Source organism: Siphateles boraxobius, unplaced genomic scaffold (assembly GCF_051911475.1).
Source record: "Siphateles boraxobius isolate OS27281-9 unplaced genomic scaffold, OSU_SipBor_1 5, whole genome shotgun sequence".
NCBI classification, from domain to species: domain Eukaryota; kingdom Metazoa; phylum Chordata; class Actinopteri; order Cypriniformes; family Leuciscidae; genus Siphateles; species Siphateles boraxobius.
The window spans coordinates 32595775-32739953 of record NW_027509141.1 but is presented as its reverse complement, the minus strand read 5'-3'; the positions used below and the strand labels follow the sequence as shown (position 1 = coordinate 32739953).

The following is a 144179-nucleotide window of genomic DNA, read 5'->3' as shown; positions in this document are numbered from 1 at the left end:
AAGGAGGTGAAAACACAGCAAGGTTGACAGAGAATATTCTAAGTTTTCTAAGGCCAGTAAAGCAGTGCTAGCTTAGCTTCTTTATAGGAAATATAAAACTCTCTCTGAGGAATTGATATTCAGGTAGTCATTTACTCCAAGGAGCAGATATCAGACGCTTCACTCTTCATGTTTTGCAGCCTGTGCTTATGGTCTTCCTGTCAGCGCTCCGACTCGTGGTCCTATCTGATGCCGCCACATCTAGCTAAACCCACATTGGAGTTCCTCTCTGCGGTCGACAGACCGATGCTGAGGGATTGTTGGACCACTGGTCCGTTCAGCCGGCTTGTCAGTGCCACACAGAGAGTGATTGAGAGTCTCTCCACAGGGCTCCTGGGGTGGGGAAGATGTAGGTCGGAAAGGAAGGAAGGATAAAGGGATGGCTGAAGTGTCTAGGCGGTTTCACTTGGTCACTGCTGTGTTTTATGGCTTTCTATTCCTATGTGATTTTCTTCTGCCATGTCACATAGGGTTCAAAGCCATTGGGTACAGAGTGGAAGCTCAACTGAAGGTTATGGTAACGGAGAAGATTTTCATCCAAGTTTTATAGAGTGTTTTAGTTTACCACTGTCATAACGTTGAAAGTTTCCAGCTTTTAAGTAATTGAAATTGAAATTCAATTATTTATTTATTTAATAGTATGCTTATAAAATGACTTTCCGCTAATTCACCTTTATTTTTAACAATCCGTTTAATTCCCAATCGATAAAATCAAATTCCACTAATTTTTTCCCCCGTTGAATTTCATGCGCAGATTACAGAAATGCATCAAATGCCATTTTATGTTGCTGCCAAAAATGGCATTTCAAAGTCGAAGTTGCTAGATGAAAAACTAAATCACAGCCAGTCAGGGTTGTGAACCTTTTGTTATTTTTAAATTCCATTTCAGTTCCTTAATTAGAATTGAGTTTGCAAAAAGTAATGAGAATTGAAATTCAAGGAAATTCATATAACCCCAATAAGTGTCACTCTTAACAAGAAAAGTCTATTTAATATTTTTTAGAAAACTTTGTTTGAAGCTTTTATTGGCCTTACAGACAGATTTATGAACCAGAAACTTTTTTGGGAACTTAATTTCCCAGAATTCCATTTACTTTTAAATTCCGTTTTTGGCCTCCAAAATTCTCATTTAAAACAAGGTAGTAGTGTTTAAAACCTCCTGTAGTGTTTGGATAATTCATTGTTTGATATACATTTCGATGGCTCTGGATTTTGGACCAATGAGATTTTTTTTTTTATGTGAGCATGGTTCCCCATAAAAAAATAAACCAAGCAACTGACAAATTGTCATATGTATAGCTTTTTGCGATCACAACTGGTGTCATGCTTACTTTTGTTAAAAAAAAAGAAAAGGAAACGTCATCAACCGGTCAGAGTAGAATGCCTCGATCTCTTATAGTATATAAAAAAAACATTTTTGTTAATAATCAGAAGATGTAAATGTGTGCGTTTTCTAAATTAGACTAGTTAATGTACATTGGTAATTTGATTGCGGCCATTAAAATGTTGCGCATCGTAGCACCATCACAGCACGTTTCCTTGTTCTAGAGTGTTTTTGTGGATAATTGTGCGTTATGTTTCACTTCTCTGCCCGCACAAACTAGCACCTCAACTATCGTGAATCCATTTTGGTAATGAACTTAGCATTGAGTCCCGGAGTGCAGTCACGCTTGTGATGGGCTAATTAGATATGTAGCTGGCGATGAATAGAAACATTTTTTCTACTCGTTGACAAGTATGACATTTCAGCATTCAGGATGTGGCAAGGCCTGCACAATACTGCCAATAATCCATGATTCTTTCCCTTTCTCTCTCGTTCTCGCTGTCACACACACACATTGTGCCCTTGGGCACTGTGTCTGTAGGCTTGCAAGCCCCCCGTCGCACTGTGGCTGGTTTTTGTCCCTGTGGCTGGCAGTTTTACCCGAGCGTCAAAAGCACAGCGCCAAACTGCCATGACCGTCTGCTGAGTCAGGCTGTTTTTAACGAAGCCTGCAGTATTTATCACCGGCTTCCCGCTCTTAATTAGACTCATTGGGAGCAGCGCTGGAGAGTGAAATGTTAATGTTTTATTTCCTCCCAGGCGCAATATCACCTCTGCTTGTTATTGTGATCAGGGCAGGGGTGGCGTGCTACCTGGGGGAATAAGTGAAAGAAGTGATTTGGACAAATAAAAACCCAGCAGTGTTAGAACTGGGAGGGTTTTTTGTGTGTGCAGACAGGCCGACAACCACAGCGCGCTGTACCATGAAGACCTGCCTAATTTGTCAATGTGTGAGTCCTCATCTCTGGTAACTGTCTCTGAGTTTTTCCATGCGTATTTGTGCTAAGTTCGTGCGTTCGTTGTTGTGACTTCATCCAGCTTTGTTGTAGCTACAGAACTGCACCTGACACAAAATAACGACAATGATAACACTCCTCGACTGCGAACTCAGCAACCAGGCGTTTTCCACTCAAACCGCAAACCGCTACGAGTACCACTCAAGGGCCGTGTGCATAGACGCTCTCCCAGAAGCCCTGCCGAACTGACCTCGATTTGAAAAGAATCACAGACGTGCCACATTTACTTGGACTTTAGCCTTGAACTGAACTCCAGTTTTGTCGTCTTCCGCTTTAAATGCTCGACAGTTCGATCTCTTTCAGTTCGAATCAGGATGGATTCTGATTGGATGTCAATGTTTTTATTGTTCATCAGCTAAAAAAAGTGATTCCATGGATATCGTTTCTCTTTGCCAATATCGTTATAGGTTTGGTTTGGACTTTGATACTCTTTTATACTTAGAAAGATTTTTAGAACTATATCTTTATCGTTATAGTTACTGTCCTTGGTGTGAATGGGCCTTAACTCATTCGTAAATCCAAATTGAGTGATAATGCGCAATGTAACTAAACAAAAGCATATTTTCGAATACTTTTCACAAAAATTCATTATTTTTGCATTGATGAATGTGGCTGTATCTTTTTTTTTCATTCACCAGCATGCTTGATGTGAAGTCTTTGACATTATAAATGCTGACAAATTAAATCATCATGCACAATTGTGACAAATATGTCAAACAAAATGTAAAACTCATCAAACACAAGCGGAATGAACTTGTAAATTGCATGATTCAACAATTCATGTTAATGTAATGTTTTCGTCTGTAATTTTTTTTTTTTTACTAAAGATATTATGACATATGACATTATGAGAAATTACATAAAATTGGTTTAAGATTGATTTAAAAAAAATAATAATAATAATTTATGGAGAAATTCATTCTGTTCGTCTTTGATGAATGAGGCCAAAAAAAATTGCTATACGTGATGCTATATCAAAGTTTGATGTAGCATCATTACAGAGTGTCTGACTAATTCACGAGTTGTTTGACTAAACCAGGGACCCTTAGGAGTGCAAATGGAGGCCTGTGCTTGTCTAGGACGCGGGTGCTTGTGGTTTAGTGGCTTTAAGGTGCTTACACGTGTAGTTCTCATCACTGGAGTGCCCTCAACCATTAGTGGCAACTAAGTACCCTAATGGGACCGTGGGGACCATCCACAGTTCTGCAATGTCAAATCCATTCAGCGCAGTCCACCCCAGCCATATTGCTTTTCTGTCCATGTCCCATTGCACATCTTGACGCATGGTGTCTAATTTCCCAGCACCTTCCAAATGCATACGCACAAGGCTGTTTAGCGTACGTGGTGGGATATAGACTCTTATTGACGGGGTCTATAAATGAACACACCTCCGGTGTCCACATATTCACATGCATGTGTGCCGTGCTTGACCTTCCCGCTTCCGCGAGGCTTAAGACTTGAGATTTCAGACGTCTCAATTCCCCGAGCGAAAGCTGCACTCGAGTTAATTGCAGTCTGCACAGGATATGATAGCTGCGATTTCGCCCTGTCCTCTCACAGGAAGCTCATCAGCGCGTGAGCCGCTCGGCTCAGCCAGCCGAGGCCGAAATGCATTCAGCATGTAATCTCCTCTCTGCAGAACACAAGCAAACCTACAGCCTGAAACAATGCAGTGCAGATAACGCGCCAGTCACACTGAGATGCTGCTTTAGCGCGTTTTGCCTGTATTATGGCCCTTCAGAATTACGTTATTGAACTTCATAATTGAGAGACTGCTGCATTTTCAGCGCATGATGCTCAACGTTTAACGAGCTTTGTTCCGAGAGAATAAAGTGGCAAATTCACTAAACTCTTTTGCTCATGGAATTTCAGCGCAACTCTTATTCACTAACCAATTCCCAATTCAGTTTAAACAAGCTCTTTCCAAGCTAGGCCATTCATGGAGTATTTAAATTAAGCGATTAGAATAATTTTTAGTGTAAACACTCCTTTTTATATACATTTACATTTATTATAGATCAGATCAATTTTCACAGATAAATCAGACGTTTTTGCCTGGCGCAAACAGCATCTAATTCTGTAGAGCAAAAGAAATTAGTTTCCTTTTATGCATTTGGCGGATGCTTTTATCCAAAGCGACTCATATTGCTTTAAAGATATACAATTTATCAGTTCATGCATTCCCTAGGAATCGAACCTATGACCTTGGCATTGTTAGCGTCATGCTCTACTGTTTGAGCTACAGGAATGTCTAATTCTGCTTCGTTTTCAACATATCTTAGTAAAGGCTGTCAAAAAATCTATATTTATTAATAAAAAAATATATGTCTAACCCGGCATTTTTCCAGATGTACGTTGTAGTGCATTACTTTCATGGTCAAGGTCTTCAAAAGCACCATCTTTTGGATGAGGCGTTAAACCAAGGTCTTGACTCTATGTAGTCATGAAAAAAATCCCAGGATGTCCTTCGGAAAGAGTAGAGGTGTAAACTCGGCATCCTGGCCAAACTTGCCCACTGGCCTCTGTCCATCATCATAGCCTCTTAATCATCTCCAAACAATGATTGGCTTCATCACTCAGTCTCCTCTTCAACATTAAGCTGGTTCTGGCACAATATGGCTGCCGTCACATCATCCAGGTGGATGCTGTACATTGGTGATGGTTGGGGAGATTTCTTGGTTCTAATTGGATGCAAATTATTCACGCCCAAATCCAAAATACTCCTATATCTAGATAAAAATCCTCATCCAAATATGAAAAAGCTTTCAGAAAGCTCTCGGGTTTCATCAAAAAGATTTGTGTTCCGAAGATGAACAAAAGTCTTACAGGTTTGGAAGACACAATTAATGACAGAATTTTCATTTTTGGGTGAACTAAACCTTTAAATCTTTTTCTGAAAAGGGATTCTGAATTTTTTCTTTGTCACTTTTACTTCAGAAGCATTGATCATGGATCTGCCAGCATCAATGATGCATAATGTTATCTGGTATCTACAGTACATGTCTTTTTCTCTCTTTCTATCTCTGCAGGTTTCATAAGTTTGTGGAGATCCAGAGATAGGTAGACTATGCCTCAGTTCACCTTTGCCTGCTTCTGTGGCCTTCACGGCCTGTGTGGAAGGAAAAAGAAGAAAAAGGAGCAAGAGAGACAACCACGGCAGGAAAACGAGACAGAGGTTTGAGACGATGTCTGGACTGGGAAGATTTTCAAGGTTTCAGTAGCTTACAAAGAGAACCAGATGCAAGACGTGACCTCAGTTTCGGCCAATATCTCAGGGCTGAGAAACAGAGGCGATATCAGGACCCTGTTCATGATTTTAATGTACTTACCTGTAGGACAATCTGCTTATTTTCACAGTTTAGACACAGATAGATCAGTCCGAGGTACAGATGTGCAGGGAAGTACTGTTGCACTTTAAAAACAAAAACAAAAACAAATTTTTAAACAATTTTAAAATGTATACATTTAGCTGTTCCAAAAATGATTTGGGCACTTTTGAAAATGTCTGAATGCATTAGATAACAAAATGTCAAAACTACTGGCATTTATTTTTTCCCACACAAAAATTTCACAAAAATAAGTTTAATTTTAATAATAGAAAAAGATTAATAGATGGTTTATGTGATTTCATACTTGTCAAGTCACCTTTATTTATATAGCGCTTTTTACAATACAGATTGTTTCAAAGCAGCTTTACAGAAATAACAGGAAAATAATGTTGTAATAATATTGTTAAATATAAAATGAAATGTCCCCAACTAAGCAAGCCAAAACCCAATGGTGACAAAGGCGAAGAAAGGCGACATCCACTAAAAATCAAAAATAGCTCAGATGAGTGTTCTGAGAAAATAATTTGGTTGCGTATGCAGTTGGCTTTGATATTTTTATTGATTAAAATAATATTAGATATTGTTATCTAATGCATGAAAAGTGGCTACAAATACATCTAAATATGTTTTGGGGCCGCTAAATGAATTGTTTTTATGACCCAAATGAATACATATTCTGTGCTAGAATATTTCTTTTCAAGCATACTCCTCAACACGTGCTGAACATCGAATCTTGATTACCATTTAACATGTTTAAATATTCAATTATTCAATGCAAATACGTCTGGTGGCAGTCGGACACTGTCAGTCTGTTGATGCCAAAAAAGAAAAAAACGTTAGACATATTATAACAAATATAATATTGGTGAATGTAAATTTTTTGTTCATTAGAGCGGCTTTGGAAGCTTTAGCTACAGTACGTTTCCATCCAATGTTGCAAATTTAACTTATGCACAAAATTGGAATATCGCATAAAACATTACGAATAAAGCACTGTTTCCATCCAGTGAGCTGAACTGAACAAAATCGCCACTTCCTGTTAAACTGGTTCTAAATATAACTAGAAAGAACGGAAGTTACTGCTGCAGGAGAAGCCACTGTATATAATAATTTCCTATATAATAAATTGCTTGCGCCATAGAGCGTCCAGACGAAACGCAATAAAGTGATCTTGCTTTCGGAGGCAGATGCTGCTGTTTGGGAACACACTGTTTGTGTTAGACAGTTTTGGGAGGTAATTATGCCAGACCACTTCGACGACAGACCTTGTTCAGGCATTTCAGAAAAACTAAAACAGCATTTCAGATGTTGTGCACCGAGATCGGTCCGCTGGTTAGTCCAGTTTTGCCATCTCATCGCAGTCCCGGCATTTTATGCACATTTTGGTGTTTCCATCCAGCGTTTTTCTTAATGCAATATCCCAAAATGCGCAAAAAAATAGGTGGCTGGAAACATACCTAGTGACTGACTATAATTATAGTTTATGGTGAGAAATTGATTGTTTCAACAAATAGCACCCAAGTATGGTGCCCTTACCCTTATCAGTTTGCCTATTAACTGCCTCCATGGTAATTAAGGACCTGCGGAGAGATCCAAGCAGTCCATTCGCAAATGCCGTCACTGTAAAGGATGTCTACCATCTGTCATTTCTCAATAACATTTCAAATCTGGCCCCGGGCAAGTTTCACCTGACTTCCCCTCAATTATTACCCGGAACCTGGAGGAGACGCACCATGAATTTGAATGAAACGTCTGGGTGTCGTTTGTGTGTCCTAGGGAGAAGTGAGCCTGAAAAAAGTGTTCACAACACTACATCAAAGCATGTAATCAGCCAGAGAGAGGCTTATTCACGCTGTGAATTGGACCTTACCAATCATACCGCACCAGAACCGGCTGGCACAGCCGCGATAGTTGTGGCCGTGAAACGTTTTCCAATAAGAAAAAACGATTTGGCCGTCTCAGTTGTTTCAGGTTGTTCACTTGGACCGTCTCCCCCTGAAGGCACAGGCTTCGCTGTAGAGTGATAAATAGGAAGTTTATTTCCAGATACATTTCCTGCTCTCTTTTTCCTCTCAAAGATGAATGCAGCCGAATCGAAATGCCGAGGAGTAATTTAGTATGATTTACTTTACCGTGCAACTCAAAAGTCAGCATGTAACATCTACGGGAGCCATTTTCTCTGGCCGTCATCCTCTGCCCTTCATAGGTCCATAATTGTCACTATTTTTAGCACATGTATGTGTGTTTTCCCCAGAGCCTGTGTGAATTACCATCAGATCCGCATTAATATATTCAATGAAAGTGGAATTAAAAAAAATCTCTCCATGGCAACTGGTTTGACCAAAACTTTGGCCTTTGGGTGTGAGGTTTGAATGGGTTTGAAAATAGAAGCAATTGTGTGGGTAAATGGCAGCCCTCATTAGCGGAGGTGATTATGCAGTTCATGCACGCACGGATGGGGCGACGCAATTAATCTTTCTCAACAGGAAGCAGTCCAGGATGACGGATGCCCTAAATCTGATGTCACCGAAACAAAAGGCGGAAAAAAGTCAGAGACTGAAACTTGGGCTAATCGCCTTAAAGCAAAGGCTTATGAAAACAATTTTAGCTTAGCTTTGTTTTTATTACGGTTAGGGATCTTTAATCCTGTATTCATAATTTAAGAACTCTGAGGGTGTATTTATGTCAGAAATGGCTTTAATTCTGATTGCGTTTTACTTTCTTTCGGATATTTGTTTTGACCCCCGGAGTCATGCTTAAAAAGCCAGCGAGTCGAATTTCTCATCCATTAAATGAACATCTCGAACAGGCACAGGCCGAATCGATTTCGCAGAGGTGCGCGTTCTGTTTATCGTAGCCGTGGATTGCTCTGTCCGTGGGCGGACCTGGTTCAAATGACCTCAAATTATTATCTGCAATCACATTAATTGGCTGCATGTCTTTCACCTCCTCTCTCAAAACGCACGTCGTGAGAAAACTTCACTCCTAAAGATTTTGTCTGGTTTTATTAGCTCCTGTCAGCAAGCATAAATGAATTATGACCTCTGTTTTATAGATAGAAGCTGAAAAGAAAAGGGATGTGCGCAGGGCTGATGTTTGGTGATTTTAAGAGAGATTTGTTTCTTTATTCTGTAAAACACAAATAGAGATCTTCTAAACTTCTGTTTTCCATGCAATAAAAGTGGGTGATGATTTTTAATTGCAAAGAGTAATTATTTATTTAAAGGTTTTGCCCTCAAATTTAATTTGCATGTTTTTATTATGTTTTTAAAGGTTGCATCCAAAGGCGCCATTTTTGAAGTGTAAGTGAAATTTGTCGTCAAAGAAAATCAACTTAAATTTTAGCCTGTTCCTCACACAAACTTCCATCATATGGCTTCAGAAATACAGGAAAAAAAGTTGTTTAAAAACATTTATGGATGACTTTTATTATGCTACATTTTCCTGAGTATTTCGGTTTAATTTTTCAGTTAAAATATCTAAAACTCCTGTAAACATTACAGATTTCATTGAGAAGGAACAATGCATGTATAATACAAGTGTATTTTTTCTTGCTGCACTTGTACATTTTTCACATGTTTTAAGTATAAACAAGGTTGAAACAAATTTTAAAAATCTAATCAGCCTGTGCAGTAAAACAAAATATACTTTTTTTCAAGATACATTCTCTGAAAACAAGTCTAAATATCTTATGCACTGAAAAACAAGTCAAAAAGATCAATTTGCTGTTTATCCTTTTTTTTTTTTAAGAGTAAAAATCCCTGTTCACCTTTGGGAAAACGGAAGCTCAAACATCTCTGTTTCTGTTTCACAGAATAAAAAAGAATAATATGAAGCTGGAATGACATGAGGGTGAGTAAATGATGGCAAAGTTTTCATTTCAGACCATCTATTTCTTTCTTTAAAGAAGATGAGCTATCGGGCCGAACGAAGCGTCTCATGCTTCATTTCTCAACAACACCATGAAAAGTTTTACGTTCCTCCATAACAGACAGACAAAGAGAGAGAGAGAGAGACAAAATGAGAGTCAAAGAGAGTGGTCATACACATCGCTTCTTCCCGATAATGGCAGCGGTGACAGTCGGGATGTCTCCTCAGCGTAATGAAAATTAAAGTGGGTTTCCTCCTCTTAAGTTCCCCTAATTAGCCAATCGTCCGAACGGACAGGGGAGGCGATGGCAGTCTCTGGTCGAGAAGGGTGAGTGGGGAAAGTGAGATTGTGTAATTGCAAAGGTAATGGATTTTGTCAGGAGCACCTGTCAGGGCCCTGGTGAAAACAGACGCTGGAGCCAGAAAAGGGAATTGGAGTCAGGATGCCAGCGAGTAGAGCCTCTATCCAAGCCAACCTCACCTGATTGCCAATTTGTGCGAGTCTTCATACATCAAGCGGCTGGACACGTACGTTAAGGGCCCCGGTGGGGGGCGATTCCACAGGCGAACCATTAAAGAACGTGTCAAAGTAAGAGGGCAGACCGGCGAAATTGAAATATAAAACCCACAGACGTTTAATTCCCAATTTAATGTGTGAAAGATGAAAACGGACCGTGCCACCATACTAGACTGGGGCTTGGCTGCATAAAGTTGACAAAACTAGACTTGGCAGACTCGTTGGCGAGAATAGGGCCAAATGAAGGAAAAAAACCAAAGCAAGAAGGTAGAAAAACATCAAATGAACAGCCTAGGCGACCACAGTCTCCCTCGTGTGAATATGGCCAGGTAATAGGAAATGGAAATGTTCCTTAGAGGAAGTGCTGTTGGCATGTGCTTTAAACATTCGTTTTTCAGATCGCAGTGGCCCTTTGAATGTTGTAAGACCTTCCCGAGTAGCTTCAAATAGAGGTCAAGTATACAATTCATTTGGTGCAGTAGATCACATATCCTCTCGAAAACGCTTCAAACTTTGAAATAAATGCACACCGAGTGGCTAAGATTGGTTGAGGGAATGAAGAATCGATGCGAACTCATGGTCACGGTCCACAATGCGGCTCATTTTTGCAAAATGTTGTTTGGAAACAGGCTGTTTTAAATAGTTTGGAATATATTTTGGGTAGTGATTTGATGCAAACACACTTATGCTGTATTCAGCCATCAGAAATGATGGATATGATTTGAGAGCAGCTTTAACAGAGACTGTATCACCGTTATAATGAGACAAGCGGTGCTTAATGAAAATTCACCATGGTAACCATAGTTTCCACCAAAATACCATATGTGCTATTGCATTCATTACTGCAATAAACTGTGCAAACTACTGTTATTAAAACCAACATGAAATCAAAATTGATACTGTTCACTTCAACACATACTCCTGGTATTATTTTGAATGCATCATCTACGTGCATTTTTATTCAAATTAAGAAAAATTTTTCTTAATATTTTATTGGAATGCACTGCCTTTATTTCTCAATTCTCAGTCTTGTTTTTATTATTCAGCCGCCTTCTCCAAATGCACAATGTAAATTTTTTTTCATGATCCAATCAAATCCTGTTGGATAAAATTAAGCCCCGCTCTACATTTTAATTTCTAATTGAATATCCTGTTTTACATATTATGCATCATATTAAGTAAAATGTGCTGCAAATAGAGAATCTTTATGTATTATGATTTTAAACTGTGGCAACTGTGGTATTTTGGGTGGAAACCATTGTTATAATCGTCGTGTTTCATATAAAGGTACGAAATTAGAATATACTGTAGTACACTACTGTTCAAAAGTTTTGCATGCATTAAACTGATCAAAAGTGACACTAAAGACAATATTACAAAAGTTTTCTGTTTCAAATAAATGCTGTTCTTTTGAACTTAATATTCATGGTAAAAGTTCAGTTCTGAAAAAGAAAGTATTTTCCACACAAAAAAAAATTGATAATAATAAGAAATGTTTCTTGAGCAGCAAATCAGCATATTAGACTGATTTCTGAAGGATCATGTGACACTGAAGACTGGAGTAATGATACTGAAAATTCAGCTTTGATCAGGAATAAATTACATTTTATTGTACTGTTGTACTGTATTTTTGATCAAATAAATGCAGCCTCGGTGATCATAAGAAACCAAGCACAATTTTTTTTAACAGTAGTGTAAAGATTGATATAATAATGTCACTGGGCAGGAGTAGCTATAGGCTATTTCCTTTTAGTTGCATTCAGCATCTAAAACCAAAAGTTCTACAAAAGTTTTCGCCAGCTAAAAAAAGCATTCCTGGTTTCACGCTGATAGTTAATCTTAATCAGCTTTCCATGAGTTAATCAATTACACCTCCCTCCGAAATTGTGTGCATCGTTCCCCCTCCTCGTCAGACGAGAGGATGGAGCTCAGATGAACACTGATTGCGGTGAGAGAGAATAGCCCTTTCACTTCATCGCCGGAATGTGAGACGGCTGCCGAGTTTCTCCAGACCCGTTTAATTTGAGGTTGCGGGAGACAAACAATCGTTCATTTGTCTTCATTAATGTGCCTTTCTCTCAACGGCTCGAAGCAGGGACAATGGAAAATATCTGTATTATAATCCGTCTTCTCATTCATTCCCACAATGCCTCTTGCTCTTTGCGCAATGAGGTATATGCCCTATTGATCTGTTTGTTGTCGTTTTCATTAGCGCATCGCATTTGCTCTTTACAGAGCGTGTGTGCAACCAACGCGCATAATGATTCCATTTATATCGTTTCGATGAAGAGCCATTTTCTCCTTCGGCTAGGAACGGAGGGACTTTTGTCTCCTCCGCTGGCTTGTGCATACAGACGGAGCCGCAAGCCTGATGTTTTTCTTTGTGTAGATTGACTCGCGCACCCTTTCAGCAGCTTTTGTGCGTTTCATCTCATTTGGGAGATTTGATGAAGCAGCTTAGCGTTCTTCCTTGCTCTTTCGTGTGTGCTCTCTCTCTCTTTCGCTGTCTTTTGCATTATCTTCCTCCACCCGAATCAGCAGCCATGGCAGGCGCTATGCCGCTGTAAGCTCCTACTTTGTTCCAGGCACAAAGTTACATTATTCATTTGAGTGAACCGCGCTGGCGTGCTGTCAGGAGGGGTGTGAAGGGAACGCAAGACTAGGTTGTACTCGCTGTTCCTAGCTTTTCAGCGCTCTAAATAATACAGACATAACAGAACGGGTATGACAGAACGTTTGGCGCTGTTCGTGTCAGGTGTGGTCCACGTTTACGATGCGAGAAACGTGTCCCTTTCTGCCCTCCGTGACCGTGTTCTCTTCATCAGGCAGCTTCCTTCTCTTCAGCAGGGCTAATGTCACTTTTGTTTATCTAGAGTGTGTGTGTGGACCTAGAGAGATGCCTCACTGTCTAGTGTCTACTGCTTAGATGGCTATACCAATTGAGAGACATTTACCCAGCTATTTAAAGGGTTAGTTCACCCAAAATATCCCATAATTTACTCACCCTCAAGCCATCCTAGGTGTATAATATAATATAATGGGAGTGAATGGTACCAATTTGTTGAAGCCCAAAAAAGCACATCCATCCATCACACAAGTAATTCATACGGCTCTTAAGGGTTAATAAAGGTCTTCTGAAGCAAAGCGATGCATTTTTATAAGAAAAATATCCATATTTATAACTTTATAAGCTATAATAACTGGCTTCCGGCAACAGCCGTACACGAGTCTAGTTCCTGCAGAAGAGTGACCTCTGACCCGACGCATGAAGTATTGACGAACATGGAAGCATAGAGGATAGAGCAAAACAAAATACCGGTCACAAATTAGACGTCTAAAAAGATCATTTTTACTGAGAAATGTCAGAAGATTTCGATATAAGAAAAGAGGAGCTTGAGATTGTTGCCCAGTCCTATTTGTTTGAACCACGAGAGGTGTCTACTCACCTAAGCTAACGCTATGGCTACATATGTCATGCGTCGGGTCAGAGGTCACTCTTCCACCCGAACTAGACTCGCGTATGGCTGTTACTTGAAGCCAGTGATTATAGTTTATAAAGTTATAAATATGGATATTTTCTTATAAAAAAGCATCGCTTTGCTTCAGAAGGCATTATATGGATGGATTACTTTTATGATGGATGGATGCACTTTTTTGAGCTTCAAAATGTAAGGTACCATTCACTCCCAATATAAAGCTAGGAAGAGCCAGGATATTTTTTAAATATAACTATGACTTTGTTTGACTGAAAAAAGAAACTCATAAATACCTAGGGTGGCTTGAGGGTGAGTATCATTTTTGGGTGAACTAACCCTTTAAGTAGAAACGGATATTTGATGACCACCAGGAAAAATAAGCTTAAGAAAGCATTCCAACAATCTGGGACATCGTAGGTGACTGATTTAGAACACCCTTACAACTTGGAACAGACTTAAAATTGATTCCAGGAAAGTTTGAATTTCTAATGGTGCTAATAGCCTACTATATGAGAATTAAACAAACTATATTGCGGGAATCTATTTATATAAATATATACACTTATTTTTTATTTTGCTGATTGTGTTGTATTGCATTCTGGTATTGGCCTTCTCTGAAATTGGCAGAGGATGCATGTGGTGCTGCTTTACAATTTGGCCAAAAAGGAGGCATCTTAGAAGGCAGCATAATTAATTTGCCTACCTTTTGGAACAGCCTTCACGCCTTTGATCCCCAATAATGCTTCCTGCTTAGGCAGCACACTAGGTTCTGGAACAGAGGGCGTCTTTGCACGAGGGGAACACAACCAGTTAGCCACAGATGTTTGGCGAGAAGCTTGTTTATTTGTTGTAATCAGGTTTACTCTCGCCACATCTCAGGGAAGGATGAATTTGGTATGCATAGTGTGCATCACGCCTCAAGGTTAATGACACTTCAGAGGAGTGAAAGAGAGAGCAAAATATCCCCCCAATAAAGGGAAGGAGAATACCATTGCAGAGCCGAAGCATTGGCCCACATCTACTCAGTGTGACGTATATGTTGGAGGCCACGGTTAAGACGGGACCCCTACCCCCGTGTGAGTGTGTGTATATGTGTGTGTTTTTGTGTGCGTGCTTAGGATGCTGGGCACGTCTTCGTCCGGCGGATCCTTCCGGCCCGGGGAGCCTCATTAGAACAACTTGTGCAGCAGCCTTAAAGCCGGGATAAGCTTATCAGGCAGGTGCTGCTGATAAAAGAGTTATGTATCACGTTCTTACACAAGCATGACAAAAAGCCCCCTTATCCAGGTGCCACGCAAGCCTAAACTCCTACGGCGCACTGCCGAGGACAACAGTGACGAATCTGTGCAAATTGTTCTTAGTCGATCCTCCTGCACTGAGAGGAAACAATAATACGTCTGTCAGAAAATGGAACGGATTTAGCCAGGGCTTTTTGTGATTGTAATACGCTTTTAACTAGATTTGTTTCAATGCAATATGTTTTAAATCGAAATGTAAAACAATGACAGCTGGGTTTTAAGGCATAAATTAGGTCTGTGAAAATAATTCGCTCAAACTGTGCTTAATTCTATTCCGAGCCTAGTGCACGCACATAATTAACGACGTAAAACGTTTTCTGAGGCATTAAATTGGTTTTTTTTTTTTCACCATAGACTGGAATCAGTCAAACAAACATTTTTATATTTGCTGTGTGATCTGGATTGTGTTTGCTCTTTAAATTGGGTTTTCTTAGAAGAATGTATGCGATGCTGTAACCTCTTTTTATTGATTTACCGTTAATACAATTCAGTGTACAGGGAAAAATACTAATCAATATCTGACACTGTGTCCAATCGCAACACTAATACTGTAATGTGAATGTATTTCTGCTTCAGGTGCCAGTATATTAGAGATGTGATTTTGTAATTTTCAAAGTGTACTGTCATTTTCCTTTCTATTGTGCACTTACTATCACTGCTGAACATGAAAGTGAAATGTACTGTGTGCCTTTATCAATATTAATGAGGAGGTAATAATGAATATGCATTTTCTTTCCGGGAGAGCCATATAGCTAATAAGCCATGATCCGGTGAAATGAGATGCAAATGTTTTTCATTAATAAAATATATTACTGTGAGTGCTTTTTGCGTATGCATCACTTCAACGCTTACAAAAGACGATTCACTTGTATTTCACGCCATCAATTCTCAAATGAATTCTTCCTTTTGGTGGCAGCTTCCAATGTGGCTGCATGCCGAAAATCTCAGTTCTGTAAGAAAAATGATGGCTAATAAAGTCTTACACCCTGATGATTTTGAATAAAACATCTTTTGCACTGTAAAGTGACTCCTTTGTGATTTCTTCAGTGAGCCTCAGTGGAATATAATGGCAAATGGAGACGCTTTGCTACTGATTTTTGGTGTGAATCTCCCCCTGAGGGTTACTAATGTCCTCACACTAACACCTCTGACTAAACTTTTACACCACACCTCGTTATCGTTCCTAATGCAACCTTTACATGCATACACGCTGTGTAGCTAGTTAGCACCCGTGTTTTGGTTTGATTCTGGGCTTCCGCCGTTTCAAATCGGATTGAGGGGGATTTCAGGATTTCTTCAGCATACTGTAGATAATCCTTGAGTGTCTCCATGGTCTGATCTCTTGGTTAGTGTCTCTCATGGCATGGTCGAGCTCCTCGGTCTCTCCTCCCCCCTCCCCCTCTGAAAACGATGGCAGTTCTCCATCAGCAAAGCAATAGAGGTCATGTTCTCATTCACAGGGGCCAGAAATCATTGGTGTGAATATCGGTCGGCTTGGTCCCATCAGGTTAGCGCAGTGAAGAAGGACCAAGACTTGTCGATTTCACTGAAGGATCTTGTAACCTAGCAACAAGCTCTGGCCTGGTCCTGGTGGACAAACTCTTAATTCAGTAGTTGCTGACTAAATGCGGATTTAAAGTTTTCCATTAGATGCGGCTCTACATGCACAAAATTGTATCTCTACACAGTCAGCTCTTGTGTCGTAGTTTGGTCATGAGATCTTAATATTCATCCGCTTTTTGGTGAAGCTTTTAATTAAAGCACTGCTTTCTTATAGTACTGCTCTTGCAAAAAGTAAATGGATTTTCATTTCCTGTGGCCGTTAAAGCACCAAGGTCACAGGTTCGATTCCAGGGAAATGCACATGATAAAATGTATATCTTGAATGTGCTGTAAGTCACTTTGCATATTTACAGACAGTTACATTTTTCCTTTTGAAGAAATGGTTCACCTTAAAATATAAATTTTGTTATCATTCTTTTGCATCATTCCAAATGTCTGTGCCTTGCTTTCTTCTGTGGAACACAAATGGAGATGTGGTCTTGATGAAACACAATGGAAACAATTCCAGGTTATCAAACTTGGCACATAATGATTGTTAAATGGATAGTTCACACAAAAAATGAAAATTCTGTCATCAATTACTCATCGTCATGTCATTCCAAACCTGTAAGACTTTTGTTCATCTTCGGAACACAAATTAAGATCTTTTTGAAGAAATCTGAGATCTTTCTGTCTCTCCACTGCCAGCTACGCAACTACCACTTTGATTTTCCAAAACGTTCCTATAGAGATAGTCTAATCCATACTAATCCATATGATTTGAGCTGTTTAGTCCAAATTTTCTGAAGAGTCACAATCGCTTTATATGATGAACAGATTTCATTTAGGCTTGTATTCACATAAACATAGATCAGGAAACATAAACATAAGCTCAGCCGAACCTGCTTGAAGCACAAGAATGAACCTCATTGGTTCTTGCTGAAGCTCAAACATGATGCGTAACACGAGAATAAACCTCATTGGTTCTTGCTGAAGCTCAAACATGATGCGTAACACGAGAATGAACCTCATTGGTTCTTGCTGAAGCTCCAACGTGATGCGTAACACGAGAGTGAACTTCATTGGTTCTTGCTGAAGCTTAAACGTGATGCGTAACACGAGAATGAACCTCATTGGTTCTTGCTGAAGCTCCAACGTGATGCGTAACACGAGAATGAACCTAATTGGTTCTTGCTGAAGCTCCAACGTGATGCGTAACACGAGAATGATCCTCATTGGTTCTTGCTGAAGCTCCAACGTGATGCGTAACACGAGAATGAACCTCATTGGTTCTTGCTGAAGCTCAAACGTGATGCGTAACACGAGAATGAAACTCATTGGTTCTCGCACTTCAAGCTTGAACTTCCACCACAGCTGATGTGCGAGTTGAATGTTTATATTTGAATAAAAGCCTAAATTTAGTCTGTTCATCATATAAAGTGGTTGAGTCTCTTCTAAAAATTTGGATTAAACTGCTTAATTCATATGGATTAGTTTTACAATCTCTTTATGAACTTTTCCTAGCATTAAAGTGGTAGTTTTGTGGACTGTCTTCATTTGTGTGCTGAAGTTCAATGAAAGTCTTACGGGTTTGGAATGACATGAGGGTAAGTAATTAATAACAGAATTTTTGGGTGAAATTTCACTTTATTTAGATCTTATGTTTTTCTTTGAATGCAAGTCACTTTAGATATAACACCTGTAGAAGGTGTACGCCACCATTCAAAAGAAATCAATACTTCATTCAATATTAAATTGATCGAAATTTACAGTAAAGTCAATTATATTTCTAATAAATGCAGTTCTTTTAAATTTTATATTCATTAAAGCATCCTGAACAAAAGAGTATCATGGTTTCTACAAAAAAATATTAAAAAGCAAAACAGTTTTGCAGCAAATCAGCATATTAGAATGATTTCTGAAGGATCATGTGACACTGAAGACTGGAGAAATTATGCTGAAAATTCAGCTTTGATCACAGAAATAAAATTTGATCTAATTGCAGCCGTTGCAGGCGCTTTCAAGAACATGAAATATATAATACTGACCTTTTAAATAATGAAATTGTGAACGGTAGTGTAATCATTACAGGATCCTGAACAAAACTAGTTTTCTCATAAGGGTTTAAAGATGTTTCCTTGTTCATATCTTTTCTGCAGATTGATTGTGTGAGCTGCCAATATGCATTACCATTTTTCCTGACAAAGCAAACTCTGGAAAATTCTACAAGAATGGATGTTTGCAATCAATACAGCCAGCAGATACGAGTACAACCCAGAATAAATTTCCTCTCGCTTGAACGAGAAGGGAAGACATTAATGTTTGAATATGAAATATTAAACCAAATCCAAGAGATGCGCTCAACCGCCGACAGAATTCTGACAGGTGTTGTGGCAGGAAAGGGATATGGATATGCTCATAAATACCACTTATTGACAATGAAATTGCTTTAGAGGACATTCTCACTTCAAGTCCCCTAGATTAATTCACTTATCTTAATTTACTGTAAACTTTTGGTTGACTTGCTTCTGACAGTCAAGAACTCTGTAATATCTATAATATCCACACAAGATTCACATAATAAACACAACATATTTAAAGGAATAGATCAACCAAAATGTATATTCGGTCATCATATATTCACCTTCACGTTGTTCCACGCCAGTATGACTTTAGCTTACAATGAACAAAAGTACTGGAGAAATTTGCAAGAATGTCCTGGCTGCTGTTTTTATGAAGCTTTGTGTTAGACCAAACAGAAGATATTTGGAACAACATGATGCTGAGACTATTCATTATTTTAATCTACTTTAATTAAAAGATCATACCACAGCAGGACAGAGTCTCAGTGATACCAGAGTAAAGGCCAGTTCACAGCAAGAACGTTAACAATAAAGATAATAACTAACGATATTAGCATCCTTTCCACACCATTGTTCTTGGTTGCGTTTGTCAAAAGCATTGTGAACTAAGTTGATCGTAGATCTACAGTCTACTTAGGCTTACGATGCTTTTGAGAAATGCAACCCAGTTTTAGGCCTATCCACCTTGTTTTTCAACATTGAAGTAAGCTTTCTGTGAGTGTGTGCGAGACTTCCGATTCATTAGCCGTTATATAAGTAAATAACTAGAAGAATAACAAAGTGCAGTAAATAGTAAAACTATTTGCCCTACAAACCAGTTTGATTATAATTATGACAATAAGTTAAAATAATATAGTAAAAAAATTCAGTTTACAATATCAAAGTTGCAAAGTTGTTTTGATTTAGAGATTATGAGGGCACATGAATAAAAAAATGAGCACGGATAAATCATTTATAATAAATACTGCAATATTCCATAAAAAAAAGAAAGAAGAATTGTCAATTTTGATTTCATGGTGACTTTAAACCCAGAACAGCAGGTGCTCCTCGTACTTACCCAAATCTTCAGTGCAGTCCGCCCTCACACCAGAACTGATGTATTACGACTGAGGAACAAAGCGGTTTCTATGGTCGTAGGGTTTTTTTTTTTGTAGAATGGAGAACATAGTATTTTACTGCTATTAACAATGACAAGTCTGAGGGAAAAGTCCTTTACTGTTTAGATTTAAGTCACGGGTGGGTTTTTAAAATTGGAATCTTTCTTTGGATCCAAAAGGAAGAGTGAGATATTAGTGAATAATCATTTCAGAGGGCTTTATTAAAATCTGGCTTCACAGCAGTTGTTCCTAGCTTCATCGATATGTTCCTCAGGCTCATTATAAAGTGTTAAATGTATTGACACTTTGTTAAAGTGTAATAAAGCTTTATAGGAACCATAAAGAGGTAAGATTGTGGTTTGAGGATTTAATCAGCTGAAGTCCACTGCATATTTTCAGCCACAAACCAATCCAACATTATATGAATTATATTAAATGAACGTTCTAGTACAAGTTTAGCTCTATGGGCAGCATATCTGATGCATGCAAAGATGAAAAAAAGACAGATTGATTAAGAGGACAAAGCTTAAAAACACATTTCTGTATGAAATAATGAATATGAGCACTTTACCAGTTTACACTTTGCAGTGTCTTGCCCATAGACTTCCATTGTGAGTGCAATACTGAAAAACTGTTATCTTTAGTAATCCACATCATGTCACAGATGAGGTACACAGAGCTGGTTTTGAAACAATTCATTTTTATCTACCGTTATGGGAAGCACTTACAAAAGTGGAAATTAACTTCTATGGTGAGCATGTAAGAAAATAAGCAGTGTTGATTCACTTCAGTGACACTGAAATGAGTGTTGCCAACTTTTCATCTTTTTAGAAAAATGTGTTTGAAGTAAGCCGTTGACCATGACAGTTAATCACATTGTGAAGATAAAACAAAATGCTGCTTACAAAAAAAAAGTCAATAGCTGCTGCTTTACTAAATTACATGCTAAAACACATTTGAGATGCTTTTGTCTCATTGACGTATGACTTCATTGTATTTGTTGTAAAAATAATAATAATAATTTGGATGTCAAACTAAAGTGTCACTCAGCTTTAACCTAGACACATTTAAACACTAGAGAATGACTACATAAATATTTCAAGTTCAACTTTCAACTGTTTTGTATTGTAGACATTTTCATTAACAGAGCAACAGATCCAGTGAAAAATATGTTTTCATTGAAATGCTGAAATTGGATTGTGTTTATATATCAGCATACAAAACATTCTGATGTGAAAAAAAAACTCAACTGGAAAGTTATCTGGCCTTTAGCTTCCTTGATGTTAGCATGAATACAGGCCAGTTGGCAACCTTAATGAGTAATGATTGTGATATACATGCATAATGCTGTTTGAATATAAATTTCATGAAAGCATTGTTGATTTGACGTTGCATATTGGCAGTAGCTCTAACCCATTTTTGGCCAATGATGGGTAGTTAGTAATTTGGCTCGCGTATGTCAGGTCAGCTCTGAGGCTGAGAGAGCTGTTCAGTTCAGGCCGGCTCTGCTGAGAACTACTGGCAGATCTGGGCCAGCTGTGTCCATGAATACCATAGACCTCATTTCTCTATTTTATCACACAGGCCATCAAAAACGCCCGAAGAGTGCGGTGTGTGTGTGTCAGAGAGAGAGAGAGAGAGAGAGAGATAGAGAGAGAGAGAGAGAGAGAGAGAGAGAGAGAGAGAGAGAGAGAGAGAGAGAGAGAGAGAGAGAGAGAGAGAGACGTCGAATAGAGTGTTAAGGTGAAAATACAGCAGTGTAATCTTTGCAAGAGTTTTCTTAAAGGAACGGTTCACTTAAAAATGAAAATGAAAATTCTGTTATTATTTACTCACCCTCATTTCATTCCAAAACCATATGCTATATTACTGTGTGTGTGTGTGTGTGTGTGTGTGTGTGTGTGTGTGTGTGTGTGTGTGTGTGTGTGTGTGTGTGTGTGTGTGTGTGTGTGTGTGTGTGTGTGTGTGTGTGTGTGAAATATACGTTAAATTCAAATTAGACTAAAACTGAATTAGTTTGTTTTTGTTAACAGTGCTGCAGAGATGATGTATTTTTGTTGGCAAAAACCCAGAAACCGTGGTTCAGTTCGTTTATAGCGTACATTTGGCTTTTGACTTCTGCCAATTAAGGCTTCAAAGTTCATAAAAGTTGTGTTCATTTGATTATCACAATAAACAGAACGTGTAAGAACCATACACTTTAGTTGGTGGCAGAGTTTACTTTCAAAAACAATCCAAAAGCGTACGTCATGGCTGCAGGACTCTATTAGCTTACCAAATCTGACCACGTCCTTCTGATTCCCACAATGCAACATGCATTAAGATACATGAACACGCCAAATATAAAAGCACCTCCACCAAAACCTCTCCAGCTAATTTCCTTATAATCACTTTTAAGCATTCTTCGATAACCATAGAGATAAACTAACACTTTACTCATTATTGGCCTTGTTGATGTTATCAGTTACTGGTGTGTTGTGCGCCAGCCATTAGCTGTGCTAGTCGAGTTTGTGTCTATGCAGCGGGTGGGCTGATTGTTAAAAACTCCCATTCTTTTTAACCATGAAATATTCAGTTATCTAATTATAGGGAAACATAGTGTCTGGATGGCGGCCTTATTTCTCACAGCACGGTGGCGTTTGTCTGATGAGGTGCTTCCTGTCGTTCTTTACTCGGCTCACGCTGATAGCGCCGCGCTTGACGGGAGGAAGACACACCTGACAGGAGTTTCACGGAGGGGACATGGTGTGCTGGAGGATGGATGTGTGTGGGTATGTTGGGTGGGGGATGAGCGGTCGTGCTCCAGTTGGCACACCTTGCATCGTATTACATTTCCGCCCACGTCGAAAAGCCACCCGAGGGGAAAACCGGAGGCGAGTGTGGAGGGGGAAAAAAGACCGCGAGAACAAACGACTGGGTTGTTTGGATCCGGTTGACGGCCTCGACGTATCACGTTTGCGGTGTCTGATCTAAATGTGAAGAAAAATGGGGAGGCCTCATGCAACCCCTTATTACTCTGTCACTTACCATTAAACATGAATAAACAGCTTGGGCTCCCCGCATCACCCAGGCTTTTTATTTCACTGGCTTTTTAATGAGAGTAAAATTGCATCCATTGCCGAATGTGCCTCTGTAATTTCAAGTGCATTAAAAAGGGGGGGACGGGGGGAAACACTCTTCGAATCTGTTCTGCAATGTTCCCTGTACTTAGGAATTATTTGATTATGAAAAGTTGCTCAAATGTTTACAGAATAAAATTAGATTTCGGATGGGCTGCTGACGCAGAAAGTTGTCTTTGATCAGCGAGGAGATGTTTGCTGTTGGTTCAGCTGGTGTGCATCAAAGTCAAGCTGCTCTGGGATCGTGCCTTGTAGCTATAATCAAATTATGGTCAACAAAACAGGGAATCAACATGCTATAATGTGTTTAGTGTGCATAAACACAAATTAAATTAGTTATAAAAAGTGTACCTCGGGTTTGTACAACCATTCGTATCTATAGTATAGGCCTATTTCAAATGGATTTGATCGTGTCAATTATAGTAAAAATGTATTGTACAAATTATTTAAACAAAAATCTGCTTAATTTTGCATTGCTTTTCTATATAAATTTGAGCATATACATTTTTACACAGAGGTTCCAATGGAATGCAGTATGTGAGAATGAAAATAGAATACACAAAATGTGCACTAAAAAGCAGAGCACTGTATGCAATACCAAGATGTATCCTACAACAGAATGCGCTCAAATTGAACAGTGAGATAAAGAAACAGAAAAAAAAATGTCAAATGTGATTTTTAGTATCTCTTTTACCACCCATTTGTTGATTGGACTGCCAGTAAGGCAATACATTTCTACACAAAATTTAATTTAAAAATGTCAAATAACTGTTAATTTCAAAATTGAGAACTAGACGGCACTTACATGCAACATTATGTGGTCATGTCAACGGTTTAGCAAATTACCGTGTGAACCATTTAGCATAAAATAATTTGTAAAGTGTTTGGCACAGTAATGGGTGTGACAATTTTGATATGTTTGGTCTTGGTGGAATAGATCTGCTACACTGCTGCTGCTGCAGGGCAGGTACGGGACTTGCTTCTGCCAATACATGCATGACACACTGCTGTGAGCAAGAGATGCATGACACACTGCTGTGAGCAAGACATGCTGCTGCTGTACAATATAGCGTACATGAATTACCCGTAGCAGATTTATGCAGGTGGAGCTGGGGAAGATGGAGGGTTTCTGAAAGTGCACTGTAACTGCTACAGCAAATGCTGACCAAGTATTTGAAGGTTGAGCAGCGATCTCATTGGCAACTGATATAGCAGGAACCAATCAGCTGTGTCCTATAAAGAATGATTTGATTACAAGCAGATTGAGTTAAGGACAAGCCTGCGCCATCTAGAGTTTCATGACGGAAATGTGTATGCCTAAAATGAGAAGAAATGTTGTCCAATCTAAAAACAATCTTAATCAAAGAATGTTTTCTTGGATGGAACTATCCTGCTTGTCAGCTTGTCACTGTATCTCTTTTTTTTACCTCATCGTTAGGCGTCCTTCATGCAGAAGCAAAGTTAGCTGTTCAAAACCTTGTTTGGGTGCTTTATTAAAAGCAAATCTCTCCCTATTGACAGACCCCAGCAATTAAGCTCTACACGGCTTAGCAGAGTAATGCTACAGCATGCAGAAGCGAAGCGAAAGAGCAAACAGTAAACAAAAGTGACTGTTTGCTTGTCTATATTACAGAAATGCACTTCAGATAAAGGGTTAGATCACCAATGGGATGGAACTATGTTATCATCGAAAAGTACAGTAACAACAATGGCTTTGAGATAAAATAAAACGAAAATTTTCAAAACAAATTCCTCGACAAGAACTGAAAGCTGTGCAAGAATGGGATGGAAATCAAAGCTTTTTTTTGTTGAATTAGTCAAGTTTATTTTGAAAAGATTTTAAGATGTTTCAACTACTGTACATAGTTTAAAGTCAACATGGCATAAAAATAGGGAGGGGGGGCAGTTCTCCTCTGGCCAACGAACCAAAAGTGTATGATTATGATTCAGGCAGCATTATAGGTCAGAAGTCAGATTGGATCAGAACATTCAGAATATTTATCCAGTTCATTCTGGCTAGAAAGTCGGAGTCATCACGCCGGTATGGAGTCGAGTTTGTTGAGGATCAGTGCCGATGGCTGTCGTGTCGATGAGGCCTTCACAGGGCTAATGAGGCTGGCACTTCAGGGATGCGTATTGGATGGGTCCAGGCGCAGGTCCACCATCTGATCTGGATATGGCCCGGATCCGGCTGATTTCAGTAAACCTCAGAATAAACAGAAAGACTAACATTAGCATAGATGCTGCTTCCCGGACAATGTTAGGAAGACTGTTCCAAAGTTTAGGTGCTAAATAGGAGAAGGATCTACCGCCTGCAGTTGATTTTTATATTCTAGGTATTATCAACTGGACAGAATTTTGAGATCGCAGTAGACGTGAAGGACTATAATGCGTTAGGGGGAGCTAAACTATTTAGTGCTTTGTAAGTAGTCAGCAATATTTTAAACGTGTTCTGGACATAAAAAATTAAACAAGACTGTTCTGATGACTCGATTTCTGTTTTCTCTGATGCATGTTTTGCCTAAAAAAGACTGTCAAGTATTTGTTGCAGTGCTCTATATATTGTGTAATATGCAAATTTTATACAGCAGTGCAAGTTCTAACCCACCCATAACATCCTTAAATCAGTGGCTCGTGTACTCATATGGCAGCCAAGCGCTCAGTTACATTTTAGTTTGTAATCAAGCTGGTTTCATCCAAATAGAAATACTTATCCGAGCATCAAGATTCAGCCGCCCCAGCCCATCAGCCCTCACCACAAATGAGTTTAATCAGTGTGCTAATTATGTCATTTGGTACATTTAACTCAGTGTGAAACTTTGGGCTTTATTGTGTAACAATCTATTGTTCCTCTCTGTGATTTAAAAGTGGCGAGCTAATGTCATGCTTAGTACAAGATTCCTTTGTTTGGCATGCCTTCAAACGAGAGATCTGTCTCATTTTGTGTTATCTCAAGACATTTTCCAAAGCATCTTTGTGAGCTGAAATATGGGTATGAAGTGAGCAGTGAAACAGTGCCACCTTTTGACTAATGGTAGCATCACGGCCTTTCTTGAGGGTTTGAATGTCCAATTCCAGATATTCCATCTCAAAGAAAGGGCTTGGCTTCAGGTCAGATGGGAACCACTGCCAGATATGAGATGAAAACAACCCCCCGTCCCAATGGAAGACCGACAATAGTTGCATGAAGATGTGTTTTATTACAATATTGACTGGCCTGGTTCTCATATGAATAAATAATAACCCAATATGTTCAAAACCTCACAGAGGTGTTTGATTAATTTTCTAAGCCAGATAATCCTTCTAGCCTTTCAGAACAGCCAATAATCAGGTCTTATGCAAAGGTTTATTTGCACATAAATTATATTTTCATGTTTTACCTTCCTCAAGATAGACCATATATAAATGGGAAATGATAGAAGAAGAAGTATGAAGAAGAAGAAATTGTTTTGTTTGAATAGTGTCTGTCCACAAGGCTAAGGTCGCTTAACAAAGGTAGTTGAAAAACATTTATAGTTAAAAAATAAAAAATAAAACATCAAATACAATTAATTTAAAAAAAAACAATAGAAAAAATATCATCCGCCTATAGTAGACAGCCCAGAATCTAGGAACTTACAATAGGCCAAGTTCAGATGATCTTTGTAAGATGATATAGAGGTGCAAGACTATTTAAAGCCTTAAAGGTAAACAGGAGTACCTTAAAATGAATGGGTGATGCAACAGGTATTAGTTATGTTATGTGAATGCTACATCTAGTCAAGGTGAGGACTCTCGCGGCTGCATTCTGTAATTACTGTAGCCTTTTAATAAGTTTTTTGGTAAGCCAATTATCGAGGCATTGCAGTAGTCCAAACGAAAAGTTAGTGCATGAACAATGGTTTCTGCATCAGCCCGACTGAGGGAGGAGTGGAGACATGCAAAATTATGCAGGTGATAAAAAGAGTTTTTAACAACAAAAGCAATATGAGAAACAAAGGAAAGAGAGGAAGCAAATAAAACACCAAGATTATGTGCTGGGGAGGAGGGTTTTACAAGAACCCCATCTATGGTCAAAGGACAGGTTCATTTTATTTATAGGTATGGTGGAGCTGATCTGATCGGTTTTGCTGTCATTTAGTTTAAGAAAGTTCAGATACATCCAGTGTTTGATTTCTCTTATAATAAATACATGCAGTGAGTAAGTCAGGCACAGATGAAATATCAGAGGAGGTGGTAAGATAGATTAGGACATCATCAGCAAAACAATTAAACCATATCCATTGCATATGATATCACCAAGTTGCTGCATTTAGATGATAAAAAGCAACGGACCAAGAACTGAGCCCTGTGGGACACCCTGTGTCAGTGTGGTGGACTTATACCCTTGCATGGTGATATAGTACTTTCTGTCAGTGAGATAAGAAATGAAACAAGGAAGAGCAGAACTACTGATCCTGATATCAGAAAGACGGGAAATGAGAATATCATGACAGATTGTATCAAATGCTGAACTTGGATCAAGGAGAATTAGGATGTTTGTAAACCCAGAATGAATGAAGGATATCAAGGTAGTTATTTATTTATAGTTACTTTTTTTCATTTCAAAACGATGCAGCCAAATCCTCAAGCACTTGCACTTTTCAGAGATTTTGACAGTCCATATATACATATAGTAATGATTTAGTAGTACCATTGTACATTTTAAATTACCATGGTACCGAAGTATTGTTATGTTCATGGACACGGACCATGGTATTCTTAAGGTACTTTTCCAATTTCTAAAAACCAACCTATTCCCTTGGTGTCATGTCCAAAAAACCATGGTAATACTATGGAAATTTTTGGTGAACTTCTAACTCTGAACATCAAAACTCATCTTTTCTAATTTCTTGTGTCTGTGTATAGTGCAAAAAAGCAGAGCAATTTGATGCTAAAAATGTTGATTTCACACTGATTGGCATACTAAATGATTTGTTGAGTATTGATCATGTTGTCATTTGTCTGTGCACACGGAAAGCAAAAATGCTTATGATGACCCAAATTGTGTTTTTGTCCATATCGCACAGCCCTAATTTCTAGCCACTACAGACATTGTTTTCGAACTATAATTGTCTCTACAAATTAACTTGGGATAAGAGTTATTTAGTGTTGAACTTAAACAAAGGAGCGCACATATGCGTTTGGTGGCGTCACGCGCTTGAGGTGTAAATAGCTTGGATAATTATAATGTGAGCAGTCTAGTTTTGTCAAGTCACGTCGTGCTGGGTCGACACGCAGTGTTTAGCTCGAGGGGACCCTGCTTCTCCTCAAACTGGCTGAATCCAACCTGTTCCTCTCGCTTCTTTCTGAAGCCTTTGGCATCACTCAGACGCTGCTGAATAACTAACTCGCTCTTCGCCTTTATTCATGAGGCGTTTCATCTCTTCTCTTCATGTGTCAGTTTCTTCACAGCTGTCTGGACAGGTTTTATGGAAGTCCAGGGTCCCACAGACAGCCCTGGCTGAAATATTTCTCACCGTGTGTTGTTGGGAGAGTTGTAATGAATGGTGCCATTCAAAATCAAAATGCCATAAAGGAAAGAGATGAGAGCTGGAGAGATTGAAACGACCCATGTGACCGACTCCAGACTGCTCTGCCCTTGCAAAACTTTACAATGGAAAGTATTGTTTTGCTAAGATACACTTTACAAAAGGTCCTGTGGTGTTATGGTAGATTAGATTTTGATACCATGATAGCCTACTTTGAAAAATGCCATATATCTGCTCATAAATGCAAATGCACATGAATACAACAAAAACAATCTTGGTGCTATTATGGTTTTCTAAAAGTACTTTGAAATACCATGTAACTGTACCACTGTACTGCCACAAATACCCTTTTATAATGGTATTTACTGTACATGGCACTCTAACAAACTTAAACAGCTTCTTAAATAATACCATGGTATTAGCATGGTAAGAATAATATAAATGGTATCGTGATAGTTTATATCACCGTGTGGTACTTTGATATATACCATGTTTAAAATACTCGTATACAAGAATAAAATAACTTTCATGGTGTACCAAGTACCATGTAAATACCATGGTATATACAAAGTGCTGTGATATAACCACAGTCACTGTATACACCTTTTATAAGGGTATATTTACAAGGTATTCCAGGATATTTTAAAGGTGGGGTATATGATTTGGAAAACGACCGTCAGATTTTGAAAATACACAATTCAAATGGTCCTACCTTCTATCCTCGTTGGCTCGGACTCCACCCATTCGAAGAACATGGACGGGCAATCATGGACGAGCGAAAACTCAGATGCGCGAGAGATTGTAATGACGATTTACTACTAATCATGGAACCGGCTTTACTGACGAGATGCGCATGCGTCACGAGCTTTACGTATGCGCACGAAGGGGGTCACGCGCGCTGGGGGAGGGGGGTGTGGTACGACCGTTTGATTGACAAACTTACTCTCCAATGATTCCAGGTGGTCTTGGAAATGATTGGCTGGAGTTTTTCGAGTCCCATTCCACAGATGATTAAATTGCTTAATTTTCATTTCAGTGCTTCTAACTCAGTGGGTTAGGAATAGGATTTCAAGTTATTTTGAAAAAATGGACAAAAAATGGAATCACATACCCCACCTTTAACCTCTTCTTCAAAAATATCATGGTTTTACCATGGTAAGCATAATTCTGTTACAATAGTTGATACCATGGTGCTTTGATATATGACCTATCCTACTGTACCATATGTCTGAATGATTAGCATATCCATGTACAATGGTAACTTACCAAAAGGTATCAGAAGTTACCATGGTAGTGTAAGTTGGAATACCATGTAAATGCCAGGGTACATGAATTTCAGTATTTCAGCATATATTAAAGTACCATGGTATTGCCACAGTACATTTATTACACGTCAAGTTTCATCAAAAATACACTGGTATTACATGTCCAAACAAGGACAGCATATCAATGCTATATGTCCAAAAATGCTAGTACCTTGTTAAACAAATAAACATGCTCATACCATGGTAGTTTTTATGAGGGAGGGCTGTTAATGGTCTCCTGGAATTTATAATAAAAACTGGTTTGTTGACATTTCGCATTATAAAGATGAATATATGTCATGTCATATTAACATTTCAATCAATACGAGACAAATATTGGTGCTGTTCATGTACTGGTAAAACCCACAACAACATGATTAAAGTCTTGAATTCATAGGATGAATTATTCCTAAACATAACAGCAAACAATCTATAAATAAAACACAATAATGCTGTTTTAATTACACACAGATTATGTCAAGTCTGACTCTAATTTATAGCCTTGCAACAGGTGAGAAAAAGGTGTTCTTTACTGCAACAGGAACAAAAAAAGCATCATATCTAGGTCTTGTTGTTATTCTGTAACTGTGCCCCAGTTATGGCAAAATGGCCTATTTGTGTACGACAATATCTCACTCGAACATCCCACTCCTAATAGCTGTTTTATTTTAAACAATGCGTCTCGGTCCCTAGGCGTACTATTATCAGTGAGTGGAGTCTTCAAGGGGAACGCTCGACGTGACGGCGCGTGGGAGGCCAACTCCAGCTCCACTCATCTGTCACCTCATAAGGGTTTCCATGGGAACCAAAGAGCGCATAGCAAAGTAATGAGGCAACCCATAATTGTTCACCGTGACCTTGCTGATCCCATCAAGGTTGTATCCCTTGCCTCGGCGCTGCGTGTTTGCGCAAATGTTAATGCAAAACCATCTGAGACGGATAAGATGCAGCCCCATGTTTAGGCCACTTGAGTGAGGCTGGACTTAATCGGTTTTACAATCTAGCAGATATATAGAGTATCATCCAGGGGATGAATCATCACGCTTATGTCCGCCATAACCCGATTAACACGGGGCCTCGAACGCTGCAATTTTGCAATTACGCCAACAGCCTCTTAGAAACGGCTCTTCCCTGTGTGTCTTATTTATCCATACTGGCTCTTCTGATTGGCTTGTTTTCTTCAGACGGTCATCTCCTTCCCTCAAATCTGTGTTCGGATGCAGGACTTGTCACTGTCACTGTCTGTGTTTACCTGCCTCTCTTGAGATTTGACAGGTGGCTGAAATGCACTGTGGGATCAGCCATTAGTTACTTGCTAAACTGTCATCAGCTTTTTCTGGATAGAATTTGGAAAGACGATTTGAGGTGAAACAGGACCTTGTGTTTTCTGTCAGAATTACACCAATTTCCTGCAGGTTGCGTGTAACACTTTAGCAACTAGTAGGATATTAGGAAGTCATCATTTTAGATAAGGTTCAAGTGTTCGCAAAATGCTTTTTGCACACTACAAAAGGTTCATCATCATCATTTTTTTCCTTCCTTTTCATATTTTGGCCAAGAGCGGCTGTTCGCCAATAGTGCGTGAAACTCCATTGCTAACCTAATTAGGGCGCATTTACGATGATTGCAGTGTATTTGCCAAGACTTCGTATTTGTTTATCCAGAATAATTAGTTCTAATGGTGATGTTTCCACAGTTGTTGAAGCAACTGGATGTTTTTGAAATGTAAATGAAATGTACATGAGTCTTATGTTTTCAGGAGGAGTATTTTTTCTGCATCTAACTAATATCTTCAAAGAGTCAAAATGTACCTGCTGTTTAGAACATCTTATATAATAAGACAATATAAAAAATGAGCTAAAATAGTTCTGCAGCTACTTAAAATTCTATTACTCTTGAGTGAATTGAACTTGTGAACTTGTAACCCAATTTAGATTTAGATTTAACGGTATAAATTTCCATATTCATATGCTTTAACTTAGGAATTCACAAGTCCAACAGATAAAAGAAAATTCACAAACCTCTTTAATATCCCACTTGTTTTTCTTGATGCTGAGAAAAACACCTTAGTAAACTCATGCATCTCTAGAGTTTTAGAACAGATCTCATTATGTCACATACTGTGCTCAGATTTGCAAGTTTGCAGTTAAAAGTCAGAGATTTCAGTGTGAACTGAAACGTTTCTCATCAAAGTCTCCCAAGAGTAAAAGTATGCTATCTTCATTCATTTTATAGCTCTATACACTTTCTATACACTACTGTTCAAAAGATTTGGTGCTTCAAGAAACATTTCTTATTATCAAACAGTTGTCCTGCTTACTATTTCAGTGGAAACTGTGATATTTTTTTTCCTTCAAGCCTTAGCTTGAATGTAACTCTAAACCCTTGCCTCATTTAGTATGCGGTTCTATGAATATGCAAATGAGCCCCGCCTCCACTCACTCACAGCAGCTCAGATATCCACTATTGATGATCACACACTGATCTGATTGTTTACATGGTAGTTTGTGACGTCAGAAACACCAGTAATTTCAAACCGCGTTTTTGAGACTGTTTGGTTCACTGCACTTTTAAAGAGAAAATACTCAGCAATGGTGTTGAGTTATGAATTTGCACATGGTTTGTCTTAAAGCACATTAAAAACACCACATAGACATAAACAATATTAAAAGCTGGGTTTTCACCACAGGGGGACTTTAGGAGAACATTCTGAATCAAGTGTGATACTGAGAACTCTGTCTGTTACACTGTGAAAGAGCAACCTTTGAGCAATAAAACTTCCCTCTGGGTAAAAATGTCTTCAGTGTCCTGCATTTTAAAAGGAAAGTCTGACAATGTCACTCTGCATCATTTCTGTTCAAACGCTAGATTACGAGTAAAAGTGTGATAAAGCCACGTAGGTTAAAACTACAACAGAGATCTTCACAGATTGCTTACAATGAATGTTAGAATTTGAAGGAATACTTTGTACTTAAAGGAAATTACAAAAAAAGAATTAATGGGAATTTAATTGGGAATTAACAATCCTCACAGACTCGTGTTGGTTTAAATTGAACCTGAGATTTTTACATTTTCTCATAATGTTAGTCTATAAACCTATTTTATCATAAGTTCGATTATGGAAAAATTAAAGAATTAACAAGAAACATATTGAGATCCAGATACCATGCAGCGAAGATTCTATTTACATTTCTGGAAGAATGTTTGTTCAGAATTTTGAGAGAACCTTGCCGGAGCGTTAGCTAAATTCTGAGAATGTTCCCTGTTAGCTGATGGTGTGGGAATACTAGTTTTTACATATTAGCAACAGTAATAGTGACGCTTGGTTTGGCAAAAACCACTGGCTATACAAATGGTTGAAGGTAAATACAGTAAGCATGTGAACCGTTGCATCCTTTTACTAATGGAGTCAGAAAATCATTGGTGAGTGATGAAGCAAAAGGCCAATATAAAAGAGAAAAATGCTAATATGATGTTCTCTTGCTAGAATATCCAGGTAGCTTGTACCAGTTACAAGATACCGGATTTTACAGCAGAGTTAGCATGATATGAATAGCAATGTTAGGCTTTTTGGAACCGGAACTGTATAGCATGCATGAACATTTCAAACCAATGTTCTACTCAGTTAATGTTTAGTGCTTTCTCTCCATCAATATCAGTCACAAAAAATGACAAAGAGGCCAATAAATCTGCTTGGTTGTCTTAGATTGTTGTGGTTAGCCACTTCACATGGCGCAAATCAGTACTTTGTGTGACTATGTGGGAGATATTGCCAATAGTATTGTGTATACCTGTATCATATCTATCAGTCTTGAAGCACTCTTGGGAGCCGTACACCCAGCGCTCATGAGGCCAGAGTCTATTTTCAGGTCTCATTTCATCTTGGTCCTGCAGTGGCTGAGATTTGTACCAATTAAGGTGATAAAGACAACAGGCTGCCATATTTCTCTCTACACCAAGGCTGGAAAATTGGGGCAGAAAGATCAGGCGAGTGAGAATCCTTGAGAGACCGATATGATGAATACTCTTCTACATCCACAGGGCAGTGCTGGGTAGCAAAATGGCATGCTGACCTTTCTCGCAAGATCGTTTTGCTGGTAAGATTCATTTACTAAAATCCCAGTTTACGCATTAATGCTGCATGGGGCCACATTTTCTCTTCTTATTGCCTGCTCTTTGAGTGGACTCAGCTGGTGAGCTTCTCCATCCACTCAGTTAGGGCTTAATTCGATGTGTTATCAGAGCTCCAGTAACCGGTTGTGGGCCAGAGATATGAAGCGGACCCATGCTGTGATGGATGCGTTTTTGTGAATTTAAAGAGCTCGCAGTGCTGTCATTGGCTTGAAATCCCTTTTTCACGCTGCTGTCCTTGACCTGGCTTATATTTTCATTAGAAGCCTCTTGACAAAAGGCACTGTAAATGAAATAAAGCCCAAGCCACTGATCTGATACTGATAAAAGGTGAATGAGTCATTGTCAGATCAGGCCTCGGTTGAAAGTCACCCAAGAACTGAGTGGCGTGATGCACCAAAATTCAATGAAGTAATGAATGATGAATATTTATTGAATGTTTAGAAATACTATTCTGGGAATATTGTGTGATTTGCATGAAATACATTCAGCTTCACAGTAGAACATACAAGATAATATCTGTATACAGGAAATTATATGTATAACCCTTTTTCCAATAGATTTTGAATGGCTTCAGTTAATCAAAACATCAGCAAAACCATCACAGCCAACTTACAGGTTATAAGAAAATGCAAGGAAACATTTGAATGCATTGACCTTTGACCTTTACTGCTAATAAATGTGTTCATTTTCTGCTTTTGGACACTTATTTATCATTATTATTAATATGTCTATACTGTCACTTTTGATCAATTAAATGCGTCCTTGATGAATAAAAGTATTAGTTTCTTTTAAATCTTACTTACTCCAGACTTTTGAATAGTTGTAAATCACGTTTCCACATACATATTAAGCTTCAAAATTTTCAACATTGATAATAAGCAGAAATGTGCCAAATCAGCATATTAGAATGATTTCTGAAGGATCATGTGACACTGAAGACTGGAGTAATGATGCTGAAAATTCAGGTTTGATCACAGGAATAAATTACATTTTACTATATATTGAAATAGAAAAAAAATGTATTAATATTTCATAATATTACTGTTTTTACTGTATTTTTGATCAAATGAATACAGCCTTGGTGAGCAGAAGATACTTTTTACAAAAACAAAAAATGAATTTTTCCAAAGTTTTTGCCCAATAGCGAAAGTGAAATTATGAAAATGAACAGAAATAAACGGCTTATAGTAAATGAATACAAATATTTATTATACAAGTATTATGATTATTATTATTTATTTATTTGAATCTTTTGGCAGTTTTGATCATCAGTACACAGTATCATAATGAATGAGTTGTAGAAATGTGATGGAAATTCATTATACATTATATATATATTTTATTATCTTGTATGTTCTACTGTGAAGCTGAATATATTCATATATATATATATATATATACAGTTCTGATTCTACTCTACGTGCTTTATATGTTTACTTAAAGTATCTCTTGATAAAACCTAATTATATTTCCTATTTTACCCTTTACTAATGAATACACAGATATAATGTAATATCTATTTCATTCATACTCGTAGTTGGGGGGCACCCTTGCGCAGAAAGTCCACAAGTGAGACTCATAGGCCAGCAAAAATCTGATTTTTTCTTTATTCAGATTTTATTCAGATAGGTTTTTGAAAGTCTGGACAGCAGAAAAAAATATAATAATAATAATGTATTAATAATAATACATGAAATCGTTTTTTTTTTATCTGATTCAAACCACATATGGAGGTGGTTCTGGTTTGAAATTCAATTCCAATCCGATTTTTACAGATGCCTCTCAGTCTGGACGCTCTGGCTGCTCAAATCAGATTTCAAACTGTCTTTTGTGTCACTCTAAACGCGATACAACGAGAACATCAAAACTAGTGACGGAAATGCCGGAAGTATTCATACAGTGTTCAAATGGTATGTCCAGAGATTTCGACATTTTCCTGTGCGACGGCGGATTTCTTGACAGGGCGCTTATTTTGAGAGCGAGATGATGCACCGCCATTATTCCTGCATTCATTTTGAAAGCCTCGTCACATACGTGGGTGCGCCACACCTACATCATTACCAAAGCAACCCATTTAGATATGTTGGTTATTTCTGGACACACAAGTCTTATTTGATTACTTCCAAATAATAGTGTGGACAATCTACCTGAAAAAAATAGATTTGCCTGCTGTCTGAACATAGAATTCATAAACTTATGACGTTCCAGGAAATCCCTAATATGAACAAGGCATTCAGCTATGACTGGAGTGTAGCTGAATAAAGATGTGTATATATTAGTGCTGTCAAAATTAATGCATTAATGCACAAACAAAAGAATTTCAGTTTAACGCATTAAAAATATTACCACAGTATCTGTTTGTTCAGTCATAATGTTACAATATAATCACGCTCTTATTGAAGAAAATCCTTTTAAACCATTCATGTGCGATAAGACACAAAAGTGAAGGCAGTGTGTTACTACTGGCGCGTGTGTCTGTGAGTGTGTAACACACAGAAAGCCGCTTCAGACTACGCTTGCACAGACAAAAGCACACAAAAATGATGCCAAAATGCAAAAAAAATGTTTTGCCGAGTATCCTCACAAGCACAGTTAAATGAGTGAAATAGGTCTTAATGGAAAGCAAATAGTTGTGAGAAAATAGGATGTGCGTCAGATCTGCGTCAGGTCTTAAAGTGACAGCAGCCTAATAAACCTGCTGCTGATGCTTGTCATTAATGTTAATCAAATAACAAAAGACAGAGAAAATCACTCTTTGCTCTTTACTGAATAACGTTTGTAGCTTTAAGAAGGATTCATCTATATTAATTAGTGCTGTCAAATCGATTAATCGTGATGAATTGCATCTAACGTAAAAGTTTGTAAATATATATATATATATACTGTGTATATATAGACACACCTTAATTGCTAATTTGCTTAGCATTAAAATATTAAATACTATTATTTCTGCCTCATATTCTATGATATGAAACCACATCAGATCACAAAAGGAAGGTATTTCAAACACTCGACTCTTACGTTGTGAAGTGAGTTAAATGGCAACGCTGAAATATATAAACAGCATGTCTGCATGTCGCCAGGCACTTCTCAGTTTCTAGTAGGCGTTTCTTGTTCTGGTTGCCCTAGTAACAGTTGTGAAACTCTCTGCTGCTAAGATGTCGTTCCACGTAATTCCATGTTGAGACTGAATCAGTTTTTATTTCAGTTTATTTGTACAGCTGATCACAAATGAGATGTGTTGCAAGTTTAAATAAGATGTCATTCTGTGTTGAACAGGAGTCAGTTTTCTTGCTGCCAAAATTTTTATTTGAGGAAGCATCGTAGCAACCGAAAAGCACCCTGGCAACCATCCACAGCACTTATGCACAGGCAGGCGAAAATGCTCAATTCTAGTCCCATTTCCTTGCTCAGATGTCAACAAACTCATCATGCCAGGTTGAATCGCTCATCCATGGTGATCTCAAACCGGTATTTTCCAGGAAATGTGGAGGATAAGTCATGGTCCCTCATCTTCCACTTTCACACCTGAGTTGCACTCTGCCCCAGGCATCTCCAGCCTCAACTATAAGATAAAAGTTAGAAAATCCCAAGCATCAGCAAGAGAGCTCACCGGGCCATGTCTACCACTCGATAAAGCCACACATCCACTGCATATGAGGTCAGAATGAAATTACTTGAATAAAGTTGTTTTTTGTTTAGAGCATTAGTACTTACATGACCATGTAAGTCCCCTGACATGGCTGGGATGTGAACACTAAACTTCAGAGGATTTTTTCTGAAACAGAAGTCATAAGATTGTTAAGTCAACACAAACTAGATGGTGCAATCCCTAGCCTCTATTCTTATTATACCAGTGATGCTGTTCTGTTATTTGGCTTCATAATTCACTGAGACGCTGCAGCATGAAACACTTTCATCATCCCAAGGAGTGCATAAATCAGCGCTAAATTAGCAGGGTGTTTTTATCAAGAGGCTACAGCAAGACTCTCTGGGTGAGGCAGACAGAAAATGATCACCAGGACGCTCCAAATTTCTCACCCCATGCCCTCTCATTTGCATTTCATCCCACGCATGCTAATTATGTGGTATGTTAATTTTTTGTGATTTTTTAATTGGCAATCAAGTTCCACAAAATGTGTTTTTTGTCTGTACTGAGTACCATCTTTATAATTAACTCACAATTGTCTTCTTCCACATGAAATCTTGCCCATGGACGAATGTGAACTTCTAGTGTATGATGTGAAGGGAGTAAGATTGGATTCTGAAAACTTTTATGCCCAGTTTTGGGTGATTTTTCATGGAAGATTTCATTTCTAAATTTAGTTAATCAGGCCCAGATAGAATCTGCAGGCATTTTTCTTCACAGCTTTTAGGTGACAAACTGTAGAAATCTCTGGAATGGATCTGAAATTTTGGGAATATGGGAAAGCCTATTAATAAGCAAGCCATTCATCCCGAAATATGTTCTTTATTAAAGTTAACTATGCAAATTTGGATGCAAAATATCAAAATGAACAATAAATATGCCTGCATATGTTGCAGGCTGTATAGAACATGACACTCTGGATCCCTATAACCACATATCACAAATGTATTAATAAACACACACACACACACACACAAACACACACACACACACACACACACACACACACACACACACACGAATAAATGTTAAATTATATAAAAATTCAATGTGTATATGTTTCAGCTGTTATAAAGTACAGTCTGCATTTGCAGTCTTTTATGTGTTATTATCAGGGGTGCAGAACTATGAAATAGTAAATAATAGAAGGCAGACTTTTTCAAAGCCAACATATTTCAAAACAATCATCAAAGAAACTACTGAAAATACAATGAGGTTAAACCTGCCGACCTGTTAGCTATAGTTCCCTTTCGAACGGTCACTTCGTATTGCGTAGCTATACGCAGTGGGGGAAACTCCTTTTCCTCGATTTACTGAAGCCTTTATGTAAAGCGCATTTGGCGCTGCACAGCTAGAACATGAGTGTCTGGCTCGCTCATAGGCTGCCCTGCGGCAACTGCACATCCAATGGGGCGGGCGCCTCTGACGTGCGACCAATGAGATCACCCTGCGTCATAGACGTCAGAGCCCGCCGAGGGGGCGTGACCTCAGTCTATAATAGTCCCCGAATTCGCCATTATAGCAGATTGTACTCCTTCAGCGACAAACTTCACGTCTCTGACCATTTATTGAGCCTTCGCCGTCGAACAAGCCTTCAGCCTGAGCGAGCTACAGTTCAACAGACGACACATTCAACCGTGTTTCTCCTGACGCCGTCTCTCCTGTGGCTATCCGGCGATATCCTTTTCATCATTCTTTGCATTTCTGTTTGTTTTATCTGTACGAGCGTTGTTTCAAATGCCTCGTGTCAAGACCTGCACCACGTGCGGATGCAAGCTGCACGAGGCGGACAAACACGCGGACTGCATTCCTTGCCTGGGACTTCACTACGCGGAGAATGCTCTGTCGGCTGGCGGATGTGCGGCCTGCGAGAGCATGCCCATCTCCGTGCTGCGAACTCGGCTAGCCGTCTTCCGTGATGGCGACACCTCAACCACGCTTCCCTCTCCGGCCCCCCTTCAGCCGAAGAAGAAAAAGCGCCGCAGCCAACGGCTACCGGATAGCATGGATGTTAGTGAACGCACGCCGGCCACGTCCCCGTGTGCCTCACTCTCTCCAGCTCCTTCATCTCCGGTCCTGTTCGAGGGAGATCAGCGCCCCCAATCCCCCCCCACGTGTCGGGCCTTGTCTCCTTCGGCGGGCCCAGCGAGCACGACCACAGCCTGTCTATCGCCGCGTCTGAGGAAGAATGGCCGGGCTCTTTCGACCCCGTCATGGCTTCCCAGCCGACGCCCAGCGCCTCTGCTACCAGGACTAATTCCGATGCGGAAATGCTTCGGATCCTGACGCAGGCCGTAGCGGACCTCGAGCTCGAGTAGGCTGCGCCCGCTGAACCCCCTCGAAGTCGGCTGGATGGCTGGTTTCTGCCGGGTCACCAACAGGCACCTCGTCACAAGCCAGCGCCATTTTTTCCAGAGGTACACGAGGAGCTCACCAAAGCCTGGCGCACTCCTTACTCTACACGAGGCCCCGCAGTGTCCGCGACGCTCTCCTTCGTGGCCGGAGCAGCGGAAAAAGGCTATGAGTTGTTGCCGCCCCTCGAAGAGGCGTTGGCCGCTCATCTCTTCCCGAACACAGCTGCTAGCTGGCGAACTAGAGCTGTTCATCCTAACAAGCCGTGCCGTAGCACTTCAGCCCTCGCTGGACGCGCGTATTCCGCCTCAGGTCAGGCTGCATCGGCCCTGCACACGATGTCCGTGCTGCAGGTTTACCAGGCCAAACTCCTCCGGTCTATGGACGAGGCTGGCCCGGACCCTGAGGCCTTTCAGGACCTTCGATGCGCCACGGACTTGGCCTTGAGAGCTACCAAGGCCACAGCGCAGGCTATCGGGAGGAATATGGCGAGTTTGGTCGTGCTCGAGCGCCACCTCTGGCTTACCCTCACTGACATTAAGGACGCAGAGAGAACGAGGTTCCTCGATGCCCCAGTATCCAGCACCGGCCTCTTCGGCCCGTCAGTGAAGGGGTTCTCGGAGAGATACACCGAGGCACAGAAAGCGTACCAGGCCATGCGTAACATCTTGCCTAAGCGCTCTAGCTCGGCGTCGAGTGCTCACAAGCGAGCCCAGTCAACGCCTCGGCCGACAAAGCCCGCGAAACAGGCCTCTCAGCCCCGCCCTGCAGCTGATGCCCAGCGCCAGCCCAGAGCAAACAAGCGCTTCCCGTTTCCCCAAAGCCAAGGCCCGAGACCAAGCGCCGCCGAAGACGTCCTAGCATGCAGGGGAAAGAGAGAGGGCACGGGTCCCGCACTCGCCGGACCACCCTCGAAGAAGCCAAGAAAACTTCCCACAGCCCCCTGTTCAGTTCAGGCGGCTGGGGATTTTATTACTGCAAACAGGCCCGCAACAGTAAGCGCGTTCTTGCAAACAAACGCCGTTTTCACGGCGACCCAAATAAAGCACAAAAAGAGCATGTTTCACAATCACAACACATGGGTTCACGGTCCCCCTTCATCAGGCGGCCCCTCCCCGGTTGTAATACTGACTTCTCAACACGCAAATGCTTGTACAGTCAGTCCAATACTCAATATGTGCACAAATCACAATATAAGGGTATCAGGTCCCCCTTCACTAGGCGGCCCCTCCCTTGTTGTAACACTGACTCCCCCACATGCAAATGCTGGTATAGTCAATCCAATACTCAATGTGTGCAAAAATCACAATATAAGGGTATCAGGTCCCCCTGCGTTAAGCGACCAGCCCCAATCTGTGTGTCAAGCCCTAGCCACACGGGTTCTAGCCTGGCAAGCTATCCCCGGTGTGTCGAGTTGGGTCATAAACACTATAAAACGAGGTTACTCGCTCCAATTCGCTCGCAGACCCCCAAAATTTCAGGCGGTTCTCGAGACCTCGGTGAGAAGCAACGTGGGTCACGTGCTTCGCACCGAAGTACAGAACCTTTTAGCAAAAGGGGCGATAGAGTTAGTCCCCCCCGAGCTAAAACATATGGGTTTTTACAGCCGCTATTTTCTGATTCCGAAAAAAGACGGCGGTCTCAGACCCATTCTAGATCTGAGACATTTGAACAAAGCTCTCATGAGGCGGCCGTTCAAAATGTTAACTATCAAACATATCCTCGCGCAAGTACACCCGGGGGATTGGTTTGTCACAATGGATCTGAAAGATGCTTACTTTCACATTCAAATAAATCCTCGTCCCAGGCCATTCTTGAGATTCGCCTTCGAGGGCCAGGCTTATCAATACACCGTTCTGCCGTTCGGTCTATCTTTGGCACACCGCACATTCACGAAGTGTGTGGATGCAGCGCTTTCTCCTCTGAGACATCAGGGAGTGCGCGTGTTAAATTATCTCGACGACTGGCTGGTGCTGGCACAGTCGAGAATCGAGCTATTAGCTCACAGGGATTTGATTTTTGGCCATCTAAAATGCCTAGGTTTCACAATCAATGTTTCAAAAAGAAAACTAACCCCCAGCCAGAGCGTGATCTTTCTGGGATGGGTTGGGGAGCGCTGCACAAGGGCATGCCTGCATCCGGCCTCTGGTCGAGCACGGAGCAGAGCTTACATATCAACTGTCTGGAGATGAAAGCAGTTGGGTTGGCCCTGAAGGCATTTCTGTCGAACCTCAGAGGTCACCATGTTTTAGTCCGCACAGACAATATGTCAGTGGTGGCCTACATAAATCGCCAGGGGGGCATCAGGTCAGGAAACCTGTATGCGTTGGCGAGAGACCTACTATTATGGGCACAATCCAACCTGAGCTCTCTGAGAGCAGCGCATATCCCAGGCGTCCAGAATGTGGGCGCGGATATGCTCTCTCGGGGCAACACTCCCCTCGGCGAGTGGTCCCTGAACCCACAGACGGTCAGTCTGATATGGAAGGTGTTTGGAGAGGCAGAAATAGACCTTTTCGCCTCGAGAATCAACAACCACTGCAAACTGTTTTTCTCGAAGGACAGGGACACGCTGGACCATGTCTGGCCCCACCGTCCCCTTTATGCCTTTCCCCCCGTTTCAATGATTCCACAAGTCATCAAACGGGTCAGAGAGAGCGGGTGCCCAGTCCTTCTGGTGGCCCCTCTCTGGAAAACCAGACCGTGGTTCCCAGTACTGGTTCAGTTATCGGACATAATCCCATGGCCTGTTCCTCTGAGGAAAGACCTCCTCACACAGGCGAACGGGACATTGTGGCATCCGAGACCCGATTTATGGGCCCTCCATGTTTGGCCCCTCAACGGGTACCCAAGGACCTTCCTGAGAAGGTCTTAAGCACCATATCTGAAGCCAGGGCCCCGTCGAGTCGGCGCCTTTATGCTTCGAAATGGCCGGGTTTTTCCAGCTGGTGCTCGAAAAATCAGCCTGACCCGGAGTCATGTGAGATATGTGTGGTTCTCTCATTCCTACAGGAGCTGCTTGATGCGGGTCACTCCCCGTCCACGGTCAAAATGTATGTGGCAGCCATAGCAGCACATCATGTTCTGGTGGCTGGCCAGTCACTGGGAAGAAACGACCTGGTCGTGAGATTCCTTAAAGGTGCTAGGAGAATGATCCCCTCCAGACCTCCGTCTGTGCCGTCTTGGGACCTCTCCATGGTCCTGAGGGCTCTGAAAGGTCAGCCTTTTGAACCGCTCCAATCGGTTGATCTAAAACCTCTCTCGCTGAAGACCGCTCTCCTTATGGCGTTGGCATCTATCAAGCGAGTGGGTGATCTGCAGGCGCTCTCTATGAGCCCTGCATGTTTGGAGTTGGGTCCAGATGACTCCAGAGTCATCCTCAAGCCCAGACATGGTTACGTTCCTAAAGTGCTCTCAACACCGTTCAGAGCACAGGTGGTGACGTTATCAGCCCTCCCTCCTTCTGCAGAGGATGGAGAGGTTAATCTTCTCTGCCCTGTCAGAGCGCTGAGAATCTATCTGGAGCGTTCTGCGTCTTTTAGACAATCAGAACAGCTTTTTGTATGCTTTGGTGGTAGATCCAAGGGGGATCCAGACACTAAGCAAAGACTGTCTAGATGGATAGTGGATGCTATTTCTATGGCTTATACCGCAGCGGGTCAAATTTGCCCTATCGGCATCAATGCCCATTCGACCAGAGGTATGGCCTCGTCATGGGCTTGGTCATCTGGCATTCACATTAGTGATATTTGTGAGGCGGCCGGCTGGTCCTCGCCGTCCACATTTATGAATTTCTATAATATGGAAGTGCCTTCCCTGCAGGCGAAGGTGTCTTCGGTATGATTAAGACCCGTCGGTGGCCGGTCTTGTCATGTATTACTGTGCACAATCACATTCACATATATATATAAAACCCGCTGCTGGCCGGTTGTATTCATGCATAAACCCGCTGTTGCCGGTTAAAGCACATATATATAAAACCCGCTTTAAGCCGGTTATATGAGATATATAAAACCCGCTTTTGCAGATTATATTCCATACATATATAGACCAGCTTTCGCTGGTTATAGTTCATCTATAAACCCATGTAATATTTTAGACCTGATGGTATCTGGTCTATTTATACATAATTATGCGGTTATGGCTTGTTCTGTATGCTCAGGGGTCCTGAGTTGCAGTGCAGCCAGTTACCCAGTGCAGCGTTTTGCATGGCGTCCGCACTGCGTATAGCTACGCAATACGAAGTGACCGTTCGAAAGGGAACTACTCGGTTACTCACGTAACCTCAGTTCCCTGAGTTAGGGAACGAGTATTGCGTAGCCAGCCGCACTATAGTAACATGGCAAGTTGTCGCTTCAGTCGTTAAACCTGCTATAATGGCGAATTCGGGGACTATTATAGACTGAGGTCACGCCCCCTTGGCGGGCTCTGACTTGTATGACATAGGGTGACCTCATTGGTCGCACGTCAGAGGCGCCCGCGCCATTGGATGTGCAGTTGCCACAGCGCAGCCTATGAGCGAGCCAGACGCTCATGTTCTAGCTGTGCAGCTGCAAATGCGCTTTACATAAAGGCTTCAGTAAATCGAGGAAAAGGAGTTTCCCCCACTGCGTATAGCTACGCAATACTCGTTCCCTAACTCAGGGAACTGAGGTTACGTGAGTAACCGAGTAGTTTGTCACTCTAGAAAACTAGTTGTTAATACTAACATTATGAAAACAGAATGACGCCAGAAAGATGGCAGTATCCAAAATCCTTGTCCTTGTGTGGACATTTTTTGTTCCCCATGAGAAAAAAGTATATAAATCATACAGAGTGTTTTTTTTAGGTATAGGTTTAGGTTTAGGGGATAGAATATACAGTTTGTACAGTATAAGTCTATATATTATGTCTGTGGAAAGTCCCCATAATACATGGAAACCCAATGTGTGTCTGTGTGGTGTCACAAATTCAGTCTCCATTGTGACCTTCATCATCTCAAGCATATAATTGCATCCCACATAAATCCCAATACCAAAGGTTATTTTAAAGATATTGACACCCTACTTAGTTCACAAATGAGTCGCACCATGGATAAATGGAAAACACTCTGAATTCCCAAGCATCCATTCAAACTCAGTCACGATTGCAGCTTCTGATTCCTGCTTTTTCGTCTCAGACTTCAATCGTACCCCAGGCACCTGCTGTTTTCTGTACTGTTATATGTCGTCCTCAATCCCAGCATGTGCAGGAAGAAACATCTATTGGAACAGAACAGTGCAACATAAAAGTGGCATTTCTTTTGACGTTATTCATTATTAACAGCACTTGGTGGACTGCGGAACACAAAACATGTCTTTTATTGTGTGCGTGGGTGTGCATCTTTCATGTTTTATCACAAAGACGCCCTTAACGTTGGACTTCTCGCTGTAATTACTTCTGGCAGGTTATCAGCACAAGCGGGTCAAGTCTCCAGTGGACTTGGAGGACTACGGGACACAAGTCTGGACGAGTGGCGGTGGAAATCTAGGGCAAGTTGGAGCTTGATGTTGTGATTGGCATCGCCTAGTTCAAAAGAAGGACTCCTGGAGCTATATATAGGCTAGATTAATTATTGTTGCACAAATATGTCCTTCTGGAGTGTTTGCAGATAAGATGTTTACAGACTAAAGAAGAAAGTAGGGTGACAGGACTGTGTGCCATTCAGAACTTAATTGAGAATGCCTTTTAAATTCTTGAATTGAATTGGAATTGATGTAGCAAACAGGATTCGAATTTGAATCCGCATGCCTACTGTATGTTTTCTGCTGTAAGTTTACATTCACAATTTTATAAATAATTTAAGCTTCATTCTTTCATTGCAATATCATTGCAAATTGCAATATTATTTAACATTTGACATAAATATTGACCAATTTTGGTGTCAATATTTATATAATAGCCTATAAATCATGATTAGAAAGTTACAATAATTATATTCTATATATTACTATAATTATACGTATTTAATTTAAAAATATATTATTATAACTTATATATAATAAATTATTTATACATTTCCGTGAAAATATGTAGTAGCAACGTGGTGAATATTTTGTAACAGAGGCATCAACATAGATTTTAAGATTTCATAGATTTTCTATGTAGACATAATTAGTCCAAATTAATCATGTAATTCAATGTTTTTGTCACGAAACGTCTTTGTTGCAAATTTGAAGTAAATAAAATGAAAATAAATTCCTCTTCCTGTACTTCCATCTCAACTTCCTGTGGGGCGTGGCCAATTCGGTACAAACTCACAACCCTCTTAAACAAAAGGATTAGGTTCCTAATTTCCCCATGTTAAACATGAAATCCCCAAGTGATAAAGATCAACAATGCCTCCTGCAACTTTTCATTTCTTCACAGGCAGCGTCATTTGCGTAGATGTTACAATGAGGTGGATTTATGTACATGTAGGTTATCAGACGCACTGGAGCCCCCTTGAGCATTTCTGAAATTAATGTCAAAATGACGAATGTGATGAAGGGATGCGATGAATATTTCATGTATGACCCATATGAGGGAAAGAGAGAGGGAGAGAGCAGGAGAGATGCTGTGCTGTGTTCGGCGGATGATGCGGGGAGGCTGACAGATAGACAGAAAGAGAAAAGGGAGGCAGGGAGGGTCTCTCTTCCACGCGTGGATTACAGTATTATTGCTCTGCATCGCTCTCTATCCAGAAGGGAAGCACCCGAGGAGAATCGGAAGAAACCGAAGCCCAGACCCGAACAGTAAGTGATTAATTTCCAAACCTCTGTGCTTTGATGTTATGATTAAAGAACATGTATAGAGAGAGAATCTCTGTCTTCACTGTGTACAGTAAATGACAGCCTTGAAACATTTGATTCACATTTTATGTTGCAGTGATAGGCTACTGCTATATTTACTGTAGCCTACTGTACATGTCTGATAAATCGAAATGCAAATGGAGCTGGTTGTAAATTGTTGTTCATTGTATTGTGCAATTAATGCAGCTTGAACTATTTGCAGACTCCATTCGAACTTTACTGTGTGGATAATTTCTCAGGTGTGTTGTTTTGTAAACTTTTTAAAGAAATGGACGATTCAAGTTTGAAAATCTCACTTTGACTTTGTTTAAATGCTCTCCCTTGTGATGGCATCATCATTATATTTGTATACTAAATTGCAATTGGTCTTCTGCCATGCATTAGTGTGAAATATAACTCCTGTGCCGGTAATGGCACTGTCCGAAATCACATAGCCTACTCTATGAGTAGGTAGTTCTTTTCTATAAGTAGGTTGCCTACTTTGCGACCATTTGAAAAGTAGGTTCTACATATTATGAGTGCTTCTCAATACTCAAATTGATGCTTCCTCATTTCCTCGCTCCTTCGTCCTCCAGTCCGTGACCCGGAAACCGATCGAACTCAGCCATCTTGAAGGACATCTCAATTCTCTAATGCTGCCTCGGAAATTTCCTACTTCCCACTTCTGAAGTCGTGATTACTTTCTCACTGCATTCAAATTTTGACTTGTTTCAAGAACACATTTCACTGTCCTCCTTCATCTGAATGCTTCCTTTGTGCCCCATGAAGCATGCTACCCATGTTTTGGACTGGTCTGGCCGAAAAAGGGACTCACTGTTTTAACTGCAGATAGCACATCCTGAGCGGGTGGCACAAATCGTCAGTACACCGGGCCACTTGGCCGACCAACTAAACAGATTTTTGACATATTAATGTATTTTACATCTGCAGAGGTTGATCAGAAGCTGCGTAAAGTTGATTTTGATGTATTGCTACTGTAACAGAGGGCTTATGATGTGACATTTACTATACTTTTTGCACAGCAGAGAATCAAAGCCTTAAAACTTGAACTATGATTTTTACTGGTATTTTATAAATGATAGTAACATGAAATCATCTATTTGCAAGTGCAACCGGATACTTAATGAGTTTGGTCCATTCTGAATATCTGTTTGGAAAATCATTACTTTTGCAATTCCTGGTGTCGTTATTGGCAGAGACATATATATCACATAGCCTACTCTATGAGTAGGTACTTCTTTTCTATAAGTAGGTTGCCTACTTTGCGACCATTTGAAAAGTAGGTTCTACATATTATGAGTGCTTCTCAATACTCAAATTGATGCTTCCTCATTTCCTCGCTCCTTCGTCCTCCAGTCCGTGACAACGGAAACCGATCGAACTCAGCCATCTTGAAGGACATCTCAATTCTCTAATGCTGCCTCGGAAATTTCCTACTTCCCACTTCTGAAGTCGTGATTACTTTCTCACCGCATTCAAATTTTGACTTGTTCATGTCTAATTTTTTTTAACTAGGGAACTAGTACGATAATTCCAATAGCACGTGAAGGCAGCAAAATTGCACCGTGAAGAATGAGGAGCGAGGAAGCTTCCTTTACAAACCGGTGTATTCTTCCCTCGCATCCTAAGGGGGTGGAGCTAAGATGCAAGGAAAGGAAACGAGGATGCACACATAAGAAATGAGAAGCACCATATGTGTGTATTATATGGATGAACTACATTTGTCATGTTGTCATTGTCTTGTGACCTACCAGCGACAGTTGGGTCACAACTCCCGTGGCCTCGTGGGATATTAAAGTGTTTATTGAATCCACTCTTCAGAATTTAACTAGAAGTAGTAGGTCAGGAAGTAGTACTGTTTTATGAATACTGTAAATTTAGACAACATACTACTCTTTTCCAATACTGTTTATAGTAGGGAAGTATGCATTTTAGATGCCAATTACTTTCCAAACAGACCAATGGTTGTGCTAACTTGAGTATCCGGTGTCCTGGCAATAAATGCTATATGCAATTTGCAGGATGTGCTACCAACACTATATTTGCATGGTTTTAAGGGGAGGTTTAGGCCTTGGGGTTGGTTCGGGGCTTAGTAAAGCCTCACACCACATGAACAAAATGCTTTTTTCCCCTGTCGAAATGTGCTAGCTACATTTTTAACACCTTTCACTGTGTCCTCCTTCATCTGATGCTTCCTTTGTGCCCCATGAAGCATGCTACCCATGTTTTGGACTGGTCTGGCCGAAAAAGGGACTCACTGTTTTAACTGCAGATAGCACATCCTGAGCGGGTGGCACAAATCGTCAGTACACCGGGCCACTTGGCCGACCAACTAAACAGATTTTTGACATATTAATGTATTTTACATCTGCAGAGGTTGATCAGAAGCTGCGTAAAGTTGATTTTGATGTATTGCTACTGTAACAGAGGGCTTATGATGTGACATTTACTATACTTTTTGCACAGCAGAGAATCAAAGCCTTAAAACTTCAACTATGATTTTTACTGGTATTTTATAAATGATAGTAACATGAAATCATCTATTTGCAAGTGCATCCGGATACTTAATGAGTTTGGTCCATTCTGAATATCTGTTTGGAAAGTCATTACTTTTGCAATTCCTGGTGTCGTTATTGGCAGAGAAATTGATTGGATTGTGAAAAGTGGTCGATTCATATCTGAATAGAGTCAGTTGGAGAAGGGCTGAAAAGTGAGAGGGATTTGTGACCGTTTTCAAAAATGAAAGTCGTTTTAGAGGTGGAGTGTGTTATTACATTTAGAAAAAGATTACAAGAACTTTTTTTTTTTATTAAAAATAACATACACATATGAATTGTGCACAATAAGACCAAGATCATTTTGATTTTATTTTGACTTTAAGGTAACTTTTTACAGCATACTTGTGAATGTCAGGTGGGCTAATTGAATTGGACTTAAGTTGGTCAAGTGGAAAAATGTGTGCAAATATAGCAGTACTAGTATTTTTGCACTTATCCTGAGATCTCTCGCCCTTTGGTAAAGATGTCACACCTTGCTTCATCCATGACAAGTCTTTAGTTATGGATTGCATCCGTCTACCTAAAAGGTCAGAGCAATTGCGAGCAGTCACTCAGCCTTCTCATTTGAATGCAGCTGATAATGTGTATTAAAGGTTAGCGGACTTTGACTTGCAGCTCTCATTCAGGGCATTTTCAAAAGGGGGAATATTTGCACTAAAAGTTTTTCCCCCTAGGCTCAAACCAGCCAGTTTCTGAAGACAGTTTCATCCTGCTTGAAACTGCGACTGCATAATGTCCACCCGCTCCAAATATTAACTGTCTGCAGCAGTGACAGCCTGCCAAGTTTTCCGAGTCGAGCTTCAGTGATTTCTCGCTGTACTGGTGTCTTTAAACACCACGGGGAATAGCCGGTCTGCTGATTAAGAATCCACGGCCTTGGACTCATTCATATTGTAGGAAGGTATTTCCATAGCAATTAGCTATGAGACCTTTTGGCTCTCGCTTTAGAGAAATACATCCCCAGCTCCCAATTGTAATCTTCCTGCCGAATCCTCATTCGGACCAGTCTCATCCACATTATTATCCCACTGCATTTATATTCAAATGGCACATCGAAGGCCTTCCTAAATTGAATATAATCCACTCCGTCTGATCAAAGGCCCTTTAAAGGAGTCATAGTTTAATTTGTTGAATCAATAGAGCAGCTATGGTTTTGTCCATGGCTGACCTAGATTTCACTGGGTTTTTATTACACCGCCTAAGTTAGCAGTCTTTTTTGGGAGAGCATGTTGCAGGGAGGTTTTGAATATAAAAGCGTCAAGGAAAGACAAACGCGTTTTATGTAATCCTCCAGGGAATGGCGACGGCAGAATTGCATTATATTCTGTTCTCTCGTGCACTGAATTCAGGGTTGCTATGGAAATAATCTGCTCTGCTACAGTTTACATTGGCCAGACAATGAGCACAAAGGATTAAGGAAGCACCAGATGAATAAAGAAGAGGTCAGGTATAGTATTCTTCGGTTTAAGCTCTGTTATATCATGATCGTTTGATACTAGGTGTGGGAGGAAGGACAAAATCTATATTGCTGGATGAGCCATTTTCTACCATGATGATACTGAATGTATCACTATATATGGCTGCATATTTTAGGAAAAAGGTTATATATTAAATAATCATGTGATGCCTTTTTGGATAGTTCAGTAAAATAAATAGTTTACAAATGAATAAATATTTTTCATATCTCTTTTATAAATCTTATAAATATTTTTTTCTTTTTATTTGGAACTTAGTGGTGGAAAGTAAAAAAAAAATTCCCATTATTTAATGCTTTAGTTTTAAAAAAATGCTCAAAAAAGTAAAGCTGAATGTAAGTTTTTTTTATTTCTTTATGTGGGTTTAATAATTGTGAATTTAATAAGTGTAATATAATATTTAAGTATTTCTGAAAAGCTCCAATAATTTTGCTTTGTGATGGTGACATAATTCCCTGATTAATTTTTTTTTTTACATGTACTGTAAGATTGGTAAGTGCAGATATACAATTTTTTGACTGTTTAACATCTTTGTTTCCAATTCATTTTGTCAATTAACATTTTTAAAAGAAGTTACTAGAATATTGGATGTTATTCGAGTTCAACTTGTGCTCAAATACAAAGTTCTGTCATGAAACTCTAGATGGCGGAGGCTTGTCCTTAACTCAATCCGCTTGCAATCACATCATTCTCTATAGGGAACAGCTGATTGGTTCCTGCTGTATCCGAAGCCAATGAGCTCGCTGCTCAACCTTCAAATACTTGGTCAGCATTTCCTGTAGCAGTTGCAGTGTGCTTTCAGAAACTCTCCACCTTCCCCAACTCCCCCTATATAGATCTGCTACGGGTAATTCATGTATTATATTGTACAGCAGCAGCATGTCTTGCTCACAGCAGTGTGTCATTGATATAATGGCAGCAAGTCCCATATTTGCTTTGTAGCAGCAATAACTAACAGCAAGAGCAGAAATAAACAACAGCAGCAGCAGAAATAGACAACAGTAGCAGCAGAAATAAACAACAGTAGCAGCAGGAAGCAGCAGCAATAACCAACAGCAGCAGCGATAACCAACAGCTGCAGCAATAACCAACAGCTGCAGCAATAACCAACAGCTGCAGCAATAACCAACAGCGGCAGCAATAAACAACTGCAGCAGCAATAAACAACAACAGCAGCAGCAGCAGCAATAAACAACAACAGCAGCAGCAATAAACAACAGCAGCAGCAGCAGCAATACACAGTAGAAGCAGCAATAAGCAACAGCAGCAATAACAGCAGCAGCAATAACCAACAGCAGCAGCGATAACCAACAGCAGCAGCGATAACCAACAGCTGCAGCAATAACCAACAGCTGCAGCAATAACCAACAGCGGCAGCAATAAACAACTGCAGCAGCAATAAACAACAACAGCAGCAGCAGCAATAAACAACAACAGCAGCAGCAGCAGCAATAAACAACAGCAGCAGCAGCAGCAATACACAGTAGAAGCAGCAATAAGCAACAGCAGCAATAACAGCAGCAGCAATAAACAACAACAGCAGCTGCAATAACCAGCAGCAGCAATAAACAACAACAGCAGTAGTAGCCGCAATAAACAACAGCAGCTGCCATAACAGCAATAACCAACAGCAGCAGCAGTAAACAAAAACAGCAGCAGCAATAAACAACAGCATAAAGTAGTAAACAACTGCAGCAGCAGTAAACAAAAACAGCAGCAGCAATAAACAACAGCAGTAGTAGCAGCAGCTGCAATAACAGCAGCAGCAATAACCAACAGCAGCAGCAATAAACAACAGCAGTAGTAGCAGTAGCTGCAATAACAGCAGCAGCAATAACCAACAGGAGCAGCAATAAACAACAACAGCAGCAGCAATAAACAACAGCAGCAGCAGTAAACAAAAACAGCAGCAGCAATAACCAACAGCATTAGCAATAAACAACAGCAGTAGTAGCAGCAGCTGCAATAACAGCAGCAGCAATAACCAACAGCAGCAGCAATAACCAACAGCAGCAGCAATAAACAACAACAGCAGCAGCAATAAACAACAGCAGCAGCAATAAACAAAAACAGCAGCAGCAATAAAAACAGCAGTAGTAGCAGCAATAAACAACATCAGCAGCAATAGGGACTTTAAGCAACAGCCTCTGGTGGAATGGCATTCTGTCATTCCATAGTGCACGCGCAACTTTAACTGCTACTTCGCGACATTCTACTGTAACCGTCTACTACGGGAGAACAGCTGATTTGCCGTAGTCATTACTACGTGACAGATTAAGAAAGTTAATGTTATGGTTTAGGTTATGTGGCATTGTGATTGTTTTTCAATATCATGAAATGCCAAAAGCAACCCTTCTCTTGATTTTTAAAAAATCACTTTCTTTTTTGCATTTTGTCAGATGATTAAGTTATCCCCTACGCCGTCCTCTTTACTGTTGCTTGGTGATTTTTGCGTTCTTTAGCTACGGCAGTTAACCGTTTCCATCTGCCGTTGCCGTTCCATCAGCAGCTGTTGCTTAAACTCACTAATAACTAACAACAGCAGCAGCAGCAATAACCAACAACAACAACAGCAGCAGCAGCAGCAGCAGCAATAACCAACAACAACAACAGCAGCAGCAGCAGCAATAACCCAACAGCAGCAGCAATAACCAACAACAACAGCAGCAGCAATAACCAACAACAACAGCAGCAGCAATAACCAACAACTACAACAACAACAGCAACAGCAGCAGCAATAACCAACAACAACAACAGCAGCAGCAGCAGCAGCAATAACCAACAGCAGCAGCAATAACCAACAACAACAGCAGCAGCAATAACCAACAACAACAGCAGCAGCAATAACCAACAACAACAGCAGCAGCAATAACCAACAACAACAGCAGCAGCAATAACCAACAACAACAACAGCAGCAGCAGCAATAACCAACAGCAGCAGCAATAACCAACAACAACAGCAGCATAGTAGATCTATTCCGCCAAGACCAAACATATAAACATTGTCATATCCATTGCCAGGCCAAACACTTTCTGTTGTCATGACAGAAATATGACAAATCAGACAGATAGCTAACACTAATATTATAAAAATGCATAGTTCCAACTCCAAGTTCCAAATTTAGTGTTCCAAAAAAATTCCTAAACCGTATATTTTATTTATAAGAACAGAACTTTTTTTAAAGCGAGTAAAATTATATTGAAAAGTTACTAAAGAAATCTAGAATAAAGGAAGTTTCTGTTTTTTTTCTTCGCATGCGGATAACATCATAAGGATGTTCTGCTTACTATATGTTATTTCAGAAGATTTACCAGTGTTTACGCAATGCTAGCCAATGTTAGCCAATGGGAATTCTGATGTTTGAATCCCTTATTTTTCCATTACTCCATGTTTCACTCCAAGTACCTTTTAATGTTTTATTATGCAGTTCTGTCCACTGAGAACATAGACAGTTCTGTCTATTTGCCATGCAAATACTGTGATATATAGCACATTTTCTTCCCGCTGAGACAGATCGCACAGTACAGTATATTGTCAAAACGCTCAACCCTATTTGATACTGAAAGCAAATGTAAATTTAAATGAATCCCCCGCAGAACTTTAACAACGCTCGGTAGATAAACCCTCCCAGGATCATTTTGTTCTGATTAAGAACCACACTTCTGTGGACTTTAGAGTTGGCGCTGTTTGAATTCAGGGAGGCTAATTAAATAGAAGTCGATAAACGCTTACCTGCTGGGACTTATGGATTCGCCGGAGGAGAGAATGACAAGAGGACCTTAAATTGATCATTTGCGTAAAGTCTATTGGATCATACTCGTAGCTAATACCTCAGGTTTAGGATACAATGAGGCCCAGAATTAAGCCCAAGTTATGTATTGGGGATGGGATACTAACTAATTAAAAGTTTGAAAAGGATGCACACTGATTGTAAATGACTTCAGTGGGCGCTCGTAGGCCTACTGTTGATCTCAAGCTGCAGTTAATTAACCAAAAGAAGAAGACGTGGCGGAGCAAATCATTACAGATTGCAATTAATGCGATTTGCAAGGCATGCCAAGAGAACGTTAACAAGAGAACGTCAGCTCGGGTCAAAGGGGTAAGATCGCTGTGATTTTTGTTTGTTTGTTAATGCATCATTAAAAGCGAAGAAACCTTCCTCTCAGAACCCCCGGTTCCCACATCTTGAGATGGTCTCATTGTTTCCATGGCAACCCAACTCTGCATACCAAGTCAAGGGGGGGGGGGGAGAAAAGTGGGACTTGAGAAATGTGTCTTTCCTTGAGCTTTCTTTTAAGTTCCTGTCTTCCCTTGGATGAAATGTACGACAGCTTGGCCTGTAAATGATGGTGGAGATAGTCGAAACCCCAGGTGAAAGACTGTGATTGGAATACAAAGGCTGAGAAAGAAAGGCAGAGGGGCGGACTCTGAGAAAAAAAGCCTTCTCATCTCAGCCCGTCTTTGACAGTCAATTTACATCTGAGAATATCTACCCAAGTTACCACTCGCCCGGCTCGGCTCCGTGGCTCTTTGTAATTGTTATTTGAAACATGTATTTAAATCTCAACTGATAATCTACACTACAAACGCTCTTCAAAGAACAATGTTTTGCAGGTGACGGAGCATCAGAACGTCTAATTGGAAACAGATCCATTTCTTCATGTTGGAATGGGATTTTATCGTAGATGAGCATGTCTTGTAATTTTTCAGATTCAAGGGTATCGACTTTTTAAAAGCATAAAAAGGCTGGCTGACCAAGGGAGGCTTGCTGATCAGACTTGTTAAAAACTTATTTCTTAATGTGTTGGTTTTCTTTTCTTGTGACGAGTTTCCATTGCCTGTCTTCTGTCTCTTAAACTTTCCTTTCAAAAGTTTTTATTTTCAGTTGGTAACGAAAACTTGAGCTGTGGTAAGGGTGCTTAGTAAATAACTTTTTCAAAATTTTAATAGCATTTTTTACATATATTTTATACATATTAAAAATTTTAAAAAGATAAAGAAAAAAAATATAACTGTATAAATAAATCATCATATTAGAATGATTTCTGAAGGATCATGTGACACTGAAGGCTGGAGTAATGATGCTGAAAATTCAGCTTTGCATCACTGGAATAAATTCCATTTTAAAACCTATTAAAACTGAAAACAGTTATTTTAAATTGTAAACATATTTCACAATATTACTGTTTTCACGTTTTTTTTAGTCACATATATGCAGCCTTGGTGCCAAAAAAAGACTATGCTGGTCTTTTCAATGGGTTTTTTTGGAGCTTCAAGGATTTTTTATATAGTATGACGTTTCTCAGTCTCAGTCTCTTACAATTGATTGTTCCTCGTCCATGTTTGATGTTTAATATACGTGAGAAACAGGATTTTGGTGCTGCGAGCACCCTTAAGATGGCAATATGTTGAGAGAAAATGAGAAAGTATGACAGAGATAGTGATAATTTGAACCTGTGTGAAAGCACAAGAGAAAGAGACACTGAAAGATCACCTCATTTTACACAGTGATTGGACTTGATGAAGTGTTCACCACTCTCAGGGGTCTCTGTGTAGTTAACACAGTCACTAGAGGCCCAGAGCTCTCAACCTGTAATAACCCAGTTTAATCGTCATTAAAGTACTATCTGATGGCTTTCAATGAGAGCAGAGCGGCCAAACACTTCTATAGTCTGTGATCAGCTTTTCAGAGAAGCCCATCAGGGACTCGCCATCCACTGATCAGCCGTAAATGGCATTGAGATGGGATCATTTATGAATGTAAATTACATGTCCTCCGGGACACGTATACTTTCTGATGACTAGCGTTGTGGACTAACTAACTCCTAGTAGCAAGTATCTAACTTCACTAAAAAAAAAAGTCTGGCAGCTGTTTTCATAAAAATGAAGCTTCACCAGTTCTGGTTTTTTTCCTACTTTTTTTTAATCCCACCTTGGTTTGTAAAACGCAAGCAATCAGAAGTTGTTTATTTTCAATGAGACTTGATCCAGAAACCAGCAGCACAAAGACACAGAGTTTGTTTCATCAGTTCATGTAAATAAGTCATTTACAAAAAAACTTTGCATTTTAGGTCTGCTTTTTAATATTTTGTTAAATGTTGCTGTTTTTACTACAAGTACCCTTGAAAGTGTGTATTGTAGTATTGTAGTATTGTTGTAGCCTATATAGTGTAAATGTATTATTTTAAATAATAATATAATAAATTATATCTTTGTGATCTGTTTTATCTGTTTAGACCCTTTATGTGTGTGTGTGTGTGTGTGTGTGTGTGTGTGTGTGTGTGTGTGTGTGTGTGTGTGTGTGTGTGTGTGTGTGTGTGTGTGTGTGTGTGTGTGTGTGTGTGTGTGTGTGTGTGTGTGTGTGTGTGTGTGTGTGTGTGTGAATATATAATGAATATACATTATTATTTTTCTTTAAAATATTTTATTTTACTATATTTTAAAATGTATTTTATGTATACATTATTACTATACTCTAAATATTTTTATTTTACTATAATTTTCAAAAGTTACTTTATTTTATTTATTTCAGCATTTATTTATTTTAATTTCAGCATCATTACTCCAGTCTTTGATGTCACATGATCCTTCAGAAATCATTCAAATATGCTGATTTGCTGCATTGTGTATTATTTTTAATGTTGAAAACAGTCCTGCTGCTTAATAGTTTTGTAGAAACAGGGATCGATTTTTCAGGCTTCTTAGTTGAATAGAAAGTTATTAGAACAGCATGTATTTGAAATGCTGCCACTTTTTATTATATTAAAATATGAAAAATTATTTAAAATATACAAATATGAATTTCTTTAAAAAAGGTCTTACTGACCACAAACTTTTGGAATGTACACATTTATTTACATACGTATGCTTACAGAACAAGTCCTAGTTTCAAATGAGGGTCAAATTGAGACGTGTTTGAGTAAAGAAGCATCTTTGTTGTGTAGCTTAAGAAACAACCCGGATGTTCGATAGTACTTGGATTTCATTTTGAAGCGGATATTGACATCTGCTTATATGACAGCAGCAATACTTTCTTCATGATATTCATTGGTTGTGAAAGCACTCTGGGAAAGCCTTCATGCAAGGGTATAGGGGAAGCATGGGAATGGTTTCTCGAGGAAAGTCAGGGACTGGGGTGAAGACCATGGTTGCCTGGATACTGCTGGATGCTAAGCCTCGGTACAACAGCCCACTTCAAGCTCATTGTGTACACAGCTGAAGAGAGAGGAACAGTTGTGTGAAATTGGCTGCATCAATTGAATCAAGTGATGATGCTATTCTGGGCCGTCTTCCATATATCACTGCCTCCACTTGGGTAGAAATAGAACATAAAAAAGTGTTTGCATAACTTAAGCCGTGGATTTTACAGCCAAAAATAAGACAAAATGTTCCTCTCTGTATGCCTATTGGAACAACAGTGAGCTTTTCTTTCTGAGTTCAAGTCTTTGATATCCATTTGCCTTCTTGTAATTAGTTCCCTTATTATTTCTCTTAATATGATTACAGAATAATTGTGGACTGGTGATCAATTATAGCACTATGTAGAGTGCTAAATGGAAAGACAACAAGCTTTCAATGCATATTTGTGTTTTAGCAGACACTACAGTATATCTATCTCACATTTAACTGACAATCAAATCATGAATCAGTATAAAATAACAATTATATTGCATGCAATATTGGTTGATGCAATGAATACAATTTTTAGCATTAGATATGTTTCAATCTAAAATATTTCATTAAAATTACTACATTCCATGCAAGTTTTTTTTTGCATAACATCTTTTTTTTGTAATAGAAAATGGGTGCTTAAATACCACTGTCACCGTTTTAATCAATTTTCATTTTAGTTTAGTTTTAGAGTGTGCTTTTGTAATTTTCATTGGTTCGTCATTTCTATTTAGCTTTCATTTGTTTTTTATTTCATTGTAGTTTCAGTGATTATAGTACTTCAATTTAAACTAAGCAACAATTCTTTCAAAGTTTTTCGTCTAATATTTAGATTTTATTTTCCTATATTGCTTTTTACATTGTTGTATAATCTGCACTTTATATTGTAAATATAAAAATAAATGTACAAAAATAATGTATAGCATATATAGAATTCAATTTGCACATTGTTAAAAGAAAAGCATTTGGCTATTATCTGACAAATCTAATAAATAATGGACCGTTTATTTGATTATCAAGACAGTTTGCCCTAATTGCAATTGCAAGCACGTCTGCTACTAAAATATAAGGCTAAATGCTTCTGGAAGAAAGATGGAACAGAATGGAAAAGTGAGATGCACTATGATGCCTGATATATATTCCTAAGCGTTATGAGATGAGTCAAGCATCATATCCCAGTAGTCAGTCGTGGGAATAGTAGGCGACAGTATGAGAATATATGGACATTGTCATTGTTATTGCAAGTGTTGTAATCACTGTACACATTGTCATAATTGCTGTATGAATTGCACACAGTGGATTACAGCAGTGACTACTAAACATCAGCACTATTATAGACGCGGGCTGAATGTAGAGATAGCCATGTAAACGAATTACTATTGATGTTTTCCAGGAGCTGACTCCAAAAACCAGAGTGATTGGAAAGGGTGATGACGGTGCCCTCGGCCCATGAGTTCCATTGGCAGAGCCTGGCATGTCTTTCCAGTGCCCGTGTGTATCACTCATTGGCTGATGTGGGGGGGCAGCTCTATATGGTGGGGGGTTGTGATGCCTCGGGTCGACCCACCAGCGCTCTTGAGCTCTACTCGCCCGAGGTGGACCGCTGGCTCAGTCTTCCTCCGATGCCCACGCCGAGAGCCGGGGTGGCAGTGGCCGTTTTAGGGAAGCAGCTGCTGGTGGTTGGTGGGATGGGGAAGGACCAGCGCCCCCTGAAGGCCGTGGAGGTGTACAACACTGAAGAAGGCAGATGGAGGAAGAGGTGCTCACTCAGAGAGGCGTCCATGGGGCTTTCTGTTACTGTTAAAGGTAGAAAACAGTTTTGTGGCTTTAAAGTCAACATGGAATGGTGACTGTGTTATATTATTAAACTATTTAAAAACTAAAGGGCGTTTAGATCTTTAATACATGTTCTTAATCAGTAGAATATATCTATATAGTTAAATAAGGTGAATTGTGAACAATACAATCAAGAAAGTGTATTGCAGAGTGAAATAAATCATTTGTAGATGTTGGGATAGTGAAAAGTGTCTCTGTACTACAAGTTGGAGGGAAAGAGTGGAAAATATTTGTAAAAAATTATTACGAAGATCAATATTATTTATTAGGAACATGTATTAAAGAACGAAAAAAAAGTGTTACTAAGTGTTAAAAATATTTAATTTCTAATAAAATATGTTTATAAATATAAATTTTTACAATAATACATTGTATAATATTGTAATCTCTCTCTCTTTCTCTCTCTCTCTCTCTCTCTCTCTCTATATATATATATATATACTGTATATATGGATAGTGAAAGGTCTCTATACTACAATTTGTTGGGAAAGAATGGAAATTTTCATTAAGATAATAATTATGTTATGCTAATAACATTATATATATATGTGTGTGTACTGATGAATTGGGGGCAAAAATATCAGAAAGATGTACTAAAGAACAAAAACAATTGTTTTTAGATAGTGAAAAATGTCTCTTAATTACAAACTGTTTAATGTAAAGAGTTGAAATAAATATTAGAATAAATATTATATATAAAAATAAAAATATATAAAAAAATTCTTTGGAATAATGTGATAAATTTTGCACAATACAAAACAAGAACATATATTAAAGAACAAGGTAAATAATTTTGTCAATGTCACTTCAGTCTCTTTTCAGCCGCAGTTCTGCCAGCACATGGCATTTAAAGCATTTATTCATTTAGTATTTGACATTGTAAGGTGAAAGACTGTTTTGTTCAAAATGAAGACCTTCATTTGATCTCTGTTCAGACGGCAGAGCGGTTGCGGTTGGGGGAATGGGAGCAGACCTCCTGCCTAGAAGTGTTCTTCAGCAGTACGACCTTCGCAAGGACGTGTGGGCGCTCCTTCCACCCATGCCCACCCCGCGCTACGATACCAGTGTCTGCCTACTGGGCTCCAAGCTCTACGTGGCAGGTTTGCTGAGCAGAGAGAGTCCTTGTGTATCTGTTATCTCCCCTTGTACATTAAATACTACGTGTGTGTGCGTATTTGTGTTCCTGACCTTGTTGTAGTTGCTGAAAAATGCCCACTTAAGTTAGCTAAATCTGATATACAAAAGGACAATTGGTTTATCAAATCGCGATTTACTTAAAATGTGGCAAATATTTGGTGCTTTCCCATGCAAAAATGACCAGTCATCACCTATGTCTCTGTCTCTTCAGGTGGACGTCAGTGTAAGCGTTTGGTGAAGACGTTTGAAGTCTACGACATGGAAAACCGCACTTGGTCCTCCCTACCCAGCCTGCTCTGCAAGAGATCTTATTCTGGGGTCATATGGGACAGTGCTGGGCGTCTCTGCTGGTTAGGAGGGCTCAGACAAGGAGGATTACACCAAACGTCAAAGTTTACCAAGAATGTTAACATCTTTGACACCAACCAAGGTAAATTAGCTAGACATGTCAATGCTAAAATAGTACATACTGTATATCTGGTCTGTTTCCCACTGTAAACATGAGTAAGTAGTGTAGTGAAAAGAGCATTGAAAACTTACAAATCATCATGATCGTCATGTAATCTAATTGACATGAGAGGGCATCTCATTTAAATCCAAATGACAACTGATCTACTGTAAACAGAGATACCCAAACTTCAAATTAAAGCTATAAAATGCTGAAATTATCGGGAGTCAGTCAGATTTGGATAGAAAGTGTAGTAATTCACTCCATTATTTTACTCTATCATTCAAAAGTTTGGGGTGATTTTTTTGAAATGTAATACTTTTATTCAGAAATGACACATTCAACTGATCAAAAGTGATAGTAAAGACATTTATAATGTTATAAAGGATTTCCATTTCAAATAAATGCTGTTCTTTTGAACTTTCTACTCATCAAAAAACGTAATATAAAATATAAAATCAAAAATATAAAGCAGCACAACTGTTTTCAACATCGATAATAATAAGAAATGTTTATTGAGCAGCAAATTAGAATGATTTCTGAAGGATCATGTGACACTGAGGACTGGAGTAATGATGCTGAAAATTCAGCTTTGATCACAGGAATAAATTACATTTTTAAATGTATTCAAATAGAAAACTGTTATTTTAAACCATTATAATATATTATGTTATAATATTTTTATTGTATTTTTGATCAAATAAATGCATCCATGGTAGGTGAGCAAAAGACTTCTTTCAAAAACATGAAAAAAATCTAAAGAACTTTACTTCATAAAAGGCAAGAATTGCAAAAGATGGTGTTGATAAATAGGTTTATAGGGCATTGAAGAAAAAAAATTGCCTAAGATAGCTTGTTGTTATTACCCAGCTAACAAAATATGTTCTAAGAATGGTATCCTAACGTTCCCATTGATTTATGAAAACGCTATTTCTGGATGTTTTCTAATAACGTTTCTTGGTTATGCGATCATTAAAGAAACATTCAATTTTATAATTTTGCAGACATTAAGTTATTATTACAGTACTTTCTCTAAACATTCAGTACTCACTCTAAACACATCAAGTAGAAACATTTAAAAAATGTTAGACAAATGTCCAACTAAACCGTTTAAAAAAAACATTCCTTGAACGACGTATAAATAATGTTTTGCGCAAATTTTGAGAACATTATTACAGACAACATAACTTTGAACAAATGTTCTGTTAACGTAACAGGGAAAATGTTTGTTTATAACTTTGAGAGAAGTTTGCCTTCTGAGAATGTTCTCTGTTCCACATGGTTTCCAGCACACAGTATATTGCACAAAATAGGCTTATTCTTAAAAATAGAATCTCTGTGAATATAGATAAGTGCTGCTTGTGCATGCGTTATGAGACGGGCCTTAGCTTTTAATCTGTGAAATCTCCAAGAAAAATAGTTTTATGTAAAATGCGTACATAAAACATGTCATCACGGATAACCGTTCCCTTTTTAATAATTTTTTTTCTCTTTTTCGGATTAACCCAAAAAAAGGGGTGGAAAGATACAAGGTGTGACAAAATGTAAGACCTGCTGAAATGAGTTATTGATTTCTCTCCGGCTTCTCACGCTTTTTCTTCCTCTACATCGTTTCCGCTCAAATCTGATCTTTTCTAATCAGATTCAGTAGATGGGAAAATTGCACAGACTTTTTTTTTGGCCCCAAGGGCGATAAAAAAAAAAAAAGTTCCTATCGTAAGTGGGCAGCGAGGAGGTCAACTAAACTTTGAACACGCTGCCGTATGAACCATTTCTCTCTTTTTTTTAATTATTCCATTACTGGTGCATGTGTCAGTCAACAGGTGCGTGAGCCGGTGTTCACAGAGTAGCACGGGGGATTAAACCTCGCTATCTAATTTCCTTCTGCCTGAATCCGCCACCGGCAATAAAAGCCCTCGCGTACAAGTCTCCCAATCTAATATAACTAGGCGATAAGATCGTGGGATAGGAAAGGGGGCGTTAAATTATGCTATTCAGAAACACATTGTCATCCCTTATCCATAGCTCATCCTGATAGATAGTTGAGCCCATCTGCTCTTTTGTCTTAACGCAGGCTAGATGGATGTGCTTTTTATTAAAGATCCAACTTGTCAATGTATACTTGCTAATTGAGTGGTGATAGACCTACCCAACAGCATGTTTTCTAACCTAATGTGAAATGAACAGGGACCAGGATGGACCCCGCCACCTGCTTTAAGGGAATGGGAGTTTGCATCTGAATAAAAAGTATGCTTTGCATCAGAAAAAGAGAAAGGGCAACACCGCTCAACAGAAAAAAAGTGTCAGATTTTGGGTCAACAACAGAGCGAGCGTTGCACACCAAAGGGCTGAAATCAATATCCTGTCCAAAGTTGACAGACCCTTCATTGCTCATTCAAGTCGGACACTTTGATCCTGATCCAAATTGGCAAATTTGCAGCAAAACATCAATAAATTATGTAACTAAAATCACCAGAGAAAAACAAACTCAGCGAGCAGCCTTGTTGTCTACTGGCTACATGGTCCGCTTCTTTGATTCCATAAGGTCTTTGAATACCATAAATTCCACACTGCGGTTTATTATATATATATATATATATATTTAATATATTTTGTATGCACATTTTAATAAAAAAATTGTAGGTTTATTTTGTAAAAAAAATTAACCAGGGGAAAATAAAAACATCTCTCTACTCATCCAACATCTTTTTTTTTTCATATCACTTGCATTCTAGGATTGCCTGATCTGTGAAAAATGCCTGTGATAACAAAAGTTAGGTGTTGCTTTATATATACACACAAGTGCTGTGAGCATCTGCATACATGTCTTTGCAATCAAGCATGCAAACATGAATGGTGAAAGGAGCTGGCAACTCTCAAACAACCATCATTATTCTAATGTCGTTTGTGTGTTATTGGCTATGATTGTGCTTTTTGGCAGATTAGGTTGATGTAAATAATGTGCCAAATTAACATTCTACATCTGTGAAACAGAAAGCCATTCAAAACTAACTTCCTTTTCAAAGCAATTAAAGTGTTCTAGCTCAGTAATTTTTAAAGAAATGGCCCTTGCATTTATTACGGCAAGCTATCGGCTTAGTTATTAGACATATATTAGATCCTGCAAATGGAAAACAGTCCGTCAACTCTAATCGACAAGCACCTAGACTCTAATCTGCAGGAAAGTCCTTTATTTCTATTTCCTCTTTTGGAAAAGCTGTCAAACAAAACAGTTTTTAAATCATATACTGTATAAGCCTGTTAATTTTCCTTCACTCATTGTATAAATCTTATTTAATATGTCAGATTTTAAATCACACAGTGTTAATGGTGAATAGTGTGTAATTTATTCAAAGCTGAAAAACCCAGATTAATGTACAAACTATACACGAGACATTTTAGAATGACATCTTGCAAATTGCTGCTAGTGGTGCAGATATTACACGCTTCACCTTTAATATTTTTCACTTTATTATTGTTATTTGTTTGTGTCCGCTTTGTTTCATAGGAACTTGGTTGAAATCAGAGGACACCGTGCCCTTGAAGACCAAGCGAGCAGACTTTGCTGCAGCCATAGTGCGAGGCAGAATGATAGTGGCGGGAGGTCTAGGTATGGAAGTTGCATCATAATATATTTATCTGCCGCACAGTTGCTGTCACGGTTGGTGTCATCAAAACATCTGCTCTCCTTTTACAGGCCATCAGCCATCAGTGCTAGACACCGTTGAAGCCTTCCATCCCGAGAAAAGAAAATGGGAAAGGCTGTCGTCCATGTCAACGCCTCGTTGCTCTGCCTCAAGCATTTTGATTCGTGATCGCCTACTGGTTGTAGGAGGCGTCAATCAAGTCCCAAGCTCCGCCCACGAGATTCTATATGTAAAAGAGGAGGAGATTCTTTAACCACAAACCTTTAAACTTCAGAAAAAGTTGCCTTCAATGATCAAGTAAAACAAATTTTCACACTAAAGGTGTGGTCACATTTACCATTGGTAGGTGAAATTTCACAGGCGAAGTCAGTCATTGCAATTTTCGCTCATGTACGAATTCCCCACGCTCACCAACAGTCCTTCATACATCTCTACGCTATTGACAATTGACCTTGAGAATGTGACCACACCTTAAGTCCTGAAATATACTCAACGCCAGTGTTTCCCAACCCTGTTCCTGGAGGCACACCAACAGTACACATTTTCATATTCTTCCTCATAACTCATCAGCTCGTTAGTAGAGACTCCAAGGTTTGAGGGGCTGTTTACACAACATCGTTTTCAACTAAAAACTAAAAACTTTATGCGTTTTGGACGTTCGTTTATATGACAACAGCATTTTGGGTACCTGAAAACGCAAACTCTTATGTTTTGAAAACGGTCTCCGTGTAAACAGCAAAAACGCAAATCTCTGAAGACGATGACGTCATACACATGCGTAGTACGTGTTCAGTCTATAGTGTTTCATGGCCTGGCAGCAGAAAACACCGTTTTTAGTCGTTTTCGCGGATCCGTCTGAATGGGGATCGGTTGGACAATGGTGTCGCCTTGTATTCAGAAAACAACGGAAAAACTTCTCAGTTTTAAGCATATCGTTGTCGTGTAAAAGTACTTTAAAGTTCCTAGCACACTGAGTCAGACTTTTTCTACGTTAAAAAATAAATACAACCTCACGTTGTGTCAATCATGTTGACACACTGCCTCCGAAACTTTCCTCCTTCATGAAAATAATTCGGATCCTGTTCGATTTTCTGCGTTTTTTGCATCCGTAGCAAGCATTTTGAGAGGTGTTTTGACAATTCAGAGCCACAGAATGGCGAATACGAAAAACACATACGAAAATTTCGGACTCAGTGTGCAAGGACCTTAAGTCCAATTTTCGATGCCCTTCCCTTGCTAACATCCCTCCGTCTCATTCACTCATTCATTGCTTACGTTGCACGAGGGTCCACTACTGGCGGAACCTTTGCAATGTGTTTAAATGGAACGCTCTTGGAATCCGCAACGGAGCTGATTTATTTACTTTTTTTTTTTCTAATGAATTTGTTTTTCACACAATTTTGAAGTTGAGCGCACTTCAAAATGGCGGCAACAATTCCCCTGAAGGGAAGTGCTTAGTTCACGAGTGTATGTCTAAAAGTGGAGTTAAACACAGCCCAAGGCCAGAAATAGATCGGTCAGTTAATGCAGACATGCAAAATGTGTACTGTTGGTGTGTTTCCAGGAACAGGGTTGGGAAACACAGCTCTACCCAAATTTTAAAATCTTGGCCAATGCATTGCAAAAGCTAGAGGAGGCCATAGAGCTGGGGTTCTAAACTCTGGCCCTCAAGGTCCACTTTTCTGCAGAGTTTAACTCCAAACTTGATCAAAATCATCTGCCTATAACTTTCCAGTATTCCTGAGGACCTTGATTAGGTGTGTTTGATTAGGGTTAGAGCTAAACACTGCAGGAAAGTGGACTTCAAGGGCAAGATTTGAGAACCCCTGCCGTAGAGTTTTCTTAACCCACATTCAGGTAGTAAGCTATAAAAATGTCAACGGTTTAAAGGTAAAATGTGAAATTTTAGCACCCCTAGCACAAGATTCTATTCAATGACTGTCGAAAAAACGACGTTTACAATGATGCCTACTACAGTGCCACTTGTGGCAATGCTGACATATTTCCTAATGCAATCATGAATGAAATCAAACTACAGTTTGTTTACAGTACGTACTTATGTAGAGTATGTTTCAGGCTTAATGTCAGCACAGCAAGGTTCTTGGATGCTAGACTGTTCAAATGAATAAGCTACACTATCTGACAAGGAATAACTAAGCACATTTTAGGGAACAAAATGTATTTTAGTTCCACGAAGCTCGCTGTTAATGCCATTTTTAAAAGATGCACAGCAACGACAATCTGCCTCCTAAAGCCAACAGCACCAAACACCCACCAAATGAGTTAAGCCAACAACAAATGCACAAACACAGCCACACACGCTTTAGAAACAGAATAAATAGTCGTTTGAAATAGAAACAGATTTAGCAGCAGTCTCCCTATAACAGTGTCTTGAGATATTTTTAGGGTATTTACAGGGTTGCTAATTAATCTACTGCTATTTTTAGCATGATCATCTAGTAATACAGCAGAGGTATTATTAATAAACTGATATTCATTGTGCATACCTCCCTGTATTAATTGTGTAGGTGATGTGTGAACAGATTTTGGTGATTTGTATGGTGAATATTGTTGGCATTTTTCACTCGTTCTGGTCAGTATCATCCTTGTCAAAGTTAAATTGCACTGCTGTAGCACATACACGAATACTTTTTCTAAATGTTTACAGGGTCTTCAGCAATTTATAGTAGCATCAAGTATTTAACTTTAAAAAAAAACTGAAATCGAAAATTGGGTGTTTCGTGGCTTTTTAAAAATGTAAAGACAAGCATTTTGAAATGTTCTACCCCGACTTACTTTCCAATGGGAAATGTATCAAAACAGGACAGGAATCTGCCCTCTAAAAAGGATTCCATGGGGTTTTTAATGCTACACTAATAAAAAAGATATTGAGTGTGTTCACATACACAACAATTCAGCTCTTTCAAAAATCCTGGCAAAGCAAGAAACATTAATGAGAGATTTGAAATGACTGGTTTACATATGCACACACACAGAATAAAATGGCAGGATTGTGGCTTAAACAGTTTATGACCTTTGGCTGATAAAATGAACCATTTATGTGTTTACGTGACCTTACATGCCGCTGGTTTATTAAGCATAATCAGTGTAAGATTGAGAATGTAAACACACTCATTGTCAGCACAGAGTTCAGAGATGCAGTATTTTGAATCGAAATGAAGTTGAAAAGCCTTTAGGGAAGTCATCATAGCTATGGCCAACATCATTAAAGGATGTTTACTTTTTTCTATTATGTTTTCACTTGGCTATTTGCTCTCATTTTGTTTGGATAATGTGTCTTAGATGCACATAGCAATAAAATAAAGCACTGTAATACATGGTTTTCTACAATTGATTGTGGTTTTGCCATTAAATGAACTTTGTCTCCAGTCTTTTTGCTTCCTTGTTTCTTGGTTTAAATTCACCATGGCACTCTTATCGGGGGGGACAGTGGATTTTCTTTTCTCTTTTTATTTAATGATGTCAAAGTGACTCACTTATTTCAGTCTTGAGCAGGATAGTGGTTGACACAAAATGAGGAGCGACTCTAACCGTGTGGACTCCTGGCCTGAGGTTTATTTGTCTCTATTGATTTCTCTCACCTCTGCAGAGGTGAAATGTGTCTCGCGGTCCTGTCGGCCACGCTCAGACCTGCTGAAACACACTGCAGAGATGCAGTTAAAAAGTGCTGCAGTGGTTCTACACAGTTTATCTGCAAAATGAGGCTAGTGCTGATGTGTTATTGTGTTACGGATTGCTTGGAAGTCTCTTGGCCTGCTTTTCAGGAAATAGTATAAAGCTGTTTGTTTAAATAGGTATCTTAAATATCATTAACAAATAGCAGTATTAGTTATTGGTCAAGTTTGAATGTGTATCTCTCCATACATTAACTTAAAGGGACAGTTCACACAAAAATGAAAATTTTGTCATCATGTTGCTCCAAACCTGTATAAGTTTCTTTCTTATGTAAAACACAAAAACTACTGACTGGTGACTACTAAATAAAAATTGACTATGGAAGTCAATGGGTGCTGTCAAATGTCTTGTTACAAATATCCTTCAAAATATCTTTTTTTAAGTTTAACAGCTAGAACAAAGAAACTCATACAGGTTTTAAAAAACATTATAGGGTGAGTAAATTATGACCAAATGTAAATTTTTGTGTGAAAAGTTAAGTAGAGATGGGTCGATGGAAATATCGGAAAATTTTAATGACTTGATCTTTAAATCTCCTTCGGCAAAATGAACAATTATAACCAATCCTACATGTCATTTCAGAGTTAAATAGCCTACGAACGAAACGTTACGTTCATGAGTAGTGCAAATTAATGAAGGCATTGTAAGTACAACCTTGAAGTATCTAAAAAAAGAGACTAGTGCTGAGGAGTTAGCCAATATGGAGATAATGTAATTTTCATCTTCCTCGAACTAAGTTCTCAAGTCTGATTCCGTGCACGAATCAATGGTGAATCCTGGAGGTAGGCCTATCACAAATAACGCCACATTTGTTGGGGTTTTTCTTTTCTTTTTTCCTTCTTTTTTTAAGAAGTACATGTATATGACACAAAAGAGCCTTGGAGCTACAGCTTCATACAGGAACAGATACATCTTACTCATACTATTTCAATGGAGCCTTACCAGTGTTTACCAGCTTTAACGTTAGCTGGGCAACCAGCTGGATTTTCCACTAGCCAGATGAAAGTGCCCAAAACCCCAACAGACTAGTCTTACCGTGCTGGAAAGCCAGGTAAGACCATCTTTCTTTTCTTTTTCGTTTTTTTAGCAGAGTGTGTGCAATTTGAACGATGGAAATAATCTTGAATTTATTGAATCAGTTCATTGGAACGAGCCGTCTGGAGCGACTCGCTCAAGTGAATCGCATTCTAAAAAGCTAGGTGACTGACTGGCTGGTAAGGCTGCAATTATACGGTTTACCACTTGGTGACACTATTTATCTGTTTATGTATGCTTACAATCACTGAACTTCCTTGCCATACATTATAATATAGTTTTCGGTTATATATCCTAATTAATCCAAGTTTGATACGTCTAGAAGAGTCTAAGAAGTCTCAAGAAGATCTAAAAATAGCCCACACCATCCAGAATTCTGCATTGCATTACATTTCATAAGCAAACTTGCATTATCCTTTAACAGGCCTATGGTGTTTGACTACAGATAATCACATCTCTACATTCTCATTTGTGAATCACTTCTTATTCTGGACATGAAGGCGCCCTTAGGTGCACATGAGGTGAAATGTTCTGGGGTTGAAGTACCTTTTTAAGATGTGATACATGCAGTCAGGCTACTCTGTAACCAACCGTTCCTGTGTGAGGTGCCTCCTGGCTCCATGTACCTGGTCAGTATTCTGATCACGTGACCTCGCTGAGCTCAGGGCCACTGGGTGACCCATCGGGAACGGCTTTTGCACCCTGTGCCCGGCTTCAGTGGAGAATTTTCCACATTAGTCGTGTTAAGCTATCTGCGGCACGGCTCTGAATGTATTAAAACGGAGCTTTAATGATGTTTAGGCATAAGAACAATGGGGTAAAATCTAGCAAAGTCTGTCTAAAGTGGAAAATCCTTACTCTCTCCAGTCTTTACTAAACTAGCACACTTGCAACTCAGAATGAGGAACACATTATATGATTTTCTGCTGTTTCAGAGAACCTAATTGCAACAAGCAGGGGTTAAAATAATGTTCTGTTATATTTAATAATAAATCGAGGAATGTAATATAACAATTTTCATTCCTCATATTGATACAAATAGAACTCATGCTGCTACACTGCTCAGTAAAATCATAATAGGATTGTAAGCTTGAATCAGATAGGCTATGTAATACTTGCTGCGTTTGTGGGTGGAAAGAGTAGCAGGAAGATAAATTCAAGAGAATGTCTTTCTCTACCAAGAAGGTGTTTGTCATAATCACGGTGTAGGGCTAAATTTGTGAGTGTTAACCTGGAATAATCTTTAAATCTGGCATTATGAGAGATGGTGTCTGAAAATGGCATATTATAATATTATCATTAGGTGCTCGCTATATTTAAGGCTGCAGATTCTTAGTTCGTATTAAACTTTAGCGCATAATTCATCCAGCACCTCATGAAGTGAGATGCCCTGAATTTCACAGATGGTTGAGGAGAGCTGTGCTATTACTTTTCTAAACCATTGGACTTTTCTTTTATGTCTGGCAGATGAGAAAATGGCATTAAATTACTTTGAAGGAGTGCATGCATTTATACATTCTTCTGCCCGCGGCCAAAAAAAAAAAAAGTAGCTGTTTGGATTTAAATAGGCAAATGATTAAGAGTCAATGACTGGATCATTATAGCAGTGATTATTTTGTTTCTAGCATGTGTTCGGCAACAGTTTTTCTAACCCTCACTGATGGAGTGTGTAGCTTTTCTTTTCTTAAACAACCTTTATGGCCATATTCCATGACAATTTCAAGATTCATCGGGCTGAAATTGTGAGGAAGGTTGGGAGGAAGCATAAAGAATCATTTTCCTCTAAGTCCAGACCTTAAATTCATTGAAAATCTTTGGGATGTGCTGGAGGAGACTTTACAGAGTGCTGGACTGACCAAAAATGTATCCTCTTAATGGAAATAAATGTTGTGATGTTATTTCCATCAAGAGGTGCATACTTTTTTGGTCAAGATCACACTGCATCAGTTAGGTTGAGAAGCACTGTTGCTAAACATATATAACATGCTAGAAACATAATAATCACTGCAATAATGATCCAATCATAGACTCTTAAGCATTTGCCTACTTAAATTCAAACAACGATTTTTTTTTCCGGCTGGGCAGTGTATATACAAAACGCACATTTTTCAGAACGCTTCCTTTTGCAAAACTCACCTCATAGTGTTCTAAGCGGTTGCCAGAGCATTGTTTAGTGATTGCAAAAGGTATTCGGTGTAATTTTTACAATGTTACTATACTATAATTTAAATATGTAAATCACAGTAGCCTAGTGAATACATTAATTCGTGCCTTTATCCTGTTGGAATATTTGCTCTTGCTAAATTTTATGGGTATTTATATTTGCTCAGCCTACACACTGAGCTAGATTTTTGTTCTTGTCGACTGGGTAATGACCGCAGGTTTTATTCAAGCTGACATTGTTCTTAGGCTGAACTTGATGACCATGTCCTGGTTTCACAGATAGGGCTTAGATTAAGTCAGGATTGGGCCTTAGTTCATTTAGGACATTTAAGGAGCTTTTATAAACATGCCTTAGAAAAGCACATTACTGCTGTGCATCTTGAGACAAAACATTATTTTAAGATATGTCAGTGCAAGTTGCTTCCAGTTAAAACAGCTCAAACTTGTTTTTTTCATGTGCTCTTTCAAGGTAAACAAGGTCAGGAAATGTGTTTCTGCACACCTGTATTGAGACACAGAGTTCCCCACGATCAGATAGTGCCAGCACAAATATGGGCAATGACTCCGTTTGTTGTCAGGTAAGCAAACCGAACTGTTCATGTTTTCAGTATGACATGTCACAAAGGCTGACAGCAGGGCATGTCAGGAAGGCCAACGGGTGTCTATTTTTAAGCTAAAGACTATTATTTATTTCCAATGATCCCCATGCAACTCATAGAGCTGCGATAATGGAAAACATGATGCATTAAATAAAACACCCAATACTGTAAGTGCTAGGCTTCCTTCAAAAAGGACATAATTCAGGCTATATTCAGTTTTACACATCAGTAGCTATATATTTTTATGTAATTTAAATGACATGTTAAGACTTTACTGTAACATCTCATATAATATTAGTTAAGGGTAAGTTCACCCAAAAAATTATAATTCTGTCATTTACTCACCCTCAAGTTGTTCCAAACCTGTATGAATTTATTTCCTCACTGATCACAAAAGAAGATATTTTGAAGAATGTCGGTAACCAAACAATTGATGGGTGCCATTGACTTTCTATAGTATTTTTTCCCCATACTATGGAAGTCAATGGGGCCCAATGGGAAGTCAATTGAGATCAACATTAGCTAAGATTTATAAATGCTGTAGAAGTGTTGTGAAGTTCATGTTAAGTAATGTAGTTAACAACTAAAATCTTGTTGTGAACTGTTACCAATGACACTATAATTTTCTCTCTTGTTTGACTGTAAGTTGGTGTGTGAACTACGACCCAAAATAAACAGACGTAATATGTAAAATCAATTATTTCTGTACTTCTGATTCAATTGAAATGTGTGCCGTTGTGCAATTTGTGGCATTGAACCTTGAGCCAAATGTCATGTCAAATGTCAGGTGTGTTCATCTTGTTCTAAAACAGAGAAATCCCTTATGTAATCATAGTATTTACACATTTGGCACCGACGTGCATCCAAGGTATACTTTTTTTGTAGCGGTGTTCCTGGTATTATATAATAAGTGCCATGATATAAAGTATATACACAGTTTAGCTGCTTTATTGCTAGGTAAGTACACAATTATAGACTTTAGTAACTGACTGTTCAAATCCAAGTGAATATTCCTAAGAGGAAGACAAAAAACAAGGCACAGCGGACCAATCTGGCAGAGATACCCGGAGAGTTGCCAGGAGAGAGTGGTTGTCATGATGCTGTTGCTATGGATAGATTTGTTTTGCTGGCTCATCTCTACCTCAGCAAGGAGTGAAAACACTTCAAGAAACACTCTGAGTTTTCCACAAGCTGGTTTTAGATTTAGCTGCATAAGGTTATCACTTGACCAATCGGTGAGCAAAAATTCCAGGAGTTTGGAACCCTTCAAATGGGTCTTTTTGGATTGTGACATCACTAAAATAAATAGTTTCAGCTGTTTAAGCTAATGTTACTTCAGTCTCAACTAACAGCAGTTTCACCCTAAACATACAGCTGATGTAACCATCTGTTTGTGTTAGATGGTGCTGTATGTGTGAAAATAACAAGGTATGGTGTGATAAACATCTAAACATGGTGTTTTAAAATATTTCGATCTGATTTGCTGAAGTATAGGTTTTGTGCCAAATAAGAGTATATTTCTGCCAAATGGTTTGTGGCCAAACACATAAAAAAAGTTTTATGCACTATATACTGAGAAATAATCAACAAAGATCTGCATGGATCATCCATGTTTGGGTTAGTAGGGGTATTTTGTATGTTTAAAAAAAAAAGATATTAAGACTTCTATTCAGCAGGGAATCGTTATATTGATTAGAAAGCGCCAGTAAATACATTGTTGATTTTTATTTTTTTTAAAAGCTGTTCTTTTGAACTTTATATTCATCAAAGAATCCTGAAAAAGACATCTCAGTTTCCACAAAAAAATTAAGCAGCACACCAGCATATTAGAATGATTTCTGAAGGATCATGTGACACTGAAGACTTGAGTAATGATGCTGAAAATCAGCTTTGCATCACTAAAATTTTTAAAATATATATATTCAAGAATATTTTTTAATTTTAATACCATTTCACAGTATTACTGTTTATACTTTTTGATCAAATAAATGCAGCCTTGGTAAGACTTCTTTCAAAAACATAAAAAAACGTAAAAATATTACGCACCTCAAACTTTTGAACAGCCATTATGCTCTGTTAGTGTCATGGGTGTCATCATCATGGACTTTTAGTTTGTTTTCATTCACATCATGTGTTCCTTTTTGTTCAGTTTTCCCGCTCCTCATTTGTGTTCATTGGTTTCAGCTGTGTTCAATGAATTATCCTTGTATGTGTTTGCTATATAAGTTGATCCCTCACATTCAATCTTGGTTTGGTCTTGCATTTAGTGTGTGTTGCCCTTCCAAGTCTGTTTCTTTGTATTATGGTCATTAAACTTTGAGTTGGAATTATACTCCTCATCTTCATCTACCTTCCTGCAACCACCCATGACAAATATATCGAGATCTACCAATTCACATTTTCAATCAGCATGTATTTGTTTTATTGATTTGATATCATGTACTATGTACTGTTTCAGATCACCCCATAATTAAAATCTATAATTATAGGTGTAATTATACTCTGTTTTTAACTGCCACACATACTGTACAGTAATTGCACTAATCCCCCAAGTAATTAAGATTTTATTTTATTCATTTATATTCTCATGTATTGGGAATGCATTGACAGTACAGTTTTCCACAGTCTCTGCGTCAGGTGGTCCAGTCAGCTGTCTTTTCTTAATCTATGGTCTTGTTCTAATTAGACAGTGACCTTTACATTCCATTAATATTCGTCTTACGCTAATATTAGTCTCTCTGTTTACCCCGAGGTTTACCGCAGTCTGCCGGATCCGGATCGTATCCAGATCTGATGAAGGACCTGCGCCTGGATACGACCACAACGCAGTCCTGAAGTGTCAACTAGTCTCTCCCCTGTGAAGGCCCCCTTCTCTTTCACTTTACCTCTGTACAGATAAAACTTTATCAAAATAGTTCCGGTTCACATGGCTACTCGGAAGAGATAAATAATTCTGGGAATGAGTGGGCTGGAGCGCGTTAAGGATTTTCTGTTAGAACGGTGTCGTGTAAACGGCCCCTAAGTTAACAACTAATGATCTTTGCAACGGAAGTGAATCGATCAAAACTAACTTTAGCTGGACAGTAGCTTTATTCTAGAGCTGCTGTAAAACCAAAACAATCTCTGTTACTTTAATTTCCTATTATCACTGTAAAGCTGCTTTGAAACAGTCCATATTGTTAAAAGCGCTATATAAATGAAGGTAAGCTGACTTGACATTAATTTAATGCAGTTCAACAAACTCTGACCTTTTATCAGCTAATGTGGAATTCATTACTGGAATTCATGTGACTGATCCTAATTCCTACCCTGCCTTGTTCTTCTGATGAATTTACTTGTTTGTCTGCATGCTTTGGTTGACTCATGTGTAGCTGTCATCTGCACTGATTTTAGATCATACAGCAAGATTCCTGTTTAACAAATGGTGATCACTTCTATCGTGTTCTAGTCATTCACTCTGTCTACAACCACCAACAATAAATGACATCACAAGTCCGATAACGCTGTCTGACAACACAAATAAATAGGTTATCTGTTAGTGCACGGCGGCCCTTTGAAAATGTCTTGTAAACAAATAAATGCTTCAAAATACAGGTCCATAAGGTCACTACAGACAACAGGGCAGTAAACACATTCACTTTTGTAACGTGTTTGTCGCTTATCAGAAGGAGACAAAGATGTCAAATTCAAAATACAAAAGGGCTTGGTTTTGATTTCTCATAAACAAATTCCACATTAGATCCCCAAGGCTAGAAGAGTTTCAGAATTAAGAAGCTACTTTGGAATTTATGTGAAGCAACTTTTTCTGTCCCCTGAGAAGCATTACTGAGCACAGAGCGCCAGGGGATCTTGTTAGGGGTCAGTTTGTGGATTGTGTTGATGCCTTGGGGTGTAAGCATGTTGTGGAGTCCCAGTTGGCTGCTTCATCATCCTGATGGCTCTCAGAATAAAGCTATGTGTGACTTCTCATTGCTTAGGCTGATATATACTAGAAGGAAACGTTTTGATAATTGCACTTTTAAATCGTATACTAAACTATAAAGATTCTTCCATGGTTCTTTGGAGCCCTATTATTTTGGCTATAAAGTTACTGAGTTGGTTACAGGGTTCATATGAGATCACAACGTTGTAATGTTCTATTGTAGGTTCTTTAAGTCAATATTTTTGTTTCTGTGTATTTAAAATGTTTAAAACGGCTATATTACCATGTATTATATACAAATATCTATAATAAAAATATACTGTAAAACAATTATATGATCAATAAGTTATGCCAAATTTGCTTAACTAAATTAACTATAAAAAACTTTTTATAGCAATTTATTTTTAAGTTGTAGCCTACAAGTCAGTTTAATGTAGGCTAATTTAAGTTGAAATTACTTAAACATCCAAGTTGATTGTACTTAAAATTTAAGGCAGCAACATTTTCTTCTAATCTGTTAGTATTCATTAAGTTTTTTTGTTTGTTGTTTTTTTGCGTTAAATGAATAAAAAAAGTCAGTGCTCTCTGTAGTTTAATAATGGATCTAATGCACCTTACCACAAAACATTTGTTTTGTTTTTTAATTCATTTTATTTGTCGCTGCACGTAACGTAATTTATTTCTGGCAATTTAAAAGAAATTATCTTAAGAATTTTCTCTCGTGTGAAGATTAATTTATAGGCTATTGATTAATTGAATATGGTATTGGGTGCAGTGAATGTATTACAGCCCTCGGAAACAGTATCAGGAAGATAAACATATTTCGTTTCAATGATTATCCAGGGTGGTGTTAAATTAAAATCAACTGCGCTTCCTGATGCTTGTAAATGAACACATATTAACACACGCGCGATCCCTTCTTGGCCTACTACAGCGAAGGCTTGTCTCATGAATGTTAATTAAGTACCGTGACGCTCCGCTTTCTGATTGGCTGAACTCTACTCTAGTCAGTTCGCGAAGGAACGAATCCTACTAGGACGAAGGCTTGGGTTCATGAATAATAAGTAGTTGCGTGACTGGACGCTCCGGAACAGTTACCAAGCAACGCCTGTGAGATCTATTTAGATATTCATGAACTAAGCCTTTTCCATAGTAGGATTCGAAATTTTCGTCAGCGTCGCCCTCCTAGCGACTTCCTCCTGTCATATAGATGCGCAGGAACGAGCGCGTGTCAAATGGAACAATGTAACGGATCGGAGTTGACAGCCTCAGTCGAGAGGTTACTGATTAATCACGGTCCGGCTCCATAACCATAGATAAGGGCAGAGATCCGCCTGAGTGACAGGAGAATGACAGCAGGTCCGCAGTGTCTTCAATCCAAGGTAGGACCAGAGGTATTTCATTTAGGCTACCTGCGTTTTTAATACCACATTGTTACCTGATATGACACATAATATCTGTTTAATTGTAGTTTGTTATTTATTATGCTCAATAGGCGTTAAATGTGAACACTGCAAAAGCTCTATTCTAATAATGTGTTTAAAAGCCATAAATCACACGTGATTAACTCATGGTCTAATATACATTGGTTGTGTAAAATATTTAAAACTATCCAATTGTATATTTTTAATTTTATTTTAAAATTAGAAAATTAAAGATTTTTTTCTTACCCTAGCAGAAGTTCCACAAAGAACTTTATTCCGTAGTTTATCTTCAGAAAGTCATCTGTAAACCTCAGATCACCCATCGTATGATGTAAAGTATTTTTTAGAGAACTTAAAGAACTTAATTTTCAAACAAAACCGCATAGTAGCGCAAGAACCTTATACACCCAAAATTGGGGGTTTATTGGGGTTCTTGCTAAACTTTTAAGTGCACGACAGAACCTCAGAAGAACCTATAAGTGCCAGATGCTTACACACAAGTCTGCACTGTTTTGTCCTGCAAAACAGCAACTGTTTTTGCCACTTTGTTCCAAACTGTTGTAAAGTGTAGAATAAGTCTTAAATGAACGGAATAAACTTTCTTTACTGAATGATATACGTGTGAAGTAGCACCGAGCCGTGTTAATTTACGTCGTCCCATGCTGCGCTGGATTTGATCGGACTACTAAGTAGGGATTTTGTTTCAGTGCGGAGGTAATGAGCAAATTGTTGTTGGCTCGTATACTCCCTCTTTCTGCCGTCCCGAAAAAAACGTTTCTGGGTGCTTGTTTCTCTCAAGAATCGCCCAGAATGTTTCGTCATGACTCATGTTTAAAAGTATATCACGTCATAGTCAGTTTATGAACTTTTTACGTCCGGCGGAAAGTGAGTCCCGTCATACTTGCCAAGCCGGTTTTTCAATGTTTTCTAATCACTGTTGCTTTTGATATCTAACTATCTATCTATCTATCTATCTATCTATCTGTCTATCTGTCTGTCTGTCTGTCTATCTATCTATCTATCTATCTATCTATCTATCTATCTATCTATCTATCTATCTATCTATCTATCTATCTATCTATCTGTCTATCTGTCTGTCTGTCTGTCTGTCTGTCTGTCTGTCTGTCTATTATCCGTCTATCTATCTGTCTGTCTGTTTGTCTGTCTATCTATCTGTCTGTCTGTTTGTCTGTCTGCCTCTATACTGTGAATATTTCATTATGTTATAATGTGCAAAATATTCCATTATTTGTATTTGTGTAATTTCTTTAGGGGATTTAAATTTTTTAGCTTGGTTTTATTAAGTCATTCAATTCAAAGTATAAAAAATGTCTTAGCTCACATTTAATTTAAAATTAAGGCAGCATTTAAACTTAAGTTTATAATTTAGTAGGTTGATATAGCTGCAGTATATCTATCTGAAATTCTGATCCAAACTGAAGAAAGTAGAATTTTTTTAGCTCAAATCATTAAAAAAGTTATAATAGGTGCCATTCCCTTTGGCAGGTGACAAGTCGACCTTATCAGACTCAGGCATTTCAGTGAGTTGTAACAGTACCCTGGCTCCAGAGACCTTTAAATACATTTCAAAAAACATTTTACCACGTGGTGTAAAGTGAGACGCCTCCAGTCCTCCAACTGCCCAGCACTGGTTGGAAAGTTATATAGATGCCTTCAGGTGCCTTCAAGAGACACAAGCATCGGACGTTCATTAGGACCCTCAGAAACCATTTTTCTCGTTCATTTTTGTGAAATTATGCACTTACGGGACACCATCTTTGTCCCTTTTTTGAAGAATAACTCACTTGGATTCTTTCTTTTTTTGCACACAGGCTAACATGCAGCTTTCTGTTGTTGTCTTAAAGGAACATTTGCTTTGAATGGGGAATATAATTTGCATGCTACCCAAGTTCAGGCAGGATCTTACACAAACCTGGAGACGGGGAACTTACCTGCCTCTCTTCCTCGACCTGTAGACTCATTCATCAGCACCAGCCATCTTTAATGGGATAAACTATCTCCAGAGATCAGGTGAACGGCTGATCTAAACTTAAGTAAGACCTTCAAGCTTCTTAATTTCTTCTTAATTGACACTTTTCATCCTAAGGCCTCCGCATGGTACTCTGGTCGAAAGATCAAGACAAACTGTCCGACATGTCCACCGGGACGGAAAGGATAGAGATGAAGAAGGAGGGGGCGCCGCCGGCATACCACCACTCCAATGGGTCTGTCCATCCGGTAATACTACCCGACAACCCCGAGGAGGTGCCGCAGACTCCCGGGGAGTACGAACTCACAGAGGTGACCTCCTTACCGGACCGCGGGGATCAGGAGAATGAACGGCCGGACATGGTGGTCCTCGACTGTCGGGCCAACGCGAAGGGCCAGAGGGAAGAGGACGCACTCCTGGAGAACGCCAGCCAAAGCAATGAGAGTGATGACACTAGTACGGACCAAAGCCCGGTGCCACCGGCTCCACTGAAGGAAACGTCCTTCTCCATTGGACTCCAGGTTTTGTTCCCTTTCCTGCTGGCAGGGTTTGGGACAGTTGCAGCTGGCATGGTTCTGGACATTGTTCAAGTGAGTAAAACCAAATTTCCTTGTGTTTAGTGTAAATGTTGGAGATAAAACAAAACATTTCAGATAATTAAAAAAGATTCTGGAGGAAAATATGTGGGAAAAAATTCCAGTATTGGAATATTATGAGAATATTTTGTTCTGGAATATATTTATTTTTTATTATTCAGTATTGTTTATCTTGTTTATTGAAATGAAGCACTACATCAAAGCCTGACATGTACAGTACAAATGTCAGAAGTAAAACTAATTGGGACACGTTCTGAGGTTTTGCATGCTTGTGATGCCATTGACAGAATGCCCATCAGTCAGAGGTTTTCAAGTGAGCACGTGTTACGCTCTTCAGATGCTGGTTGCTTGCATCAGGTTCTTTCCAAATAAGCAGTGAGCATGTGCTGCTCCATTCTGAGGACTTCTCTTGTCCTCAACAGCACGTGGAAGGGTGTAATGGTGTCGATTTTTATTTAGAGGATGTGTAAGGTCTATAAATAATTGAAATCTACATAGGGTCTATTTTCCAACAGTGATACATTGCCACGGGATAGATAGATAGATAGATTTCCAGTAGACTTAATGCAATCATGTATGTGCATGTTTTTACGGTTGGTCTGTTTAAAAATAAGCACATCTCGGCTGACAGGTTGAATATTTTTTTAAGGTCAGTCTAATAAACATAAAGTCAATAAGTTAAGTGTCTTCATATCACTTTCACATTTAGCTCAAACCTTTTTTACTCTTGGCTGCTCTAATTCCACAGTGCTGTACTGTATCTGTACTACCTACTGAAAATGCACTACTCTACAGATAGACGTCTGACTTCCTGTTGTACCCTGGGTACTAGATGCAAGAATGGATAACCATGTGTTTTTTTGTTTTTTCAAAAACAGTGTGCATACAGAGTCTCTGAAGAGGTGTCTTGTTCCATGTAATACTTACCTCACTTCCTCAGTTTCCTCAGTAAACGATAGAAATCACATATTTGAAATCCAAAGAGTTATTGTTTATTACTTGTTGTTTTCTGAGGAAAGGGTGTAGACCTGTGGATTGGCGTAAATACATTGTATAACCAATTGTGTGGAAGAGAGTTAACTAGTTGTTCACGTACACGTGCATTTATGAGGTTTTAGCTCACTACAGCTCCACACCCTTTGTAGTGTTAAACAGCATGGAAACTTGTTTTTCAGCCGACTTGGTGATTTCGCCTTTTAGCCTGCTGATGTGGAATGTATTGTGCTAGAAAACCTCTTGTCAGACCTGTTTGTGCTGAAGTTTGAATGTGTGAAAAACTATTTTTACCACAAGAACGACAGACTAAACATTAAGGCCTGATAGGAAGCCAGTTAGGGTTCACCACATTCATCGTCATCGCATTTTGACAGATTTCAATGCAGACAGACAAGCATAATGTCCTGTCCTAACCCTCCGTGTGCTGAGATCTTATTGTAAGTTTCTGTGTTGTTCAATTTAATGTTTGTTCACATGACTGACTTCTATTTTTCACGAGTGCAGTTGACTGATTTCACGTGCAAACAGCATGTTTTGTGTCAGACGTCCTGTGGAGTAACTGGGGTCAGGAACAGGCACAGACATTCCCCCTTTTTTTCTCCTAGTATCTCAAAGATCAAACTAGTGACTTGTGTTTGCAAACACACATAAATCATCTAATTTCCTTGAACAATTAACATGTAAGATTTGATGTGATTATTTAGTGGCGTTGCCAAGGCTAGTGTCAATATTACTTTGGATTTAGTGTAGGAGTGCCTAATCCTGTTCTTGGAGATCTACCGTCCTGCAGAGTTCAGTTCCAACCGGACAACCCTGGTTTACAGTGGTTTCAATCCCTTTAATATTTATCTTTATTTATCTATGATATGTAGTTCGTCCCATATTGTTGGCAGTGTTATTAAATGCTAGGTATTTAGGTATTTATTAATATTTAAACTAGCTTTTATTTTAATATTTTCATTTTAGTTTAGACTGTTTCTTACATTTCCGGAAGTCAGTCGCTAGTTCCACCGTCTCAATGACATCACGCACGTCGTTAAAGATGGCAAGCGATAATTGGTAGGGAAGAAACGTGTAGTCTGAGGTGTTTCTTGTCCACGACAAGAATTTAAGGGTCAAAATCACATAATCTGACACAGTGACTATAGTAACAGACAAAAATATTATGTAGTCTGAACCTGGCATTAAAATTTTTCCCTGATGGACAAAAAACCTTGGAAAAATGTCCCATAGACTTAAATGGAAAGACTTTAGCCATATCTAGATCTGTTCATTGTTTGTTTGTTTTCAGTAAGTAAGCAACCCACAATACCTTGTTGCAACCATTAAGATCTCAATAGAAGCTGCATAGACAAACTAACAAGCAAAATTGTTAATGTGCGATGGTTACGCACTAATCACATTTTCCAGACGATTTCCAGATTATTAAAGGGATAGTTTAGTCTTCTTTTGTGTTCCACAGAAGATAGACAGTCGATAGACACCTTTTAAAAATAGAGATTTTTATTGGCATCTGTGGTTACATAAAGATCCATTAACATCCATGGAACCTTTCCATTACACCAAAGGTTATTTATAGTGGAAAAGGGTTCTTTGGATTTTTAAAAATGGTTCTTTTAAGAACTGTCCACTGTAAGGTTCATTGGGAACCAAATTTGTTGTGAAAAACCCTATAAGCTGCTGTACTATTGACAAGTTTATCTTGCAAATCTTAGCATGCACATAGATCACTGCAGGTTCACCGGTGTTAAACACACCCCAGGTTGGTAGTGTGTCTTCAGAATTCCTCTGTGACCTTATACTCTGAGCCTTGGAGACCAAGGTCCTGGAACCGAGGAGCGTTGCCAGCCAACATTACACAATCCTGCAATCCAAGCCCCCCTCCGGTTGCATGCCTGCACTGCTGTGCGTCAAGTTCGCAGAACCCTGGGAGGCACATGGAGGCATTAGCCAGGACTGCTCTGTTCCCTGAAGACAACATCGTTCTGGGGGAGGGAGATAGACAGAGTAGAGGAGGTTCAGTCAAAGGGAACCGAAGACAAAGTGGCTGGGCGCCAGCTCCCAATTGATGTTCGTCCTTTTTTAAAAGTGGCCCCTGCACTGCCAAAGACTCAAGGAAAAAGAAACGGCAATTAAAACCCGCCTACTGGAAGCTGCACCGCTCAAACTCCTTAACTACTGCTTTTTGCTGCTATTTGTAGGAGATTTTGTGCTGTTGTGTGTCATGTTTACCGTTCACTTTTTCTCTAACGGTACGTTAGCAGTGCCCGCCAGGGCCGCCACACTTTCTCACTCTCTGAAGATGCTGCTAGAATTGATTTAGCTAGTCCGTGTCAGGCCTGTAATTGCTGTGCACCAGTGGGAATGGGTCTAAAGATAAGCACTCCTTCTATGTATTGATCTATACTGCCTGCTGCTGCATTGCATCGAATGCACCGCAGCCTAATGGGAAAAAACAGCCTGCCAGTTACCAGAGTCATCAACTTGGTCAGACATCTCAAGTCGGGTGCTTGGAAGAGCTTCAAATAGACTGAGGCATCAATAAACCTGAAATTGGCCTGAGTTTAACATTGGCAGATGATAAGTTCAGTGTTATCAGAGCTTTTCCCCTTGGAAACTTTGTTATAAATGGAACAGTGTGTTTGTTTTTTAGTGTTTAATCTCACATGCAAGGATTCCACAGAAGATGATTTCATGGTTGCTCTTTCGTAGCTCAGGAGATATATTTGAGTTTTCTGTATAAACTTTGTCTCAATTTTTCCCTAAAATTCCATTTTTACCCGCATTTGGCGGGTGCTAATTTCAAACCCTGTATGTATATATATATATATATATATATATATATATAACTTTAATGTTAGATGTGAATAAACTATTAATTAATTTGACAGCACTAATAGTTATATGATATTATTGCCTAATATGAACTAATTCACATGTTATAGCTCTGCATAAGTGTATGCCAGCAATTGACTTGTTTGTGTCCATTTTTATTTTTTTATGGAATTTTAGGAAAAAATTTAGACAAAGTTTATACAGAAAACTCAAATGCGGGTAAAAATCAATTGTGGCGGGTAACGCTGTCAAATCACTAGCCAATTTGGCGTGTTACTTATTATGTTTACTCACTTTGCTGGGGAAGTTCGTGTAAGCCAAATCTGTGCAGATTTAGTGCAATTACTCAACTCTTGAGTCATATATTAAATACAGCCTTATTGCGGAGAATCTGCCCGTATCTGGCTTACTTGAACACACACGTCACTATGCAGCAAATAACGGTACGCTTGTTAATTTGCATTGAAGCAATATACATATTTGGAAAAAATTATATATAATATATATATGTATATATATAGTATAAGAAAAAAGGGGGGAAATTACGTCACAGCTTAGATAGATAGAGATATATATTTACACAAACACATAGACACACACACACACACACACATATATATATATATATATATATATATATAATCCTGTATATTACAAACGTTTATGCTAAATGCGATTAATCACTATTCATCAATTTGACAGCACTAATAGCTATTTTTTTCTGGCAGGATCACGATCCACAATCTTATTACACATCTTTTTTATGTTTGATTATTGATTATGATGATTATTTTGCAATTTCTGATTTCCCTATTTAAAAATGACAGCCCCACAAGTTAAAACATAAAGGTAAATAGACCAACAGGATATTTATATTGAGATCTTTTGGTATATTGGCTGATAGGAGAACATTGTGAGATATTGTTGAGAAGATCACAAACATGGGATCACAGGATCTTTAGTTCCAACATGGCTTACAGAAGATCTCTAGTTGTTGTTAGGCTTTAATGTTTAGTGATGCTTATAGCTAAAAGTCTCTCTTTCTCAATAGCATTGGACGGTATTCACAGAGGTGACTGAAGTCTTTATCCTGGTGCCTGCTCTCCTGGGCCTGAAAGGGAACCTGGAGATGACCCTTGCGTCCAGACTGTCTACCGCGGTAAGTCTTTCAATATTGAACACATTAGATTTCCAATGGGCATGATTGAACCATTTTTTGTTTAAAAATAGAATAACAGATAAATGTTGATAAAACAGAATACAATTAAGACTGTTACAGTGTGTAACATTAAGAATGAACTCCAGCATATTTATTGACTCATATCACTGAGAAGTCAAAATATGGACTTTCATGACGCAATTTCACCTACGTGGTTAACTATTGTCTGGATGGTGACTAATGTTTACTTCAGCCTTTGTGCAGCTTTCATAGGTGTGTTTGAGTTCCATGTTACCTCAGATGGAATCATTCCTCAGGAATCAGGAGGAATCATTCCTGAAACTACACTTATATTTTCATTTGAAGGAAAAAATTGGCGTAACAGGGGTTAGATAGAGAGCCGTTGACTGAAATATAGTTTGAGGGCAATTGCATTTAGGAAGGATTGGTGAGTGGAGGTGTGCTATTGGTTTTCTAAGTGATCAGATGATAAAAATGTCTTAGACTTTTAATATGCCTTACAAAAAACTCATTTTTCAAACATTTGCTGTGGGGTTGCCAGGGTTTTTTGGATGCTTCTATGTTGTTGCTTACTTAGGAACTTCCAAAAACACCCCAGAAACTGCAGAACAATGGCCTGGCAATGAGTTTTGTATAGACAAACAGCCGATCAGCCCTATACGCACTCTACGCAAGTTGCGTAAGGCCCCATAAATTCCCTCCCACTCGTGTCAAAGGACGTCAATCAAAGTTTACAACATCGATGAGAAAATGCGTAACCTTCTGGTCATGAAAAGAGAGAAAAAAAAAACAGAATGAGAGAGTTGCTGGAACAGCAATCAGGCAGACTTGTGTTCTCTCCTCTCCAAGTTTGATGTCAGCAGAGAACAGTAAAGCTAAGTTGATGTGCATGTCTCTCTAGTTTGTGTAACCCGATCTGGGCAGTGCATCTTTTGGTCTGTCTGTGTCTTGCTTGCTAATGCCGACCACTTCCAGGGCTGTGTTCTGTGACTTTGTGCATCTATTTTTTACGTTTGATAAATGACGAAGGGCAACGGAAAATAAGCAGCTTGGAAAATATAACGGTGTCGCGCGTTAACATGCGTTCATATGCGCGTGCACGAAATGAGGTTAAAACCCCTTAACAGAATTTTGCTTAGAGCCCCAGGGAGGTCAGGATCGGCTCTGCAAACAACACTTACATTTTACACTTACACTACCTTTCAAAAGTTTGGGGTAAGATAAGTAGGATGCATTAAATTGATCAAAAGTAAAAGTAAAGACATGTATAATGTTACTAAATATTCCTATTTAAAATAAATGCTGTTCTTTTGAACTTTCCAAGAATCCTGAAACAATGTATCATGGTTTTCTCAATAATATATAGCAGGAGAACTGTTTTCAACATTGATAATAATAAACAAATGTTTCTTGAGCAGCAAATCAGCATATTAGAATGATTTCTGAAGGATCATGTGACACTGAAGACTGGAGTAATGATGCAGAAAATGCAGCTTTGTCGTCATGATAATATTTATAATAAGAATATTTTCAAATGTACTAAAATAGAAAATTTCACAATATTACTGTTCAAATAAATGCAGCTTCGGTGAGCACAAAGTCTTTTCCCAAAAACATTACAAAATCGTGCCAACCCCAAACTTTTGAATGAGTGTAAATTTTCTTCAGAAATCGAGTTTGTTTACTTGCGTTTGAATGTACATATGTCTGTAAAAAGCAACTAGGAGGTCAGTTATCCACTATTAAACGTGTTCAGAAAGCTTCATTGTCCTTCATTGAAGTATGTTAAATCTAGGGTAATAACTTGGGCTGTCTGCCCGTTCTCTCAGAGCTTAATGGGACATCATGTAGGACACTATGGTCAATTTAACATCATTTTAAATCCTGTTAAGCACATGACAGTACACTTCCCCTTGTTACTCCTACACTCGATGTGTCTCGGCTGGACTCGGATATGCCAGGTTTGTGGTTCATAGCCAGACATTCTTTTGTGCTGTGGTTCTGTGAGATCCTGCCACAAGATAACATGTTTAATCACAGCCCACGTTTGCTGGTTACTTCTTGGAGCAGTGTTTGCACGCTGTGGATCACATTGTTTTTAATTTAATTACTTATGAGAGCATGCAAGCAAGATAATAAGCCATCCCAAAATCACATTTTTCATAATTTACTCACTTTCAAGTCATTTTTTTATATTAAGAAAAAAAGGAATGACATGGGAGTAAGTAAATGATGTGAAATTGTTAATTTCTGGGTAAACTAATCCTGATTAAATACCTGTACTTATTAAACACTTTAAATTAGGTGCAAACCCACACTCAGAAAAAGTGATTCACGAGCAACCCCGCAGTCTTGAGGTCACCTGTGTGCTGTAAATCTACAGTAAGTGCTTCACTTCTGTATGCTGTTTCTCAGAGCCCACTGCTAATTATCAGCAGATTAACAGCACTGTTGCTTTTTAATGCTCTTACGGTACTTCAGAAAAGATTGAATTCCTTTCACAGCATGAATTAGAACCACATGACCACATTTTTCATTTCTTGCCTTTGAAAAAGACTCTTCTTGTTGAAAGTTGACCCATTTGAAGAGCCCATGTAATGGTTTATCAATTTTTTTGTCCTGTGTCAATGTATTTCCTATTCCAGCTGGAATTTGGGATGGGACATATCAATGGGCGTCTCTTTTTTTAAATAGCTATGATTTAATACTTGCTATTGCTATTTTGCATTCTTACATTATTATGCTACCGAGCATTTTATTGAACAACGCTCAAGAGACAATATAATGTCATGTCAATATTTTCGGCCCATTTTCTTACAAACGCTGTACTTTTTAAATGTGTATATCTGCTAAATTATTTTAAGTTTAAGTATATATTATAAAGGAATTTAATACTTTCATTCAGCAAGCATGCATTAAATTGATCCAAAGTGAAAGTAAAGACGTGTAATGTAACATGCATCATGGTTTTCATGAAAATATTTAGCAGCACAACTATTTTTAACATTGATTATTATAAGTGGTTTAATGGTGTTTCTTGTGCAGCAGATTCACATATTAGAATGATTTCTGAAGGATCATGTGACACTGAAGACTGGAGAAATGATGCTGAAAATTCAGCTTTGATCACAGGAATAAATTACATTTTAACATGTATTCAAATAGAAAAACTGATTTTTAATTTCAGAGAAATTCCAATTTTAAATAATGGCTCATCCATGTTCACTTGTCGCCTGTCAATGGCGTAATATCCGCGTTATCCCTGGTTTCCGCTCGTACTGCCATAGCAACCATGGCGACAGAATTGGACAACTGCGTTACGTGGCATTCTAACGCTGTTGTTGTTTCGTTCAAACATTATGGACCATGGCAAGCAGACTTTGGGACAAAAGGAGAACTAAAACGAGAATCAATATCAGCGTGGGGTTTTCGAGATGGCGAGACTAACTTTGACTTGACAGAGACGCCACTCTTGCATGTACTTTATTAGACAGGTGAGCAAATGTACATAAAACTAATCAATGTTATATAGGTCAACATGATGAAATGTTAGAATATGATCAGTATGTTATTCTAATTTAGATCTAACTTACTGCTAGTCTCATACAGACAAACTGCAGAGTTGCCAACTTTTGAGTTTTGCTTGGAGTGAGATTTGTTGATGGGGGGGGGGGGTTGTAGGCTACTGTATCACGTGCCGTTTGAACTGACGCGCTACAGCGATCTGTCAAACTTAAAAGCGCCAAAACGTTGGAAATATTGACAGAATCTGACAGCTGAGAATTTGTTCCATCTTAAAAGTAACCTTCTCTGTCTAGTCTGTCGGTGTCAGTGTCCTCTTTGTCCGCGATTTTTCGCTGCGTGACAAAATGCAGTGGTCCAAACAGTAGTAAAGAGCCTGAACTTGCTTAATATTTTGGAAATTAGTGCACATGAGTGAAAAAAAAATACAGCACAGAAGAATGTCTAACTTAGCGTGAGATTTCTTTGTTGAGCGTGAGACCGTGAGATTGAGGCTGAATGCGTGAGTGTCACGCCAGATGTGTGAGAGTTGGCAACCCTGCAAACTAACACATAGAATAACATAACTTTCAAAACCTCAATATATTCACTCATCCATAAATATTATTAGCTCCATCAGCATGACGAAGTTCCATAATTCCGCTTATACGTCATAAACCTACGCCTTTGTTATTGTAAGAGGTTAGCGATTCCTGAAAAATTACATATTGTAGCTTTAAAGTTTAACCTGGTTTGATATTTAATGAAAGCTATCGAAAAATTGTAATGCTCATTTTTTAATTTAATTTCAATATTTCCTTTACCAGAAAGAGACTGTTGCTTTATGTGAAATTGAATGTAAACAGGTGATTTTTTGTGTGTAAAAAAACGTGATTTTGTTTCTGATTCTAGCTATTTTTAAATGTCAGGTAGTTAATTATACAATGATGGTGTTGTCTGTGTTTGTGTCATTCCACAATGCCTGGAAGGTGACTAACCGCATGCTATACAGTGTTCCAGTTATATTAAGTCAGAGGGTGTTAGCTCTTTATCCTATTAAATATTAGATCCCGTAAACCCTGTGCTCGCTTGACAACCTGTTTGTCAAAATGTTAACTTTCCACAGTACAAAGCACCTAATCTGGTTGAATGATTTGAATGATTTGCCTAGAGCTTGTCGTCGTCTCTTGGACCCTCACTTATAAGTTAGTGGCAGGTTGTTGAAGGAAGAATAGTTTACTGAAAAATTAAAATGTTGTCATTTACTTATACCACGAATCATTCCAGTCTTGTATTATTTATTTTTTTTCTGTAAAGCACAAAAGGATATTGGGCAGATTATTTGTTTTAATTTTGCAGTTGCAAACAGAAGAAAAAGCACCATCTAAGTATTATAAAAGTATGATTTGTGTGAATTATTTCAAGCCTCCTGAAGTTATACAATAGTTTTGTGTGAGGAAAGAGGTCTTTCCCTATGGCGAAGCCCGTTATTCATATTCAGATTATTATTATTTATGAATCTTTTATTATGGTTCACAAAACCAGTCTGAAAGATTCACTCATGAATCATACAGATCCGTTTCTTATTTTTTATGTAGCCGACCCAGATCTGTTTTTCCTCTTGTGTGTGTGTGTGTGTGTGTGTGTGTGTGTGTGTGTGTGTGTGTGTGTGTGTGTGTGTGTGTGTGTGTGTGTGTGTGTGTGTGTGTGTGTGTGTGTGTGTGTGTGTGTGTGTGTGTGTGTGTGTGTGTGTGTGTGTGTGTGTGTGAGGACGCACTGCGGAACAATCAGCATGAACACCGGAGTAGGGTCACCTCAGAGAGCAGCAGGTGGTTGGCATCGAATCAAGAGCTCCTTGCTTTTGCCTCATGGAGCCCCTGTACACACACACACACATGCATGCATTCACTTCACTTAAACTTAGGCTACAACCGCCACACTAACGGCCTCTCCTGCCTGCTTTTTCCTTCATCCTGTTGCACAGGACATTTGTAATATAGTAGTGTTGCTAATTTACTGTTATTGTAGTTTGAGCCAGAACAGAAATCAGACTGAAGGAAAACAGAAAGAATTTATGTTTTTCTGCCTGGTGAACACTGAACGAACAACAATGATTTATAGACACGCAGAATCAAGTAGTGATGCTTTTAGTGGCCATTTTATTACTATAGGTCACACAAACCCTGAACCCTAATAATTAAACTTTGGCATGTTAGTCACCCTGCCTCAAATTGTGTTGCTTATTTAGGAGAGATGTGCTGTTATTTTCTATTATTATTAAGGCATCACATTAGGAATTTCTGTCTGTTGGGCAATCAAACATCCTAAAAATAGTAGTTATATTGCACAAAAATAAAAATCATAGTGTGGTCAAAAGAAAGATCAGAGCCTCTGCTTTTAAACAACAACAACAAAAACATATTTTAGTCTAGCTTCATTTTTTTTATCAACAATTTAATGTAGGTAGGTTTAATTGAAAAAAGCTAGATTTTGAACAAAAAGCTGAGAAAATCACGTTTTTGTGAAAGACTACGTCCGGAGCCGATTCCGAACGATGATCAAACATATGAGTAGATCAGGTCCATCAACACCTCAAAGCTTTACAGCCCAATGCCTTTTCATGGGTTCGACATTTCGTTTGGTAACGTTAGGCAGTTTTATATGCTGTTTGATGATTGCGTTAGCTTACATGTGCATAAGCAATGCTTCTATCTCTTGTTTCTGCTACTTCTTCGCTTGTTTTTGAATCTAGAGATTCTGTACTATACCAGAATTAGACAGAATGTCTACTATATAACAATGAAAACATGGAAAGCCGGAAAATTCCATCAATGTCTAATAGAAAACAGGCAAAAAATACTGATTATAAAAAAGGTTGCAATGTTGCCTTAAATTGAAGGATTGACTCGAGTGGTGCACCGTTTTTGGCATGGAAGAAAACATCGAGAACAGCCTAAAGCATTCTCATACTAACGTGTGAAAAAACATTTAAAACACCTTAACAATGGCAAAAGAAATGTACAGGTCCTGGCAACCACCGACAACATCCTTGCATTGTTTCAGCGTCTTTTGTACTGGCAAGGAGCACTCGTGTTTTGGTGGGGGGTTTTTTTTTGGGGGGGGTTTTTTTTTACATGTTAAAAATCTGGTTTATTTTGTCATGCCGTGTGTAATTGAGTTTTTTAAAGCAGCGAAGTGGTGGAGTTCACAGGAAGCTCAGAAGTGCTACAGCTCTTTTGAAACATAATGAAAGGGTACAGTGAGGTGCACTGAATGTCTAAGAGAGACTGCTGGGCTGTCGGCCTCTGTGAATGCATTCTGGACGTACTTAGGCCATTCTACTTCCTGTCTCATTTAGGAAAGAGAACTGGTTCCTTCACATTTGTGTGTTGGGCTGCTGTACTAGATTTGCATTTTAGAAATTGCCTGCCAAGCTGTACATTTTCAGACATCATGCAGTGTTGATGTATTTCCAATTGAAATAGGCAGAACATATCAAAGGGGTTGTCTTTTTTCAATTGAAATACCATATTATATCATATCTGTATTAATTCTGTGCGCAGTATGCAAATTTCAGTATGCATGGAATAGCCAGATAAGCATACTACTTTTTGCTCAAATGTACTGTATCTACTATATTCCACAATGCAATGTGCTTGAATTCTCCTCCGATTCCCAGGTTAACAAATGAACCTGTTTTTTAAAGAGTTAAGAGTTAAGTGTGTATACTGTGTATATATATATATATATATATATATATATATATATATATATATATATATATATATATATATTTTATACACACAAATCATCATTTTGCATGTATCATCTTGTATATATATTCAAAATGATAAACTGATTTGTAATAAGGTCATGTGATTACTTAGTAGGGAGTAAGTAGTAAGCTAGTATTTATTGCAATAGCCCATAACTTGTATTCTGTACATGCTGGTTTTCAGATGGTTTTACTAGGATTTATGTCAAATGATATGAGTATTTTAGCCTGTAGATGCACTCAGAGCTAATAGACATGAACTACAAGCCACAAAACATTTTGTTTTCAGAGGTTTTTACTTTTTATGTTTCTTAAGACACAAAGATTCTCTTGAGGCAGGTATTGGCCCGGCTGAGTGGGTCCAGGTTGGGAAAGAGCCTCTTTAGGGCCGGGGCCACTTGACATTAGTGTCTGCACTGAAAGAGATGAGATAAGTAGGGAGAGGAGGATGAGATGCATCTGTCCGGCTCATAAAACCCTCTTTTGTCTTGTAAACTGACCACTGTTTGTTCTTGTGGAAACTGGGCCCAAGGCGCCTGAGCACCAGCAAAATGTACATTTCCTGCCATGTATGTTTCATTGTTTCGTTTTCATGGAAATATCACAGTTTAATGAGGATGGTATCAGCACTATTCGTTTTTTTGGGGGTCCTTAAAGACAGTGTTTCATGTATTTAAGAGTGAAATAAAATATCCCGTGGGAAATTATCTAGGACCGGGCTTTGTTTTATCCGTTGGGATTTGATTGGATCATGAAATGTTTAACAATGATATTATTAGTTGTGCTTGCGAAAGCTTTTGTTCTGAACCCGTAACCCAAAGTATTCAGCTGTAGCACGCAACACTTCCTGCACTGCTTGCGTTGCAATTCCTCAAATCATGCAGCTTTTCTATGCAATGAGATATTCTATTTTTTTTTTTTTTTTTGCCTAGCGGATGAAAAAATGGGCAAAAAATCTCTTAGATTCACATTGAAGAAATATCCAGATTCTGAAAAAATTGAGGCCAGCTTCTTTACAAAAAGGAAATTAAAAATCTAGTTGGTTAATAGTTATTCAGTTGTTTCAGAGGCAGAGAAAGTTATAACATTTTGATTAAAAATTATGTAAATCAATTTTTTTTAGAAAGTTTAGCCCAGGTTTTTGGCATGTTGAATCTGATTGCAAAAATAAAACCGCATCTAAACTCTTAAGCGAGATTAGTGCTGCAGACTCGCTCAGAGGAAATTGAAGTGGTTAAACTATAATGGGAACATTTGTAAATGGACTTCCTGTGTTCTCTCTTCCCCCGTCTCACCAGGCTAATATTGGACAAATGGATACCGCCAAGGATATGTGGAAAATGATCATGGGAAACCTCGCACTAATTCAGGTTGGAGACCCTCTAAAAATATCAATCCTGTTTGTCTAACGTACATGCCAACTCTTCACTTCACAAAGGCTTTGTTCAGACAAACAGTGAAAATCTGATTATTTGGCATATCTGACTATGAAATTAGCAAATAAGTATATGAAATCCAATGTTTATCTACTAGATCCACATCCAAATGTGGTTTAAAATCTAAATTAATTTTTTTAATTTTTCTTTTACGTGTCTTAGTCGTAATAATTTTTTTCATATACAGCGTCAGTGTTATTTTAGTATTATTTAAATCCTATTATAGTATTTTTTGATATTTTCAATTTGCTTTTCTTTTTATATTTTCAGTTTTTATTTTACTTTTAGTTTAAGTTTTAGTATTTTTAGTACTTCACTTTATTTCAGTTTCCAAAGTTCCAATATTTCCATTTTTATTTTATTTCAGCTTTATTTAAATGACCAAAAATGATAATTAGTTAACAATAACAATACTGAACGTCATACGAAGTGCATAGTATTGACTGAAGCTGTCCAAAAACATATTTTCTTAATTTTTCCTTGCACTGTACATGTTGTGCATATTGAATGAATGAACAAGTCAGTGATTTCAGAAGAAACAGATCAGATTTGTCAGTCCTAATTTTTTTTTAGATTTTTGCACAGAATGAACAAAGCCAGAGTCACATATCATGTGGGGTTGACGTTTCCAGATTGCACGCTCGAATGAACAATTATGTAATGATTGGATGATCTTTTTCTTGGAAATTAGCCTAAAATCCAATAATGGCATGTGTACACTAATGATGAAAGAGATCAAAGTAAACTTGACATGAACGGGACAGAAGACTTTGAACTTCGGGAATGATGTTTAAAAGAGGTGTCTGAGTTCATGGTGTCCTTCCTGCTTTCAGGTTCAGGCTACTGTGGTCGGCTTCCTGGCTTCCATCGCTGCAGTCATTTTTGGCTGGATTCCAGAGGGTAATTTTAACATGGGTCATGCCGTCCTGCTCTGTGCCAGCAGTGTGGCCACCGCATTCATCGCTTCTTTGCTGCTAGGTGAGAGGTTGAGTCATCTACTGTACCTCTGTGTTGAGGAACCTGACACTGTGTAGTTTAATTTGTGTCTGGGGTAACATCCCAGGAAGCATCAAATGTTTTTACAACGTTGCAGTTCGATGGCTTCTAAGTGCAGCAAGTTAAATACATTTTAAGAGAAAATAAATAAAATGAGCAAGATATAATGTGCTGTGTATGTATTAAGATGACCAAGAAACATTTATTTTAGTTGCAAATGTGTCTGTTTCAATTATTTATGATAAAAACACAATGTTTAGAAATGTAGAAATACAGACCTGGTATATTTTCTTTAAGTAGCTTTAACACTTTTATATATATATATATATATATATATATATATATATATATATATTTACTACAACAAAAAAATGCGATCGTAATGCCACATTTGTGAGATATTTTGATTACTTTTTTTGCATAAACTTTTTTTGCATGTTCATAATAATAAAGGGGATATACAGTAAGTAATAAAGCAAAACTTATAATTAAGTCATGTTAATGGGATTGTTTACCCTAAAATGAAAATTAAGTCATTATTTACTCACCCTGGTGTTGTTCTAATGCCGTATGCCTATTTCTAAAAATATCCCTCTCACACTCGTCCATATAATGGCAATGAATAGCGGCCAGCATCAAGCTTTTAAAAAAAGATGCAAAAGCATCACAGAATGATCCCATGTGACGCATGTCATATTTTCCAAGTGTTCTAGTGTTCCATTTCGCCCAGAAAAAGTTTTGAGGAAACAAGATTAATAAACAAGCCTAGAAATCCCCAAAAAGTATTTATGTACTTTCTTAACTGTGTTAAATATCTCCAGACCGGTAACGTTTGTCTGATGACGGTCAGAATGAGAGTTGACAGATGTGAACTCGATAACTTCTTGTTGCGACGAACACAACAGATATAGAAAGTACCAGGATAGTATTTCATACCATGTTTTTCTTAGTCTTGGTTTCTCACAACTTGTGTGTTTTTCTGGGGTACACAGTGAACTGCAGTGCTTATGGAGTCTCACGAACACACAGTCGAGTACAGAAGATCAACGGCCAAGCTCAGGATTTTCATTTAATAATACATTCAATTTCGGTTTGTTTTTCATCAAATCCTATCTTACGTGGAACACTTGGACTTGGACACATGTCGAATGGGATCACTCTGTGATACTTTTGTGTCTTTTTTAAAAAGTTGGATGTTGGTCGCTTTTCCCTGCCATTATATGGATGGGCGTAAGTGGGAATTTTTTTTTAAATTCTCCTTTTGTGTTCCGAAAAAGAAAGAAGGGCATTAGAACAACACCAGGGTGGGTAAATGATGACTTATCGTATAGTTTAAAACATTATGACAATGTTTTCACAACTAAAACAAATATGTACTAGCTGAGGTGAATAACAGCTAATGCTTGTTTTTGAACCTGGAAAGACAATGCAGCTCTGAGGTCTCATTTCAACAGTAGAGTGGAAATATATCCTCCAAACAGGAGGTATCAAAAACTAAGAATGCATAGTCTCCATTGTTTGGAATCGACACAATCTCCTGTGTTAATTCCACCATTTCAACACTAACTTGACAAATCTTTCCTCTCCTCTTCTGGCCAGGTCTTATCATGATCGGGGTTATCATTGCATCCCGGAAGGTTGGCATCAACCCAGACAACGTGGCCACCCCCATTGCTGCCAGCCTTGGTGACCTGATCACCCTGGCCCTGTTGGCTGGCATCAGCACGGGCCTGTATAAGGAACTCGGTGAGCGAATGCCGCAGTTCTTTGGCTGAGCTCTTCGGGAACACTGCCGTAATCGGATATCTACAGTCAGTGCATTTTTTGATCCAAGTGCAGGCAGATATACTGTATGAGCAAGCACACTAAATTTGCAGATTCACATACATTATAGCGTATAACTTATTAACCCTCTGCCCTAGAAACATAATTCTCGTTCATCTGTTTTCTTGGACCAAGTCGAATTCAATGGAGGTATATGGATCTATCTAAAACTGAAAATAATCTAAAACATCAAAACTCATTATCTTCTTTAATTAGCCACATTATGCCACCTTATTTGGTTTGCAGAGGAACTTCCATAGTCAGGGAGGAAATGGTATCCCAACCCTTGCTTAGTGGTTTAAAAATAACACAATTTTCTTTACTTTTTAATAAGAATGTTCAATAAAACCAGCATCTTTAATGAAATAATCATTATTAAATTTAAAAGTACATGTACAGTATACTGTGTGTGAATCTGTATTGAAACCACAATAATATGGCTACCCTGACATTTTGCAGGTTAACAGCCATAAAACGACTTTAATTAACACTATCATTGTAGACAAACTTCCCATTACTATATAGAAAGCCTTATCACTCCTATCTGTCAGCCAGCATTACAGTGGTAGTTTTTCTTTGCTTCATAGAAAACCACAAGCTCTTTCTTTCACCAGAAAATGTGATTTCAGGTTTATTTGTCACTTACGCATCTATGCTGAGGAAGTGAAATGTGCTTTCTGCAAGCTTTCAGTCTGTGCACCAACCCATTCACAATAATAGAAGACACACATGCTTTTAATGAATGTTAAAATAGAGCACAGATATATTACAGTAATGTAAATCTAAAAATCCTGATGAAAAAGTGCAGTTGTGATATAGGAGTAAGCATAAGTTTGTGTATACGCTTATATACAGTTTGCACATAAGCATTATATTTATATTTACACTACCGTTTAAAAGTTTGAGGTCAAGATTTTTTTTAAATTAAATGAATACTCTTATTCATCAATGCATGAAATTGATTTAAATTGATCAAAAGTCACAGTAAAGACTTTTGAATTATTACAAAACTATTTTATTTCAAATAAATGCTGTTTTTTTAATCTTTCTATTCAAGAATGCTCAAAGTGTATCATGGTTTCCACAATAACATTAAATATTAACACTAATAATCATTACAAATGATTGCAAATCAGCTAGTCACATGATCCTTCAGAAATCACAGGAATGAATTACTGTACATTTGTAAAATCTACTCAAATAGAAAACCGTACAGTTTATCAAGACTTCTGATGAGGGTTATAATGTGATTTTTGTGTACTTTTAATTCTCATGAGTAATATGTATAAACAGTCATCATGCTGAGTCAGGTTAGAGCGTAGCGGAGCTAATTGGGGCATGTTTGAGCTTGTGCTTCACGAGTTTCTTAGGTGCACTGAGGGTGTCTTTAATCTCAGGGTGCTTGTTTCATATACACATTAGACTGCAGTCTCTCCCTTTAGACCCATAAAGCGACAACACTCTCTAAGTGGGAGGACATTTTCTCATTTCGATTAAAAAGATACAACACAAGAACACTATTGTAAGTTCAGCTTTTTCGTGGCAACACCTTGGTGTTTTGATGATGTGGGGTGAACAGTACTGAAGTGAGAATGTGCACATGGAAACATTATGGTAAAGAATGATTGCATTTTTATATCTTATCAAACCTCTCAAGACCAAACCGTCTGGATGTAAACATTTAAAACTGCCAAACTGAAAATAGTAGGTCAACCAAGCGTTCATCTTACTTAACTTCTTCATAATCTTGCTGCAAAATTATAACCAAAAGAATGTTGTGTTATTGTGATTTCATGACCATTATAAATATATTATATATATATATATATATATATATATATATATATATATATATAGTGCTGTCAAATAGATGTACACACACCCATATATGTATGCATATATATATATATATACAGTATATACACACACATATAATATATAAACAAAAACCTTTATGTTAGATGCGATTAATAGCGCTTGATCAATTTGAAACCACTATATATATTAGGGATGCACGATATCGGGTGATATATGTTAATTTTTTACGTTATCGTTATCGGCCCTTTAAATGGTGAAACTTTTATTTTTGTGATCAGGCTCTTAAAAATTATATACAACTTTGGATTTAGATTTATCGGCCAATGTATCAGTTATCGGCTTTCAAATATGAAGAATTATATATATATATATATATATATATATATATACATATATATATATATATATTTTTTTTTTTTTTTATATATATATAATATTTATACATATTTATACATCTGTCATTTATAAACATGGAATGTGAAAATGTATTCAATTTAGCTAACTTTAAATTATTTAAATTTCTCCTTACAGAATTCAATGATTATGCCAACCCGATGGTTTGTGCCTTCTTTGTCGCCCTGACGCCCATCTGGGTACTAATCGCCCGGCGGATACCTTCCACACGAGAAGTGCTCTACTCCGGGTGGGAGCCTGTCATTATCGCCATGGCTATCAGCAGGTAGGAAAACACTGATTAAGATAAAGATGCTCATTTCCTCATTCCTCTTTATGATGGATGGATTACTCACTTGCGTCTGACAGCGGTGTGTCAATCATTTATCCGACACCATAGATGCAGTACCTTTGTGTCGTTAAAATTAGATTTATTCTCTTTGTGCTTTTGAAACAGTGTTGGAGGCCTCATTCTGGATAAGACGGTATCTAACCCCAACTTTGCAGGAATGGCGGTTTTCACGCCCGTCATCAACGGTAAGACTCCTTATCAACTCCTTATCATCCTCCTTATCACTAGCCCTCACTAGTCACACCGGAGATCATTGCTTGTGTTGTGTGTTTTTCCCTGCTGCAGGTGTGGGCGGCAATCTGGTGGCGGTACAAGCCAGTCGAATTTCCACCTACCTGCACATGAACGCCCTGCCCTTAGCAGATCCAAACCCAACCCCCATAAAATGCCCTACTCCCTGGGGCTCGTTCCTTGGGTCAGGTGAGTGTAAAGAAATGGCACACTCATCAGACCTATTATTAGCAAAGACGTAATCAGTAAATATTGATAGAAGCGTATTTTCCTGTATTCTGTCTTAATTCGTTTGGTCATGCGAAGACTAGCTCAACTTTTACTCTCTCATCAGGTGTCAACTCCCGTTCTGCCAGAGTGCTTTTCTTCCTGGTCGCTCCTGGTCATCTGGTCTTCCTGTACACCATTAACTCAATGCAGGGTGGACACACCTCTCTCACCTACGTCTTCATTGCATTTTACCTGGCCGCTGCTCTGCTCCAGGTATACCTGAGCCAACTACTGTATTCCTCTTTACAAGGAAATTTGAGGTTTAAAAGGAATGTATGTTGTGTTTCTTTTTTTCCCCTCTTCCGTTTGGCATGAAACACGGTGTTCGTGGTCATCCAGGTTGAAATGTTGACTAAAAAAAAGGAGTTTTTTTAGGTTTTCCGCCACGCATTCTCTCTATATTTACGATTCTTTAGCCTTTAGCCGCTGCATACAACTCGCTGGATCCTTCACTGGAAACCAAATATAACACTCTCGCTAAACATTTACTCTTTGAATTCTTGCACCTGGGAACAATAAAAGTCGATACCATTATGACTAAAAGTTTGATAAGAGTATTTCCTACTAAAGCAAGGCGGTATTTGACTGGTCAATCCATAGCAGACTGATGGGAGTGGCCTTGGACAGCAACATGCCCAGTGCATTATGGGTGGTAAAGTTTTTGTAAAGTGCCTGACAACAGCCTTTTTTCTTTGTTTTCTCTAGTCAGGTAGCACTGATTTCAAAAACGTTTTCGCCTTTCCTCTGCATATACAGGCAAGTTTCATTTAAAGCCAGCGGTGAAGTGGATGCTTTAAGAAATTATGCTTTGCATGAATAACATTAACCTTATTTTAAGACTTTTACGATGTTTGTGCATTGTGACATTAAATTCTATTCTATTACTTTAATGCGAAACAAATACACTACTAATCAAAAGGATGGGGTCACTGTGTTAAGAAATTAATAATTTTATTCAGCAAGGACACATTAAAGTGATCAAAAGTGACAGTAAAGACATTTACAGTTTTACATAAAAATTCTATTTTGAATAAAAGTTGTTCTTTTGAAATTTCGATTCATCAAAGAATCCTGAATAAAATAAGCAGAAAATTTGAATGATTTCTGAAGAATCATGTGACACTGTGATTCAAAGCTGAATTTTCAGCATCAGTTAAGAGATGCATTAAAAAATGTAAAAAATGTTTTTTCAAATGTTCTGCATTTCCCTGGTGATTTTCATCATGCAACACTGACACATTCTGTCTTTCCGTCTAGGTTGTGATCCTGCTGTACCTTGCAGACTGGATGGTTAACTGGATGTGGAGTCGAGGGATGGATCCCGACAACTTCTCCATTCCCTACTTGACCGCCCTGGGAGACCTGCTGGGGACGGGCTTCCTGGCTCTGTGTTTCCACATCCTGTGGCTAATTGGAGATCGGGACACAGATGTGGGTGATTGATCCACGCTGCTTCCTTTGACTCTGTCCAAGCAACACAAATGTCTTTATTTATAATGCCACATAGAGAAATAATATCTATATTGTTATGGCTACTATGTCTACCATGATTATATTGATGGCATTATTGCTTTAGTATTGATTTGTAATTTCGTTGTTGTTTAGCCACTGGGAGAACAGCAGTCCTCATTATTTTTCAATGGGGATGTTCGGCCCAATTTTACGGCCAGTCGCGTTGGCTGCATGTAAAGATGACATCGACCTAAACTTGAAATATTTCACGAGAGGCAAATGAACATAGAATGCTTAATCACCAAGTGCTACAAAATGGTTTAGTTATATAAAATGATGTGTTTTGAGGGCAGCACTCACAACCTTTGCTAACTAAAGACAAAAATATATATTTTGGACCATCACAGAATGACCTGAACATCTATTCCGGACTAGAGATTGAAAGGGTTACCTGGTCTTAATAGAGGAGACTGAATCTCAAAGGGGACCTTATTTATGCTAAAACACATTTTAAGAATTTTTGCACATCTCGGCATTTCCATCCAGCTTTTTTAAAATCTTTATGCAGTATCCCAAAATTCACGTAAAAATAGGTGAGTGGAAACATAGACAAGCTTTACATAACATCTACAGAAATAAACTGGAGTTTCCATGATTTTTAGTTAAATGTGCTCACAGTGTCCAAAATTAATTGGAAATTATTCTTATGTAGCTGAAAGGAAATATGCATTTGCAAAGCATTTTATCTCCCATTTTCCTTTAAAAAAAATGAAATTACCCAGTAATGTGATTTTAAAAATGCAAAGCCTTAAACTGGAGGCGAGAAACACTCATCACAGTCAACTACAAAATACAAAATGTTTTAACACAAAGCTAAGGGTCAATTGGTGAATTATTAGTCTAAAGAAAAAAGCACCTGCTCATTGGCAAGAAACATGAAACGCTTTGCCTTAAAAGCCTTTTTACAATACTATCGAACAATTTCTGTATAATTATGCAAAAACACTTAAAAGGGCTATTTTGACATCTACACTGCTGTACCACTGCATGCCAGCTGAAGAAGTGCTTTTGTAACCGGTTCCCGAATGTGATTTTGAAGTAATGCTTTATTAAAATCCCTGGAAGAGGAGATTATTTCATTTCGAATGTTTTTTGTGAGGTTAATGCCACTCAGAAACACTTGAAAGGCGAATAGGATGGCTAGCAGCTAAACTGTACCTCGTTTCTCGGCCATAAAAAGTCTCTCAGTAGTTGCAGGTAGGCTAAATAATGTATACTTTAATAACTAGCCAGGCCTTATAAAGCAACTGACCTCCATTTATCGAAAATGTGTTTAACTGTATGTTAGCCTCCCATTGCTAAAGGGCTGTGTAGAAACATCGCTCCATTTAAATCTCACAGTTCGCGCACATCATCAGCTAAATGGATTGGGACGGGCACATAACAATTAAAAAATGCGTTGTTAATAATATTGAACATATCCATTTTTGTTTTAACTGTAACTTGTCAGTTTGTGTCAAACACTTTGGTTTCTGCCCTAAAATGTCTGTTTTTAACTTTGCAAGTGCGAATTATAGTGTTTAATGTTACAATAGATCACTGTGCACAAGATGTACTGTAATGTCAGACGTTGCCACAAGAGGTCGCGCTTGTGCAGGTAGAGCATGCAGCTGCAAAATGTGTCATATGCACATGTATATAGTACCACTATTATGCATTCAAACATCACAAACATTTCTGTGCAACTGATCCGGTGCTGCCATTGTACCATGACAGCTCTCTATAGTTGTGAATGTTTCTTCAGGGGACGGGAGGCTTTGTTTATTTATTTCTATAGATGTGACAAAGCTATTTGTAAATAATATATTTATTCTATAAATGTTTATTTTTCATTTTGTTGCATTTTTTCTTTGCATTGGACCAGTAGAGATGTTTACTGTACATTTATCAGTAATTTTTCTTTTTGGTAAACGTTAACAAATATATCAAAGTTTGGTGCCTAATATCCAGCAAAACCTCACACTCGATCTGGTTCGGTGATTGAGCATAATATGTCTTAACAAATCACAAGCAAGGCTCAACACGTAGGTTTTATAGGTCTTCTGATTTGTTTTTTGTATATGAGCTTTTTTTAATTCATGTTACATTTTCATAATGTATTCATTTGATTTGTGTACACAAATCATCCCATCCGTTGTGTTCTTCCAGGGCAGAGGTATTGGTGGTCACTCATCCAAAGCAAAGCCACTGAGATCCCCATGAGATTTAGAGTGAATTAATATTAGCTTGAGGGTTGTCTAATCCGTCACATATACTATTCCCTCTCTTATTGCCCTAATATAGCTTTCTACAAGAAAACATAACCTTCCCTGAGTTAAACTGAGCTTGAGAGTCAGATCCCAGCCCCTTTGAGCAAACTTCCCAGGTTATCCAATGAACAGCTAGTAGTGGTAACTGGTTTCTTCTCCATCAGTTCTGCCCCCGCTGCTTCAATCTGACACTGTCAAGTGGACTTAACAGAGGTACTTGTAAATTGCTGGAAATAAAAGATTATATTATTTCGTACGACTGCCCTGTGCTTTTCTGTGTTCACACCATTTGACTCGGGGCCCTGTCCCCTGCTCGCGGGGCCCTCACGGCGATCGCACCAGGACGGCCCTGATTGACACTGATGCTGCTGGGTATGATGGGTTAATGATGAAAAATCATACATTTTTTTAATCGTACTGTAGCAAGACTTGCTCCCTTATAGAGCATTTGTTGAAACTGAGCTGCAAAAACACCTCTATCTGAACTTATTAATAATACATGACCACACACAGTGAATAATGCCGGTTGGGTAATGATTTATGAGTAATGATATGAAGTAATGTAAAATATTATTATTACTAGTTTGGGGTCGGAAGGATTTTTTTTATGTTTTTGAAAGAAGTCTCTTATGCTCACCGATACTACATTTATTTGATCAAAAATAGTAATATTGTGAAATATTATTATAGTTTCAAATAACAGTTTTGTATTTGAATATGTTTTAAAATGTTATTTTATTCCTGTGATCAAAGCTGAATTTTCAGCATCATTACTCCAGTCTTCAGTGTCACATGATCCTTCAGAAATCATTCTTATGCTGATTTGCTGCTCAAGAAATATTTCTTAATATCAACAATGTTGAAAAGGGTTTTGATGCTTAATATTTTTGTGGAAACCTTGATTTAAAAAAAAAGTCAGGATTATTTGATGAATAGAAAGTTCAAAAGCTCATTTTTAATGATCAAATTCACTTTTGATCAATTTCTTGATGAATCCCAAGTATTTCCAAAAAATCTACTGACTCCGTAGTTTTGAACAGTAGTGCCAATATTATTTGGTGCTCAAAAAAAAAAAAAATCAGGATGATAAATGTCTGATAAGTAAACGTTTGAGATGTCCCAGTTGACGTCAAATCCAGTGACCTTGCATTTGTCATTTTCTGCCATGAATCACAATGTTGCTGCTCCTCTTCTATCAGACTTTCTGGAGACAATGTTCCATCCTTATCAAACATAATACAGAGGAAGACAAATCATCCAGACGCATAACTCAGCAGATCTGCTTCCAGCATGAGCGCGGCTCAGTCGGATTGGTATAGGAATAATAGGGAGTGACACGGATAAGAGCGGACAGGCTATAGAATGAGGCCAAGGCTTGTCTGGATGGAGGAGGACGCTTCAAGAGCTTTCTAGAAAATTACCCCAGGAGAACTGACTCAGTCTAAATGCTTTTTCTATATCATCCTTGTGTAGTTTAAGATTGAATGTTGTTTGAGAGATTCGTTCAGAACACAACGTGCCTGAGACACTCGGAGACAAACTCACACACTGAGGCTCTTTGTAATCTGACAGATGTTTGGGTTGGACCTTCACAACACTAAACAAAAGCACTATACAGTAGCAAGAAAATACATATGATTATTTCTATTAAATAATATGACTTGTAATGTACCAAGAAGTATTTAGGCATTCAAGTTCCTCTTAAACCTATAAAGCCTAATGTATCGTGTTCGATAAGCAGATTTATAAGGTCTTTAAATCAACATATCAACGCTTTGCTAAAAAAAACTTTGTCCACAATCTATGCCTTTTGTCGTCTGATTGATCATTTAGTTTTGAGTGAGTAAAAGGCCTTTTAGTATCATTGTAAAAACGTTGGCCTTTAGGTTTTGGTTCTTTTTGCTGTGAAATCTTTAATGAGTTTTTTCTAAGTAACCATAAGAACTTTTACATTGTTAGTTATATAAAACTTTACTTGATTATCCATACGTCACTTATTAGAAAAATCTGTTTAAAATGTGAGTATTAAATAGGCTTTTGAGGAACGTTTACCCGTACATCATTGCATTTATATATATTTTTCTCCACAGAAAAACTACAGAGCTTTGATCAGAAAACTAAGCATTTAAATATCATCTTACTAAGACATATTATTGGAAGATATAGAGCGAAGACTGATATTTATATGCATTCTAAGTAGTCTGATATTTTTTTTTTAAAGATATCACTGCTTTACATTTACATCAGATCTTGCTTTTGGGCAATATAAATATCAGCAACTGCACCAAATTGAATATTGGCCCTCCATATTCTCCTATATTATATGAGCCATAAAAGCCTGATGTATCAAATATGATAGTCAAAAAAACAAAACAAAAACACGTACAGTATGCAAACTTTTTTTACTGTTCCACTTTATACAAATAGTTTTTCTCCTGACTATTATTTCATATGTCAGGTCTTAAAGGGTTAAAATTCATTGCATTAGATAATAAAATATTAAACCAGGTGGCATTGATTTTTTACTTTCTAATTAAAAACTGGTCAAAGGTATGAAGCTCTCAGGAGTATTTTTCATAATTATGAAACCACCGCACGAGAGCTTCATACATTTGACCAGTCCTTAAGGATTCCTCCAATGAGCCGACACCGTCTGTAACTCCGGGGAATGGACATGTGACCCGTGTCACATGGAATGACATCATGTGACAGTCAGATATCAGTGACAGATGAACATGCACAAGCACAAAAGTTGTATTTTTTATTTTATCAAATATAACTGATATTATTTCATAGCATAAATATTATTGTTAAAAATAATTTTGTAGGTGGGTCATATGAGAGCATAACTTTTCTCACACAGATTAAGTGCTTTGCAGAGAAATTACAGTAACACACCACAGTGAGACTGAACTCTAAAGCGTCTTATAATGTGGCCTATGTCTTGCACGTAACAAGGGTAAACGCTTGGAAAGATTTCAGGAGACTATGTAATATGCGTTTGAGGAAGAATAGGTTAAAGTCGGCATGAATCACAAGTTGCAACAGTCTTTTCTTCCATATTGTGACGCATATCCGAGTTAACCGGCCAGAAAAAAAATGTAGGGCGGGACTTCATTTGGTCCATTGGGAATTGATTGGATGGTTGTGGTTTGCTATTGGAGGATCCCATATGAGTGACAGGTTGCCCCGCCCTCGCTCCAGTGAACACGTCATCAGAGAAGAGAAGAGACGGCACTGAAAGAGGAAGGGGAAGTTACAAGAACACATGAATTAAATCATTACAAATCATTTACAATAAATACTGCAATATTCCATAAAAAAAATAGGAAATGTCAGTTATAATTTCATGGTGACACTTTCCACAAACTTTTAAATTCAATTAAATTTTTTTTTTAAATAAGTGGAAGAAGGTGAGAAAATTATGTTTTATATCAGCTGTTTTTTTTATTACTAATACATTTTATTTTATTTTATGACATTTGATATGACGATACGACGTAAAAACCCTGTTACAACAATTTGAAAACATGCGAATACAGTTTAAACCTCTAATTGTAACGCATTTAATTATAAATTATGTATTAACTGATGTAAAAAAAAAAATGATGTAACACCAATTTGTACCCTAATAGAAAGTGTCCTAAGCGGGACATCTGTGAGCTGTCAGCAGGACATCAGAAGGGGGTTGGACGTGTTTGGGTGACCTGAGGTCACAGAAGGTCGTGACCCGTTGCAGACCTCCTCCTCTCCTCCATCCAGGAGCTCACAGGAGAGGAGCTGCTGGCAGAGTGTGTCCACGACCTGGAACACTGGAGTGCAGTCTGGAGGACGACATGGGAGTTTATCCAGCAGTTTCGGATAAAAGAAAGTAAATGAAACACATCTAGGCAGAGCTTACCGTGACTTTTTCTGCTACACAGATCTAGTGTGTTGATCAGTATTTTCCCCAAGATCCGGCGAGAGACTCTCTATCAGGGGTCAGAATACACAATTACGCAACTTAATCACTAGGTGGCAGTGTGGACTTATCAATGCTACTCCACTGTGCAATTTAGCACTGGCTATTCAGGAAGGGATTCTACTACATGTACACATTTTGCAGTATATAGTATGCATACAGTCAATATTATCTGCATTTTCTTTATGCATAGAATAAAGAGCACTACATTTGCCAAATTGTAAACAAAGTGCACTGAAGGAACAATATATCCCACAATGCAATGTGCATGACTTGACTGTATGACTATCTGTAAAGCTGCTTTGAAACAATCTGTATTGTATAAAGCGCTATATAAATAAAGGTGATTTGACTTAACCTTCAATTTACGGTGCGATGAATGAACAGGAAATAATATTAACCAGGTATCAACCTAATTTTTAACTCTCTAAGGCTGCGTCCGAAATAAAAATAAAAAATAAACCTAAGTAGGAGAGTATGGCCAACAAAAAAAAACCCATCTATTAACTTACGATAAAGGGATCGAGGGACCCGAGGCGTATCATATCTTGACTTGGGTCAGAAAGCATTCACCCAGAACCCCTTTCAGAAAATGTACAAATCTACCCCTGGTTCCACAGACAAGGCTTAAGCCGAGTCCCAGACTAAAATGCATGTTTGAGCTGTTTTAACTGAAAGCAACGTGCACTGACATCATAAAATATGTCAGTGCCATTGTTTTGTCTCAAGATGAACACCTGTAATGTTTTTTTTCTAAAACATGTTTATAAAAGCTACCTTAATGTCCTAAATGAACTAAGGCCTAATCCTAGCTTAATCTAAACCCTGTCTGTGAAACCAGGCCTTATCATTGAATCTAATTCTCACTTTATGTGGAATCTGCAGCAGTAAAGTGAGCGCATCAGTCAGTCTCTCCTCCAGCAGTGAAGTATGAGCTCTCAAGCTGTCCGCCTCTTTCTGCTTCATCTGCAGTCCGTGACAGAGAAGGCAAGGGTTCGTCAGAGAAGATGTGGAGGATGGCAATTCTGTAAACACATTATCATAGTTTCTGCTTCAACTCTCACCTTTACTGCTTCCACTTGAGGAATCCACACACATCCTTTAGTTTCTTTGCTGTGAGTGGAGCTCTGAGAGACAAGCCAGTTACAGATAGCAGCTTTCTGACACCTGTAGAAGGAGAACATGTCCGATTCATGCAAACATGCATGTGTTCTGGCCAAAAAGCACAGAAAGGAAATGATAGACTAGTTTTGTTGATATTTAGGCTATATTTACCCTTTAGCACAGCTGTGTAGTCTGTTAATCAGCCGTTTGACCTCCAGGTGGCAGCACTGTCCTTCATCCATGCCTCTCTCCTCCTCTTCCTCATCTGATGCTGCCCGACCCTCTACTGACCTCTGCAGGCCTTCTTCTGCACAGACACATCACATGACCACTACTGCCTTTAAACAGATAGTTCACCCAAAAATGTCAAATTAATTACTCATCCTCATGTCGTTCAAAACCCATAAGAATTTCGTTCATCTTCTGAACACAAATGAAGATCTTTTTGATCAAATCTGAGAGTTTTCTGTCTCTCCACTGACAGCTACACAACTACTACTTTGATGCTTCAAAAAGTCCATAAAGATATCGTAAAACTAATCCATATGAACTGAGTGGTTGAGTCCAAATTTTCTGAAGAGACTCGATCGCTTTACATGATGAACAGATTGAATTTAGACTTTTATTCACATATAAACATTGATCAGTGAACAAAAACAGAAGCTCAACCAAACGTGTGGGAACAATCCTCATTGGTTCTGAAGCTGAAGCTCAAACGTGCTACGTAACACGAGAATAAACCTCATTGGTTCTCACAAGTCAAGTAAACATGCTTGAGCTTCCGTTTACCACAACTGAATGTTCATATGTGATTAAAAGCCTAATTGAAATCTGTTTATCATATAAAGTGATGGAGTCCCTTCAGAAAATTTGGACTAAAACCCCTCAATTCATATGGATTAGTTTTACGATCTCTTTATGAACTTTTTGAAGCATCAAAGTGGTAGTTGCGTAGCTGTCAGTTAAGGGACAGAAAGCTCTCAGATTTCATCAAAAAGATCTTCATTTGTGCTCCGAAGATGATCGAAAGTCTTACAGGTTTGGAACGACATGAGGATACGTAAAGAATAACAGAATTTTAATTTTTGTTTGAACTATCCCTTACATGATCTACTACAATTATGTTTTGCATTTATTTCCAAGATGATGCTGCACATCACTTGCTGAAGAAAACATGCAAGTGATGATGTCACATGACAACAATGAAGCATATCTTTTAATGTATGATGTATTTCTTCAAGTAGCTATAGTACACAGTACATACTACACAGTATGCTAGTATTCCATTCTGAACATAGCCACAAGTATTGAGATGCATGCCAAAGTTAACCAATAAAATGTAATTTCTTAAGAGCTGAATGAGAAGTCGACTTGTTTCTGACTGGTTTTTGACCTCCTTACCTCTTCTGATGAGGGCATCATCATGGAGGGAGGGAAATCCGGACCTACATGCTTCAACTAGTGTTTCGGTTCTGTTCATATTCAGCTCTGTGCAGCTGCACTGGGCCCTAAGAATAAGTCATAAAGCACTGTAAACATGATCACATAACCATCTGAGCAGGTGAGTCAAGGTCTTTGGAATCAAAATGTTTAAGATCACATGACTGAAAGAGGATGTTCTGCGTTTCTTGTGCTGCAGATGCATGTTTGATTATTGTCCCTGCAGAACGTGTGGATTTTCTGAGCGAGGAACCTGGCAGGTTTCGACCTGCTTTTCCAGGTGTGGAATGAGCATTACATCACCCCTCTGCGATGCAAATAATGAAATATTAACCCAGATATTAATCTGCTAAGCGTCTACTGAAAGCCAGCCATCTACGTGATTGATTGCAAGGTTAATATATGATAAAGTTTTAACACTGGCATTTGGCCATGCATGCTGGAAATGGTTCTAAGAATACAGAAGTTTATTAGTTGATTATACTGAAGCTTGCTACAGTTGTTGGCACTAGTTTTTGGTTTGTGTAATCTCTAATTCATACTAAATTGCAGACGGAGACAGAGGAGAATTCAGGAAACCTGTGTAAAAACTAAGTTTTTTATTTTTTTCAATTCTGTTTGGTGACACCATTGGCTCAGAAATTACACATTTCCTGTTTAAGTCTTAAAAAATTAGACCTTTAGTAATGACAAATTTATTATTTTTGCTTTCATTTTTTATACTTTACTTTTTATACTTTTTTATTTAGCATATTATACATATTATATTTTTGTAATAATAAGTGTTTAAATAACTTATCTTTTTAGAAATGCAAAATCATATAAATTAGATTAAATTAATTATGTTTTTTTCATTGTTATATTTCTTACGGTTATTATCGATTCAAAAATATGCCACAATTAACAAAATTCATTTTTGCAATTGTGTTTGGTGACGCTATATTACACATTCCCTGTTTAAGTTTGTGCATTCAGTTAATTTAATATGAAAACCCAACACAAAAAAACGTCTTTGTCTTTTAAAAAGTCGTTTTTTCCCGGGGTTTCTATCAACATACTTAACCTTTTTAGCTTGTAAAGTACACTAACATATGCTAATAGATGCGGACTAAAAGCCACAAAATACTTCACATATAATTTCTCTGTACTTTGTACAGCTTTCCTCAGATCTTTGCATTATATGACTGCATTATGTTCATATATGCAAGAGACAAATGAGACAGCACTGTAAAAATCTCTGACAATAAACGTCTTTGAACGCTGTCGGTCCAACATTCCTGCTTAAACACGTGTCTGGACGCAGGCCTACCTTATATCCTTCCTCACAGGATATAATAAGATATGTAGAGTTAGATGCTGTAATTGCGGCTTTGAATGATTTGCTGTAATACTCACACTTGAAAGCAAATGACTAATAAATGTTTTCAGGAAACTGTGCCATCCTGTGTTATTAAGGCAGGTCATTAACATCTGCCAAGGGAAAATCAAGCATGCCTGCGACATGCCCTTCAATCCTACTCCTTAATAATCAATCTGTGTCATAACCAACCCCTGTTCCTTGACTCATCAACACCAACTCAAGCCAGAATTCACTCTGGAGCATCAGTGCAGGTACAAATCTTACAGTTATGCAAGATTTTGTGTTGATTATGGTTTCTTGTCTGGGAACGCCTTTGTGGTCTGCTCTGGGTCTTAGAAATATATTTCTGTCATGACAACTCTCTGAGTGTTTGGCACAGTAATGGGTGTGACAATTTTGATATGTTTGGTCTTGGTGGAATAGATCTGCTACTGCTGCTGCAGGGCAAGTACGGGACTTGCTTCTGCCAATACATGCATGACACACTGCTGTGAGCAAGACATGCTGCTGCTGTACAATACAGCGTACATGAATTACCCGTAGCAGATTTATACAGGTGGAGCTGGGGAAGATGGAGGGTTTCTGAAAGCGCACTGCAACTGCTACAGCAAATGCTGACCAAGTATTTGAAGGTTGAGCAGCGATCTCATTGGCTACTGATACAGCAGGAACCAATCAGCTGTGCCCTATAGAGAATGATTTGCAAGCAGATTGAGTTAAGGACCAGCCTGCGCCATCTAGAGTTTCATGACAGAACTTTATATGCTTGCGACTAGGTCTTGAAGTGAACTGGTTCAGAATAATCGTATAATTTGATCAATTTAATTAATTTTACTTTATTGATAACTCCAATATGAAATGGTGACAGAAACATTAAGTAAAATCATGTTATGAAAAAATTTAATGTCTTTCCAAACCTGTATGCATTTCTTTCTTCTGTGGAACACAAAAGAAGATATTTTGAAAAACGTCTTTGTTTATTTGTCAATACAATGAACGTCAATGGATTCCAGTGTTATTTTGGACCCCACTGACTTTTATTTTATGGGCAAAAACTGTATTTTCATTCTTGGGTGAACTACGGTATACCTTTAATAATACTCAGACAGTACAGTTCGAAGTATTTGAAAATATTTTGAATATATTCATATTTGCGACGGCTGCAATATTTGATTAGGTATACTGTAAAAAAAAAAACGGTAATATTATGAAATATTACAATTAAAAAAAATAAAATTGTATTTATATTTTGAAATGTAATTTATTTCTGTGGTGCAAAGCTGAATTTTTTAATTCTAATATGCTGATTTGCTGCTCAAGAATATTATCATTGTTGAAACTAGTTGTGCTGCGTAATGCTTTTGTGGAAACCGTGATACGTTTGTTTTCAGGAGTTTTTTGATGAATAGAAAGTCCAAAAGAACAGCATTTCTTCTGTTGTAAATGTCTTTACTGTCACTTTTGTTCAATTTAATGGATCCTTGCTGAATAAAAGTATTAAATTCGTTCAAAACAATTACTGACCCCAAACTTTTGACCTGTCGATGATTTGATGAATAAAAGTGAAAAGTACCTGAACTTCTCCAGCTGGTTCTCCAGACTCTTGACTCGTTCTCGGAGCTGGTCAGCTTGTTTGGCCTGGTCTTGTAAAGCTCTCACACCCTCCAGCCCTGCGGCCAGTGACCCTCTGACCTCTTCTGTCCTCTTCTTAATCCGTGCGTTCTCAGTCCTGACACTGTCCATGGTCTCCTGCATCCTGCTGAGCTCTCCATAAGCTGCCATTAGCTCTTCCTCTAACCTCTGGTTAAACCTCATGGCTTCCTCCAGCTGTCCATCACGTGAGGCACGGATCAGCTCCAGCTCTCGCAGGAGGTCTTTAGTGCTTCTTCTGGTGTCCCATTCCATGTGTTTGGATTGTTGTGATTTTGTTTTGGCCCTAGCGCTGCAGTCTTGTCTCTCCGGGGTTCCACCAGCAGTGTGTTGTGGCGGCACGTCTTTTCGGCGTAACGCCACCTCCAGTGCCATGCACCGTGCGTCGCTGCTCTGCAGGGCTGAACGCAAGTCCTCCACAAGCTCCCTCAAACTGGCGTTCTCCAACTCTAGCTGGTCCTGCCATCTCCTCTGAGGGTTAACATCCACTGCAATAAATATTGTACAATTACACCTTCAGTACTGACCAAATGTATCATTTGAAAACACATGTAAGGTAGCTATAAGGTTTAAAATGATTTATTAATCAATATATTTGATTTGATATTCTTAATAAATGTGATACAATAAAAATCTAATATTGCTATTAGATGTGTAAAATCATATATATTAAATTTAATTTCAAATATGTTCTTATTTTATGTTACTATTATTAAAACTATCATTAAAATTGTTTACTAGTTATTTTGAAATAAAAAATAGTCAGGTTCTCTGAGAGTTACAGTAATATCAGACTGCAATAAACATTACAAAATTAGGCCTTCAGTAAAATGACTAAATTTAGCATTTTAAAATAGCTTTTTGCTTTGAAATTAATTAAGAGAAATTATACATTATGTGTTAGTCAGTGTAAATATAAATGAATTAATAAATGTTAAATAAAATATGTATTGGTATATTCTTATAAATTAATTTTCAGCTTGTTTGTAAAGCATTTTCAGATTTAATCTTGTATGAAAAGTGATGAACAAATTATGTTTGTTTGGACTATTATCATTTACAGTAATACACAAAGAAGTGTCTTATGTTCTCCAAGGCTGCATCTATTTGATCAAAATACAGTAAAAACTGTAATATTGTAAAAAGTGTAAAATACTATCACAATTTAAAATAACTTTCTATTTTAATACAGCCTATTCCTGTTATCCAAAGCTGATTTTTCAGCATCATTACTCCAGTCCTTCAGAAATCATTCTAATATGCTGATTTGCTGCTCAATAAACATTTCTTAGTTTATCAATGCTGAAAACAGTTATGCTGATTAATATTTTTTTGGAAGCAGTAATACGTTTGTTTATATAACATTACATTTAATATATAATTAATAAGCAATTTCTGGAAGGCACAGACATTACACTCCTTAATCTGCCGTAAATAAATCTTCATTAATTATCAGTAAAAAATGTCCCCTGAGGCTTGAGTTTTTGGATGGAAAAATGCAGCTATTAAACTGGTCCACCTGTCCTGATAGCTCAGGTGTGTCTGTGTGTGTGTGTGTGTGTGTGTGAGAGAGAGAGAGAGAGAGAGAGAGAGAGAGAGAGAGAGAGAGAGAGAGAGAGAGAGAGTCTTACACGTGTTTTTCGTGGATTCCACAGCAGAAGTCTGCGAATGATTCAGATTCTGAGAGTGTTCGGGTCTTCTTGCTGACATCTTTCGGTTCTGATGATCGTTAGACAGATCAAAACTGACGCACTTTCTCCTGCGGACACGGGGACACCGGAGTCTGATCTCGCGCTCGATGTGTTCGGTCTCCTCACTGACCGGGAGTCGAGCTCCTGACTGTCTTTCCTGAGCTTTAAGCGAGAAAAATACACATAGTCTTGCGTGGAATTCTTTAAAGTTAAGCACACCAGGAAGCTGTTCTGAGATGCCATTCTCAGTCCCTGCGCTCGCGGGAATCCCCAAAATCAAACACAGACTTCTGAAGTCCTCATCCGAGACGAGATTGTCACCGTTGTAAAAGGCCAGGTGATGAAACACCTCCTGGAGATACTGGTCCACGCCGGTAGCCAAAACCACGATCTCGTTTTCCACGCAGGGATCTGGACTGAAGTGGTGCGTGAGTGCGCATCTGAGCCACTCGCTTTTACGCGCCGCGCGGACCCGCGAAACCTGCATGACTGAAGACATCCACAAAACACCCTGGTTTCTACATATCCACCTTCTTCAGACAACAGATGTGTATATGCAGCACTTGCTCTAAACTTACAAGATATGAGTATAAAAGGCAACGCTTTACATTACAGTGTCAATGTTTCGCCTAATAATGATTAACTGAATCTAAAATGTATTGTTGACTTCAAATTCTTTCATCAACCTCTTCCTTCAGGGTTTGTGGTTGTATGCGTCTTCAAAAGACCCACTCCACCCTTTGGGTTGACAGAGGAGTGTGTGTGTGTGTGTGTGTGTGTGTGGTGTTTCCATGGCACGTGAAAGCTTTCAGATCCGTCCAATCACAGCTCACTTCAGACTGAGGATTCTTTTTTGGACCACGACCAAGAAAGTGATCTTCTCTGGAGCTTGAAGACACTTAATACAGGTAGTGTGGACTCTTTTAAATGGAAGCTTTTATCTAAGTTTAGAGATCACTTTGAGGGACTTTTTTTAAGCATGACTCACTTACTTACAAGAGACTGAAATGAAACAGGTAACACCCATAGGTGTAGCCTATAGAAGCTCTTCCTTACGAAGACTAAAAAACATAAATATAAAAGTCCATAGAAGGCATACAATTACGCTTTTTATATAAAATAAAAATTAAATAAGGACAATAAAAATATTTGTGTGTGTGTTATTTCCACCTTCTCAAATTATGTATTTTGTTAAATAATGCTCTGTGACTTCATGAAATAAATAATTAAATGAATAAAGCAGTATTTTTACAGTATTTATTTGCATACTTTGCAAACGACTTGAACATGAGTGATTTAAATAGCTAAGTAAACAAAGTAGGCTACCTGAACTTGTGTGTATCTGTATTTGTGTAATGTGTGTGTGTGTGTGTGTGTGTGTGTGTGTGTGTGTGTGTGTGTGTGTGTGTGTGTGTGTGTGTGTGTGTGTGTGTGTGTGTCTGTGTGTGTGTGTGTGTGTGCGCGCGTGTGTATCTATCTATCTATAGATAGATAGATAGATAGATAGATAGATATGACACATGTATAATATAATATGTCTACTACTACCTATTTATCACAATACTTATCTATGCAAAGAGTTAGTCAGAAGATCGCCTGTAGCTTTAGTCACAAGCTTTTGTTTCTTGACTGGAACTTACAGTAGGTTGACTTCCCGTAACTAAAGACCCTTGAAGACACCTGATACAAAAGTCCTCTGTTAGTGTCTCTCAAAAATATACCACTCCGGAAATAACTGTCCTCACCTTAATAGCCTAGTTCATGACAAATAATGTCATCCCACAGGAAATACTCCCTCAATTACACTGATAGCTCATTCCGTCCTGTGTCATGTTGTATTTTGTCTGTATAGTGACTCAGAGAAAAGTGCTTTTGTTGAAAGGTGAGCGCAAACACTAAAGTAGCCCGTCATTGTTTTAGGTGTTTTTTTGTTTGTTTTGTTTTTGCATTTTCTGGAAGGTTAATCACCAGTGGATCTCTGTCTTACTTTTGTTGTTATGTCTTAAATCTACTTGAATCGTGTTATATCTTTTTGTACAGCGCCAGATTGTTTATCTAGATGTGAGATATCATGGTTTCTGTCAGGTCTTGATGAGACAAGTCAAGACTCCAGAGAGCTATTTTACAGAAAAGCAGACATCATTTTGTCAGCCATAGATCAGGCATGTTCGTGTTTTCATCCTAAAATGGTCCATCAATCCCATTACATTTTTAAGTGAGCATTGTCTGGTGCTAATGTAACAGTAAAGTGTTTTGACATGTGCGTTCACTGCACAAGTTTCTGCCTCAATCATGAGCGGTTGCTAGGGTGTTTTGAAGGGATTTTTTAATGTCTGACTTATCAAACACCATCAAAAAATATTATATTATACATTATTCATCCACTATCCATCATTTAAAAATGCAATGTTATTTATGATTTTATTAATTGGCATGGTGTTTTGAAGTTTTTTATATTTGCATCATCAAAAATGAGTAGCAATGATAATGTTGAAACAATATTAATATGAACTATCCCCTATCTATAATTTGTAGTATACGTATAAGAGCAGTGATTGGGCAAAATGATAATAATTAAACATAATTAAATTTCCATAATTAAACGATTAATGATTAAAACCATTAAATTATCCATTATCCATAATATTTATTATTTAATTATCCACAATAAAAATATATTTTTGCAATGGGTGTTGCTATACAGTTTTAAAAATGTTTGAAAGTTTTTTTTAAATGTGTTTTAAGTTAAGTTTTTTTTTAAATAATATTTAATTAATGTTCCATTATCCATGATAGAACCAATTATGATATTGGTGTTCAAGATGATAGTAATTGACCTCTTACCTATTCATCTTAATATAGACCTAATTGCTTTGAAAAATAAATTTGCTCTTTGGAATTTTCCTCTCAAGTGTAACCAAAGAATAAATACCCAGTTTCTTCAGCCCACAACCTGAAGAACAGCAAACATCCCACATCCAAGTTAAAGATTATCCAGAAACCTGTTCACCAGCTGAATGTATAGTCAACAGGTAAAACATCAATATCACAAATGTGTTCATTGTTTTCCTCTAGTGTTTGGAAATAGATTTGAGGAAACATTTAGTTGCCACACTTCATATTGAAAGAAATAGTCAGGATAAGCAAAGCACAATCTAGACAAAACAGTCCCAAAAAGCCAGCCTGAATGAGTGATGAGAGTGCTTTAATAACCAAGGCTCAAGAGACACTCTCAGATTTATACTCTCAATAGGCTTCCTAATGATGCATGAAATCGGTGTCATTTCATTTGACAGATTATTCCCTGTAATCTTTTTCAGATTACTCAGAATTACAATCCCATTTGGCTCTGAAAATCAGTGCCTGGAAAATGAAACTCCCCCGGATCAATAGAGAATCACATTGAGCCATTCACATCCAAACCGGCATCTGCTCTTCTAAAGCTTGTTTACATTGGTTGAAAGGAGCTTATTTGAAACCGAAAAGGTTTTGGAGCCCACGGCATTGTCATAATAAGGGGAGAGGTGTCAGGGGTCAAAAGGCCACAGGGAGAAGATACAGACCACGTTTCAGGAAGGTAATTGCTCTATTGATGGGTTTGGGATCTTGGCTTTTGTTCAGTCCATATGTGCTTCTGTGGCTCAAACTCAATGCAAGTGTATGAGCAGGTAAAGGCAAACACCAACGCTCACATGCAACACCTTATCAAACCCTTCCTTGACCTAGATTCGGTCTCTGATAACATATCCCACCTCGTCTTCAGGATCTTCAGTCTTTTTCCCAGCAGAAGCTATTTAATCTCATCGCTGTCTAAACAACTGAGAAGAGATCTCAGTTCATCATGACGTGCTCATTTAGCTGATAACATTTGTCTCAGATTTAGATATCAAATCTTTTTGATTTCAGAAGCACTTAAGCATGTGTGCAGGCATTCCACTGCGATGTGGAAGTCACTGATTTGTCTGGAAGGACTGAAATGAAATTCATGCAGTCCTCCACACAATTCCTTATCACACAAACGTTTACAACAGCCTATAAAACACTAAATTGATGTTTGTGTTCTACCATAGTACAGACTTTCCTGGGGTACACAGTTTTACTACTTCTGCAATAAATATAGACTTCAGTTTCTGAACCTGAATGGCATTTTTTGAGATTATGGTGTGTTATTGGTGCGAGACGTCAAAGCTGTAATATGGATGAGTAATGCCTGTCAAGAACACATCAGGGTCATATTTCACCCCCAAATCAAATGAAAAAGCTATTTTTAAAGACGTGTGGCATTGCTTTCATTTCAATTTGATAATTTTCCATCTAAATGTTTTTGTGATGTACAGCCATTTATCAGGTGCTTTTAAAGGCAGGATAGGCGATTTGTTTCAGAAACAATTTTTGTTATGCTGATTGACCGTCTCTTCATATCCTGATAGCAATCACTATAAGTGGTCTAAATTTATTTACATATTGTCTGTGGAAGGTGTAGGACCATAAAATGTTCGTCACTGAGCACCACAGCAGAAACAGCAGACACATTTTACAGTTCCTCCTGAACCAAAACAACGAACTTAAGGCATAATAATTGGTAAGAGATGGAAACCTGTAACGTTGTACTTGGAGCGGTTCATGAAATCTCACTGAGCCAAAATTTTGAACGGTAGTTTGCATGCAAAATACACTAAATATATATACACGCTCAATACATGCATTTCAATGTACAACTTGTCATTTACTTTTTGTGCACATGACGAATAATACTTTAAGTTATGAAACTTATACTCCCATAAGCACATCTAGTCCAACACCCTGCAGGCTCTTTCTCTGTTTGTTGTTGTGCTATTTTAAAACTCATTCCACTCATTTTCATTGTGACTTTTCACTTTGAATGGAGGCAAAAAAAAAACATTTAAAGCAAACAATCTATTGAAGCGCAAATCTTTCTTTCATTATTCATGGTGTATGTGTTTCCGCCACCTGTTTAGTGAGCCTCTCCTCTCTTCCTTGCAAATGAAGCTTCTCTTTAACACACTTCAATGCAATTGTCTACCTTTAGCTTTGCGCACAACAGATGCCGCACACAAAATAGCTGAAGCAGGAACAGTAAATTCCCCAGCCTTTAAATCAAGTATTGTTCCTGCTGTAAAGACCTGCAGCAGACTGAAGCCGCAGCAGCTCTGGCGGGTTTACAAGAGACCCGGAGGGCCGTTTAAATCGGGACGTGTTGTGTGTGGCCCTACACTCACTAGAGGAGGTTAAAATCATCAGGGCTCGTCTGTGTAGAGAAGGAGGATGAGACACATAAAGGAAGACATAAAAACTCTGACAGCAGTGCAGATGGCCGACGTAACTTTGCTGAACCGGAATGGGGCTTTAATGATGTCACTTCTGTCATTTTTTATGGAACTGAGCTTTAGTGAAATAAACATGGGAAAACTTCAAGTGTGAATTAAGGACCTTTAGATTACATTTATTCATTTGGCAGAAACTTTTATCCAAAGTAATTTACAGTACATTTCCCCTGGGAATTAAACTCATGACCTTGGTGTTGCTAGTGCCATTTTCTACTGTTTCAGCAATGCCTACAGGAATGGAGCACGGACACATGATATTAACAATGTTAAAATGAAACTTTTTTTGTGGGTGAAAATGTCCTAAAGGACCTTGAATTGTTTACTTTGTATTCAATTAAATGCAACAAACAATACATAGAAGAAAAACAATAAATCCCATATATTTAAAAAAAACAACTATATTTTATGATTGGTGCTTGCTTTAATTTTTGGCGATATTGTTAGTTTTTGAGTTTTAAGTATGTCATTTTGTTATGTGCTTTTGTCTTTTTTTTAGCTTTGCTTTAGATTTCAATTTTAGTTTTAGTAATTTTAGTATTTCAGCTTCAGTTAGATGCCAAGGCAATATATTTTTTATTTGTTTTTACATTTTTAATGTAGGCTTATGAGTTTTAATATAGTTTATTTTTAGCTTTAGTTAACAATAACAACAATGTGTGGATGGTTGCTAGGTCGTTGCGATTTAAGTCAGTTCTCAGAGCTAAGTTAACTATCGTCCAAGTAAGACAAAGACAATGTTCCTGGATCAACATTATTTTGTTGATCCTGGAACAACATTCCTGTCCGAAAAACAGTGCTAACTCCTAAACATAACCCTATAAGTTATCTCTAAAATCATAGAGATAGAGAGGGAAATAATAAGAAAATAACACTGATGTAGAAGCAACACTTGTTGTAAACATAAACTTGACATAAACTGTAAACTCTGTAAAAGGTCTCTCAAATCTGATTGATTGGTTGATTGGAATGTTGTTCCAGGATCAACAAAGATGTCGATCCAGGTAAATGTGATAGGGTGAAATCACGTTCACTGTGCTTGTTGCATTTCAAACAAAAAGTGCACTTCAATTCAAGTAAAATATAATAATAGAATTATCCATATACAGTTATTATATAAATTGTTCATATGTAAAACATTAAATGCATGTTTCCCACTTTTTGTTAGACAAACGTGCATGACATTCGAAGTGTCAGTTTTACGGCTGTCTTGTGGGGTGAAACAGACGATCATGAATATGTTTGGGAACCCATCTGTCTCCTTTTTGTTAAATGATCTAGCAAGCAGGCATCTGTATTTAGTATTGTGCATGTGCAGGTAATTATTTACAGAGAGGATTTTCGCCCGGGCGTGCGTGTGTGTGTGTGTGTTAACATGAAAGAATACAGCCTAAATGTAAAGTGCATATGTGTGCATGCATATTTGCACATGTGAAAACAGGAATCCAGTACAATCTTTACTGCCTCTAGAAGTGTCAACATGAACTTTGAAAGGGGAATTTGTCTTGGGTGTGGAGATCTTTGGGTCTCCCAGAACGAATAACCCTTTATAAAACAGCGAACAGCAAATATTTCTAAAGTCTATATTATCGCATGAGCCGCTCTAGCGGTGCTTCTGCAGACACAAGTTCAGAGTTTTCAGGATACATTGTCAAGCAAACAACCCCCTCAAAAAAATAAATAAAAAAAATCACACAACATTCCAGTCGAGAATCCCTGACTAAAGACGGAAACGGTTGACAGAGACGTGTATCTGCAAGTGTGAAAGCATGACATCAGTGTGTGCAGTGGCCCATTCATTTATGCTCCCTGAAAAAGAAAACCTATGCCTGAGAGGGATTGTTTCCTGTTAGACAAGACAAGTTAATAGTGATACAGAATATTTTACAGAACAACAAGCGAGAACATATTTTAAATCTTTTGTTTTTTAAAAGCATTTTTTTTTTCTTGTGATTTAAAAACATTGAATTTATAAAGTATCCTGCTATTTTTCCAGCCAACCAATAATGTTATTGGACTTCTACAAAGCATTTAAATTGAAAAATGGAATCAGTCAATCAGTGTTATAAGGATTTCCTTTTCAAATAAGATGTTTCCAGTTGAAATGAATACAAAAGTTTAATGTGCAGCGCTTATTTTTGCCTTATTCAGACCTTATTTACAGCAGTGACATTTTGAACAGGAATGAAAGCAAGGCTGTGACGGGATAGACATATTGTTCTTCAGATGAAACACTGCAAAATATCTTTAATAATATAATATAATAATAATAATAATAAACTTTATTTTATATAGCGCCTTTAAAAAGTATCTCAAAGCGCTTCACAAGAATAGAAACATAATAAAACATACAATTAAACAAACTGACAGAAAAACGTAATAAAATACAAAATAAAAACATTATGAAACATAGGATTAATAATAATAATACAACAATTTTCAACAATTATGTAAAAGCTACCCTAAACAAATAAGTTTTAAGTGTTGATTTAAAAACACTAAGAGATTCTGCTTGCCTAATCTCAATAGGCAGGGAATTCCAAAGTTTTGGAGCATTCGACGAAAAGGCCCTATCACCCATGGATTTTAGTCGGGTATGCGGAACAATTAAAAGGCCAGCTTCCAAAGAACGGAGATCACTTGCTGGTGTGTAGGGTGTTAAAAGTTCAGTTAGATAATGATGTGTCAGTCCAGGCAAGGCCTTATAAGTAAGCATTAAGATTTTAAAATCAACACGGAATCTGACAGGGAGCCAGTGTAAAGATTCCAGTACCGGAGTAATATGATCCCTTGTCCTGTTTCCAGATAGAATTCGAGCGGCAGAATTTTGTACCAACTGTAGTTTGTTAAGGGTAGCTTTTGAAACCCCAGCCAACAAAGCATTACAGTAATCAATACGAGAATATACAAAACTGTTAATTAGCTTTTCAGCCACTGGGAGTGACAACATGGGACGCAATCTGGCTATATTTTTTAGATGAAAAAATTATGTCCTGACAGTGCTCTGAACATTATTATCAAATATCACCCCCAGATTTTTTATTTAGTCTGAAATTGAAGTGTAGAACCTTCTACACTAAAAGTGGGGGAAGCAGCCTTCCGTAGCTGGTGAGGTGAACCAATGAGCATTACTTCCGTCTTGTCACTGTTTAGACGTAATAAAAAAATTCTAGACATCCATTCTTTTATCTCAGAAATACAAAAGGAAAGATGAGACACAGCCACATTTACATCAGGTTTTGAATGTATATAAACCTGGGTGTCATCTGCATAAAAATGAAAACTGAGTCCAAGTGATTTTAAAAGTTGACCAAGAGGATAAACGTATATGTTAAAAAAGTATAGGGCCCAGGATAGAACCTTGAGGGACACCAGAATGCACTACACCAATAGCAGATCTGAAACTACCCATAGCAACAAACTGCTTTCTATCAGAAAGATAGGACTTAAACCAGCTTAGTGCAGTATCAGAAACACCAAAAACAGATTCTAACTTAGCAAGTAAAATATTATGATCAACAGTGTCGAAAGTGGCACTAAGATCAAGAAGAATAAAAATAGAGAGACTGCCAGAATCAGAAGCGATTAACAAGTCATTAGTAACCTTAACTAATGCTGTCTCAGTGCTGTGTAGTTTACGGAATCCTGATTGAAGGGGCTCATAGAGATTATTTGCAGCTAGATGGGAGTGCAAAATAATAGCAACAATTCGCTTTAAAATTTTGCCAAGAAAGGGAAGATTGGAAATGGGACGGAAATTATTTAGATTGTCAACGTTTGTGTGTTTTTTTTGGTACAGGAGTCAAAGCAGCAGTTTTAAATGTTGAGGATCATTTATAATATTCAGTACAATAGGACATAAAATAGCAAAACATGATTGGAACAGACAAGTTGGTACAGGATCAACTATGGAAGTGGCAGCTTTCATTTTTTTCAAGAGAATGAAGGTCCAATATGGAAAAATTTGATAGAGGGGTACCAGAAAATTCAGGAGTGATTATGTGAGAAAAAGATGAAGGAAGAGTAGAAATGATACATTTACGGAGGTTATCAATCTTTGAGCTAAAAAAATCAAGAGTCGAAGCTGGAGCAGTTGAATAACTGATACATTTAAGAAGTTTGTTAATAGAATTAAACAATTGTCTTGGGTGGTTCTGATTGTTATCAATTATCTGTGCAAAATAAGCAGACCTGGCCGATGCAATTTGGGTCTTATATTCAAGTAAGTGATCTTTCCAAGCCTGGTGAAAGACAGTCAAGCCCGACATACGCCACCTACGCTCCATTGTACGACAGGATGTCTTCATAGCACGCAGGTTTTCACTGTACCAAGGAGAGGGTCGACCAAAGGAAACCAGACGTGATTTCAAAGGCGCAAATAAGTCCAGGCCAGACGAGAGAACAGAATTTAACATGAGAACTTTGTCCTCCAGAGCATTAGATGAAGAAAATGCGCTCAAGGAAGAACCAATAAAATCTGATAAATCAGAGGGTTCAATCAATCTCCATTTGCGATAGTTAATAATGCGAGAAGAGGTAGTGTTTATATCAGGCAGTTCCATATTAAAAAAGATAGCCAGATGATCAGACAGCCCAAAGTCAGAGGTGTACAACTGTGACACAAATGAGCCGTTTAAAATCACCAAATCAAGAGTATGGCCTTTATTATGTGTAGGAAAGTCCACGAGCTGGTTCAAATCGAAGCACTCCAATAAAGATAAAAACTCTTTTGTTGTTATGGAATCTTTTTTTGTCCATATGGATCTTAAAGTCCCCCAAAATTAAAGTTCTCTCAAAATTGAGGCATAGCAAGGACAACATAATTCAAATTTAGATAGAAAGTCTTTATTTTTCTTAGGAGGCCTGTAGACTGTAGCTATGGCAGTGGAAATGTGGGCAGGTACACTCAAAACAAGACATTCGAATGAGTTAAACTGTGGAACAACCACAGGACTCAAGCTGAGTTGGTTATTATATGGCACAATAATGCCCCCACCTCTTCCAGAGGAATAAGCCAGATCCAGCAGGAGTAAGTTCATTAAAGAGAACACCATCTGACTCTTTGTGCCAGGTTTCCGTTAAACACACAAGATCGAGTTTACGCTCTGTAACAATGTCAGATAGTATCCCTGATTAAATGTCAGTAGTATGAGACAAAAACTCCACCAACATGAGCTGTGGAAAGTTCCAGCGGATGATATTCAAAACACGTCAAGTCTATCCATCATATCCTCACTTTCATAACTGTCATGGCCCTACTCCGAATAATGAATTAGATTTCATGTGACGTCACACAGTGATGCAGCCGCCATTTGTAGGACCATATTGCAACATGCCGGTCTATCTGCTGTGGTGTAAGCTGTGATAAAAGCAAATCACAAAGAAATGTTGAGGAATTAACGTTGACCTAGAAATTTGAATAAAAGTAAAAGTAGCAAATTACAGGTTCTGACCACCAAGGAGAGGTTACGCAATTTAATGCAAAGGTCCAAAAGATGGCGGCCACAACGATAAAGTCACGTGGCTGAAATAGGCTGTGATAATAAGTGGCTGCATCTGAAAGCTTTAAAATGCTGCCTTCGGAGGATGTTACCTTCAATTCCACCCTGTCTCATATTATCTTCATCTGATCGATTTTTTAAAGGCAGCATAGATGTAGTTTGCATCTCATTCACATCGCCCTAGTTCAGTATTCAGGGCACTGATCAGGGAGTCGACCGTTTACAAGGTATACCGTCATGTGAGCAAACGCTGCCTGCTAACCATTGTTGCAACATCAAGATTCTGCGTTGTGTAGTTGGACACACACGTGACAGCAGGTGGCAGTTTATCTGGATCTTTTATTCTTTTCCCCCTGATACACAGAACAAGCAGCCTCTGAGTCAATTGCCCTTAATGTCCTCTATAAAATAAATGTACCATGTGCTCTCATTTCCACCATTTAGCAGACAAAAATATAACTCAAAAAGGGTAAAATGACACATAAAAAAAGAATCACACATAAGTAAAATAACATTATACACAAGATTTGGAATAAAAATATGGATAGAAAAGCAATTATAACTGGGTTTCAGTCACGTGATTATGATGACGATTATGATGACGCGGGAAGGGGGGGGGGCGATTTCAGATGGAGGGTAGGAAGTAAACATGGAGAATACGTCTATGGAGGAAACCGTTGCGGAGAGTCCGTATTGAGTCTATTTTACCTTGATCATTTAATGTCCCCTCAACGACAACCTAATGCTATATAAACACAGACACAAAAAAAACACATTGGCTAGCTAACATACCGTCGCTGCAGACATGGCATTAACAGGCATTAACAAACCGCAGACGTAACGTTACGTTAAAAATCCACTTTTTATGGCGTTGTTCTGTGAGCTTTTTACATTTCTCACCTTTATGAATGACAATCTTTGATACTCTATAAAAACCCTTTCCCTTTTCTCAATTAGAACGATTGGTGCAGCCGTAAACTACACAAAACATTGATGGTAGATCCTCAGCTATTTCACTTCCTGCCCTCCATCTGAATTTTCATGCTCTCGCGATGCAGCAGCGTGACGTCACGTGAAACCAACCTATTACAATAAACGTTAAATGTGCTATATGTAGCTTTTCTTCTAAAATGAATCATTTTTTTATTGCCTGTGAAAGGGTTGTAATCACACATTACAATGATCCACTTGTCGGGTTTTGCTATTACCTCTGAAGGCCAGTATTCCTATTTCTAGGAGAAGGCTCTGGGTTGGATTTACCGCGAAATCCCTCGGTTGTGTCGTGCATGCGCGCTCCCGAGCCTCTCGCCTTTTTATAGTCTATGCGACGGCACTGCAGCTAACTACATGGAGTCTGATAACACCAAAAAATGACCTGCCTCCAGCACAACACAGACTCCAACACAAACTCCACATAAATATAAAAAACAAAAAAAAGTTATATCTGCTGAAGCTCGTCAGGCCAAACGTGAATCGGATCAACTTCGGACGAAAACACGGATCAACATCCGCAGAGCATTTGAATTATGGAGAGACCTCCGCTTTGTTTTAGGTATAGGTATAGGTATATATTTAGGTATAAAAACAGACCTGGAGTTGGCTTTCATCCCTATTGGGATGCTTCTCCGGTGTGTTGAAAGTCTCAGTGTGGCCGGTACCATGCGTGCTCGCTCTTGAGTTCGAGCACGCGCACGAGCGCTCTTGTAAAAATTGGTTGCAATCTGAAACATCACCGCTAGAGGCTGCTAAAAACTACACATAGCCCCTTTAAATAAGATTATCACAGACAGTCAAAAGAAACCTACCGCTCCCATGCAGTTACAATATAAAAGGGATAAGGAGGAGACAGAACAGAAATGTTGATTCATGCATCACAACAATTAAAGGGCATAGCACTCCTTTCGATCAGGCAGCTACATTAGGTATATAAACTAACACTTTTGTGTGAATTCTACTACACAATACATATATTTAACAGCGTATTTAAAAAAATATCTTCCACACAAAGTCCTGCCTGATAAGGCAACAAGCTGCCTTAGCTTTCGGACGCAGCCAGTATGCCAGTCCAATCGTTGTTCAAAGAAGTTGCGGGGACATCTAATGGCTGAACGTTGCTGTCAACCAGGATTTTCATTTAACTTAAAAAAAACACACACACACACACACACACACACACACACACACACACACACACACACACACACACACACACACACACACACACACACACACACACACACACACACACACACACACACACACACACACTAAAATATAATTTAAAAAAAATATTATTATGTTTCATTTATTTCAACATTTCTTATTTAGTTTAAGTTTATGTAAAATAAAAAAATTAAAAAAACAATATCGAGATATTTTAAATAGGCTATATAATAATAATAAAATGACCAAAAATACTCGAATTAGAAAATAGAATACTAAAACTTTAACTAAAATTAAAATGAAAGCTGGAAATATAAAACTAATTAAAATATTAATATATCTATATACTGTATAAGGTCTATTTTTCTAATAAATTTTAAGGTTTATTTTTCAGCTTTTATTTTAGATTCAGTGAAATTATTTTTATTCACAAATGATTTACCTATTTTAAAATACAATTCTAATATTTGCTTATATTTCACATCAACATTATCATCAACCTTGTTCTTTGCATTATAAGCTAGGATTTTGTGGTTTGTAGTAGGAGAACCTTATCCACCAGAGGTCACTTTAGCTCATGTTATAAAAAATTCATGATTCGGGCCCTTTGTGTGTCTGTGAGAGACTCCTAGTGGCCTAGGATGGATGGATTCATAGATAGCATTGCATGCAATAATGACATATGATTACAGTAAACCTGAGATTAGTTTCGACAACGCAGTCCTTTATGCAAGTCATTTAATTTGGCTAAATATTCAGATTGTTTACAATTACCCAGGTTAAACTTTGACTTCATTTTTTTCACATTATATGGTATTATATTTCAAAAGAAAGAAAAAAAGACGAAATGATGAGTATATGCTTATTGAGAGACACATAAAGTCAGGGTATTTACGAATCTTAATATGCAGAAGGTTTGCTTGTAATATTCATGAGCCAAGCCTTTGCCATGGACTACCACCATAGATATAAACACTAGATGTCGCCTTGGCTACGGCAGTTCATTGGAACTACCGTTAGAAAGGTCTAACGGAAATAAAATCACCATTAATCGTCATGAATGCGATTTTCTAGTTGTTTTGGTTGGTTCCAACGGTCAGACATGTATTTATTATAGAGTCCAGAGAAATTTAAAACATTTTACAAAATTTCACAAACTTGTGTTATGTAATCCCTTGCTGTCTGGTTTTTAGATTTCGTCCGTGTAAACATCCATACGCAGCACAAAAGTCCGGCATCATCCATGAATTCAGGTGTTACCTAGCTACTTCCCATGACAAGACCCCTGTTCCAAGATGGCGGCGGTTTTGACGCATGTTTAGAACCCGAATGCGACATCTAGTGTTTAATCTATGGACTACTACAAAGCAACGTAATTTTACCTAATAAATATTAATAAGTCAGTCCTTCGCCATTGGAAGGTTCTGAAGTCTCGTCATCCTAACCTCATTAATATTCATGACCTAAGCTCCGTCATCGGATGACTTCTTGTGGGCGGTGCCTGCATAAGGAAGAAGCGGCGTTTTTTCCTGCCGTGATGACAGAAACCAACGGTACCGGCATATGAGTCGCTCCTCTTGTCTCCTGCATATTCTAAACCGGGCTGGACCTTCAGTGCATGTTCAAATAAAAACCTTTAGACCCCCTAAACACTGAAAATACCTATTTAATACTTATAGATTCAGAAACTTTAATGTCGGGCATTAATAGACAGATAAATCATATGATGGAGACGGAGATCCACGTGCCGGTTGGGTCACCGACGATCAGAAAATTCCCGATATTCGTTGACGAACATAATGTTACGGAAGGGGCGATGAAGCTGATTAAAGAGCTCAGACCAGGCTGGGACCCGAACCTGATTCGTACTAAGGTAGGTGTGACTGTGTAGCTTGAGCTAATCCACTCCCGGCGTGTTTAGGGCCTTTTTGTCCTTTTTTTTTATTATTATTTTTTTTTTAGGTGTGCCGTTTTTCATTTTCATTGAAGAATATATATTTTAATATAGCGTAAATGACGTTGAAGGTTTTATGCGTTATCACGTCATATTATTTTCTATGACCGTATGAGTGACGTTGGAAACTAGCCTAGCTAACTTAGCCAGCTGCTGGACATTACACCCAGTGTAACCACATCTAATCACACATATTATGTAATAAAACGCGTATAAAGAACTAATTTAACAATTTGCGCCAGGTAAGATAGGTTATCTTTTACGTGTATGATGTGCGTATACGTCCTGTATACGTCATTGGCCAGCTGGCAGTGACTTCGTTGCTATATAACTAAACCTTAAAATCAAAATAATAAAACCTTCAGTTTAGTATTTTATGATTGTATATATGGGTCAATGACATGACGTGCATATTTTTTGTGTCCAAGTGCATTATTTCCTTTAAAATAATTTGATAGATTCATGACATATTGCTTTGTTCTATACAAACCTATTTAGCTTGAATAAATTTTTAGTAGGCTACATTTAAATAATTCCTATATTTTGTTTTGTTATCTTAAACCCCCAAAATGTCAGGTGGTGCAACTGTCCAAAAAGGTGTCTTAATAAAATAGAAATAATTAAATACTATGGCATCATTTCAGGTTTGAAACCTTTCATATAAACACATTTTTATACATATTGATGGGCACCATTGACTTCTATATTAGGGAAAAATATGGTGTCCATCAACTGTCTGGTTATCAACATTCTTCAAAATATCTTCCTTTGTGTTCAGCAGAAGAAAGAAAATCATATAGGTATGACACAACTTGAGGGTGCGTAAATGATGACAGAATTTTTCTTTTTAAGTTAATCATTGCTTTAACAACTGAAACCTGATTAAACACATTGTTCATGACGCAAAACTATGCATTATATCATTTTTGAAAATATTTTTAAAAAACACTTTTTTAAGCTTTATTTGTCAATGACATATATATATATATATATATATATATATATATATATATATATATATATATATATATATATATATATATATATTTGTGTGTGTATACACAGAGTTGTGTTTGCATATCCCAGTTCAATCACATGTTGACACCTCAATACATCTTTAAACTCAGTGAAATTAGTTTGCTTAGTTAGGTGCATGTTTTGCCATCATGTAAATGCACTTGCTGGTGCATAAATATATAATATATAAATCTTATATATACCTCAACAAGGTCCTTTGGGTTACCGGTGGTGTCAAGGCATTTTGTTGCAAGTCATGTCGTCGTCGTCGTTGTTGTTGTTGTTCTGTGTGTATATATATATATGTATGTAATGTGTGTGTGTGTGTATATATATATATACACACGTTTTTCTTCTTTTGTCCTTGACACAGGTCAGCTGTTACTTATCATCTCTGAATAACAGGTTATCTCACAGATAGAGCAGCTCCCACCTGGCGTTCTAGTTTGAAACTAGTTGATCTGATTAGATTGACACGACCCAAAACCACATTTGATCCAATAGTGATTAGCCTATTGTATTTGCATAATCAGATCAATTTCTCATGACTTCAATGGAAAATATCATTTTTTAAATTCATTTAGGAGGCTCACAATATTCAAAGAGTTAATAACAGTTATTAATAGTAATAAAGCAAGCCTCCCGTAATGCTGCCTTGAGTTCATCCTAATGCAGCTGTTTAAATAACCTGATTAAACTCTGTGACTCACACTTACTGCCTGGCCTGACGTCTCAGCCCAACGCCACATATGCTACACATTTAGCACAGTTATAAACTTAGCATTTTGCACTGATTATCAGCCTCACGTGCTTCATCTATCATATCTGTTTGAGTGTGATGGGAAATGAAGGTTACTAATGAACAGTGTTATTATTGTTTGTTTGTCTTTAAGCAGAGACGGTGTGTCCCAGTCCACGTCACTTATGAATCTCATGAAAACGCTCAAGAACGTGTTCGAGTCATATTTCAACCTAAAAGCAAGGGAAAGGCATAAATATAATATTGTGTACTTAAAGAAAATGAAGCATTGATTAATTTTTTTATTGTGATTATTAAGCACATTTTCCTCCCAAATTCTCATTACTGTAATGCATTTTTTAATTTCATTTTTAGCAGTTGTATTTTTATATTTATAGAGATTTTTTTCAATAAATTTTTCCTTGAATGTTAGGTTTTTTTTTTGTTAAAAACAATTATAGCTTTTTTATATGCAGTAGTATATTTACTGTTATTACTATTACTATTATCTTGTATAATATTAGCACTGTAAAGCAATATATGTATTTAGCTTGCATATGTGTTTTTTGTTGAGTATCATATAGTATGGCTCATATAGTATGATATAGTGAGAATATGGAGTTCATATTAGAGGAGGGAAAAAACACCTCAAATTTATTCACAGGCCCAAACTGAGCAAGAACATGCAATTTGGTGGATTTTTTGATATTTATATGGCCAATAATAAAATTCTGATGTAAATGTAAATCATTGAGGTCGTTATAAACAATAAAGCAGACTACTTGCATAAAATGCATATAAATATAATTTGTAGCTCTATATCTCCCAATAATATGCCTTTGTAAGATGATGTTAGTTTGAAATGCTTAGTTTTATGATAAAAAGCTCTGTAGTTTTGATTGTTGGGACAAAACATATAATGCAATGAAATGCAATGATGATTGAGAGATGTACAAATAAACATTCCTCAAAAGCCTGATGGATCATATTTGATATTTACATTTTAACATGATTTCCCTTAAAATTAGCCTATGTATGAAGTGAAAATCAGTTATAGAAATAGGAATGTATAGTGCTCTCAAAACATTTTTAAATAATACTGCATTTCAGCTGTTTTTTAGCTATATTCATACACATTTTTGTGATTATAATTGCAATTAAAGCACAATGTGTAAGATTTTTGGATACAAATATCCAAAAACCACTAGAACAATGTTATATGTTTTGTTGACTTGTTTACTTACAGTATCCCAAATGTTTCCAACAATGTTTAAATCTAGAGAAATCAGCTATTTTAACCAGTGTAACATCCCAGGTCATTGCGTCACCTGTCAATGACGTCATATCCGTGTTACCCTCGATTTCTTGTTTTACTTACTGACTGTGTTTACCTGAATACACGCCACGACTGTTTTGTGTGTATTTGACTGTTTAAGCGCAATAATCAGTGAAAAAGAATTAAATTTAGTACTGAGAGGCGGTTTTAGGTGCGCAATCTGAGGGAATGAGTAAAATTATGCACAATATGCACAATCCCACGCCAAAATTCAAGCTGTAACACCAAATATATTCATCCATAGCAAATGAAACGAGTGAGTGAGGAGAGGCGGGTTTGTGTGTCACTCGCTGTCAGAGAGATGCCAAAGTGGCTAGTAGGTTGGTGGGTGTTCATGTCAAGCCCTGGTTATAATAACATAACTTCCAACACGCTCAAATGTATTTTAGTATGATTGTTTTGACCAAGTAAGACAGCGCTGCGTTACCCCACAATTTTAATTCATCAAAAAAAAAGTGACCAGTATGAGTAGTAATTTAGCATTGTGGCTGTTTCATTAGAATGAAATAAAATAATGTGAATTTAAGTGATCAAATGCAACTCACTGATCAAATCCATCGCCTGGCTGTGGAGGTGAAGACGACAACTCCCATGATTCCATGCTCATTCACGCCTACGACTTTGTTAGTTCTTTTGAATAAGCGACCTATAGCGGCGAAACTTTCATACTGTGCCTTTAAATACACATTATAGATCCACACCACACTTTTCCAGGAAAATGGCTGGATTTGATGAAAACCTTACTGATTCATTTATAATTTTCAACCCATTCCTTTCTCAAGTCCTTGTTGCTATTTTAACAAAACCTCAACTATGTCAGCCTGCTAGATAATGTTACCTAGGTGACATTTAAATCAGCAGAATACACGACAGCGATATTCAATGCATCTAAATTTGCATGAGACAAAAACACACGCAGCTGTTCAAGGATTGGCCCAAAACTCTTCCACTGGCCTATCCTTGGGCCTGGTCTTAAAAAATGCATTCTTTTCATTCGTATGATTTAAGGGTGACCTATGACCCACAGATTGGCACTAGGGGTGTAACGATACCCACATGTGACCATTCGATAATTATCATGATACTGAACTCACAATACAATAGTATTGCAGTACTCCCAAGACATATGGTAAAAGGTTAACAAAAAATTTACTGTTGGTTAAAATGCTAAATTTGGGATTACATTGTGGGTGTAAATGAATAGGATTGGACTTGGTGCTGGAAACCCAATGCACAGGACATTGTTGACACCAGAATAAAAATATTCACGATTCTGAAGCTGAAAATACAGAATTATTTTAGATGAGCATGCTTGCACTCTGTCACTGACTAGATATATTTACCGGTAAAATAACGTAGGCCACTTTTTACTGGTAACATTAGACATTTGTCATTATCAGGACCCACAAATATTCCCCCATTGCATTACATTATATTCAACATTACATATAGTAGTACTGACACTAAAACTCTGAAAACTTGAATTTTTTTTTTCTCACAGTGATTTTTTATTTTGGATGTACTATATACAATGCATATTGTGACTATCCACGATACATACTGTTGCATTTTTGTATTGCGATATATTGTTAAACCTCTAATAGACACTGTTTACAGATAGCCAGCATAGTTTTCATCAATGAAAAACATGCATTGTGCCCAAACGTATTGTTCATAGCTGCTTTGGTACAGTCCTTTGAATGAAGCCAAAATGCTCAAAATAAAGCTCCTCTGTTGGTGCGTGGCATTTTGATGCCATTCATCAGATGAGCTCCGGTATTCCAGCCGTTTAGAAGAGTCACATGGTCATGTGACACTGGCAAAGGGGGCTAGTTATTGTGTTGTGTTTGTTGATGATAACCACCTGGCCTACGCTCAACTATAAACACTGACCATTCAAACAATTTTTAGAGGTTTCAACCATCCTACATAGTTCTTTCTGTTTCTGTTCAGAAAGTTGTGGTAGATTTGCTTTCAGCTGTGTATCTTAAACCCATTTACTATTGAGACGCATTTTTAATTGTTGTAACCTTTCAACAAAACTGTTGAACGGTCTAAACGGCACCTGCTCAGAGATGAATTCATCCTCTGCATGTCGACCACTGCCGCTGTTTGTACATTAGTAATTTCAGGAATCTCAGAAATGCATTGGTGGGTGGCGGGGCCAGTGCAATGAATTGTGGGATACATTGTCACAAGGACAAAGCATTTAAAGTCTTGCCGATTTATCATATGCTCTATCATGATTTACATTTGAATGATTGAAAATGGCTCATTTTATTCTTTCACACCCCTTATTAAGCATAAACATGAAAATTTGAACTGAATAGTGTAATTAATTAATACTTTGGAATACAGGCCAGAATAAGACAAAGAAAAAAAAAATTTTAAAAATGAAAGTGTAAATAGTTTGTATGTTTAATGTTATCAAATTTACTGTACCAAACATTTTATATTTTATACAAAAAATATATTTTACGAAATAATTTCTAAAATTGCTAGAAAATCAAAGCCATATGTCTAATCAAGTTGTGTTCCAAATTTGAAATTGGTATCACTAAAATGGAGGTTCCTGAGAGCTTTTATTTAGGGGCTAAACCAAAAATATGCAATGAGTTAAGGGGCGGTCACGTCACACTATACATTTCGTTCCATTGAATTCTATTCATACACATGCGAATGCATCAGACAGGAAACGCTCCAAAGTCTGGTGAACTCTGACCTGTGAATTCGCATCACGTGATCGATGCGTCACTGTGTGACCTCTTGGCTGAATTAAAGAAACGCATATTTTGCAGTAAAGTCGAGTAGATTATATATTTTTACCAATTAAATGTATCACTATTTGTTATGTTCAATTCATGTCTATAAAAAAGATGCCACAGTGTGTGACCTCACATCACAACCGTCAATATGTAATGGGGAAAAAGGCTTAATAAAAAAGCATGCCAAGTGTCCCACAGACAGTTAACTGGTTGTCAACATAAACTAGTTTGAGTCAACATGCATTACATTACAGAAGTAAAACTGGATTTGAATGCCATTTCAATTTGACTGTAATGTCTATGCATCTTGCAAAAAAAAAAAAAGTAGCTGTGATTGCAGTTGATATATTTGATCATGAGAGCCTTATGTGCCTTTTTTCTTTTCCCATCAGCTTTTCACAGATGGCACAACTAACAAACTGGTGGGGTGTTATGTGGAGGACTGCGACGAGGATGTGGTGCTGGTGAGGGTGTACGGCAACAAGACGGAGCTGATCGTGGACCGAGACAATGAACTGAAGAGCTTCCAGGTTCTACACGCCAACGGTTGCGCACCCCGACTTTACTGCACCTTCCAGAATGGCATCTGCTACGAGTTCATGCAAGGACGCGCTCTGGATACTCAAGACGTCAGGGATCCTGTGTTACTCAGGTGGGTCCGTTCTGCACATGGCACTAAATAGAAGTGTGGGTGTTCGTTCTAAAAATAACACATTGAATTGAACACACTGATCTTAGTTTTTGGCCTATTTTTGGAAATATTTTTTTGTCTTTTGTAACTATAATAGTGAAGTCATTAAAACTGACCTTAGCTCAGTCCAAAACCTTGTACTATTTATATATTATTCTATATACATAATTGTACCTCTTTTGACCAGATGCTAAGACAGTATCACATGTATTCTTCGCAAATAAGAGAATCCCAGAATGCAATGTGATGAGTTAAAATGATTAAATTATTATTGAAATATTTTTCATACATAGTGTAATCAATTTATAATACCATTCAAAAGTTTGGGGTTGGTATGTTTTTTTTTTATTGTTTTTGATAGGCTGCATTTATTTGATGAAAAATAAAGTAAAAACAGTCATGTTAAATATTATTATTACAATGTAAAATAACTGTTTTCTATTTGAATACATTTTAAAATGTAATGTATTCCAGTGATGCAAAGCTGAATTTTCAGCATCATTACTCCTGTCTTCAGTGTCACATGATCCTTCAGAAATCATTCTAATATGCTGATGTGAACCTTCCTAATTATTATCAGAATAGAACTACTTTGAAATACTGCCACGTTTGATAAATTGAATGTATCCTTGCTGAATTGAGGTATAATGTATATAATGATCAAATGTACAGCATATAATAGTCACCCTTTGAAACATGTCTTTAAATATTGAAGAATGGCTTGTGGAAACGTTCTTCATATAGTCTAAGCTAAATGCAAACTCGGAGTGAAGTTCTTGTGCACTCGATACTGAAGTGTTCATTCCCTTCATGAGGGTCACGTAATCTCCTTCCAGGCACACAGTGAACCGTATTGCAAATTACACAGGTGACCTTGGACTAATATCCATTTTTCCACATAAACAGCTTTTTCCAGGCATTGTGTTTAGGCTGAAACTGAGCATTGCAGTTTTGACCAATGTCTTCCTTTGTTTTTAATCGCAGACTGATCGCCCGTGAAATGGCCCGAATTCACGCCATCCACGCACACAATGGCTGCATCCCCAAACCCAACCTGTGGATCAAAATGCGCAAGTACTTCTCACTAGTGGCCACGGAGTTCACTGACCAAGCCTCTAACGTCAGGTAAACCTCAGCGAGTAAACAAAGCAGCATATCATTCTCCATCGGTTTTGTCTTGGCTCTTGTTCTAAAGTTTGCATGCAATGGCAGATCTTTTCGAGCAAATGTCCTGTAAATGACACGACTCCGTGCTGTACAACTCTGTGACTGACGTCTTGTAGAGAACTAGTATAGAAATCCAATTGTCCGTCCGTGCTCATCCTTGGTTGAGTATGCTTTGAAAGCGGCGCAAGACGGAGCGAAAATGAAGTATACATGGTCCCTTTGTAGTGACTTTGTAACTTTTCAGACCTTTTTCATGCTCAAACAGCAAAATTACACACTATAGAAAGTTAAAAATGTAATGAATCATAATAGGTCCTCTTTAAAACTTGAGTTATAGTCTACAATTTTATGAGATCATTTATCACAGCTCAGAAAGCCACATTTGAATTTAGATTTTGCTCAGACAGGTGTTTCATGGGATCCTGATTGTATTCGTCCATCTAATCTCATGCTCAGAGCAGTTATGTCACATAATCATCTCAAATGTCTTCCTTACTAAGATGCTGGCTCTGAAAAACTGACGTTTATCGGAAGCAAGAGATCATGCACAATCAAAGTCATTTACATCATCAGTCATTAAAGCATTAGTTTCATCAGAGTTTCTCTGGTAGAGATTTTATTATTACTCCCCAATGTCTACCAGGACTATTTTACTCGGTAGTTTCTATAAAACAAGTAACAAAAAAAGCATGCAACAAACCACAGATCAGTCAGAGAGGCAGCTGGGTTTTGTGTGAGCCGCTGCATGGCAGAAGCAGATTCTAGAAATAGGTCCTTAAGCCCATTATAAGGGGAGAATGGTCACTCAGACGGGCTTTCTCATTGGTGGGACAGGATCACATTATCACTGTCTTAATTTCTCTTTTGTTAATCCATCCTTAAGATAAATTACTGATGAAGCATTTTTAAATTGTTGGTAATACTTTTTTTCCAAGGAACAAGGTTCCAGTTGTTAACATTACTTAACATACTATGCTATATTTATTTCAACATATATTAATACAATATTCAAATTAAAAGTAAAAATTGTTTAATGGATCTGAGCTAACATTAACTTGTTAAAATTGTTACCAATTATTTTACCAAACGAACATCAGTTATAAGCAAACTTTAATTCTCAAAAATCTAATTTGTGGCATTATTGTATTGCCAAACACTCTTGTCTTTCTGCCATTTGCTTGACTCACTGATCTCTTTCCGTGTTTTTTATTATTATTTAGAATTCAGCAGGAAGTGCCCAGTCAGGAAGTGCTTGAACAGGAAATGATGTGGATGAAGGAACACCTGTCGCAGCTGGGCTCTCCTGTAGTGCTCTGTCACAATGACCTGCTCTGCAAGAACATCATTCACAACGTAAAGGAAGGTGGGTAATATGTCAAAATCATGACAATATAGAATCAAATTGACCGTATTTACTATAATATATTATAATAAATGCTTTAATCATAAACATTTGATCAAACTGCACCAAATTTCTCTGCCTCTGCTTTTCTGTTCTGATAATGTAACCAAAGTCATATGGGTGAGAAAAATAATATTAGTAGTTTCATAGCCCACTCACTGTTCATGATCCATTCAAATCCCAAGAGTCTGTACAATTTTTAGTGTTTTTATTAGTCTTTTATGCTCACCAAGGCTGCGCTTATTTGATAGTAAATGCAGTAAAACCAGTAACACTGTGAAATTTGATTACAATTAAAAATGTCGGGTTTTTTGTTTTAATGTAAAGCTGAATTTTCAGCATCATTACTCTAGTCTTCTGTGTCACATGATCCTTCAGAAATCATTCTAATATGTTGATTTACTGCTGAAAAACATTTATTATTATCAATGTTGAAAACAATACTTTTCAGGATTCTTTGATGATTAGAAAGTATTTGAAATTGAAATCTTTTGTAACATTATAAATGTCTCCAATGTCACTTTTGATCAATTTAATGTGTTCTGGTTGAATAAAAGTGTTAATTTCCTTACAAATAAAAAACACCTGTCTTATGGCTTAGCACTCAAGTTAAAAAAGCTGCAGTGTGCATTCTGTGCAACAAAATGTCAAAAATTTTAACTGGTTCCAGGTTTCTCTTCCATGCTACCTCCTGGGTTTTATTGTTTAGGCAAACATGACGCCCTGCATTTGACATGTTGGACCGCTCAAACAAACAAAGCAATATTGACAACACCATAGAGCCAGTGTTACACTTTTCACTTATGGCATTAAATTCTGGGGTTTTGTTTGAAAAGGCATTTAAGACTAATAGTTTGTCTTGTTTACTATGAATCAAACCCTCTTGCTTTTTTTTTTCAGGTCATGTTCGGTTCATCGATTATGAATATTCAAGTTACAACTATCAAGCATTTGACATTGGAAATCATTTCAATGAATTTGCTGGTGAGCAGCATAAAAAAAATATCATTCATAAAAAAATTATGTTCTGCGAACTGATTTGCATTACCGTGTGTGTGTGTGTGTCTGTTCATCAGGCATGAGTGAACCCGACTATAACCTTTATCCCAGTCGAGAGATGCAGTTGGACTGGTTACACACTTACCTACAGGCCTACAAGCTCTTCACCAAGAAAGGTGAGGAGGTGAGCCAGAGTGAACTGGAGACGCTCTACGTACAAGTTAACAAATTTGCTCTGGTAAGTGTTGCATGTGCAGAGGACATTAGAGGAGAAATGTTTTGATAATGCAGGATTTATGGTTGTTTATTCCAAGGTATTGGATTACAAGTTTGTTGTATGATTAGGGTGACCAGATTTCTCGGAGTGGAATACGGGACAGATACAGAACGCATGCGTATAGAGGGAATGCACGTGACGTCACCGTTGGCCGGAGTGACTGCAGTTACGCCCACAAGTGGCAAAAAGACTGAGCGGCAGCATTGGTTTTCAGTGAATGCTGCGGAAAAACACACAAAACGCGTCTAAAACGGGAAAGAGCTTTGAGACTGACTGTACAACTAGATTTGACAAGAAATATGAGGAATATTTTTACAGACTACCTAAAGCTACAGAACAGAGAAGCAAATAGATCGCTACAATTCATAGAAACAACTGGACTCCAGGCAGCGAAAGGTGGATTTGCAGTTATCCTTTTTGTATCAATATGCTGAATTTAGTGGTAAAATCATTCTCTATATATTGTATTGTTATATATTGCAGTGACAACTCATCAATCAAATATTTACCACTGTATATTCTGTATAATTTGACATTTTTAAATAAACACTGACAGAAAACTATACAAGTTTTAAGTCTCTAAACGATATGATGATATATATAACATTGATAAGTGATCACCTGGATTTAGACCTGCCTATTTTGTATTTATATAAAGCATTCACAGGCAAATTTGCTGTATGTATTTCCCTGGTGTCGAAATCAGGCACATATAAATGTCAGGAAACACGATTCCTGGCTGCATGTTAATATCCATGGATCACTGGATCTTTAGTAAGTTGTAAGGAACACACGTTTTCGCAGTTTCCCCTATTAAATCCAGTCACGCAGCTGCTCTTCTGCCACTCAGTCCGGCTGAGGGGGCGTGTTCCGGCGGGAAAGTGACGTTAATGCATTCCCTCTATTAATGCGTCTTACATGTGCTTCATTAGGCACACTAGCACACACACAAGGTCTCTCCCTCTCTGTAATGCGCGCGCTACACGGTTTGAACGTAACCTATATATTCACTTAGCCTTTCGGAAACGAAACCTATTATATATAAAAATATATATATATATATATATTAACGATGAAATAAGGGACAAAACATGATTTTTTCAGAATAAGTCGGGACACTAAAATTAGAGTGGAAATACGGGGCTGTCCCGGGAAAAACGGGACGTCTGGTCACCCTATGTATGATGATTGCTGTCAGTGATACATCTGTGTGTGGACTGAGCTAGAAGGCTTTCCCCTAAAGTTCTTGTTCTTCCGTTTTGGCAGGCCTCACATTTTTTCTGGGGTTTCTGGGCCCTGATCCAAGCCAAGTACTCCTCCATCGAGTTTGACTTCCTCGGGTAAGCGGCGTATACAGCCTTTCATCTCTTGTGATCGCGGAGGATTTTTTTACAGGCATAAAGATCATTATCAACAAGAGAAATGGGGGTTAAAGACAGATAAAGAGTGTAGAGTGTGACAGAAAGTAGCGGCAACTAATGCAGCCAATAACCAGGCCAACAACCTAATACACTTTTTTAACCTAATATAAAATTCTATTCAGGGAAAAAATCCTGAATATTGCAATTTTAGACAAATCAGACAAATGACTAAGAACAACAACAATAATGGAGAACAACAACAAATACCCGCTAATACTACCTATATATATATATATATATATATATATATATATAATATGCATATGCTCCGATTTCCATTTGTTTATGCATTGACTGAAATATTATTTTATGCAAGTCAAAATATAATTTGGCCAAAGTTCAGTTTCCAAGTAATTCATTGACCAGAAATGGCCCGTAACCATTCACCTTACAGAAACACATGAGACCTGAATTGAAGGTTAGATCTCTTTGGTTCATGGCTAAACAAAGTCTTAAAACAGTGTCCATTATCTTTGAAACTTAAAAATACATTACACCTGAATCTGTGTATAAATGCTTCAGTCTGAGATAAAGGTCGTATATGAAGCTCTCCCACATACTGCGCATGAATGGGTGCGGACTGTTAGTTCTATTGCCCATAGAAACCTGTCAGGGGTTGTTTTTTTTTCAAGTGGTGAAAAGCAGATTTGATTCAGGACAAGTGAATTGTGGCCTGCCACCCTCTGTGACTTTGGCACTCCACCTAAACCGCTCTCGAAATCTTCAGTGTTGTGCATCTGTACTATGTAGCACAATGAAACTTTACTTAAGTTATTCTCGACTTGGTTTTTCGGAGGGGGTGAGTTATGTCATCCGTAGGCTGAGGATATTTTTGTTGGTGTCGTAGCTCACTTTTATTTAACTGGCTCAAGTAATATATTCTGTAAACTTCCTACATCGCCAGTTTCCAAGCAACAGGTTGTGGTTGCTCTCAAGCTGCACCTTTTAACAACAAATCACTGCCTGCACAGATGAGATCAGGAGGGGTCTCACAGCCTGTTTAAAAAATCTGCCTCTCTGCATGTAGAAAAAGGATAAAAATTATAATGTAAATGTATTTAAACTTCGGAGCAAAAAATTAACCAGGAAAATAATGCCACTGAAATCTACAAAATGCCCCTTTAAAAACTTTTTTTTAATGTTATCTAATATTTGATATATATCATATTTCATAAATGTATTTTTTTGGTATTTTTTGCAGTTATGTTTAATAATGCATTTCTTTGCGTTTTATATTATAGCCTACTCAAAGTGCTACAAACGTAATATATAACATATTACAAACATAATACTTAATACATAAATACATTTAAAAAATCATGTTGATTTTATAGATAACAGCCATAATTGGTCAAAACTATATTCAGTTTAAGTATTTGACAAATGGAGGATTTTTATTTTTGTTAAAAAATAAATAAATAAATAAATATTATATATCAAATATTGGAGATAAATATGCCCTGAAAAAAATTGTACATTTCTGATTCAATGAATTCAATTCCATTCTTAATTTTGACTTTCAGATCTGATTTTGTCATATTCTTTTTCTAGCTATGCCGTGCTACGTTTCAATCAGTACTTCAAAACCAAACCTGCAGTAATGGCCCTGGAGATCCCCAAATGAGACGTCAAGACTGAGGGGACAGCGCTGGTATCTGTTGGCCTCATCGTTGGCGGTTTGACCATTGAATCAGAGGCCTTTTCAGTCAGGGGAGGGTATGAGGTACAGCAGGGGTGAGCACTGGGACCTCTTACGATTGGTTGACAACTTGTCTGCCAAGTCTTAGTTCCACAAATTCTTGATTCCTTTTTCAACAACTATGTTTCTCTTTGGGACTCCACATCTAATTGATCAAGTTTCCCATTAAAATGAGTGCATATTTATGTTTTAAATACTATTTATTTATTAATTGTTATAGGGCACTTGTTTTGCACCAAAGTAATCCTTCCATTCTTGGAGCCGACTTTGCTTTGGAACTTCTTGTTATGGGTTTTGCAGTGTGAGAGCCATTGCAAACATATGCAGAATGATTTGCTGTGAAGGAGGCCTGTAGTGATGTTTAGCGATATTTGTTGATACTGCAGGCATGATTAACAAGAATCATCTTAGCCTGTGGCTTCATAATGCCTAACAGATATTGCCCACTCTTGCAATGACAAATGTGCAAAGACCCAAAAATGTGCTAATGCTTTCAGATTTATCTCACACCGCTGTAATAATGAGAAGAAATTGGGGTAATGGGTAAAAATCTGGGTTCCTAATACAAAGTTTTCCGGTTTAGGGCCAATCAGGGGTTGACTCAGGAACTAGATAGTTACTGAGGTCAAAAATCCTGCCCTGTCCTGCACTATTACGCACTTGAGCAAATTACTTAACCCCTGT

At 38.0% G+C, this 144179-nt stretch overlaps 4 protein-coding genes and 1 long non-coding RNA gene across 12 annotated transcripts in view; 3 read left to right on the top strand and 2 right to left on the bottom strand.

Annotated features, from left to right (window-relative positions):
- The first annotated feature begins 46294 nt into the window (after nt 1-46294).
- On the top strand, nt 46295-68412 carry klhdc8a (kelch domain containing 8A). The gene is made up of 6 exons (XM_077203972.1): nt 46295-46691; nt 59346-59758; nt 60724-60888; nt 61137-61355; nt 64882-64983; nt 65071-68412. Exons 2-6 carry the CDS (start codon nt 59383-59385, stop codon nt 65271-65273), a joined length of 1065 nt encoding a protein of 354 aa, XP_077060087.1. The 5' UTR covers nt 46295-46691; nt 59346-59382; the 3' UTR covers nt 65274-68412.
- On the bottom strand, nt 64821-70361 carry LOC143711872 (uncharacterized). Its single transcript, XR_013194930.1, has 2 exons — nt 70298-70361; nt 64821-65243 (listed from the first exon to the last, which is right to left on the bottom strand). It is a non-coding gene; the product is annotated as an uncharacterized LOC143711872 (long non-coding RNA).
- Nucleotides 70362-77584: 7223 nt separating this feature from the next.
- On the top strand, nt 77585-104069 carry slc41a1 (solute carrier family 41 member 1). Of its 8 annotated transcripts, none has more exons than XM_077204002.1 (12): nt 77585-77817; nt 79725-79890; nt 79967-80439; nt 85328-85435; nt 94031-94102; nt 95002-95146; nt 96764-96910; nt 99338-99485; nt 99657-99736; nt 99837-99971; nt 100117-100265; nt 101310-104069. In XM_077204002.1, exons 3-12 carry the CDS (start codon nt 79975-79977, stop codon nt 101493-101495), a joined length of 1635 nt encoding a protein of 544 aa, XP_077060117.1. In that variant the 5' UTR covers nt 77585-77817; nt 79725-79890; nt 79967-79974; the 3' UTR covers nt 101496-104069. The 8 variants fall into 8 exon arrangements, with proteins under 8 accessions (XP_077060117.1, XP_077060118.1, XP_077060123.1 ...); XM_077204008.1 differs by having other exon boundaries at nt 77640-77817; nt 79366-79890; XM_077204009.1 differs by having other exon boundaries at nt 77644-77817; nt 79692-79890.
- A 2127-nt stretch (nt 104070-106196) lies between these two features.
- LOC143711885 (EF-hand and coiled-coil domain-containing protein 1) lies at nt 106197-115855 on the bottom strand. Its single transcript, XM_077204000.1, has 9 exons — nt 114960-115855; nt 113252-113816; nt 110280-110386; nt 109050-109185; nt 108839-108941; nt 108642-108740; nt 107715-107784; nt 107441-107637; nt 106197-107050 (listed from the first exon to the last, which is right to left on the bottom strand). The coding sequence occupies exons 1-8, from the start codon at nt 115516-115518 to the stop codon at nt 107480-107482; spliced, it is 1797 nt and encodes a 598-aa protein (XP_077060115.1). The 5' UTR covers nt 115519-115855; the 3' UTR covers nt 106197-107050; nt 107441-107479.
- A 13706-nt stretch (nt 115856-129561) lies between these two features.
- The window catches only part of etnk2 (ethanolamine kinase 2), an 18161-nt gene continuing 3543 nt past the window's right edge, over nt 129562-144179 (top strand). Inside the window, exons 1-8 of the mRNA XM_077203971.1 lie at nt 129562-129901; nt 136232-136491; nt 137515-137655; nt 138918-139060; nt 140000-140083; nt 140176-140336; nt 141642-141715; nt 143348-144179. The exon at nt 143348-144179 is cut by the window's right edge and continues 3543 nt beyond it. Of these exons, the coding sequence (XP_077060086.1) occupies nt 129722-129901; nt 136232-136491; nt 137515-137655; nt 138918-139060; nt 140000-140083; nt 140176-140336; nt 141642-141715; nt 143348-143420 (1116 nt within the window). The 5' untranslated portion in view covers nt 129562-129721 and the 3' untranslated portion in view covers nt 143421-144179. The remainder of the gene's footprint in view (nt 129902-136231; nt 136492-137514; nt 137656-138917; nt 139061-139999; nt 140084-140175; nt 140337-141641; nt 141716-143347) is intronic.

What these genes read in the sequence shown, in the direction of transcription:
- klhdc8a (XM_077203972.1), top strand. Translation starts at nt 59,383, where the DNA reads ATGACGGTGCCCTCGGCCCATGAGTTCCATTGGCAGAGCCTGGCATGT. An exon ending in CATCTTTGACACCAACCAAG is followed by an intron (nt 61,356 to 64,881) that starts GTAAATTAGCTA and finishes TTTGTTTCATAG; the next exon opens with GAACTTGGTTGAAATCAGAG. An exon ending in GATAGTGGCGGGAGGTCTAG is followed by an intron (nt 64,984 to 65,070) that starts GTATGGAAGTTG and finishes CTCCTTTTACAG; the next exon opens with GCCATCAGCCATCAGTGCTA.
- slc41a1 (XM_077204002.1), top strand. Translation starts at nt 79,975, where the DNA reads ATGGTACTCTGGTCGAAAGATCAAGACAAACTGTCCGACATGTCCACC. An exon ending in CATCGCTTCTTTGCTGCTAG is followed by an intron (nt 95,147 to 96,763) that starts GTGAGAGGTTGA and finishes TCTTCTGGCCAG; the next exon opens with GTCTTATCATGATCGGGGTT. An exon ending in GGGCCTGTATAAGGAACTCG is followed by an intron (nt 96,911 to 99,337) that starts GTGAGCGAATGC and finishes TTCTCCTTACAG; the next exon opens with AATTCAATGATTATGCCAAC.
- LOC143711885 (XM_077204000.1), bottom strand. Translation starts at nt 115,518, where the DNA reads ATGTCTTCAGTCATGCAGGTTTCGCGGGTCCGCGCGGCGCGTAAAAGC. An exon ending in AACCAGCTGGAGAAGTTCAG is followed by an intron (nt 110,387 to 113,251) that starts GTACTTTTCACT and finishes ACTTATTCTTAG; the next exon opens with GGCCCAGTGCAGCTGCACAG. An exon ending in CTACACAGCTGTGCTAAAGG is followed by an intron (nt 108,942 to 109,049) that starts GTAAATATAGCC and finishes CTCCTTCTACAG; the next exon opens with GTGTCAGAAAGCTGCTATCT.